This window comes from Rhamphochromis longiceps, linkage group LG23 (assembly GCF_057381845.1).
Source record: "Rhamphochromis longiceps isolate RC_006_pf linkage group LG23, R_longiceps_female_GT1.1, whole genome shotgun sequence".
Classification (NCBI taxonomy): Eukaryota; Metazoa; Chordata; class Actinopteri; order Cichliformes; family Cichlidae; genus Rhamphochromis; species Rhamphochromis longiceps.
In genome coordinates, this window is record NC_140578.1 from 17,855,746 (window position 1) to 17,999,924 (window position 144,179).

At 41.3% G+C, this 144,179-nt stretch overlaps 4 protein-coding genes across 5 annotated transcripts in view; all 4 read right to left on the reverse strand.

Annotated features, from left to right (window-relative positions):
- Positions 1-36,488: 36,488 nt before the first annotated feature.
- LOC146641568 (NACHT, LRR and PYD domains-containing protein 3-like) lies at positions 36,489-50,390 on the reverse strand. 2 transcript variants are annotated; one of them, XM_085399549.1, is made up of 12 exons: positions 50,156-50,390; positions 49,963-50,004; positions 45,840-47,634; positions 45,005-45,178; positions 44,728-44,895; positions 44,288-44,461; positions 43,694-43,867; positions 43,293-43,466; positions 42,899-43,072; positions 42,493-42,648; positions 37,898-37,944; positions 36,489-37,730 (listed from the first exon to the last, which is right to left on the reverse strand). In XM_085399549.1, exons 1-12 carry the CDS (start codon positions 50,388-50,390, stop codon positions 37,201-37,203), a joined length of 3,843 nt encoding a protein of 1,280 aa, XP_085255675.1. In that variant the 3' UTR covers positions 36,489-37,200. The 2 variants fall into 2 exon arrangements, with proteins under 2 accessions (XP_085255675.1, XP_085255673.1); XM_085399547.1 differs by lacking the exons at positions 42,899-43,072; positions 49,963-50,004; positions 50,156-50,390 and having other exon boundaries at positions 45,840-47,454.
- Positions 50,391-61,890: 11,500 nt separating this feature from the next.
- On the reverse strand, positions 61,891-78,474 carry LOC146641569 (pinopsin-like). The gene is made up of 4 exons (XM_085399564.1): positions 77,926-78,474; positions 65,011-65,336; positions 64,371-64,604; positions 61,891-62,521 (listed from the first exon to the last, which is right to left on the reverse strand). The coding sequence occupies exons 1-4, from the start codon at positions 78,299-78,301 to the stop codon at positions 62,270-62,272; spliced, it is 1,188 nt and encodes a 395-aa protein (XP_085255690.1). The 5' UTR covers positions 78,302-78,474; the 3' UTR covers positions 61,891-62,269.
- A 50,349-nt stretch (positions 78,475-128,823) lies between these two features.
- On the reverse strand, positions 128,824-135,048 carry dph3 (diphthamide biosynthesis 3). The gene is made up of 3 exons (XM_085399583.1): positions 134,860-135,048; positions 131,308-131,382; positions 128,824-130,809 (listed from the first exon to the last, which is right to left on the reverse strand). Exons 1-3 carry the CDS (start codon positions 134,965-134,967, stop codon positions 130,741-130,743), a joined length of 252 nt encoding a protein of 83 aa, XP_085255709.1. The 5' UTR covers positions 134,968-135,048; the 3' UTR covers positions 128,824-130,740.
- An 8,883-nt stretch (positions 135,049-143,931) lies between these two features.
- Positions 143,932-144,179, reverse strand: part of adgrg7.1 (adhesion G protein-coupled receptor G7, tandem duplicate 1) — a 7,499-nt gene continuing 7,251 nt past the window's right edge. Inside the window, exon 12 of the mRNA XM_085399559.1 lies at positions 143,932-144,178. Coding sequence (XP_085255685.1) covers positions 144,014-144,178 — 165 coding nt within the window. The 3' untranslated portion in view covers positions 143,932-144,013. The remainder of the gene's footprint in view (position 144,179) is intronic.

The following is a 144,179-nucleotide window of genomic DNA, read 5'->3' on the forward strand; positions in this document are numbered from 1 at the left end:
ATTTCTGCTTTTTATACTATTTGTGCCTAATATAGTATTTCTGCTAAATTATAGTATTTCTGCTTTTTATAGTATTTGTGCTAAAACATAGTATTTCTACTAAATGTAGTATTTATGCTTAATCATAGTATTTCTATATATTTCTGCCAGGTCCCCAGGCAGCCAATCCTCTGTGAGGACTGAGACATTCAAATTTTCAAATCAGGGCCTGCACGGCTTCCCAGCCAATCATATAAGTGTCCTGAGGCATTCAAATTTGCATATTGGGGCCATCATGGCTTCTAAGCCAGCCAATCATATCTGAGGGCTGAGGAATTCAAATCCACAAATCAGGGCCTGCATGGCTTCCCAGCCAGCCAATCATATATGTGGCCTCAGCCATTCAAATTTGCATATTGGGGAATTCGTGGCTTCTAAGTCAATAAGTCATCCATGTCATATATCTCTAAAAATTCATATTTGAATGATAAATTGTCAACACTGGAAGATTCCCCAATCACTTCTGAACAAAACGGTGTAAGAATGACCGCTCTAGCCCCTACAGTTAGGAAATTATGGTCATTTGTTTGAGGGGAGTCCTCACTATGAGAAATAGACTGCAATAATCCTGTGCCTCTCTGTGCTGCGTGTGTAAAAAGATGCACCTGTTTTGGCGGGAAAACGTAAACAGCCACTCTGATTGGTGGATTTAAATTCGGCAGCTCTCTCCCTCTGTGTGTGTGTGTGTGTGTGTGTGTGTGTGTGTGTGTGTGTGTGTGTGTGTGTGTGTGTGTGTTTAGTGGGAGAGAGAGTACCCTGCCCTTATTTGGCAGCATGTCATTGTAGGATTTAAATTGAATATAGTTAGACTGGTTGACTGAATTGGATCTTGTGTGTGTGTCTCTCTGTGCATGTGTGTTTCCTCATGTGTACATATTTGTAATTGTGTGGCTGTCATAAATTTTTTTTCAGATTTTTGTCATTTAATAAGTATATTTGAGGGACCCTCAGCATGTTCAGCATTTTTTCAGCTGTCCATTTTGCTTTTCCAATTTTTCTGTTTAACTTTTTACTATTGTGCTAAATCATACTATTTCTGCTATTTTATAAGATTTGTGCTTAATATACTATTTCTGCTTTTATAGGATTTGTGCTTAATATAATATTTCTGCTTTTTATAAGATTTGTGCTTAATATAGTATTTCTGCTAAATGTAGTATTTATGCTTAATCATATTATTTCTGCTTTTCATAGGATTTGTGCTTAATATAGTATTTCTGCTAAATTTAGTATTTCTGATTAATTATAGTTTTTCTACTAAATCATAGTACAGTATTTCTGCTTTTTATGGGATTTGTGCTAAAACAAAGTATTCCTACTAAATGTAGTATTTATGCTTAATCATACCATTTCTGCTTTTTATAGGATTTGTGCTTAATATAGTATTTCTGCTAAATTATAGTATTTCTGCCAAATTATAATATTTGTGCTAAAACATAGTCTTAATTTAAAATTACAATATTCATAGTTCATCACAGTGTCTCTGGTAAATCACAATATTTCTGCTCTGTTGTACTATTTTTCTAAATCATAGTGTTTCTGTAATGTTTAAGTATTTTTGGCTAAATATATTCTTTCTGTTATCTTATACTATTTCTCCTAAATTCTTGTATTTTTGAGAAGTTATCATGTTTCTGGTAAGTTACAATATTTCTGCTAAATTCTGCTATGCTATTGTATCTCTGCCAAGTATTATGTTTCCTCTAAGATATTGCAGTTCTGCTAAGTTATTCCATTTTTGCAAACTTCTTTTGCTTCTGCAAAGTTTTTACAATTTCTGCAACTTTTCAGCTTTTTCAGCTACTTTTTGCATACAGCTTCAGCTTTAAAGCATCCACACTGCATTTTCGCAGGAAATGCAAATTTTTCTAGTTATATTTTATTTTTCCGTACGTTTTTTGAAAGCCTACTCCTTCAAAACCGTTCAACTTAGAAAAACCATTCAAACACCGTTAGATTCCTATTCTTTTGGACAACACTGCTTCTATTTTTCTCATTTTTAACATTTATATTTTTAATTTTATTCAACTTTTTTCAACAAAAATTTATAATGTATTTCAATGGGGAGACCCTTCAAATTCTCATTCAACTTCCTCCTCTTTAAACTGTATCTACTTCCACATACATTGACATAGAGCCACCATTCAAACTTTAAAACGAAGACAAGACATTCAACTATTCAACTTGTATTTATCTTTTCAATATCTATTATACTTTTTCTTCAGTTCCAGTTTAAGTTTCATGATGTTTTTTCACCCGTTTCAAAGTTTATAATGGGTGTGTATGGGACGGAATGTTGGGGCTAGAGTGAGACAGCTCAACTGCTAGAGTGAGAGGAGCAAAAAAATTCATCTTAAAATCTTTTTTAAAACTGCTGCTGTGTCCGCAGCGTTTGCTCTACAGGTATGATTTTACCCTCAAAACGTAGCCATGGCTGTCCTCTTTCATCCAATGTGTTTACTATTGTACTAGGTGTTATGGTTCTTTCATAAATGTCACCAATGCACAGCCTCCTCCCTCCAACTCTTCCATAGACTCTAATGTTAAAATGGCTCAGAAGGTTCGTTTGAAAATCAGAAGAGCATGGTGTCTTTCCACTGTCACCACGTCCATATAATAAACTCCACAGGCATGAAAACTCAGAATTCAGTAGACTAGACATTGCTGTCACTCACGGTGAAAGAATTTTGTCAATACGACTTTTACTTTTCATTTGGGAACGATTTGTTTCGGCCTGACTTTTCTGTTCATTTTAAGCAGCAAAAGTGAGGCGCATGTCTGTGTACGTGTGTATGGAGCCATTGGGTGCGGTCACTATAGCAACCAGGCTCACACCTGCCTGCTTAACGAGCTCTGCCTGCCACTGTACCAAGATTAATCTTAAGCACTTCTCTTTCAACTGCTGCTGTGTCCACAGTGTTACAGCCATCATTTTACCCTCAAATTGTCGCCATTATTGTTCTCTTTCCAACACCGTATCTTTCAAAGCTCAGGCATTTAAACTTTTTAAACTGTGTGGATCAACGTGGAGGGATCACATTTGAGTCATTCAGTGATTCAAAGAATATGACCTTTTAATATTCATTCAGATGTTTTCTGACTCTAAATGTTCTTTTCTCATTTCTTAGGGTTTTCTAATTTACATTTAAAACATTTTCAGTTTTTTTCCAACTCCTTCTTCTGTGTAACCTTCAGCTTTTAGCAGTTCAGCACCTTTGTTTTCAGGTTAAATTCGTTTTTTTTTTTGTTTTTTTTTAATCTCATTCAAGATTTTTAACTCAAAATTCAGCAATTAATTCATTTCAGTGCATACATTCAGATTCAAGCATTCACACTGCAGTTTCTTCAGAAAATGCACTTTCTAGTTAGTGTGAATGCTTGAAAAGCATTCACAGTATTGTTCTTCTAATCTTTATTATTATATCATCTTCCGTACGTTTTTTGGCATCTAACTCCTTCAAAACCGTTCAACTTAGAAAAACCATTCAAACACCGTTAGATTCCTATTCTTTTGGACATGACTGCTTCTATTTTTCTCATTTTTAACATTCATATTTTTAATTTTATTCAACTTTATTCAACAAAAATTTCCCATGTATTTCAATGGGGAGACCCTTCAAATTCTCATTCAACTTACTCATTTTTAAACTCTTACTACTTCAACATACATTGACATAGAGCCACCATTCAAACTTTAAAACGAAGACAAGACATTCAACTATTCAACTTGTATTTATCTTTTCAATATCTATTATACTTTTTCTTCAGTTCCAGTTTAAGTTTCATGATGTTTTTTCACCCGTTTCAGAGTTTATAATGGGTGTGTATGGGACGGAATGTTGGGGCTAGAGTGAGGCAGCTCAACTGCTAGAGTGAGAGGAGCAAAAAAATTAATCTTAAAATCTTTTTTAAAACTGCTGCTGTGTCCACAGCGTTTGCTCTACAGGTATGATTTTACCCTCAAAACGTAGCCATCGCTGTCCTCTTTCATCCAATGTGTTTACTGTTGTACTAGGTGTTATGGTTCTTTCATAAATGTCACCAATGCACAGCCTCCTCCCTCCAACTCTTCCATAGACTCTAATGTTAAAATGGCTCAGAAGGTTCGTTTGAAAATCAGAAGAGCATGGTGTCTTTACACTGTCACCACGTCCATATAATAAACTCCACAGGCATGAAAACTGAGAATTTGGTAGACTAGACATGGCTGTCGCTCACGGTGAAAGAATTTTGTCAATACGACATGTACTTTTCATTTGGGAGCGATTTGTTTGGGCCTGACTTTTCTGTTCATTTTAAGCAGCAAAAGTGAGGTGCATGTCTGTGTCGTGTGTATGGAGCCATTGGGTGCAGTCACTATAGCAACCAGGCTCACACCTGCCTGCTTAACGAGCTCTCTCTCACTCTGCCAAGATTAAACCTAAAAATGTCTGCTACATCTAAGCAGTTATAGTAAGATTAACTTTTTCAATAGGTACAATTAGACCGATTTGACAGGGTTTTGCCACAGATTAATAGTTTGTTAGTAGTTAGTATATGCCAACTAAGTAGAGCATTGTGATTGGCCTGTTAAATTCAAGCTTATTTTTTATTGGTGGACTTGTCTTCTGCACACAGGTTTTTCAGATCTGGGCAGTTGGAGTCAGTTGATGACTTTAAAATCATCTTTTCTGACTGGATAATTAATGCTCACTGCCTTTACCTGTCTGTAGTTGATTTTCCCACATTTTAACTAACTTTTAACTAATCTAATCTCATTTAATTTCTCTGTTTATAGTCTGTATAGTTTATCTGCCCGCTAACACACTTAAAGTAGTCTTAAAATAAAACCCACAAAACAGTTCAAGCTGAAATATTTTTTATTTGCTCATTTAATGCCACTTGCCCTCTTTCTCTGTATGTCATTCATTCGCTTATACTCAGGCAAAAAGTACCAATTTGTACACTGATGAGTCTAGTGTATTTTTTCCCCCTCTATCTCTCCATGTCTCACACACACAGACCAACACACAGACATGTATATGCTCATTATTGCTGTTCAAAGTGATGGTCAAATTTCCAAGCACCACCTGAACGCCTCATCTGTTTTTAACCCATCATTGGACCAACTGTCTTCATTCCGCTTTGCTATCTGCTGTGGTAAGTACAAAACATTCAGTACTGCACTGTTTTATTTTTATGATGGTAAAAATACATGTTTGACAAATAAACTAACATAACAAGTCCTTAGTCTACAAGTTCAGCAGAGTTCAAAGAATAAAGAAAGCGGAAAAAAAAAGAATAACCTTCGCTATTATTTATATAGGTTTGAGACATTTTGCTGTTAGCACCAGTGCTAATGTTAGCAACAATGCTAATGCTAGCTATAGTGCTAACACTAGCCTTAGCAGTTGTTAATTGTCAAAAAGAGTATTCCTGTGATAGTTATTGGCAGTCGGTGAGACAAAAGTAAGAAATGAGCTTTATTATTGCCACTGTGGCTCAGTTTTAACAGTAAGAGTGCTAGCAGCAGTGCTAACGCTAGCAGCAGTGCTAACGCTAGCAGCAATGCTAACGCTAGCAGCAGTGCTAACGCTAGCAGAAATGCTAACGCTAGCAGCAGTGCTAACGCTAGCAGCAGTGCTAACGCTAGCAGCAATGCTAACGCTAGCAGCAGTCTAACAGTAGCCTTCCAAAAGTGGAAATATTTCAGTTAATTAGTTTGAATTATAAAATGGCTGCTGTATCAGCTGGTGTGCTATATTACTCTACAATTGTTCAGTGTATTATGTTGTGTCGGTTTTGTATTTCTGTTAGTCTGATAATACTGTACAGACAACTAACATATTATTTCTCGTCTTACACTTTCAGGAACCTGACTGACATCTGTGCTTTGCCTGGTAGGTGTGCACATATTGTAAGAGAAGTAGACCAACATAAAAATATAATCTGACTAATATAAGCTGTAAAGTGATGGGTTCAAACTTTGTGCTAGACCTTTTAAACACAATTTTATAATAAATACATATATGTGCAGCTTAACAATTGGGCTAAAATATTTTTGATTAAACATGTGATTAGTTAACGATTCACTCAATCATATTTTTATTTAAAAATATTATTATTGAATTAAATATTTATTCTTTTAAAAAATACCTAATTATGCAACTTTTTTGCACATGGCAGCCAACAACAGTGTAGCTTGAATATTTGTTTTGTCCTGTTTCAGTAGTCACAATTACCATGTGATATCATTTTAATAAAATTATAATTTTTTTCTTGTTTTTTTGTTCACAGTGTGCAGAAGAAGAACAAGGACCAGATCTCCAGTCTTCTATCTCACATCCCAACCCCCCAACCCCTCTATCTTCTGTCCTACTCCACCTGTTGTCTCTGCCTTCTTTCCATCTGTATTTCACCCTGTGGTTTGTGAGAAATTTTGCCAAACCAAGAATCTTATTGCGGTTTGATTTAAAGCCGTGTCTCTCCTGCTCTGTCTGTTCTCTCTGCTAAATTTTCTCTCTACCTGTTTTTCACTCTTTGGCTTGCTGCTGAAAAATGCACAAGCCAATAAAGCAATAAAGAGTGCATATTTTGCCTCAACCTGAGAACAAACTGAACAAACAAAGAAAACTCTGCGGTTTGATTTCCAAGCCGTGTCTTTCCTGCTCTCTCTGTTCTCTCTACTAAATTTTCTCTCTACCTGTTTTTCACTCTTGGCTTGCTGCTGAAAAACGCCAAGCCATTAAAGCAATAAAGAGTGCATATTGCCTCTACCTGAGAACAAAACTCTAATTCACGGTTTGATTGTGATTTCCCAGCCGTGTTTCTCCTGCTCTGTCTGTTCTCTCTTCTAAATTTTCTCTCTAGCTGTTTTTCACTTTGCGCTTGCTGCTAAGTTGTGCCAAGCCAATAAAGAGAGTGCATATTATTCTCTCGACTGACAAACTGTCAAACAAACAAAGACATCTGTTTCTGAGAAATAAAAACTGAAATATAAAGACAAAGAAAGAGTGTACCACTCTTATTTTATAAACATATTTTCTAAAGACTAAGAGAAACACTTGTGTAAAAATGCCAAGGAAGCAGAAAAAGTCACAAGCTGCAAAACAACGCTGGAAGAAGTTCCATGAGTTTCACAGTGTGCCAACATGTGAACAAGCTGAGTGTGATTTTCCTCAGTGCTCTGCAGAAGACAGTGTGTCTGCAAAGACCAATGCTGATGTTGTCAAACAGGCAGGTCAACATGTTCCTGCACATGTACAACAGGTATCCTATGCAGATGCTGTAAAGAGTGGACTGCAGCATGAATTTAATGAACAACATGAGGTGTCAAGTGCTCCACAGGTGGGTTATGCTGATTTTGTGAAAAGAGGCCGTCACAGTGATGTGGTAGGACGATCTCATGCAGAAAGAGTGAACCTTGAAAACCAACCCTCTGTAACACATGTCTGTGCATCTCACAGCCAGGCTCATCCTAAATATGGAGACTCCAGAAACAAGCAGTGCACATGTAACTCACTCACATTTCTTGCTTTCCTTCATGAGAATGAAAACATGTCTACAGTTGACCTTAATCTGGTCTTGGATAAAGGTGATATGATGTACAAAGAGGCCAAGAAAAGATTTCCTAAAAATATTCATTTGGCAACCGATGAGCTGCCAGACAAAGTTGATGCTCGCTGGTCTATGTATGATGTCGACATGACACAGCCTTCCCGGTATGGGACATTTGAAGAACCTCCAGAGGAGGCAGTAGATACCTTTCTCAGCTTAGAAGCAGGACTGAGCTGCCTGTTGTCAGATGTGCAGTATGCCTTACTGATTATGAGTGGATTGTGTATCGCAGTGTTCAGATCCACATCAGGCAAATATGGTTTCTTTGATCCACACTCCAGAACAGCCAGTGGTCTTCCTCTACCACTACAGTCACGTAATCGTGGCACAGCAGTGATGCTGAAATTCACACTCCTCAGTGACATGATTAAGAGGCTCCAGGATTCTTATGAAATGGTGGAGATATCACCCTCTTGTAACTATGAGCTGAAACCTGTGCAGCTCTACAACATGAGCACAGTCAACATAAGTCATACTATCACAGACACAGTCTGCAGACCAAGTGCCACTGCTGTGGCACCTACTCACTCTGATGAAGCAAACTCCTCTTCTCCAAGGAGAAACACAACCACTGATCTTACTGAGATCGCTCAAATGTCCATTTGTACACCACTGGTAAAACAACATGAAGTCCAAATGACTCAGTTCACATCACATGAAGATCCTGAGAATGAATATACTAATATACCCACTGAAGAACTATGCAGTGAATTAAATTTGCTTCCATCAAATGATGCTTTTTCATGTCAATCAAATGCTGCAATAACAAATGTTGCTGCCTGTGATCTTTCTGATATAGTTTTACAAAAACTGAAAAAAGTTAATAAACACCAAAGGCGCAAAATGAAAAGAAGATTAATGGCATCAGAGAAACAAAGATATAAGAACAAAGAAAACCAAAAAAGGAAAGAACGACAAAAGTATGCTTCAAACAAAGACTACAAAGAAAAGAAGAAATCTTACGCAAGCAAGGCATATAAAAACAATCCTGAAGTCAGACAGAAACAACAACAACGATATATTAAAAGGCTATATTGTGAGAATGCTGAATTCAGACAAAAACGACGCGCCTATATAAGAAGACTTTACTGTGAGAATGCTGAATTCAGAAAGAAACAAAAAAGTTATGTCACTAAAAGGTATCAAGAAAGCCCAGAATTCAGAGAGAGACAGAGATCTCGAGTGACTCAGCGTTATGCACGTGACGATGCATTCAGAGTGAGACACAGACAACTGATGAAACAACTAATGCGAGACAGGTATCAAAGTAATCTTGCATTTAGGATTATGCACAACATGAGATGTGCAATGAAAATAAAAAGGAAATACAGATGGGTGAACAGACAAACCCAAGAGAGTGACAACAGTGTGATCAACGAGGCCATATCTGTGTTCAAATCACAAATCAAAGTTGGACCATCATACCCATGTACTGTGTGTTTCAAGGCTTCATTTCCAAACCAAGTACGACCCTGCAGAAGGTCAAATTATGTCAAAAACCCACATATGGTTGCAACATGTTTGACAGGAAAGTATGTTCATGTTTGTGATGAAAACTGCAGAAATGAGCAGTGCAATGTTCCCGATGAGAGAAAGAGAGAGTGGATTTGTCACACCTGCCACGATCATCTTAAAAATGGATCCATGCCAGCACTTGCTGTTGCCAATAAACTGAATCTTGCTGATATTCCAGCTGAATTGTCTGATCTCAACATACTGGAGAGACATCTCATAGCCAAGTGCATACCATTTGCCAAGATCATTCCTCTTCCCAAAGGCAGACAAAGAGCAATTAGAGGAAATGTGGTCTGTGTCCCATCAGAGGTACAGGAAACTGTTGAAGCACTACCTCGATTGAGAATTAATTCTCAGGTCATGAGAGTAAAATTGAAGAGACGCTTGTCTTACAAAGGTCATCAGCTGTTTCAGACTGTAAGCTGGTCTAAACTTGTGCAAGCACTGCATAAACTCAAGCAGATTCACCCACAGTATAAGGATGTGAGCATCAGAGATGATGCTGAGCTGTGTGATCCAACACTTCCTGATGAAGATGAGGAGGAGGAGGAGGATGAAAACATGAATGAGGACGATTATGATGAGGCTGATTTAATGGAAATTGACAGCTGTGAGAAAAATGCACTGAGTGAAGCACAAAATATAAATGAACAGGATATTGACATGTTACCCTGTGATGGTGAACAACCACGTGAACAGATGACAGATGATTCAGAGCAAGCAGATGGACTGACTAATGGTGGTTTTGCACTCGAGTCCTGTTTGCAGCCCCCTGATGTGGCTGAGGAAATATTATGTTTCAGTGAAGGAATCTACTCTGTTGCTCCTGCAGAGAGAAACAATCCAATAAGTTTTTTCAAAACACCTAAACTGGAGGCCATGGCCTTCCCTGTGCAGTTTCCTACAGGCCAAAACACACTTGATGAAAGAAGGCTGATCAAAGTATCCCCCAGTGGGTATTTCAAATCAAGACTTTTCTGCATTGATGATCGTTTTGCCAAAGACACAAACTATTTGTTCTTTGCACAGTTTGTGACTGAAATACACTTGGCTACATCCAGCATGACAGTACAGTTAAGGAAGGCAAAGCCTCTGACCAGAGATGGTAGAAAAATAACCTCAGGCATGTTACAAGATAAACATGAGGTGGAGAAACTGGTGCGAAATAAAGACGCAGTGAGATTCATGCAGCCTCTGAGAGGAACCCCAGCCTATTGGGAGAAAACCACAAGAGATCTTTTTGCCATGATCAGACAGTTGGGAACTCCCACGTTCTTTTGCACATTTTCAGCCGCTGAAATGCGCTGGCCCGAAGTGATCGAGGCAATAACAAGGCAGCAAGGTGAACAAGTGAATTTTGAAGGACTCGACTGGTCGGCAAAGTGTGACATACTGAGAAGCAATCCTGTCACAACAATGCGCATGTTTGACAAGAGAGTTGAAGCATTATTCAGAGATTTACTCTTATCTCCCGCAGAGCCACTTGGCAAAGTCATTGACTACTTTTACAGAGTTGAGTTTCAGCACAGAGGAAGCCCACACATACACTGTCTCCTGTGGGTAGAAGGTGCTCCTGTGTTTGAGGAGGATGATGAGCAAACTGTTGTTGATTTTATAAACAAATACATCACAGCTCAGCTGCCTGATCCACATAAACAACCTGAACTGTACAAGAAAGTAACAGAAGTGCAAAAACACAGTAAGAACCACACAAAGACGTGCTTTAGGAGTTTAAGCTCCGGGTGCCGTTTTGGTTTTCCCAAACCACCCTGCAATGAGACAATGATCACAAGACCCAGTGAGGATGATGCACTGGAAGTAGAAACGGCAAAGAACAAGCTCAGACCACTGAACCAGCTGCTGAATGAACCTGAAACTGCTTCCATGAGTTTAGAGCAGCTCTTGGCAAGATGCAAGTTGACACATGCAGAATATGAGCGATACCTGAATAAAATGAACACAAGGAGTACGATCATACTAAAGCGTGATCCAAAAGACTCTTGGATAAATGGCTATAATCCACATCTGCTTGAAGCCTGGAACAGTAATATCGACATAAGCTTTGTTTTAGATGCTTTCGGCGCTGCAAATTATTTAATGAAATATATATCAAAAAAAGAGGGCGGGCTATCTGAGTACCTGAAAACTGTCATTGAGAACTCCCATAAGGACAGTGTAAATGAGTGCGATGAAATGAGAGCCGTCATGCAGGCATATTCAAAGAAGCGAGAGATCAGTGCACAGGAGTGTGTTGCTCGTGCATGTGGTCTTCACATGAAGCAATGCTCACGTGCTGTAATATTCATACCAACAGATGATAATCCTGTGAAAATGAGTCGTCCCCTGTCAGTTCTGGACAACACAACACCTGAGTCTTCCAATGTTTGGATGACATCTTTGAATGACAAATACAAAGCCAGACCTGAAACACCGGAGTTTGAGGAGATGTGCATGGCAGACTTTGCTGCTACTTGCAGGATTGTCTATGGCCAACAGACAAAAGGTAAAGATGTTTTGCCCCTTCTCAATGAGATGGGTTTTGTGCAAAGGCGCAAAAACAATAAGCCTGCTATCATCAGATTTCACCGCTGCTCACAAGAAAAACATCCAGAGCAATATTACGGAAGACTGCTTAAACTGTACCTTCCTCATCGTTCAGACCACGAACTGAAAACGCCATCGTTGCCAACCTATCAGGCTTTCTATGGTGCTGGCTGTGTACAGCTGCCAGGTACTGACCGTCTTGAGTACGTGCAACACATTGTCAAAAGAAACAGAGAGAAATATGAGAAAAACAGTGAGGAGATCGAGAGCGCTGTTGAGGAATATGAGCAGAACAGAGGTGTGACTGACGAATGGTGTAATCTGGCACCTGAATCAGATCTCGTAAGGTTGCCACTTGTTGAACAAGAGAGAGAGCGAGACAATGAAAATGAACAGGAAGATGTGCCCGACTACAGCCGTCAGGCTGATGCTTCAACAGAAGTCAGAGCCATCAGGGAACCCCCTGCTATTGATCCCACATTGTTACGTCAGATGTTTCAGAATCTGAATAAGAAGCAAGCCTGCATATTTTATGCAGTTAGAGACTGGTGCATTAAAAGAGTCTGTGCTCTAAATCCAGAGCAGTTTTTCTTTTATATTAATGGTGGTGCTGGAACAGGAAAATCACATCTTATCAAATGCATCTACTCAGAAGCATCTAAGATACTGAGCAAAGTGCCCAGATATGCAGACGACGTTGACATATCAAAACCCACTGTCCTGTTAACTGCTTTCACTGGGACTGCAGCATTTAACATTTCTGGAACAACACTGCATTCTCTACTCAAGCTCCCGAGAAGCTTAAAACCTCCCATTCAGGGACTTGGCAATCAGCTGGATGAAGTCAGATCAGAACTTTTGAATGCTGAAATAATCGTCATTGACGAAGTGTCTATGGTGTCAAGACATCTCTTTGCATATGTAGATGCAAGACTCAAACAGATCAAAGGGACTCGGAGACCCTTTGGAGGCATGTCAGTCATTGCTGTTGGAGACTTCTATCAGCTACCCCCAGTGCGACAGTCTAAACCTCTCTGTGTGCACGACCCATCCGAGATCGACCTGTGGCGGGAGCATTTTCAGATGATCACTCTGACCGAGATTATGCGTCAGAAAGATGATGTTGTCTTTGCTGAGATGCTGAACAGAATTCGTGTAAAAGGAAAGTTGGATGAGCTTTGCGAAGCAGATAGAGATTTGTTGTTACAGGCCATAACTGAACCAGCCCATTGTCCGACTGATGCGTTGCACATTTTTGCAACTAATAAAGAAGTGGATGCACACAACTCTTCAACACTGGCTCTGCTCCACACTCATATCATTGACATCCATGCAGATGATTTTAGAAAGGATCCTAGAACTGGCAGAATGGCACTTCAAGACAGACCATTCAAAGGAGGTAAAAACGAGTTACCAGACACACTGAAAGTTGCAGAAGGAGCTCGTGTCATGCTCACCAGAAACATTGACATACAAAATGGTTTGGTTAATGGAGCTTTTGGAATACTACTTAGAGTAGTTTACTCTGAAAACGACCAACACATCATCAAGCTTGGACTTAAAATGGATAATGAGACATCTGGAAAGAATAACCGCACACCAGCAGACGACATGGTGTACATTGAGAGAGCAGAGGAGAATCTGAAGCAGAAAGGAGTGGTACGAAGACAGTTCCCAGTGAAGCTGGCCTTTGCATGTACAATACATAAGGTACAGGGTATGACAACCACATCAGCTGTTGTCTCTCTTAAGAGCATTTTTGAGCCCGGCATGGCCTACGTAGCTGTCAGTAGAGTGACGTCTCTCAGTGGACTGTATCTTCTTGATATGGAGGAGAAAAAAATATTCACCAACCCAGAAATCACTGCAGCACTTGAGAACATGAGACAAGCCAACCTTGATGACATGATGCCTCTTCTACACGTGAGACAAACCCTCAGCAGGTCAGAGGTTTTCACCATTGTTCATCATAATACAGAGGGACTGCCAGCTCACATTAATGACATCAAAAGTCACCATGAATTGTGTCTAGCAGATGTTTTGTGCCTAACAGAAACACACCTGCGGGGCTCTTTTGTCGCAGAGAGTCTCCACTTGGAAAATTATAATTTGTTCAAACGCAACAGACACCTGTCCTACACAAACTTTCCCCAGATGGCTAACAGAAGTGGTGGTGGAGTTGCTGTTTATGTGAAAAGTGACATTCAAGTGCATGAAAAACAGTACATCCATAATGTAACTGACCTTGAATTTCTGGCTTTAAAGGTTGAAGCACCAGTCAGTGCTCTGATTGCAGTTGTGTACAGACCTCCAGACTACACTCTGAGGCCATTCCTGAAAAACCTGGTAAGCCTATTAGACTCATTGGAGATCATGGACTGTCATCCCATCATAGTTTGTGGTGATTTTAATGAGAATGTTTTATCCAGTGCAAACAAACCAATCCTGGAGCTGTTTGAGTCTAGGGGATACGCACAGGTCATCACTGCCCCTACCACAGAGAAGAACACACTGCTTGACCTTATTTTCATTTCTCAGCCAGATCGATGTCTCCATTCTGGAGTCATGAAGACATACCATAGTTACCATGACCCAGTATACTGTGTATTGTCCTGTGATGATTCATGATCTAGATCTTTGAATACAGTAAGTAATATCTATATTTTTGAATGACTTAAGAAAGTAGAGCGATATTTAAAAGTTGACGCCCTGCATTGCAGTATAATGTTTGAATTGTTTACATAAAATACAATTACATGAATTAAGTAATGATATCAGTAAAAGATGACAATTTTATTTATTACAGAAAATCTAAAATTCACTAACAGTAACCTATAAATGTCAGAAAAATCAAATATAGCAGTTTAAAATGAATAGTGTAGGCATATCCTCTCTGCAGCCAGGCTTCAACATCCTGCCAGGCTGCCCCAGTCTCACTGTGGCTGGGAGGGAGGGAGGGTGGACCAGAGGATTGCCCACACAACACATAAATGTTCAACAGCTTCTTCATTGTTTCTGAGAGAACAATAATGACTAAAGGTTGCTTTTTAAAAAAACAAACAAACAAACAAACAAACCTAATTACAGCAATAATGACAGTTAAGCCACTTTATGTGTGCCTCTATTTTGAAATACTATTTACAAAAATGTTATTATTTGGTTTGTTATAAACTTTAAACTTTTTCAAAAGTATACGATTATATTTTTGGACAAATTTTTCTATGAAACATAAATTTTTATGAGCTTTTATCATGTTTCGGCCAGTGCATTTATTAGGGTGGGTCTGGGTTGATAACTGCACATTTCTGGCCAGAAATGTTTCAGCAGTGTTACATATGTAGTACATATGTTACACTTGCTTTCTGTTACCAGCTGATACCCTACATTTTTATAGACATTGGATGGTGTGAGGTTGGGGAGTTGAGTGGGAGGGGGGGGGGGTTACGGTGGGAGTTGAGGGGGGGGGTTCCATTCCTGTTAGGTTTCCTTTGTTTTTCTTTTTTTTTCTTTTTAAGAGAGACACAGTCCTCCTGTGTCTTCTCCAAGCTTCACATGTAAGATCTAACAGTGTGAAGCACATAGCAGCTAGAAACTGTAATGCCACAGATCAGAGAAACTTCATCATCACCATCTTCATCGCCATACGATCAGAGCGTGAGACTTCACATCTGGAGCACAGGAGAGATTCTGTGATAAGTCTTCCTTCTAGCTTGTCCCACACGCAGTCGGTGAGATTTACTAACAACAAAAAGGGTTAATGACATTATTTCCATGAAAACATGTATTCATTCTTTGTAAACTGTTTAAATTGTGTTTTCACTTGACCTTAGGAGTGTTAGAGTGTATTGTAATGTCTGTACTCAGGTGTTTCCCTCTGTGATTCATCCCCTTCAGAGCTGAGACACTCAGGACTGAACAGACTGCACAGTTTCTGTGACTGAGCCTTCTTTGAAACCACACATGATAGAAGGGCTTCATATTTGCAGCAGCACTACTACAGGTATTCAGTTTATTACAGGATGTGTTTGTTTCTTAGGACCAGCTCTGAGTGCACACTACCTAACATATACACCTTTCTGTTTATTACAAACCAACTACTCTGGATCATACGGCCAGTTGGCAAGAATGTTGCTGCAGGAAAACATCCCTGGAGATCACCATCATTGTCAGACTGACTGTGCCTCCTCTGTGCAGTGTCAAGATCCTCCCTAAATGAGTGTGTAAGTTAACATTTTCATTATTTTATTCCCTTTGATAAGACAAGTATCACTGATATTTACATTTACAACTACATATGTTGCTATTTTCTGCTCTTCTTTTAAAGTCCTCAGCTATCCTGCTTCTGTGCTGCTTGCCACACATCAAACACTGGCCGGATGACAGGGAGGATCCACTCTGAAGTCACTGGACATGATGAGGATCATATGGGACTTCATAGTTTCACAGAAACGTTGTGCTCTGTGATTACAGGTTTTAAATGGATACAATGACGGCCTCTCTCTGATCAACAGGCTAAAGGATTGTTTTCATTGTTAGTGCTCTGTACAATGTATGCTTATTTAATATTTCATCACAGAGCAAACCTTTATTTATTTAACATATTTTTATTTTGTTTTAATGTTGAATTAACTGTGGGGATTTTTTTAAGTGGGCACTCGGGATGTCATATGACCAGAAATGTGGTAACTGGTATTCAACAGTATGGAAGAAAAAATCTGCTAAGAACAAAACACACACAAAACCCCCCAAGAAAATTCAAATTCATTCCATGTAATCCAATCTAAAACATTTTAAACTGCTGAACAGCAACACAAACAGTGTTAAAAAACAGTGTTAACAGAATGATTATGATGATCTTGTACCAAAGTTTCAGGTCACATGGCACACCTAGTGTGTAGTGTGGGGTATCAGCTGGTAAGTATAGTTTTTTTCGTATTTGTGTCCTTAGAGTTTAGATAGATAAAGCCTTGTGTATAATATTTACTTATAATTTATAATAATGCTTCGTGTCTGAGCCCAGGTTAAAACAATGTGTAAAAAAAGCATTTAGCGGCATGGCTGAACAATGCTGTAAACTATTGATACTTATTTATCCATGTTCACAAAAAGGACTAATGTTTTTATTTGATTATTTGCATGTGTTAAACTGTGTCACCACCTTAGGCTTTCATTTGAGTTTACTCAAAAATCTCTAATACAGTTCTCTTTTACCACTGTGTGGACTCTGTTTACATTAAAACATAAAGAAGAATGAGTAATAAAAAGACATGTAGACAGATCAGAAGATTAAGTAGACCGATAGAAACAGCTGTTCAGCCATGTTTTAAGAAACCAACACAATTTAAAGGTTCAGGAATGTGGTTTTAAAAGTTGAATTTTCATGTATTTCATATGTTGCTTATTATTTTTTATTTAGTTATTTAATTTTGTTATTTTTATTTATTCTACTAGTCCTTTTCAGAAAGAAGCTGTAAAATATGACTTAAGATTTTTATGTTATTTTCTATGACATACAAAACAAATTGATGTATGTAATACTATTAAACACGATATACACATGTGTATATGGCTGAAAAACATTATGCTGTATATTAAAGTTTGTATTTTCTCCAAAATGTTTGTTCATCTTTTAAGTTCATTTCAATTAGAAGAATATGAACTTTTAATATTCATTCAGAGGTTTTCTGACTCTAAATTTTCTCTAAATTTAAACATTCAAAATTTTTAGCTTAATATTCAGCAATTAATTCATTTCAGTGCATACATTCAGATTCAAGCATTCACACTGCAGTTTCTTCAGAAAATGCACTTTCTAGTTATTATTATATATTCCGTACGTTTTTTGGCATCTAACTCCTTCAAAACCGTTCAACTTAGAAAAACCATTCAAACACCGTTAGATTCCTATTCTTTTGGACATGACTGCTTCTATTTTTCATATTTTTAACATTTATATTTTTAATTTTATTCAACTTTATTCAACAAAAATTTCCCATGTATTTCAATGGGGAGACCCTTCAAATTCTCATTCAACTTACTCATTTTTAAACTCTTACTACTTCCACATACATTGACATAGAGCCACCATTCAAACTTTAAAACGAAGACAAGACATTCAACTATTCAACTTGTATTTATCTTTTCAATATCTATTATACTTTTTCTTCAGTTCCAGTTTAAGTTTCATGATGTTTTTTCACCCGTTTCAGAGTTTATAATGGGTGTGTATGGGACGGAATGTTGGGGCTAGAGTGAGGCAGCTCAACTGCTAGAGTGAGAGGAGCAAAAAAATTAATCTTAAAATCTTTTTTAAAACTGCTGCTGTGTCCGCAGCGTTTGCTCTACAGGTATGATTTTACCCTCAAAACGTAGCCATCGCTGTCCTCTTTCATCCAATGTGTTTACTATTGTACTAGGTGTTATGGTTCTTTCATAAATGTCACCAATGCACAGCCTCCTCCCTCCAACTCTTCCATAGACTCTAATGTTAAAACGGCTCAGAAGGTTGGTTTGAAAATCAGAAGAGCATGGTGTTTTTACACTGTCACCACGTCCATATAATAAACTCCACAGGCATGAAAACTGAGAATTAGGTAGACTAGACATTGCTGCCGCTCACGGTGAAAGAATTTCGTCAATACGACCTATACTTTTCATTTGGGAGCGATTTGTTTCGGCCTGACTTTTCTGTTCATTTTAAGCAGCAAAAGTGAGGTGCATGTCTGTGTACGTGTGTATGGAGCCATTGGGTGCAGTCACTATAGCAACCAGGCTCACACCTGCCTGCTTAACGAGCTCTGCCTGCCACTGTACCAAGATTCATCTTTAGCACTTCTCTTTCAACTGCTGCTGTGTCCACAGTGTTACAGCCATCATTTTACCCTCAAATTGTCGCCATTATTGTTCTCTTTCCAACACCGTGTCTTTCAAAGCTCAGGCATTTAAACTTTTTAAACTGTGTGGATCAAAGTGGAGGGATCACATTTTAGTCATTCAGTGATTCAAAGAATATGACCTTTTAATATTCTTTCAGATGTTTTCTGACTCTAAATGTTCTTTTCTCATTTCTTAGGTTTTTCTAATTTACAATTAAAACATTTTCAGCTTTTTTCCAACTTCTTCTTCTGTGTAACCTTCAGCTTTTAGCAGTTCAGCACTTTTGTTTTCAGGTTAAATTCGGGTTTTTTTTTAATCTCATTCAAGATTTTTAACTTAAATTCAGTAATTAATTCATTTCAGTGCATACATTCAGATTCAAGCATTCACACTGCAGTTTCTTCAGAAAATGCACTTTCTAGTTTATTTTGTGTCCCGTTTGGATCTTTAGCCATCAGAATTGTTGTCTTAAGGCCAAGAAAGATGCCAAGCGGATTTATTTTACCAAGTGGATCATCATGGCCTTGCCATATTGGTCCATTTGATTGACCTTTATTATAATTATGAATTTATTTTATTTTCGGTTGCTACAAACGGGACAGACATGACTGGGGGATAGGACAGGGAGAAAGAATGAAAGAAAGAGAGGGAGAGAAAGAAAACCAAAGGGGAGAAGAGACGGTGAGAAAGGGGGGAAGAAAAACAAACAAACAAACAAACAAACAAAACACTTGGACCACCTGTTTGGAGAAAAAAAACAGAAGAGAAAGGTATGAGCAACATAATAAAAAAAAACAGCACCATCACAATAAACTAGCTAGCAGTAGATAACAGTAGATACTAAATATTAAATGCTATTGTGCAGCACGCAAGATAGACAGCGCACAATGTGCTTTGAGCCAGCAGCCAAGAAAGGTGTAGTCCGCGTCTGTGAACACCTCTGTGTACGCCTTTGTGCATACCTGTGTGGATCAGCATGCTTGTATTCCAAAGGTTTCTCCATGTAACGATCTGCTAGGGAGTGTGGGGAGCCATAGCCTCGTCCCCCAGGGCATGAAGCAGGTATGGAGGAGATCCAGGCCCCAGATATCCAGAGGCCCCAGAGTACATGGACCCGAGGAAGACCACCAAAGGGGGGGGAACCGTGCCACCCTCCTGGGAAGAGCTGAGTAGAGCCCCAAAGGAGAGGTCACCCTGCAGCTACGGAGCAGAGACCAGAGGGGGTTGCAGTGGCGTGCCCGCGGGCTCTGCCGGCAGCCAGTTGTGCCAGAGAGGACCGAGCTTCAGGCCCAGAGGCCAGAGGCCTGAGGGCATCCCACCCCCTGGAAGGAGCCCAGCCGGGCTACAGGCGCCTGGCCCCGCCAATCGGCCACCAGGGGTGAGCCGGTACATACATGAGCGCCCAGCCCCAGACGACAAGGACCACCAACACACCAACGTCTGAGGGCATCAACCACCGGCAGGGAGTGTGGTGAGGGGAGATAGGCCTCCGTACTTTAGAGGGCCTGAGGTGTACCCAGAGAGGTTGAGTCTAAGACCCAACCTGACATATAGACACAGATGAACAGGCACACGCGGACACAAACGTGCATTCCCAGCCCATATGCACAACCAAATACTCGGCACTCACCCAACGTGTAGACAGACACAAATAGACACTGCACAGACAGTTATACTCCCCAACCATACTCTATATCCCAGGTCCAGGTACCCCTGCCCTCAGAGGGGCAAGCTGCACCTAGACCCAGGAGATGTAACCCTTCTCTCTGGGGTGGAGGCAAGCGGACCACCTCCTTATCTGCAGTAGCAGGGAGGCCCCGCATCCCAGACCCCAGTCTGACGGCGAGCACCTCCTCCCAGCCCCCCAGCCCTGACGGCTAACAGAACCAGGTTGAGTGAAGACCTCAAACCTCCCTACGCCCGCTCATATGTAGTGTTGCTGTGTGCTGTTCTAAAGTGCATTTAAAACTCAGGAGAGCATGGTACTTGCTTCCTCTCAGAGAGCAGCACGGCTCCTCCCGAAAACCCTTAGTGTCTAAATGCATTTAAAATTGAGGGTAGGGCACCAGCGCCAGAGGTGGGTTGGAGTACATCCCCCACACTCTGGAACCCTCCAGGACCAGGGGGCCCAGGCCCATCCAGACCGGGGCCCAAAGCAGACTACTTTTGATTTTCCCTCCACATTTTACCTTTAAAAACTATTTACTTTGCTTGTTTGGTATCATCCTTTTCAGCACAACCTCACGTGTCTGAATTTACAGTTATGTTTTCATTTTGACATACTGTATTAACACAATTGATCTAAAATCAGACAAAAAACATAAAATCAGAGTAGAAAAAGTTATATTTTTTTACTGTAACAACCACAAACATGTTTAATGAAACATATTTCATAACTTTAAATGCAAATATAAATTGTCAATTTTAAAATCCTATGCACAAGTTTTGCAAACAACAAAGTTATTTGCATTCATTTACCTTTTATCTTGATTTTTTAAATAACCATTTCAAACTATTTACAGAACAATCAGCTGTTCTGCATTCAATAAGATGCCACACAAATTATTTGTGCCACTCCAAAAAAATTATCTCTGTCCACTATAAAGGAGAGCATCACAGCCTGATACCTGCAGGTCTGACAGCAGCAGGTGTATCACTCCTTTTTCTACCTTTTTCTACTTGGAGACAGCAGACGCCTCATTGTTCTGACACACAACACAAAACTATCCACAACACTACACACTAACTACACAAGACAAAACATTAACTACACACTCCAAACACGCTAAATGTCACAAATCTATCACATCTCAAAACTCGCTCTCTCTCTTTTTCTGCTGTGTTTCTTTCTCTCTCTCTCTCTCTCTCTCTCTCTCTCTCTCTCTCTCTCTCTCTCTCGCCGTCACTCCTAAAACGTCCTCTGTTTTGTTTTGTTTTTTTTGGGGGGGGGGGGGGGGGTTGCTCATAAGCAGAGAGTGCTTGCTAGCACTGTCCTTAGACAGTAAACATAAGGAAACTATTGAGGAAAAAACGCCACGTATATATTGTTTATCATGATTCTGGTTTTACGTGGCCTATCAACACAATTTATAAACTGGTATATATCACCTTGCTGCTTTGTCTTGAAGTGGTCATGTGACTGGCTTACCACGACTACTTTATTGTTCCTCAGTCAAACAGCAGCACTCATGCGATTGTTTTGCCCCCTTAGCTCCAGGTGTTGTGCTCGACAGTGATCGTGATTACCGTCCGCGGGAGCGCACGCAGCTGCTTAAAGCTGTAGCGTCCAGATTACTTACGTAGTCAGCTACTTCCATGCAACTGATATAAGATGCATACATCTGTTTGTTGAAAAAGAGTAATGGACCGCTTTTTCTTGTTAGTAAATGTAACGGCGTTGTAACGATAGGAATAGTAATTAGTTAGATTACTCGTTACTGAAAAAGTAACGCCATTAGTAATTTTTTATTAATCCTTTATTTATCCAGGTAAAAAAAGCTCATTTCCAAGAGAGACCTGGCGTTACTAATGCTGTTAGTAACGCTGTTACTTGTAATGCTGTTATTCCCATCACTGCAGGCCACACATCAAATCTGTTATATGTTTGAAATCTGCTTTTATATTTGATCTTTACTCTCAAATCCTTAAACAGCAGTGAGTCTGCAGCTGAGAGAATAAAAAGTCAAACTATCAGGAGCAAGTTATGTTCAGAGTTTCAGTTTTAAATCAGCTTGAAGTGCCACCTTTTTACTGATTCTTTGATTTCCAGGATGTTTTCAGTGTGATATCGATTAGCAATTCTCTGCTGGGGCAATACGTTTGATATGTGCAGCTTGTTACTAAACCACTGAATAAAGCTCAAATTTAACATTTTTCTCTCCCTGTTTTATAGGGATTTATCCAAAATATGTGCTGGTCATAGTTATTGATATTCTCGTTGTCACAGTAGACACAGGATAATTGTGTTTTCAGCATCAGTTTTGTTCCTCTCACAGGTCTAGGTTGGGTAAGTAAAAACTGGGCTCTGCTTTTGGGAAAAACCTTCACCGTTTCTCCATTGGCCTACATACCTGTGGCTAATTCTTCTGACTTACCCTGCCAGTAATTAAGAGCCAACTCAGGAGTGCATTCTTTGTCAGATCTCTGCTTAGCAAAGATCTCTCCACAAGTTATCTAGTGTAGAGTTTTCTTGTGTGCCAAACGCTGTTTCTCCTCTTCTTCCAGTCTGTTGCCCAGTTACAAATCACTGTCATTATTATTGTCAAAGCTGGTTCATTCTCGGAAATCTTCCCCCAAAACTGCTTCCGCTCCACCAACTGCCTGGTCTCCCTCCTATGATGTGCAGGAAGCAAACCAGTTTACCTCTTCTGGATATCAGGTGGAATATTATTCTACTGTCTCTGTGTTACTATTCACACTCAGTATTATTGCTTTTGCATCACTTATGGTTTATCATTTATCATTTATGGTTACAGAAGAATCCTGCATTCCAGGCTTAATCATATTCATGTTAAACTGAGCAATAATAAGAGGTCTGCAGATACATGCACTACACACTCCCCACACATTCCACTGTAATGCTGTCAAAGCTGAGGCCGACTAAAGACAACCCCATATTTGGTTTTGGACAACAATTGAATACACTTACACAGAGTACACACATTCAAGTCCACACTACACGCACCTACATAGTCATGTAGAACACGCATACACTTATGGAGAACTGTGAGGGCGTCTCAGGACATGCTCTCTGTTTGACATACACACACTCACAATAGACACGAATAGATATACACACCACACACACTGGTTTTCTCTAAGTGCTGGACTGAGTGGAAACATCTGGAGGCCATATAAGGGGAACTTCCTGAGTTCTGAGAACTGACTGATACTTATCATGTGACTTGACGGCATCATTGCAATAAAAGCCTTGTGACATGGGTTTTCGGGGGAGATCAGCTCTGAAAGGTTTATGATGCTCATCTTCCCCACATATATATGTGTATAATAAAAACCACTATTTTGACATCTACTGAGGACCATGCAGTCGTTTGTTTCCTCCTCAAAAACTCGAACCTTGACATGGACAAGATAACCTTCCAACGGCAAGTAAGCCCGAGATACAACTGAAACACAACAATCAGTTTCACTCATGTTTTCTCTCTCTCAGTGGACCACCCTCCTGGGGCTCAGTTTCCACTCTCACAAACGGCCATTTCTGCAGCAAATAGCAGACTGCTTCTGGAAGAGACTGCTGCACTGTGAGACTGCTTCTGGAAGTCTCACAGTGCCAATTCCCTGTGTTTTGAAATCTGAGCATTGTACAATAAAGTTATTGAAAGAAATCTCCGTCTGTGGATCGGGTTTCCTTCGAGGCGTGAGCACCTATCAGCAGAGATTGTCCATAACCTATAGAACTCAAAGAAATATTCTCAAGTAACAGTCAAATATGCCATTCAGCGTGTTAGTTACGACGTCGGGAGCAGCTGGGAGAACAAAACGACACAGAAACTGTACGGGTTGCTTTCCCAAAATCAACTCAAAGGTTTATTCATCTTACAACAGTATATATAGAGGAAAAAGGTTCGTGTGTCAACAGATTCTCAGTTCAAACCGGTACAGACCAAATAAGGGAACGTCTTCCTGCCTTGTGAGCAAAGAAGTATCCTTTGTGTAGTTTATCAGTTCAGCTACAATTTATGATCATCCCAGCAAAATACACTCCTAGACATAGAATACAGAGTTCTTTCATTAGTGAATTCTGAAACGAACCACCTGGCCTTTAACAAGCTCCTTTCTAAGAGATAAGGAAGGGAGGATGGGAGTAAGGAAGTGGTCTCTGTGGTATTTTCGACCTTGAGGTACCAACCTGTGATTCTTACACATTAATTCTTAGGTTACAGAGAAAGAGAAAAACAACTAGTAAATGGGCCTTATTGAGTAACAGTTTTCCTGTATAATATCACTATAAAACAATATCCTGTAAATGCTAACCGTAGTGCTAAAATATCACAACAGTTCCCTCCTTTTATCATGAAATGATAACATAATATAAAGACAAATCATAAATGTGAAATAACCTAAATATATAAAAAAATATATAAGGAAAAACACAGTTCTTCAGTCGTCTCCTGGCCTGGTCCCAGGTTCGAGAGACATTGAATAAGCGTCGTATGATGACAATGGGCATTTCATTTTCTCCATTATCAGGATGGAATGAGTCTAGCTTTATCAGATTAGACATCATGTGGTACTCTCGGCTTTCTGTTCCTGCTGGATGTTCGAGTACCTTGTTGTGGCTCTTTCAGGCGTTGTGTGTTAATCAGTGATTGCGTGTGTGTAGGTGTATTAGATCCAGGCGCTGGCTGGATCTAATACTTGATCGTCTGCTTGATCCGGCACCTGAGATGGTCTGGTTGGGCTGGTCTTAACCCTGCTGGCATGAATCCACTGAGGTTGTCCGTCTGTGAGGATGCTGGTTCTCGTCACTGCCAGTACAGTCTGGGGGCTGGAAAACGCGGCCTCCCCGAGTGTCCTTGGTTTTAGCGACTTCACCAACACCGCGTCTCCTGGTCTCCACTGATGAGTTGGAGCTGTGGAGGGGAGAGGCTGGGAGAGACAAACTTTCTGATAGTTATTATTCAGTGTTTCTACCAGATTGTGAACATAGTCGGACAATGCAGTGTCTATGTCCCCTTCCAATAGCGGTGCCCCTCTGGAAGCTGACCATGGTGTTGGAAATGGTCTTCCCATGATTATTTCAAATGGAGATAATTTGGTTGCTGCGGATGGAGTCATTCTAATTTCACAGAGGACTTGAGGAAGTAATTTGACCCAGGTCATTCCTGTTTCTATCATTGCTTTAGTCAGGCGATTTTTTTATGGTCCTATTCATTCTTTCTACAACTCCTGAACTCTGAGGGTGGTATGGCACATGATATTTCCAGTCTATTCCTAGAGTTTTAGCACACTTTTGAATTACTTCTGATGTGAATGAAGGTCCTCTATCACTGTTAATTTGGTGAGGTATCCCGAATCTGGGTATTATTTCATTGCTCAACTTTTGACAGACTACTTCTGCAGTTTCTTTTGATGTTGGGTAAGCTTCTACCCATTTACTAAATTGATCCACTATTACCAGTAAGTACTTGATGCTTCCTTGTGCTGGCATGTGTGTAAAATCAATTTGTAATGTATGAAATGGAAAATCTGGTTGTGGTAAATGCTGATGTTTTGCTTTTGGTCTCCCTACATTAGTTCGTGCACATGTTAGGCAGGTTGCTAATATGCTTTTTACTGCATGCAATGTTTTTTCAATTACAAATCTTGATTTTATTGCATCTATTACCCCTCTTTGTCCGACATGACTCACACCGTGAAAATGTCGGACAAGGACTGGCAGCAGGGAAGATGGGAGGGCAATCAAACCTTCAAGATTTTTGTATAAGCCATCTCTGTCATCTAAGGTACAGTCATTATTCTCCCAATAGGTGTAATCAGATGCAGAGGCCTGCTCTTGTATGAATTTTAAATCAACATTTGTGTCTAAATAGTCTGGGAGTGTAACAAGTGGCAGCTGTAGGGGCACAGATAATACTTCCTGTGGAGGTGGGAGCTGTGACGCAGCTGCAGCCTTGGCAGTCACGTCTGCCAGGGCATTACCTGTTGCTTCGTCTGTGTCAGCTGTACTGTGTCCTCTCGTTTTCACAACTGCAACGGCCGATGGTAGCTGTATAGCCTGCAAAAGTCTTTGCACAAGATCAGAATTAGCGATCGGTTTTCCGTCAGCCGATCTAAATCCTCTTTGTCTCCACAATGTGCCAAAGTCGTGTACGACGCCAAACGCATAGCGGCTGTCCGTGTAAATTGTCACACGCTTATCCACATGTAGCTCACAGGCGCGTATTAAAGCCATGAGCTCTGCTTTTTGTGCTGAGTGAAATGGTAATGAGTGAGCCTCTAGTATGATGTCAGGCAAGGTCACCACTGAATAGCCACAAAGAAATGAGTTGTCATTCGGCCTTGAACAGAACCCGTCCACATAAACCGTGGCTGAGTCTGGGATAGGTGTTTGCTCTAGATCTGGACGTGGTGCTGTGGATTCCTGTATGCGTGTCATGCAGTCATGAACGTCAAGCCCGTCTGAGCCATCCTGTCGGTCAGAAGAACACAGCATACGGATCAATAAATGTGCTGGCGAATTGGGTGTGCTGTTTGCTTTTATAGTGAGATTTGCTGTTGAAGTCAGTGTAGCTTCATAACCTGAGCGACGTTGTGCGGTCATATGTTGTGTAGTTATGTTTGCTAGAATGGTCGTGACCTGGTGATTGGTGTGTAGAATAGTGTCATGTGAGAGTGTGAACTTCTCGCAGTCCCTTATCATGATAGAGCAAGCTGCTACTGCCCTCAGGCAGGCCGGCATCCCCTGAACAACCACAGGCAGCACCTTTGAATAGAAGGCTACTGGGCGGTAGCCACTGCCATGCTCTTGGGCCAGTACACCTGTGCAGGTTGTGCCGTTCTCTGTGACGTACAGATGGAATGGTAAGTGGTAGTCAGGCAGACCCAAACAAGGAGCGGAAGTCAGCGCTCCCTTTAATGCATTGAAAGAGGCAGTCATTTCTGTGGACCACAGTATTCGAGGAGGCTTGTCTTTTTTACAACAGTCACACAGAATGTGGTCATGAAAAGAACAGTCTGGTATCCACTGTCTGCAATAGTTCACCATGCCTAGGAAAGACAGCATTTCCTTCTGTGTAGTGGGCTTAGGGACGGAGGTCACAGCTTTGACCCTGTCTGCAGTCATGAAACGTTTTCCGTGAGACAGTGTAAATCCCAAATATTGAACAGAAGTCTGACAGTACTGCATTTTCTTTGCTGATGCTTTGTGGCCAGTCTGTTGGAGGTGCTGGAGAAGCATGTGTGTAGCAGTTTGACATAGTTCCTCACTCGGAGCACAGAGGAGGAGGTCATCCAGTACAGCCCTCCGGAGGAGTGAAGCTGTCCAGGGTAGCACGGACCACCATTGAGAAAGCAGCAGGGCTGTCTACCATGCCTTGGGGCAGGCGAGTCCAAGTGTACTGCTTATGTCTATGTGTGAATGCAAATATCGGCTGTGTGTCTTCATGCACAGGCACTGAGAAAAAAAGCGGAACACAGGTCCACCACGGTAAAATGTGTAGCTGTGGATGGAATGGATGTCAATATGCTGGGAACGTCTGAGAGGTGGCAGAGGCATAATGACTGCATTAATTTGCCTTAAGTCTTGTATGAAACGCCATACGCCAGGTTTGTTAGGCTTTGGCACAGGATTGACAGGAGTGTTATATGGAGATACTGTGGGCTTTATTACTCCTGTAATCAATAAATCTCCTATGATGACATCAAGGGCTGAGGCTTTTTCGGCGGAAATGGGATATTGCTTGACATATACTGGCTTGTTGTGTTTCAGCTGTGCGTGATAAGGTGTACAGTCAATAAATCCTACATCATTCTAACCCTTTGACCATAATGTCATATTCTGGTATTCAGCTGGCAACGTAACTGCAGAAATAGTACAGTGGATAGGGTAGGTTAGATCAATGTGTTGACATGGTGTAGTTATGTCATAACCTATGTCTGAGTTATGTGACAAAACCACTGTTTGACCTTCACTGGTGTGAGCAGTTATCATGTTGTTGAACAGTTTGAGAGAGACAAAAGTGTGGCTCCCAGTCATGGGATTACCTGGTAGTGGCGTCTGTACACGTGTTTGACACAGTGTGTGACGTGGAGTACCGGACAAAAAGATGTTGATTTCATTCTCTGCTGAGGCGTCCAGCTGACACAGAGGCTGTTCCTTCTCCATGATGTCGGTGCATAAGGCAGAGAACACATAACTGTTATCAGTATCAGCAAACATTTCACCCTTTGTGTTAAATGAAATACACAAATTCATTTTTGCCATTAAATCTCTGCCTAATAAATTCACAGGCGAGTTTGGAATAATTACAAATGGATGATATGTGATTTCATCTGGTTTTGGGCCCCAACGTGTCTTTAGAGAATGAGTTTTAGGGCATTGCACTATAGTTCCATTAATTCCCATAGTGTTGATACACACAGAGGAAACAGGCCCATTATAGAATTTTCCAGACAGTGAACTTTTAGTGGCTCCACTATCCACTAAAAATGGGTATTTCTTACCATCTATTTCTACTTCTAATATGGGCAAGTGCTCTGTGTTATGGGACAGTTGCAAATGCAACATCGTGTGTAGTGCTTCACACTGCTGTCCCTTATCCTCACCTGGGCCTCCCTACTGGCGGTCCAGCCGGGGATTATCAGATGATGGGAAAAGATCATGGTGAGAATTGTAACGCACCCTTTCCCATTCTGATTCATGCTCTGGGTGTCTGCGGCTGCTGGAAAACTGAGCTAAATTTGCACCTCTAGCTTGTCTACCTTGTGGGTTATAATGCGGATTGTAAGGTTGCCTAGATGTGGGGCCATTATTGCGTGCTCCCTTTAGTTGCCAGTTACCTTGACTGGAAGAGCTCTGCTGAGGCCTAGTGGCAGGAGCTTGTCCTGCATTCTGTGGTTGAGACGCGCGTGCTCTATTGGAAGCTGCAAATTGACACTCCACAGACCAATGCCCTATCCTTCCACAGCAAAAACACACATCTCTACTCTTATCTTTCTGTCCTCTGAAACTTCCCTGCTGTGCTGGAGCGGGTGATCCTGCATACATTAGTTTCTCACTTTCTTCTGGATCTATAACATCAAAATTCAACATCATTTTAACAGTTTTAGCTTTCGTGGTAGTAGGGAAAAGATCTGCACTGGCCTTCAGTTTTACAAGCTTTAAGAAAGCATCTTTACTCAGTTCGTAGAGATTATCAGTAGCTGTCACTTTTAGCAACTGAGAGCATTCAGGGTGGATATTGTTCAAAAAGGTAGTAATGAAAATCTGATCATTTCCATCCTCTGGCATGCATGCCTCATTAGCCCAACAGTGCATAAAGCGTTTTATGAATACTAGGATAGATTCATCAGGCTTCTGTTTACACATTGTTACTGCATTTAAGTCAATTTTGTCTCTGGACATTGTTAACAGGAATCTCTTTAGATTCCTGAAGAAACCGGTGATTTTGTCATCATCTACCCACAAGAACTCTGCAGTTGTGGATGCTTTATCATGCTTTGGATCTAATTCACCTATCTCTCCTATGAGTTGTGACTCGGTTATTCCAGGAATGCATTGACACAATATGTACCTGTAATCCGGACCACCCAAGTGGTGATACCTGGTACTTCTCTGTAATGCAAAGACAAAGGCTGTAGGATTTTTAAGAGGATCAGGAAGCTCTTTAATAGTTACCACTAATTCTGAGATTTTAGGGGGCTGAATACAACACTGATCTCCTATTATCATAAAGGGGTAAGTGTCATTGACGTCACTAGATTTTAATTCTGATTGTTTGCGAGTGTTGGTGTAAGGACCTTTGTCATTCTGGCTTTGTTTTTCCTTTTTTCCTTTTAGATAAGTCTTTATTAAAGTTCTGGTAACAGGTATTTCTTTAGCTACCTCTAAACCTCTAGCCACGATATCGTGGCGTTTCATGTGGGTGTCTATTATGGACACTGCCTGATGCAAAAGTTTTTCTTCACAGTCGTCTAAATTGCTTTTCATAAGTTCCTCACATTCTTCTTTCAAAAGTTTTTCTCTTTTTCTATGTTCTGCTAATTCTTCCTCGCGGCGTATATATTGTTTTTCCTGGTCTTGTTCAAGGAGATGGCTAAGATTCATTGCATCTGATTCAGGTTTTTTGTCACTTTCTTTTAAGCTGGTTAGATCAGAATGTTGACGTTGTGTGCGTGCAGCTGCTACAGCGACTATTAATTCGGTCTCATCTTCGTAAGGGGGTGGGGCCGTAGGCAGAACGGCTGGACATGCAAGACTAGCTTTTCCTGTGGTAGATTTATTTTCTATGCTAGAGCCTGCACTAGTTTTATTTGATGTTAAAGCATCATACCTGGTTCCGGTCCCTTTTTCCATAGTGATAATATTCGATGTATCACGTCACGACATTCTATCATATATTTTCTACAGGATTTTTTAAGCAGACTACTTTTCTTATCGCAAATGATATTCAACATTTCTACTGACCTGTTTTCTGGCGATAATCGTTCGGGATAGGGCTCCGGAAATAAATTAGAATGCATTGAACTTACAGTTCTTAAGTTGTAGACAAAGTCAGTCATGTAAGCACTTCCACATGTTCTGGATACGTAATCATGAAAGTCTTCACCGATTCGCGGACGTGGATTACACGTGACCGGAAGTGGGAGTCGTACTGAGCCGTTATTTGTGACTTTATATTTTATTTTATTTTGTTTTGCAGTTAATTTCGATTTTTTTTGGACCTGTCTGAGGTCTTTTAATTATTCTGACCCATGTTCAGTGATTTCCAGAGGGGTTTACACGCTTGAAGGATTTATGTTAGTATTTTTGCTGAGGCAAAGTTGAGGTTACTTTCGATTTTATTGCTAGCAATTTTCATTTTCAAAACAACAGGCAACCTCCTGTATCTCTCTGCTTTTAATTTACTTTAATCGGGGCTATGGAAGTCGTCAGTGTACCCCATTTATCTGGGCCACTAAGGAAAGCTTCGTCAGTATATCCCGTTTCTTTATTCGGGGCTAAGGAAGACTCGTCAGTGTCCCATTTATCTGGGCCACTAAGGAAAACTTCGTCAGTATATCCCGTTTCTCTATGAATCACTGAGAAAGGTATAATACAGTCTTATAAATAAAAAAAGACACATATTTACCTTCGTCAGCAAATCCCACTTCTGACACCAAATTGAAAGAAATCTCCGTCTGTGGATCGGGTTTCCTTCGAGGCGTGAGCACCTATCAGCAGAGATTGTCCATAACCTATAGAACTCAAAGAAATATTCTCAAGTAACAGTCAAATATGCCATTCAGCGTGTTAGTTACGACGTCGGGAGCAGCTGGGAGAACAAAACGACACAGAAACTATACGGGTTGCTTTCCCAAAATCAACTCAAAGGTTTATTCATCTTACAACAGTATATATAGAGGAAAAAGGTTCGTGTGTCAACAGATTCTCAGTTCAAACCGGTACAGACCAAATAAGGGAACGTCTTCCTGCCTTGTGAGCAAAGAAGTATCCTTTGTGTAGTTTATCAGTTCAGCTACAATTTATGATCATCCCAGCAAAATACACTCCTAGACATAGAATACAGAGTTCTTTCATTAGTGAATTCTGAAACGAACCACCTGGCCTTTAACAAGCTTCTTTCTAAGAGATAAGGAAGGGAGGATGGGAGTAAGGAAGTGGTCTCTGTGGTATTTTCGACCTTGAGGTACCAACCTGTGATTCTTACACATTAATTCTTAGGTTACAGAGAAAGAGAAAAACAACTAGTAAATGGGCCTTATTGAGTAACAGTTTTCCTGTATAATATCACTATAAAACAATATCCTGTAAATGCTAACCGTAGTGCTAAAATATCACAACAGTTATGAATTGTACACCATCCATTCTCAGCTTGGTCATGGAAAAGGGTTCAAAGAGGCCTTGACACTGACATAATAACCAGAGTCGTTTGAGCTGAACATTTCTGCTGCTATTGACAGCCATTTGAGGCATCAGAATCAGAATCAGAATACTTTATTGATCCCTGGAGGAAATTATTTTTTGTTACAGTGCTCCATTATAAACCAACATTAAGACAAGACTTCCTGAAGTCCACGATCAGTTCCTTGGTCTTTGCCACGTTGAGCTGCAGATGATTCTGCTCACACCACGTGACAAAGGAGTCGATCACAGCCCGGTACTCTGTCTCATCATTCCTGCTGATGCATCCAACCACCGCAGAGTCATCAGAAAACTTCTGAAGATAGCAGGTCCCTGTGCAGTGGCTGAAGTCTGTGGTGTAGAGGGTGAAGAGGAAGGGGGAGAGGACAGTCCCCTGTGGTGCCCCTGTGTTGCTGATTACCTTGTCAGACACACACTGTGGGAGACGTACATATTGTGGTCTTCCTGTCAGGTAATCAACAATCCAGGACACCAGAGAAGCATCCACCTGCATCGCTGCTAACTTATCACCCAGGAGGGTCGGCCTGATGGTACTGAAAGCACTAGAAAAGTCAAAAAACATGACCCTCACAGTGCTCGCCGGCTGGTCCAGATGGGTGTAGACACGATTGAGCAGGTAGATGATGGCATCCTCAGTTCCGAGACGAGGCTGATAAGCGAACTGAAGGGGATCCAGATGTGGTCTTACTATGGGTCGCAGCTGGTCCAGGATGAGCCTTTTCAGGGTCTTCATGATGTGGGAGGTCAGTGCCACGGGCCTGTAATCCTGGGGGCCACTGGGACGTGGCGTCTTCGGTACAGGGACAAGGCATGATGTCTTCCACATCACTGGGACCCTCTGCAGACTCAGACTCAGCATAAATAGTTTATGAAAGACTCCACACAGCTGGGGGGCACAGGTCTTGAGGACGAGGGGACTCACTCCATCTGGTCCAGCAGACTTGCGTGAGTGAAGTCTCCTCATTTGCATCTCAACCTGGTATTGAGTGAAGGTGGGGGAGGGGTGTCAGGAATCTCACAGGAGGCAACAGCGCCATGTGAAGAGAGAGGCTGGCAAAGTGGTGTGGCTCTGGATTCCAGGCTGACTACAGGTGAGGTTGTGGGGGTGGGAGCAGACACTGCGGTGTCGAATCTATTGAAAAACAGATTCAACTTGTTGGCTCTATTCTCACCTCCCTCAGCTCCCCTGCTGTTGGTTGGCCTGAATCCAGTGATGGTCTTCATGCCCCTCCACACCTCTCTCATGCTGTTCTGCTGGAGTTTCCACTCCAGCTTCCTCTTGTAATTGTCCTTAGCCTCTCTGATCTTGTCCTTTAGTAACACCTGGACCTTCCTCACCTCCTCTTTGTTGCCCCCTCTGAAAGCCCTCTTCTTGTTGTTGAGGAGGGCTTTGATGTCCTTAGTCACCCACGGCTTGTTATTTGGGTAACAATGAACAGTCTGAGCTGGAACAATGGAGTCGGTGCAGAAAGTTATGTAGTCTGTGATACACTCAGTAAGCCCATTGATGTCCTCGGCGTGAGGCTCACAGAGTGTTTCCCAGTTGGTCACCTCGAAACAGCCTTGTATTTCCGCTATTGCCTCCTCTGACCACCTCCTAACAGTCCTGGTGGTCACAGGTTCCCTCCTCACAATTGGCACATAGCGGGGGGTGAGGTGAATCAGGTTATGATCTGACCTACCAAGTGGGGGGAGGGAGGAGGAGCTGTATGCATCCTTGACGTTAGCATAAAGTCTAAAAGTAAGTCTAAAATTTTCTCTCCCCTGGTGGAACAGTCCACATATTGTTTGAATGTTGTTAGTGTATTGTCCAGTGATACATGGTTGAAGTCACCCGAGATCACAATAAAGGCACTCGGGTGCTGAGTCTGTAACCGAGCTATGGCAGAGTGGATAGTGTCACATGCAGCTGTGGGGTTAGCAGAGGGAGGAACATAAACAGCCACCAAGATGACGTGAGAGAATTCCCTGGGTAAATAATACGGCCTGAGTCCAACAGCACACAGTTCAATGTCTGGGCAACAAATCCTTTCTTTGATTGTTATGTTGGCAGGGTTACACCACCGCTTGTTAACTAAAACAGCAAGCCCACCTCCTTTCCGCTTACCGCTAGCGATGCTGTCCTTGTCCGCCCGAACAGTGTGGAAACCTTCCACGGAAGCATTCTCATCGGGAATGTCCTGGTGCATCCATGATTCGGTGAAACACATCAGGGTACACTCTCGGTATTCCCTCTGACTCCGTACCAGTGCTGAGAGCTCATCGATTTTATTTGCCAATGATCGCACATTTCCCATCACGATAGATGGCAGACACGGTTTATACCTCCTCCTCGCTTCGAGCCTCCGCTGTCTCACCATCTCCTTTTTTCTTCTCTTCTGTCCTTGACCTCTGCATCCCCCATGTGTTTTCCTCCAAATTTCAGCTGGTACTTCTGCGGGCCTGGCCAGCGAGCCGGCCGGCATCAGGGCGATCAGCTGATCTCTGGAGTAAACAGTCCGTGCGTGTAGGAGATGTGCCGCGGTCCCATTCCTTGATAAAAGTAACAGTTCCACGGCCACCAGAAGAACAAAAACTCTCTCAATCCACATGATTGAGTAAGAGATAATAAACGGATGTAAATACAAGTCAGAAAAAAAAGAATACGTAACAAAAAAGAGCTAAACCAAGAGAAAAGCAGGAGCGACTGTAACAGGCTGCACGCTGGTTGGCGCATGCGCACTGTATTTACATCACTGTAAATTTATTCTTATCACTGCTCAGATTCTGTGTCTGACCATTTTTTAATTTTGCACATTTCTGAAGTACCGTATTTTCACAACCATAAGGCGCACTTAAAAGTCTTAGATTTTCTTCAAAAAGTGCGGCGCGCCCTATAGCGCAGTGCGCCCTGTGTGTTGTAAGGAGGACGTAGTAGAGAACACCATGAGAACGCTAAAGGGTGAAGTGTGTGCGTTGACTTTATTGCACATACCTGTATAAAAGAATAGGTATGTGCGTTATGCAGGACATCGTTGTTTTAACAACCCTGAAAATGGCAAAGAGACACGCTTACGAAGCACAGTTTAAACTGAAGGCCATCAGCTACGCGGAGGAACATGGAAATCGAGCAGCGGCGAGAGAATTTAAGATTAATGAATCGATGGTTCGCAAGTGGAGGAAGCTGGAAAACAAGCTCCGGCAGGTCAAGAAAACGCAGCTGAGTTTCCGCGGACATAAGGCGATCATCGAGCAAAGAACGAGCGGGAGAAGCGTTTCGACGGTCACCATTCGGCTAAAAGCAGTTTCACTTTCACTTTTTATGAAACGGTGCCATTTTTCCCTCCGGACCAGGACTACGGTAGCGCAGCAACTTCCAGCGGATTATAAGGAAAAGCTGGCCATCTTCCGCTCCTACTGCAGCAAACACATCGGCGACAAACACATCCAGCGATGGATGACCGATGGAGACCACAGTTTAACCAAGAGTGGAAACCAGCGCCGGGCGAGTTACGCCACAATTTGCCAATGGATTGTAGATGCTTGGGCTAACATGTCTGCTGGCACTGTTGTTCGAGTTTTTGCCCTTCTCCCCCGTCCCTCTTCTCAGCTGTTTTTCTTTCCCTCTTTCTTTCTCCCCTTCTTTCCCCCAGTCAAGTCTGTCCCGTATTCAGCAAGTGAAAATAAAATAAACAATAAAAGGTGAATCAAATGGACCATTACGGCAAGGCTGGGATGGTCAATTTGGTAAAGTAAATCCATTGGCCATCTTTCCTTGCCTTTAGACAATAATTCTGATGGCAAAAGAGCCAAACGGGACAGGCAAAAAACAAAACAAAAAAATAATAATAATCTAATGAGTGAAAATGAATCAAATTGAATGTTCCTTGTGTAAACCTTTCTCACAGAAGATGGTGCCCCAGTTAGAAATACTTAGCTGCTGATTTACAAACAAAACCAAGTATCCTTTTTTTTTAGAATCTATAGAGCACCAAAGAAGAACACTGATTTCCTTCAAGATCAAAATGATATATTTGATATCAAACTTGATTCTGTCTATGATGATGACAGAGTGGTTAAACTGATTCAAATGACTCATTTCTCCAACTCACATCAACTGATTTCATTGTGAAACTCAGACTTGTGGAGCAGAACCCCAAACAATAAAAAGCAGATTTAAAAACACTTAAGCCATCGGTGTTCATTAAACTGACATCATGCAGTTCAACTTCTGACCAGCCGAGGGCGATAAATCACCATCAATGAAGAGTTCATCATCAACGACAGAAGCGTGATAGATGCTGAATGTCTTTAATATTTTTACACTGACTACATTCCAACATATATATCCAACTGTGATCCAACATATTGCAGACAATTATACTTTTTTATGCATTTATTAACAATTAAACTTGAAAGTCTGATTTCCAAAAATGTAACTTTGTTGATGTTTAATGGCACAGAAAGCCAAATGAAAATGTGCTAAGCTATATTTTTACGCTTGACTGGATCCCTTGTGCCTAAAGAGGAAAACATCATGCTAAGAATATTGCTCATAATAACATTTAAAGAATTAATAAAAATCAATTTTTAAAAAAAAGTTATCAATTCATTGTATACTAAATAGGTAACCAAACTCATGAATTACAGAGTTGACCTCTGCATGATAACCAATTCAACAGTACGCGCTACTCTACTAATATGTGTGGTACACTTGAACAGCCCATGATATTTAATAGACAGCGTGAGAGTCTGTCTCGTTGGAGCAGATTTCCTAAAAGGCTGGTATCTTTCGAATTCTTTTGCTTGCCGTAGTGAGCTGAGCTTGAGCTACACAACATACTGATATTCACTATGAAACTTTATGTGGGAAATGACAGAAAAACAACACATTGATTCTGGAACAAACGTATCATCCATTTTTAATGATGTAAAATATCATCTGGTTGATCAACAAGAATCAATCAGCATGAATCTGAAAACATGTTGAGCGGAAGAGACAGACATGTAAAGACTGAACTATCTGTTCAACAGTGTTGTTCTAACTAAACTTGGCATAGACTCACTGAGGAACCAGGAAAGACTGTAAACCCAGGATAAAGAGTTTCAGTGAATGTGGTTTTGAAGGTGTGGAGGTGGATCAGAGTATCAGAGGAGACTCTGTAGAAGGACAGAGTGCCAACAGGACAGTCCACATATACTGCTACTCTGTTAGAGACAGAGGAGGAGGAGATGAGTGTTTTAATCTTGTTGTGCCTGACAAACTGACAACCATCCTCAGAGCAGCTCAGACTCCATGACTGATAATTAAATCCAAAAACAGAGACAATCCCACCTCTTCTCCCCCTGATGCCTCTGTAACTCACTGATATCTCAACATTTCCTCTCCACTCGACTTCCCAGTAACAGCGACCAGTGAGACCATCTTTGCACAGCAGCTGAGGCCAACCATCAAATCTGTCTGGATGATCAGGATATGACTGAACCTCCTCGACATGTGTCACCTTCCTGTTGTTGTCAGACAGTTGGAGTTTTCTGTTTACGGTGTTCGTGTCGATTGTGAGTTGACAGGAATCTGATGGAGAGAACAAACACAATCCAGCTGCAGTTATTGATCCATCATCTGTTCATTGATTGACACTTTGATGATGACACCTGACATCCCAGATGTGAATAAGTGATGTGAAGATCGTTGAATGTGTGCTGCTTTGTTTTCATAAATCACATTAAAAACACACTTACACTTCTTCAGACCTGGTGTCAACCAACGGACTCCAGCAGGCTCCACCCTGAAAGGAACAGAGGGGTCAGATCAGGAGACTCTCTATCAGCATGCACACATGGACATTATATCGCTCTCATACACATACTGTTAGGCACTGATAAAGGAACAGTCCAACATTTTCACCAATACACTTCAATCTATAGGGTCAAAGTGTACCCTTTGGCCATTTCTACCTTTTCTGTTCCATTGTGGGATTGTCGTCACACAAGATTCTAAATATATATATATATATATATATATATATATATATATATATATATATATATATATATATATATATATATATATATATATATAGCAGCTGGATAGCATAGTAGGAAGACTGCATGCCTAGGCTAGACCCCCCCCATTGCTAAATCAAGCCTACTGCAGACATGAGAGATATGAAGTCATACCGGCTCGGGCATCGCCCGGATTAACAAGGTCTGCATCAGGTGTTGGGGAACCAGTACCCCCTGGTGAAGGTGGCTACTTGAACAAGACAGCATTGGTGGGCAACAGATGAAAACAGGGCACTGTTGGAATACTACTACACAAGTAACCCCAGCAGAGGGAGTTACATGAATACAGTGGTCCCAGTGGTAATCGGAGTGCTAGGTGCAGTGACTCCCAAGCTAGGCGAGTGGCTCCAGCAGATCCCAGGAATAAGATCTGAGATCTCTGTCCAGAAGAGCGGAGTCCTAGGAACAGCTAAGATACTGCACAGGACCCTGAAGCTCCCAGAGCTCTGGTAGAGGACCCAAACTTGAAGAATAGACTGCCCGCAGGGGCGAGAGGAGAATTGTTTATTATTATTATTATTATTATTATTATTATTATTATTATTATTATATATAATTTAATGCACGGCTCCACCATTTTAATGAACAATGCATTTATAATAAGAACATTTCAAGTGGGAAGGATATTGTATGATCATCATGATCCTTTAGGTCTCCTGACTCATAAAATTTAGAGAAGTGCTGCATCAATTTTGAGGGAATAATCCAGACATGCCATTCACCAGCCACATGTATTAGTCAGGTGCAATGTGTGTCAGGCGGCAGCCAGGAACGGAGGCCCTGACAGACCAATCCCTGGCTACCAAGACTAGCAATTGGGTCATGGAATTTCACTTCTCTGTTTGGAAAGGAGCCTGAGTTAGTGCATGAGGTTGAGAGGTACTGGCTAAATATAGTTGGGCTCACCTCAAGGCATGGCTTGGGCTCTGGAATAAGTTTCCTAGAGAGGGGCTGGACTGGTCTGGAGATGCCCTTGGTGAGAGGCAGTGTGTTGGAGTGGGTATCTTAGTATCCCGTCAGCTTGTTGCCTGTATGTTGAGATTTCTCGCATTGGATGAAAGGGTTTGTGTCCTGCAACTTCGGGTGGGAGAACGGGTCCTGACTGTCATCTAAGTTTATGCACCCAATGACGGTTCAGAGTACCCAGCCTTCTTGGAGTCCCTTGGCGGGGTACTTGAGGGTGCTCCACCTGTTGCTCTTCTGGGAGACTTCGATGCGCATGTGGGCAATGACAGTGAGACCTGGAGTGGGAGGAACAGCCTCTTGGATCTGAACCAGTTTGTTGTTTTGTTGTTGTACTTCTATGGCCATATGTTCTGGGAATCCTGGCACTGTGGAATGTACAGGGTGGGCCATTTATATGGATACACCGTAATGAAATGGGAATGGTTGGTGACATTAAAATCCTGTTTGTGGCACATTAGTATATGTGAGGGGGCAAACTCCTCAAGATGGGTGGTGACCATGGTGGCCATTTAGAAGTCGGCCATCTTGGATACAACTTTTGTTTTTTCAATAGGAAGAGGGTTATGTGACACATCAAACTTAGTGTTAATGTCAAAGGAAAAACAATGGTGTGTTTGGTTTCAATGAAACTTTATTCTTTCGTGAGTTACTTACAAGTTTCTCTTTGTTCTAAGCCATTGACGTGTTAAAGAGGTTAACACGTGAGGAGCGGATCGAAATTGTGTTGATATCTGGTGAACGCAGTAACCGGGTCATTGCAGCAGATTTCAGTGCAAGACACCCTACGAGACCACCCATCTCCCATGCTACAGTTAGCAAACTGCTTGCTAAGTTTTGTGAAACTGGTTCAGTGTTGGATTTGCCAAAATGCGAACGCAAGAAAACTGTCACTAATGAAAAAACATCAGTGGCTGTCCTAGCTTCATTCAGCAAGAGCCCACAGCGTAGCACTCACTGCATGTCACTGGAGGGTGGCATTAGTCGAACATCCCTTTGGCGGATATTAGCTACTCACAAATGGCACCCTTACAAACTCCAGCTACTGCAGCATCTCAACAAGAATGACCCAGATCGGCCCACCGAATTTGCAGAATGGGCAAAACAAAAATTGGAACAGGACCCTCAGTTCACACAGAAAATTTTGTTCAGTGATGAGGCAAACTTTTATGTGAATGGTGAAGTTAACAAACAAAACCACCGCTATTACTCTGACACTAACCCACATTGGATGGATCCCTCCAAGACTGTTGGAACAACAAAAGTGATGGTTTGGTGTGGTATATGGGGTACAACGATAGTGGGTCCATTCTTCATCAATGGAAACCTCAAGGCCACTGGATATTTGAAATTGCTACATGATGATGATCTTTATGCACTGAAGGTGGCACATTCCCTGAGTTTTTCCAGCAAGATGGTGCACCACCACATTATGGGTGCCAGGTCCGAGCATTCCTAGATGAACAGTTTCCTGGAAAGTGGATTGGTCGTCGTGGGCCAGTTTTATCTTTGGGGTCATCCGAAGGCAATTGTCTATGGTGTGACGATACGAGATGTGCAGCACCTGAAACTATGGATACTGGATGCCTGTACTGCCATTTCTCCTGCGGTGTTGCTATCAGTGTTTGAAGAGTGGGAGAAGAGGGTTGCATTGACAATCCAACACAATGGGCAGCACATTGAACACATTTTATAAGTGGTCAGAAACTTGTAAATAACTCATGAAAGAATAAAGTTACGTTGAACCGAGCACACCATTGTTTTTCTTGTGACATTACCAATACGTTTGATGTGTCACATGGCCCTCTTCCTATTGAAAAAACAAAAGTAGTATCCAAGATGGCTGACTTCTGATTGGCCACCATGGCCACCACCCATCTTGAGGAGTTTGCCCACTCACATATACTAACGTGCCACAAACAGGATTTTAATATCACCAACCATTCCCATTTTATTAAGGTGTATCCATATAAATGGCCCAACCTGTATAGAAGCAGCAGGTATGCCACATGTAAAGCTGCCACTTTGTATTTTTGGTCAGCCATGCTAGGAGGTATGCTGTAAAAATGCGTTGTAGGGTTCAGAATGCATCATAAATGGTTTTTATTAAACAGTTAATTTTTTAAAAAAATCTCCTATAGGGAGACTATTAATAATAAATTAATTAATTTTAAAGAAGTTTAAAAATGAACTAAATGTCATGACTGGGCAGCCAAGCACAGGTAAGTGGACCAAAATGCAGGCACCACACGGAGGCTCGGAGGTATAGTGCAAACGAACAATTTATTTGGCACTCAAAACTGGCACACAATGAAAGAGGTGAATGAAACAAAACACTACACGTGAACTAAGGGCGAGAGGGAAAACACGTGACCTCTGAATATAAACTACCTACTAAACTAATGCAAAGCTTCATGTTAAGGTACTAAGAATCTATAACGAAATACACACTGTGACTGGCAAGAACTAGAAGACAAACTATTACTAGGGATGCTGTGAATTTAAACAAAGCTATGAAACACGAGGCTTGGCTAGAACAATCTCCACAATAATTGTCGAAACAAGAAAACAAGAATCACACCGCGTGTGCCGCAGCAAAGTCCAAAGGCAATAGTCTCTTTAGCTGGCTGGGAAAAAAACAGCCTGGGCACAATACTTGGGTATTTTCCGGAGCAGGCACACAAGGTACAGGATTACAGCGTTTCTCTCTGAGTCATTGTCTGGGTAGAAGGTGAGGCTTGGAGGGGTATAGAGGTCCGGGTGAGGCTAAACCAGTTCGTCTACTCTCACTGTGAAGTGTTGGGCAGGGAGGCAGGCAGGTGAGTAGCGCCGAGAATAGAAAACAAGCCAGCGACGGGAAGAAGAGAGTTTGCTGACAACAAGATCCAATCCTCTGAGAAGGTGGGTTAGCTGACATTCCGGCAAAGAATGTTTGAGAACGCTGGTCTTAAGAGCCTGCCAGCTAATTACACACAGGTGCCATAAACTAGGGGTGTGGTGACTCTGCCCAGTGATGGATTTACTGGCACGCAGGAAAACCCAGCACTCACCTGGACGATGACACTAAATTTGTATAATCATCCATTAGCTATAGCAAGTCAGATTTTATGATACGAAGAATGATCTTTTTCTTCTTAAATCATTTCACCTGCCTCAAGACTTTGTGCTAATCTAGAATAATATATTAAAGGTCCTCTTCTATAGAGAGATTAATCTAATATTAGTTAGGGTCAGAGGGAGATACATACAGAGGTCTGTCTAAAAAGAGTTTTAAGCACTTCCTTCTTTATCAGATATTCTCACCATACCTGAGAGTGTCCAGATCTTTTTGTCCATCTGAAAGAATTCCCAAGTCACCTGGATGATTGTGGCTCACATCCACTTCTCTCAGAGTGGAGGAGTTGGAGCTGAGAGCTGAAACCAGAGAATTACCGCCTTCCCCTGTGATCAAACAACCTGACAGACTGCAGACAAACACACACACACACAAACACACACACATATATATATTTAGTAGTTTTCTTTTGTTTGTTTGTTTTTTTCCTGAAAGAATGCCATTCATCTATAGACTCTTTCAAGAAGAAGGCCCAGCAGTGGTTGTACTTCTGGCTAATCTAAAATCTCTTTAAATGGAAATTCTGTTGTTTCTATTTATTCTGTTTTCTAGTGTCAGGAAAAACCTGAAGATAAAGTTAGAAAATTCTAAATACTAGCCTAATAATTTCCAGTGTACAATGTGGACTCTGCAATCCAACAGACAATAGCTTTACTCCTGAATCCTGCAGGTTATTGTTACTCAAGTCAAGCTCTCTCAGGCGAGGGGCATCTGAGCTGAGAAGTGAAGACAGAGCTTCACAGCTTTTCTCTGACAGGTTGCAGATGCTCAGTCTAGAAAAAAATGTACAAAAGCACACTGCTTTAAAAAGGCATACATGGTGCAGTGAAGTGATCAGCAAATTAGCAGTATTTATGCAATTTATGTAGAAGCAAGGCAGTTCACTATCATTTAGACTATAACGAAAAGATAAAACAACACATGGACATATTGTCACAGAGTTATGTACTCTCCATGTTACCTATGCTAATGCTACTTATTACTTATTATGACCTCAAAGTTTCCAGTTTCCAGTGTGGACTCTCCACTTCAGCACACATAAGCGTTACTCCGGAGTCCCGCAGATTGTTATTACTCAGGTCCAGCTCTGTCAGACTAGAGGACTGTGAGCTGAGAACTTCAGACAGAGCTTCACAGCACCTCAGTGAGAGGTTACAGCCACTCAGACTAAAAAAAAAAGATACATGCTGCATTTATAAAAGACAACATTAGGCAGTATTTACATGCTGTTCAAGAAGTTAAAGTTAAAGTTGTAGCAGACTATTGTGACTTAAGGTGAAATACTGAAACTACAAAGATGCAAAAACATGAAAATGACGCTGACTTAATTTTTTTTTCAGTTCTTATTGATTACATTTATCAGTTAAGGAAATGAGAATGTTGATTGATCTGACCTGAAAGTTTCCACTTTACACTGTGGGCATTTCATTCCAATAGAGAGAAGCTTTACACCTGAATCCTGCAAGTTGTTGTTACTCAGGTCTAGCTCTCTCAGACTAGAATGTACTGAGCTGAGAATTGAGGACACAGTTTCACAGCTTCTCTCTGTAAGGTTACAGCCGCTTAGTCTGTGGAAAAAATCATAATAAGGAATATATGAACAGAAAGTCAAAACTTTATTAATTTTACAGCAGATTATTGATTATTTCTGTAAACTTATAAACTGGAATCGCATCTGTAACCGGAAGGTCGCCGGTTTGATCTCTGGGCTCTCTGTCCTGGTCGTTGTGTCCCTGGGCAAGACACTTTACTCTACTTGCCTACTGGTGTTGGCCAGAGGGGCCGATGGCGCGATATGGCAGCCTCGCTTCTGTCAGTCTGCCCCAGGGCAGCTGTGGCTACAACTGTAGCTTGCCTCCACCAGTGTATGAATGTGAGAGTGAATGAATAGTAGTATTGTGAAGCGCTTTGGGTGCCTTGAAAAGCGCTATATAAATCCAATCCATTACTATTATTATTATTAAATATCAAAATATTGTCTTTCTGACCTGAGAGTTACCACTTTACAATGTGGGGAAATCATTCCAACAGACAGCACCCTCATTCCTGAATCTTGCAGGCTGTTATAACTCACGTCCAACTCTCTCAGATTAGAGGACTGCGAGCTGAGAACTGAGGACAGAACTTCACAGCTTCCTTCTGATATGTTACAGACCCTTAGTCTGAAAAATTATGAAGATGAAAACAAGATGAAAAAAAAGTAATATTGGTGTTCAAGTGTATTCATGTTGCAGTAAGATTTAACAGATTTAACAATATTTTACACTGGCATTCTTATTGATTTGTGTTAACAACACAAAAATGTGTTAGCACACTATGATTTAGATTGAAATACTACAAATGCAAAGCTAAAATGACACATAGATGAAATTAACTCAATTCATTATTTATGTCAGCTGGTGAATAAGAGACTATCACTTGATATGACCTGAGAGTTTCCAGTTTCCAGTACTGACTTTCAGCACACAGAATTTTCATTCCTGAATCTTGCAGGCTGTTATTACTCAAGTCAATCTCTCTCAGACTAGACAGCTGTGAACTGAGAAATGAGGACACAGCTTCACAGCTTCTTTCTGAGATGTTACATCCACTTAGTCTGAAAAAATTTAAACACAGGAAAAACTTACTGGTTATCTTTGTCAACTGATTAAAAAACACAGACACAAAAAATAAACAAACAAAAAAACAAAAAACGAGAATGTGACCTGAGAGTTTCCAGTTTCAAGTTTGGACTATTCACTCCAGCAGATAGAAGCTTTACTCCTGAATCCTGTAGGTCATTGTTACTCAGATCCAACTCTCTCAGATTGGAGGACTTTGAACTGAAAACTGAGGACAGAGCTTCACAGCTTCTCTCTGAGAGGTTACAGCCACTCAGTCTGGAAATAAAAAAAAACAAGTAAAAGCATAGTACGCACTAGCTGACAGTTCTTGCAAGCAAGAAACAAAACAAACAAACAAAAATACCCATGATAACCACTTTCCTGTTGGTGTAAAAACAAATCACATAGACCAAACAAAACCTTATATGGCAACCCTGGGCATTTGGTTACTTAGGAAGAGAGGAAAGTTGTGGGAGTGACAACAGTGAGTTTTGGGATGTGAGAGATCACGTTTAGCATATTTTGAGTGCATAGTTAGTTTGTAGTGTAGTTGGTAAGTGTTATAGTCATGTTCTTTCCTTTGTTTTGTTTGACAAAACAATAAGGGGACTACTGAATGTCACAGTTGCTGCCAAAAGCCGCAAAAGGCAGATTTAAATGCAAATGCTGTCTCCAGCTGGAAACACGAGGAGTGATATACCTCTTGTGTACATTCCCCCTCTGTCTTCTGCTAGACAGGAAATTTTTCTTCTACTGCCATTTTATGGGGGTTTTTGTGTGTTAATACAGTAAGTCAACAAAAGATATGTGAGGTTGTGCCGAAAATAAGAATACCAAATAAGTCAAGGTAAACAGTTTTTAAAGGAGAAATTCAAAAATAGTGAAAGATGGGCAATTCTACCATCTATTTCAGAGGGCTGATTACATATTTACTTACAAAGCTTTTTTGGAGGTTTTGACCACTGGCAGCAGTCTCAAAAGAGCCTCTTCTGAAGCAGAATATTTCTTTAGGTCAAACACATCCACATCTTCTTCTGATGACAGTAAGATGAAGACCAGAGCTGACCACTGAGCAGGAGAAAGTTTATCTGTAGAGAGACTTCCTGAACTCAGGGACTGTTGGATCTCCTCCACTAGAGAACAATCATTCAGTTCATTCAGACAGTGGAACAGATTGATGCTTTTCTCAGCAGACAGATCCTTTCTAATTTTCTTCTTGATATACTGTACTGTTTCCTGATTGGTCTGTGAGCTACTTCGTTTCTGTGTCCACAGGCCTTGTAGCAGACGCTGATTAGTCTGCAGTGAAAGACCCAAGAGGAAACGGAGGAACAAGTCCAGGTGTCCATTTGGACTCTGTAAGGCCTTGTTCACAGCACTCTGGTGGAGATATTTTAAATTCTTTTTCCCTAGTGACAATCTAGACCATTTTGAGGTTGCTTTTTGTTCTTCCAGCAGGTTGACACAAGAGCTGATAAAGGTTAGATGGACATGAAGAGCAGCCAGAAACTCCTGAATGCTCAGATGGACAAAGCAGAACACCTTGTCCTGGTACAGTCCTCTTTCCTCTTTAAAGATCTGTGTGAACACTCCTGAGCACACTGAGGCTGCTCTGATATCAGTGTCACATTCTGCCAGGTCTGACTCATAGAAGATCAGGTCACTTTTCTGTAGCTGCTCAAAAGCCAGTTTTCCCAGTAACTCAACCATCGTCCTGCTCTCTGGACTCCAGTGTGGATCCATCTCAGCTCCTCCATCATATTTGACATTCTTCACTTTTGCTTGGACCACCAGGAAGTGGATATACATCTCAGTCAGGGTCACAGGAATCTGTCCTCCCTCCCTGGTTTTCAGCATGTCCTCCAGAACTGTAGCAGTGATCCAGCAGAACACTGGGATGTGGCACATGATGTAGAGACTTCGTGATGTCTTGATGTGGGAAATGATCCTGCTGGTCTGCTCCTCATCAGTGAATCTCTTCCTGAAGTACTCCTCCTTCTGTGTGTCAGTGAACCCTCGGACCTCTGTCACCCTTTCAACACAATTAGAAGGGATCTGATAGGCTGCTGCAGGTCTTGTGGTTATCCAGACATGAGCAGAGGGAAGCAGGATCCCTCTGATGAGGTTTGTCAGGAGCACATCCACTGAGGTGGACTGTGTGACATCAGTCACAGTCTCAGTTTTTTGAAAGTTCAGAGGAAGTCGACACTCATCCAGCCCATCAAAGATGAACACAACCTGGAAGTCATCAAAGATTCCTGCTTCTTTGGTTTCAGTAAAGAAGTGATGAACAAGTTCCACCAAGCTGAACTTTTTCTTTTTCAGCAAATTCAGCTCTCTGAATGTGAAAGGAAACATGAAGTGGATATCTTGGTTGACTTTGTCTTCAGCCCAGTCTAGAGTGAATTTCTGTGTTAAAACAGTTTTTCCAATGCCAGACACTCCCATTGTCAGCACTGTTCTGATTGGTTTATCTCTTCCAGGTGATGCTTTAAATATGTTTTCTTGTCTGATTGTTGTTTCTGGTCTGTCTGGTTTCCTGGATGCCGTTTCAATCTGTCTGACCTCATGTTCATCATTGACTTCTGCAGTCCCCCCCTCTATGATGTAGAGCTCTGTGTAGATCTGACTCAGAAGGGTTGGGTTTCCTGCTTTAGCGATCCCCTCAAATACAGACTGGAATTTCTCCTTTAGCCTAGCCTTCAGTTTGGGCTGACATTTTTGAAGAACTTCTAAATGAATAAACAGCAGATAACAACACTGTCTGTTATGGAGCACTTTACATAAATAATTCAACAATTCAAAACAACACGAAACCCCCCAGACTATGACACTATAAGTTTCTGGACACATTGTCAGTTGGATTGCTGACTGTGAGTGCTCCTGGTTTCATCTTGTTTCTGAATTATTACTGGCCAGTTATTTGCAGATGAGTAGCTGAAACATTCTGAGATTTAGAAATAGTTTGTATCCTCAGCCTAATTTTTGCCTCAGTAGTTTCATAACAAAATTCAGTGAATCACTTTTTCCTTTTTTTCCTGTTTGTTTGTTTGTTTTGGTAAGGGGCTTAACACTTTTGTAAGCAATATCATTTGGTTATAACAAATATCCCACAAAAATGACATAAGGAGTTTCCTCCTCTCCTCAGAAAACCATGAAACTGATCAACTTGTGTTGCAGAGGAATATCTTTCCAAAACCCTGGCCTTAACACAATTGAAAATCTGTTATGGTCAGGCCAGTATCAGGAAACCAAATAATTTATTTAAACTTTACCTAGCCAAAAGCGTGTTGATACCAACCACAAGTGTCTGGTTAAGGTACAACATGCTTATGGATATTTAACCAAATATCAGTGGGAATTATTGGATATTTTGATCCTGTATGTATACTTTCAGCTTGTGTGGATCAGAGGCAATCCAAATTAAATTCAAACTTGTCCACTCAATTCTTGTTTTATAAATTAATTAAATTGTATAGTATGCAATTATTCCACCCTGGAAAAGAACACCTCAAATAACTCATTTGAAAGCTCAACATTTCCATGCTATCCATTACCAATGATCAGCGCACGTAAAGTTTTGACCACAACTGTAGTTTGTCTATGTTTAATTATCATGTTGTTGTAATTTTTTATGCCATCATCCAAGGAAATTCAGAAACAAATAAGAAACAAAGTACTTAAGATCTCTCATTCTAGAAATGGTTATAAAATCATTTCTACAGCTGTAGGACCCCAGCAAATGACAGTGACAGCTATTATCCACAAATGGCCGGCTGACCAAAATAACCCAAAGAGCGCAGCAATAACTCATCCAACAGGTCACACAATATCCAAAGAATGCAAGCCTCTCTTAACATTAAAAAATGGCCTGCATGGCAAGATGAAAAAACTTTGTTTTTTCTCATTTTTTCCAGAAGACTTTTGGGTAAATACTCTGGGGGACTGACAAGACAAAAGTTTAATTTTTGGAAGGAATGTCATCAAAATCTGGTATAAAAGTAACACAGAATATCAGAAAAGGAACATCATACCAACAGTAAAATATGGTGGTGATAGTGTGACTCTCTGGAGCAGTTTTGCTGGCTCAGGAACTGGAAGGTTTGCTGTCATAAATGGAACCATGAATGATTTTCATCTGTTCTTGACCTCAAGTTGATGCACACTTGGGTTCTGCAGCAGGACAATGGTCCAAAACATACCACCAAGTCTACCTCTGAATGGCTTAAGAAAAACAAAATGAAGACTTTGAAGTGGCCTAGTTGAAGTCCTGACCTTCAACCAACGATCTGAAACTTGGACCCATCAGATCAAAAGCACAGATTTAGAGTTGTGTCTGCTACTGAAACTCTGTGTGGGATCTATTTCTGAGGCTGGTGACTCAGATGAATTTATCCTCAGCAGCACAGGTGACTCTTGGTCTCCCTGTCCTGGAGCGGTCCTCATTTGAGCCAGTCTTGTCGTAGCCCTTGACAGTTTTTGCGACTGTACTCAGGACACATTCAATGTTATATCAATTCTCTGAACTGACTGACCTTCACTTCTTAATGTAATGATGGACTGTCATTTCTCTTCACTTAGCTGATTGGTTCTTGCCAAAGTATGAATTCTAACAGTTGTCAGCTGTGTACCAACCTGACCTCTGCAACACCACAATTGACAGTCCCAACCCCATTAAGAAGGCAAGAAATACTGACTACATCATAAAACTGAGGCCAAGAGTTTGTAGCGCTGTCAACAAAGCAAGGGGTGGCTACTTTGAGGAATCTAAAACATAAGACATAGAATTCTTTATCAATTTTTTCTTTTCTATATAATTCCAGATATCTTGTTTCATGTATTTGATGTCTTCAGTATGTATGTACAATGTAGAAAATAGTAAAAAAAAAAAAAAAAAGACAAACATTGAACGAGAAGGTGTATCTAACCTTTGATGATGTTTTGGAGTTGTAGGCGCAGCTTAACTATAGCTGATGTTGACCTTCTAAATTAATGCACACTGAGGCTACAACGTCCCCTCGCTTACCACTGATCCCTTACACAAACCACTGAATGCTTACCTTGTGATGAAAGTGATAAATATGCCTGGGCTGAGGAATTTCCTGTTGGAGGATAGTATACATTGAGAGGAAATCTATACTTTAAGACAATATAAACAGGTTATTTTTCCTCAAACATAATTTGCAGAGGAAAGATATAAAGTCACACTAACAGTGTGAACTAAGGAGTTTTCACATCTCTTTTTAAACTTACCTTTATTCATGTTCTTTAAAGTTGTCCTTGCTACTTCAATGACATGGTCAGTAGTATATGTCTGCACCATTAAATCTACAGTTTTCAGTCTGTCTGCGTTCTCCAGATGGCACTTTTTGATGGATGGAAAATCACCTTTTGTTGCATTCTGAAGGTACCAGTGGAAATGCTTTAGCTCCACCTCTCCCAGATTCTCCAGAATGTGCAGTAGCTGCTCCTTAACAGGTATTTCCATCTTTGAGATATAAGAATACAAAAAGAGAAATACACAGAATTGTTGATATTACAAAGCAGCTGCAAGTGTCTTTTGACTTAAATATGATGTGTGGTCAGTTACATTAATCATAAATGGCCTGCATTTGTATAGTGCTTTACTAGTCCCTAAGGACTCCAAAGCGCTTTACACATTCAGTCATCCACCCATTCACACACACATTCACACACTGGTGATGGCAAGCTACATTGTAGCCACAGCCGCCCTGGGGCGCACTGACAGAGGCGAGGCTGCCGGACATTGGCGCCACCGGGCCCTCTGACCACCACCAGTAGGCACCGGGGGAAGTGTCTTGCCCAAGGACACAACGTGTCTTGCCCAAGGACACAACGACAGTTCGTCTTGTAACCTTCCAATTACAAGACGAACTGCTAACTCTTGAGCCACAATCGCCCCCAATAAGACCAATCTTGAAAAACCTGTTGAATTTAACGTAGCCATTAGAGAACTTTCATTTAATATATCCATTCTTGAGTTAAGTACACCATCTTTTTCAGATGAAAATCAAATATGTGGAAAAAAAAATTACCAAGTAATAAACTAGAAATGCAAGTGATAGCATGAATTTTAGGAAAGGAACAGTTGGTCTTCTAAACGATTTGTATAAAAAAATGTTAAAGGAAATTGTTAGCTGTTAACTGACAGAGACATTGCAAGAAGTATTTTGCAATTATTACTCAAATAACTTGTAAATTCAGTGAAACCTTACAACATGTGTGGAGCAGTTTGCAGGGACGGTACCTTGCTTAGAGTTACCGCAGGGTAGCCGTTCAGTGGATTCGAACCCCCGAACTTCCAATCATGGGGCGACCACTCTACCTACTGAGCTATCCCTGCACCTAAAGAAGGGTTACCCTGTGTCACCACTGCTGATTACACGGCAATCAAAGCTGGACAACAGCTGTACAGTCACATGGATAAATCTGTGAAGTGAGACAAGAGTGGGACAGGCTAAGCATAAGATATTTATGTACACAGTTCCAAAAATCATTCTAGTTCTGTTACATCAGTGGTCCCCAACCATGGACCGGTACCGGTCCATGAGTCGTTTGGTACCGGACCACAAGGGTGTGAAATTCATGGTTTTCATGGTTTTTCTCATTTTTTCTCGTTATTTTTTTGATTGTTTTTATCGTTAACTCGGTCTCCCTGGGTCTGGGTGTGTTATGATTAAATCTTTTTTTTTTGGTATCGGTACTGCTTTTATTTTGTTGTATTCATCTGCGACACCTTAATTAAGTTAGTTAATACTTTTTTTTCTAGATAGATTTCAATATACACTGTCAAACCAAAAAAATATCTCTCAAGTTGCATTAAGTGGGCAAATATTAGGTAGATTATTAATATACTGAGCATCATTTTAATTTAAGATTTTAAACTGGAGGTATTCCAAACCTATTGTTAATAAATCATAACTATAATAATGTAATTACTAGAATGCCTATGTAGTTTCAAATCTATAGAATGAGATATTTGTTATGGATTAGTCAAAAAGCTGGCTGCAGAATGACTGGCCTTTGCAGTAATAAGGATAACCTATAAGTTAACAAATATATAATAATAGATTCACTTATCCTGCATTAAGTGAGCAGTGAAGCTGGGGAACTATGGTGCAGTTTTAGCTCATTTCCTATTTGTTATCTATTTGCTATGTCACAAGTAAAAAAAAAAATCTGTCTTGCAAATTTTGTCATTTATACTAAAGTTGCATTAGGAAATATAACACTTTTGAAAACTGAATTGAATTTATTTGTTATACTAAAAAATAAAGGCTAAGTGGATAGCATTTTCGATTACATCTCAGTAATAATAATCAGTAATATGAGCTATGTTCCCTCCTGGGGGACGTAGTTACCTTACTGGTAACACTTAAGGGCATGTTAGAAAGAGGTCACTTACCTTTTCTCTTAAGATGTGTCATGGCCAAAATAATATCAAGATATGAAAGGATGAAGAGACTCTGTATTTTCAGGAGCTCAGAAGAAACTCAAGTTATCTCTGTGACCACTTGTTTTATACCCTACTCCTCAATAGTCTGTGTGACATCAGAGCACATAGCAACAGCTTAGCAACCACCTTTCCTGTTTTCACCACATATATGGGACAAACACTGAACCACTAATAGACATGTGACTGTGACAACAGGAAGTGCACTAGTTTGATGAAACTGTTTCTTCTCCTAAATTAAGCAGATATATAGAGAGAAATGTTCTCACTGTTATTTGGTCTACTTATTTAGATGTGAATGATCTGATTCTAACCAAGAAAGCATCCTGTCTTTCTCCACAAGATGTTCAAGTTCAAGTTCAAGTTCAAGGTTCAAGTTCAAGGTTCTTTATTTGTCACATGCATAGTTATAGAAGTATAACACACAGTGAAATGTAGCCTGACACGCTCCTCGACATGTGCAAAAAAATTGGGGGGGGTGTAGAGGAAGAACATTATATATATATATATATATATATATATATATATATATATATATATATATATATATATATATATATATATATATATATATGTAGTATATACACTGGGTGAATGTGCAGTAGTAGCAGCAAGCAGGTGAATTCTGTACATTAATATGAATAGACATCTGACTGTTTTACAGGATAGACAATATAAACATATTTAAAATTAAAGGAATTGAAATGTACATTGTGCCTTGGTTTAGTGTCTGGAAGAGTCCTGACTCAATCAATTATAGATGATGTGAGAGGGCGGGTGTGTGTGTTTAGGGCACGGATGGCTTGGGGATAGAAGCTCCTCTTGAGTCTCTCTGTCCTTGCCCGGATGATGCAGAACCTTCTACCAGATTGCAGAAGTTGGAACAGTTTGTTGCCAGGATGGGACGGGTCCTTCAGTATCTGCGCTGCTCTAGTCCGGCATCTCCTGGTGTAGGTGTCCTGAAGCGGGGGGAGAGCAATCCTGCAGCAGCGTTCTGCTGTACGGATCACTCTCTGGAGAGCTTTTTGGTCCTTCACACAGCTGTTCCCAAACCACGATGTCATGTTCTGTGTGAGGATGCTCTCCACAGCGCCTGTATAGAAAATCCTGAGGATCTTTGGAGAGACCCTGAACTTCCTCAGTTGTCGTAGGTGATACAGGCGCTGCCAAGCCTTTTTGGTCTGGACCTGAATGTGGGCAGCCCATGTCAGGTCTGAGGAGATGTGGACACCAAGATACTTGAAGGACTGCACCCTCTCCACTGGAGCTCCATTGATGATAATGGGCTTGTAGTCTCTGTGCTGACCCCTTCTGAAGTCCACCACCAGCTCCTTGGTCTTGCTGACGTTCAGCTGGAGGTGGTTGTCCTGGCACCACGATGCCAGATTCTTCACTTCATCCATGTAGGCTGTCTCATCGTTGTTGGAGATGGCACCCAACACCACTGTGTCGTCAGAAAACTTCACAATGGTGTTGGAGCCATGGGTGGCCACACAGTCTGAAGTGTAGAGGGAGTAGAGCAGTGGCGAGAGGACACATCCCTGAGGTGCTCCTGTGTTGATGGTGATGCTGTTGGAGAAGCACCTGCCCACCCTCACCACCTGAGTTCTGCCAGTGAGGAAGTCCAACACCCATGCACACAGACGGCTGTTAAGTCCCAGATCCCTCAGCTTTGTGAACAGTCTGCAGGGCACTATTGTGTTAAAAGCTGAACTGTAATCAACAAACAGCATTCGCACATAGTTACCCTGTTTCTTGTCCACGTGGCTGAGAGTGGTGTTTAGGACGTGGGCGATGGCATCCTCTGTGGATCTGTTGGATCTGTAGGCGAACTGCAGCGGATCTGTGGTGTCTGGGATGGAGGAGGAGATGATGTTCTTCAGCAGCCTCTCAAACACCTTCATTACTACCGAGGTCAGTGCAACTGGCCGGTAATCATTCAGGGATGAGGGTTTGCTGTTCTTGGGCACAGGGATGATGGTGGATCTTTTGAAGCATGTGGGGACCACAGACTTCGCCAGGGACTCGTTGAAGATGTAAGTGAACACACCTGCTAGCTGGTCAGCACAGCAGCGCAGCAGACGGCCGGTGATGCCGTCTGGCCCCGCCGCTTTCCTTGTGTTCACTCTCCTCAGTGCCGCTCGGACGTCATGCTCCGCGATGCTGGTCACCGGTCTCTCGCTGATGACGTCACTGTCCTCGGTAGTCAGGCGGTAGATAGCATTAGCCGCCTGGCTAACCTCGAAACGGGCGTAGAACTGATTCAGCTCGTTGGTGAATGCAGAGTCAGCGTTGATCAGCGCAGTGTCCCTGGCTTTGTAGTCCGTAATGGTGCGTAGTCCGTGCCACATACTCCGTGTGTCGCCCTGGTGGAAGTGGGACTCCACACGTTCCCGGTACCGGCGTTTGGCATCTCTCACTGTGCGCCGCACGCCGTATGAGGCCGCTTTGTAGGCGCTCATATCGCCAGTGGCGAGACCCGCGTTGTAGGAGGCGGTCCTGGTGTTTACTGCAGTGCGGATCGATCTGTCCATCCACGGTTTCTGGTTTGGGAATGTGGTGACTCTCGCAGTGGGGATAATCTTCTCCGCAGTGGGGATAATCTCTTCCGCTAGCATATTGACGAAGCATACTGCTATGTCACAACATGTCACAACACGAACAATAAAGAAAACGTCAATAATCACTGACACTTATTATTCCCAAATATACTTGAAAATTCAAAAAGTACCAAGTGAATAAGAGTTATGATCACACACTCAAATAAGAATTATAGATGACTAAGAAGTCTTTTTTAAATATATAAGTTAAAAAATATTGTTTAAACTCTTAACACTGTTTAACAGGAAATGTGGTCAGTGATACGAAGACCATGTCACATGTGCATATCTGTTTATGGTTGGTGAAATGAGTGTATTAATGGGACCTTGAAAAAACATGGCATGGGAACATGGCAGAAAAAGCTGTTTCTCAGACTGTTTCTGTGAGTTTTGATGATGATCCACCTCCTAAGAACCGAACTCTGCCATGGCATGCATTTTTAATTTCTCTTTGTTATTTAGGCTGATTGGGACCCAATGAATGTAAAAACAAAGAATTACCGGGGTTTTTTTTAACCTGATTTTTGTTTCTAAGAAAAATGAGAGCCACTTACGAGGATATTCGTTTAAAATTCTGATAGAACAGTGGCAGTATAATGTCCTCGTAAGTGGATATCAGGCCCTTGTAGAGCAAAATTTTGTATTTTGGTCTAAATAACCCAAAATGTGATGTCCACATATATGGACGCAAGGTCCTAGGAGGTTAAAATTATTGCTGACCTAGTAATCCACTGAGTCACATTTAACATGCATTGCATGTTGTTCCTCTCACAGCTGTGCAGCAGGTGTACCAAAGGGTAGCACAGGCGGTGAGGTTGCTCTCAATTTCTTAACAGACTATGTGATCTTGATTCTTGTTCAGCTTTTTTCCATGTGGCGGGGTGTGGTTGGTTTCACAGCTGCAGCAAGGCAGACACACCTGAGTGATCACACCACACCTGCAGCCTGTGACTTCAAGATGTTAACAGCTGCCTTACGATTTAAGTTAATGTTGTTGATACTCTGAAGTTGGTGTCAAAATAATCCACCAAGAGTACCTTTCTCTATCTGTCTCTCTGTCTCTCCCTCTCTCTCAGGAATTTGATCAACTCTATGTTATTCATAACCTGAAATTCAAACTCACATCTGACCTTTGTCATTGCTTAAGCATTTTATGTTGCTTTGCCTGTGTTGCTCTTTTTTAGCTCCAATATTTTTCTGCTCATTAATCCTGGCCCTGTTAACATCTGATACTATATCCATTCATTTTGTGTTTTGCTTAATGCAGAGGAGCAGAAATTGGGTTTATAAACACTCATCTCTCTTTTTTCTGTGTGTGTGTGTGCGCGCACGTGTGTGTGTGTGTGTGCAATGCTGCGTGTGCTACTATGTGAGCGTGTGTTTGTGCATGTGTGCTCGCAGAAGGAAGGTCATGGCAGGAGCTTTTTTTTTAAATGCATTTCCAATCAGCTTTTTTACAACAAGTGTAGTTCATACAGTGGAATAAATGTATTCTTTCCGATACTTTACAAATATGAAACTAAAGGTTTTGCGTTCATGCACATTGTGAAACAAGAATCTCAATATTTGTGTCACAATGATTTCTATAAAAACATGTTGTTTACGGGGATAATGTGACAAATCTTTTGTGGGTCCTATTAACCCTTTAAGACCTACCATAGAACCAAGTCCGCCAGAGCTTATATTATATTTTTACATGCTGTAGTGCCATTTTTGGGAGCATTTCAAGTTGCTATATATCAATACAACCATTACAGCCTAAATTTTAATAATATGCATGCATTAAGTGCATAGTAATTACATAAATTACAAAAAAGTCCAATAAACTAAAAAAAAATTTAAATCTTTTTTGTTTTTTAACATATATTTCTAGTTAGAGAAATTTAAGAGGCTTATCCCGCAAAACTGTAAATACAAAAAAGTTGCACAAACTAGTTTCCCACCACAGGAAATTTATTTTGAGTGTCTTCATAGTTTTATTTTTGAAATACACCAATTTTTATATACTGCAGGAAAATAAATATTATAGTGCAAATTTTCAAAAAAGCAGCATATGCATCAAAATAAACTATTTCCAGCAGTGCAATATGAGTCCTCAGCATCCCAGAAACGACACAGAAAGTCATAAAGTCAAACATAACTTTTAAAAACACCAGTATAGGCTCATGAGGCCCTGATGGTAAAAAACTACATTTCCGCGAAAATGACATCACTTCCGGTTTCGGGCAGGTCATGGCGGACATGTGATAGTTCACGCTGATGGACGTAGGAAGTGTTATGAACAGCTGATCGGATCGGCAAAGCGAGTTTCTGGAATAGTATGTTTTTGTTGCTGCAAGTGCTTTTTATGCAGTTTTTGCAAAGCTATATGTGGAAGGAATCTGTGACCTAGGACAAGCTGATGGCATAAGATGTAAGTACAACTCCTCCGGTTTCATATGCAAAAAAAATTTTTGCGCTAGCTCACGTGGTTGCAGTGCTACCGGGATTTAAAAATAGTTACGCAAAATGGAGCATGCCCGCTCTGACCGGTTTTAAAGGGTTAATGATCAATGGTGATTGAAGCGGAAGCTTGAACCCTGGCTCTGGACATTTTCATGACAACTGACAGCGCAGACATCTACTAATGGGAGAACATGTTTTATCATCATAAAGTCTGTGATATGAAGGATTGTTAAAGTGTCACTTCAGTAATGCTGCTGAGAGAAAGAAGTGTTGACTCATGTTTTTAATAGATGACTTAAAACACTAAACTCTAATTTCAGGGGTTTATTTTAAGTTTACAGAATAAAACATCTGGTAAGACGATGGTTTTTACTTCTCACTGTTCGTTTTATGTGTATCTATTTACCATGTACTGTATGCTACTTTGCTCTGTGGACTGTTGTTGGGATTGAAAATGTTTGATTTCTTTTACCGAAATAAGTCTTGAAGATATGTTTAGCCTATTTTAGAGTTCAGAAATGTAGAATTATTGTAGAGACACTGACACTGCCCTCGATGTAATAAAGGCCTGAGTGTCATAAACTTAGGAGTAGATTTCTAAGAGACCTTCCCCCACTTGAGCTGTGAAAGTAAGACAAAGAGAAGTTAATGCTGAGTGGAAATTCCCCAGGGCATACCTGGGTGGGGGTCTCAACATTTGTAACTGGATAACTGTGGTCTGGAACGGGGATGGACTTTTATGACCCCCCAGGAAGTCACGTACGCAGAGGTACAAACACATATATACAGATGCACTTACACACAGTCACTCACGCGCACTCACATAGACACACGGTCCTTTAAGAACCTGCAGTTCAAAAAAGTGCCCCTCCGACAGCCAAACCCATCTGTTCTCTGATTGGATTGTTAGATTTGTGATTGACATGACATTGACCAATCAGATGAAAGGAAGAAAAATAGGGTCAAAATTCGTACTTGTAACTTGCAGGGGTTTTTTTGGCTAAGTCCACACACAAATCTTTTTTACGCACATACAAATTCTTTTTACACATACAAATCTTTTTTACACACACACAAATCTGTAGCTGTATATTACACTATCAGTGCTTGTTTACTCTTGTCAATAATTATATTTCTAAATTCTCTTTGTGCAGTTACAGGTAAATAATATCCAATATTTTATCTAAATGACTGCTTTGTCTTCGAAAAGGTGAAGAGCCTGAGGCCAGTGATGGTCCAGTTCTACTCTAAGTACATCCTTACAGTGGCTCACAGGACAAGGCCACATTCCTGTCCTGCCAGAAGAGAGTCTTCATGCAGTTCAACCACACCTGTCATAGTCCATATAGTGTTCATGCAGTTTTCTACCCAGCAGTTACAGCATGTCCAACTGCCTGTTCAGCATATGCAAAAAACATATGATGAGTTCAAGCATGTGATGATAAAGGCCTTCAATTGTGGTTTTTGTCATCACAAGTCTGGCTGGCTGATCATGTTTAGAAGCATGATCAGCAGTGTTGGGTGTAATGCGTTACTAGTAAGTAAAAAAGTAAAATTTATTTATATAGCACTTTTTAAGACAAAAACACTGTTACAAAGTGCTTCACATGAAGACATGTCAAACAAACAATATAGCAACATAGAGGAAATATAAAAGCATATCAAACAAGCAATAGTACAATATAAATATAAAATAAAACAACATATTACGCATTAACATTACCCAAATGCCTGTCTAAACAGATGAGTTTTAAGCTGTTTTTAAAAAGAGGCCACCGTGTTGATGGTGCGTAGTGAGGAGGGTAAACCATTCCACAGTATTGGAGCCAGGGTTTGAAAAGCGTGATCCCCCTAAGTAATGTGTTACTGTAATTAAATTACTTTTCCACTAATTGACTAATTACTGTTTATTTTTAGGTATTTTAATTACAGTTACTTACAATTTACTTGCTTTACATTGTAAAATAATTAAACTCGCTGAATATCATTATTTCATTTCAATAATTTATCTTCTAAACGTAGAAGTAAACTCTGCCGCTTTAACATCGTAGTGCAGGTGCACGTCATTTCGCGCCAGTTTGCTGCATAGTCGTATTCTAAAGCGGAAGATGTCGGACTATGCTGAAGCGTGTGGCTGTTTTTTGAAATGGACATATTCCCGTCTTTTCACTTTTCTGAAACAAGCAGACAAGAATACTACAGTAATATGTAAGCTATGTCCTGGGGAGAAAAAACTATCGGCTGCTGTTAATAGCAGGAGTAATCTACTGAAGCGCCTGACACGAGAGTATAGACGAACACTTCTGAGTGATTCTTGTTTTTATTTTAAAGTAACTTACCCAACACTGATGATCAGCCAGCCAGACATCTGGATGATTATATAGAATAAACAAAAAACTAAAGAAGACATGCGTTATCTTTATTATTATTTTACATTTTTCATTGTTAGGCATTAGGTTCATTGCCATTGAAATCCTTAAAAGAGTTTTAGTAGTCCTTGCCAACTTCTTTCTCTCCTCCATGTTACTGTGCCAGCTTGTCAGCATCTATTTGGGATTGGGAGTGCAACAGAAAGTAAGGAACTCCAAAGTACCATTAAAACCAGGAGAGGTTCTTATTTTTCAGAAGAAGGGATTATTTAAAAGAATTCAAAAGAAATGATCTCAATGTCATATGTGATTTAAGAACCCTAGAGAGTACTTTGCAAAATAACACGTTTTGCACGCTTATAATTTCACATTCTGATGGGCCAAGCTATGACTGTCAGGGATGGTGATGTAGGTACAGAGCATGTGAGAGTGTGGTTAAGTAAATGTCTCTTCCAAAACTAGATGAAGGCACAAGGAGATCAATGGCAAGGCGTAGAGATTCAGAAATTCACCATCTTCAGTCTTCAGTGGACATTCCAATTTCTGGCACATAAAAACCTGTAAAAGTTGATTGTAGAGTAGATCTAGGAGGTGTTTTGGTGATCTGAAAACATCTGCATGTCAAACATAACAATGTATGTATGTCTTAAAAAAAACTTTAATTAATCATACACTCAGTAACCCAAGAATTATTAATAATTATTATGGTAGTTAAACACAGTGTGAGTCATATATCATATCATGTCAAACAGGGGCGATCCAGTAATGCTGCACTAATTAATTAGACTAACTATTCACTTTAGCTAAAGTTATTAAGTTAGCTAAAGAGCTGGGATGCTGTGTAAGACATAAATAAACCTAAAATACAATGGTTTCTACAGTCTTTTTACACATTTCCCTACTGTAGGGGTCTCTGCAAGCATACGGGGCTCTGAGAGGGTACAAGATGGCAACTGTGGAATTCTACTGGAAACATTCAATCATATTTGTTTGTCAAAGATGAACCCAGGGCAAACTAAGCTAAATTAGCATTTTTAGCTACCAGCATAACAGTTACTGTTAGGCTCTCGTTTGTTTACATGATGCTTTTTCTTATACAGGTAATACATTTATTACCAACCTGAGAGTTTATCCGCCTGTCATTTGACATGACGAATGACTTCTGAATAGTGTACTTAATCTGTGCCCCGCTCCAGCTCAAGATGCTTTAGGTCCGCTCAGTAACACTCCGCAGGTACAACGTAGCTCTATTAACCAGCGCTCAATTACTAATCTGACTGAGTCAAAATCATTTAATGTAAGTGATGAATTTTCTAATGTGACTTTGTTAAAGTGAATTGTTAAATGTTGTCATTTTTATGCTTACCATCTCTACATTGTTTTAACTCTGTGATGAAAGGAATTCTTTGTCCATCTCCCCAGATTCTCGAGGTTCTGGGTAGGGGCTGTAGTGTTTTATCACAGGCACATCCTATCTGGAAGATCTGTTTCTTGTGATGTTGCTTCCTGCTTTTATGACCCTTGGTCAGCAGGAGGTCATACACACACATTCTTACACACCCACACACATCTACATACAGTGCCAAGGGGGGTTACGAGGGGAGGTACATGTAAACTACTGTGTATTGTGTGAACTGTTTTCCCAATAAAAGGCAGCAAGCGGAGGCCGTCGGGGTCATTTCGTGGTAAATGACCCCGATGTCGTGGTAGACACCGACGAGGCCTCCCTTGCAAGTAAATCGATCGATCGCTGACTGTCTTGTTTTCTTCATGATGAATATGTCTCTAAACCAGCGGGGCTTGTGGAAACACAGACCCAACAACTTGTTTTAGTTGCACTTGCAGCAGCAAAAAAGAGACCTGGCCATTAAGACCAAGCATAAGTTTGTAAAATCAGGCCTGTACAGTGGCCTTAACTTCCATTTCTTTGCAATAGCTCGTATCTTGTATTAGTGGCCTTCTTTATGGACAGTGAAATTGTGTAGTTTTCCAAAAAATAAATAAATAAATCAAAGGACATGCATGCATCAGAACTACTAATCATCGCTCATATTGAGCCTACTAAAATTAAAGTCAGAGAGTCAAAGCAGAGCACAGCACTTTATTCCCAACACACCAACAGGACACAGACCATAGAAAAATACCCACAAATTAGTCATTAAAGTCTGAGGGCTGCAAACAAACAAGCAAAATCTGATTTCTACCGAGCCTCTGATTTCAACGGTTGAATCCGACAACAGGATTTAACTCTTCTGTTAGATTAGTTTAGCTCACATTATTAAATCAATAATTACAGCAGCTGAATACGGTTGGCATCTAGGGTATGACCTCATCGTTTCCCAAAAAAAATGAAACACATACAAACTGAGAAGTGATGAGTATGGGTGTGAGTATGAGCTGAGATGTTGGTGGTTGAAGGGTTCAAAAAACAGACATTTGCTGGCCCCACTTTTCAGTGAACAGTCAGTGCTTAGGGCTGTCAGGAGGAGGAGATTTCAGGCAGTGGCAGGGGTGGCAGCGGCAGCTCTACGGGGTCGGTTTTGTCAGATTCTGCAGCGCTGATTCCTTCCACCTCCTGCACAATGGGTTTGGTACCAGATGGCCCGGCGGGGCTGCCATCCAACACGCGCCGGTTCAGCTGGACCATGGTGGTCTTGGAGGGCATGGAGGACTGTACATCCTCCGTCAGTGGGTGTTTACAGTGGAACAGGATCAGGAAGCAGCGGTAGAACTGACAAAGAGATTTGTTTTTGTTTTTGTTAGTGGTTTTAATATAATATATGTCAATGCCAGTGTTGGCAGCTATTCTGTCTTAAGCTCCATCCTCACTTACCCAATAACCTCATCTGAAGTTTGTTGATTAGCCAAATGATATGCCATGAAAGTATATTTTTTACGATGTAAATGGGAGTTTGTGAGCTCTCCAGTCCAAACTCGCTCTGTATGATAATACCTGCTTCATTAACAGACAGATGTTGATGTTATCTCCAGGCAGATAGTCTCTTACTGAGCAAACATGCTATTCACAAAATAAACCAAATGTTTCTTTGCTTATCAGTGTAATTAAATTTAATTTGTTTTCTAAAACAACTTGTAGCACCATCACCAGCCTCAACCGCTGAGACATGGCTGAATGCATTCAAAGATGCTCTTCTGCATACCTTAGTAGTAACAAGCGGTAATTTGAGCTCGTTTCCTTTCTAATTGCTCTAAGCAGTCTGGACATTCTCCTCTGAACTCTGGCATCAACAAGGGATTTTCTCCCAGAGAACTGCCACTCACTGGATTTTTAAAAAATTTTTTTAAAGACTACTCTCTGTAAACTGTAGAGATGATTATGTGGGAAAGTCGCAGCAGTATCTGGATCTGGCTCCCACAATGTCTTTCTCCTTCATTCTAATGCTTAGTTTAAATTTCAGCAGGCCGTCTTCACCATGTTTACATGCCTTAATGCACTGAGTTGCTGCCATGTGACTCGCTGATACTTATGTTAACAAAGAGTTGAATAGATGTTCTTAATTAAAAAACAAGCAAAAAAAGCAACATCGTTTTTTTTTTTATTTCAATTGTCTTACTTTTTGATCTTCCATTAAAACTTTAAGGTGTAACTGTATATCTTTGTACATGTAGAATCAATTAAAATATTTAAAATATTTACAACCAATATATTTTTTTTCAGTTTTTTAGATATGTTAAGAATTTATTTTCTATTTTTCCTTCTTATTCCTTTAGAGCAGGGATGCCAAACTCCAGTCCTCGAGGAAATTTTTCCATGTGTCCCACCTGCAACACACCTGAATACAAATAGTAGGTCATTAGCAAGATTCTATAGAACTTGACTGCATGCTGAGGTGGCAATTCAGCCATTTGATTCAGTAGAGTTGAGTAGAGTAGAGTTAGGGGTTGCCACTTCAGCATGCAGCCAAGTTCTATAGTCTGGCTAAAGACCTACTAATTTTATTCAGGTGTGTTGCAGCAGAGACACATGTAAAAGTTTCAGGACACCGGCCCTCCAGGGCTGGAGTTTGACACCCCTGCTTTAGAGAGCTAGGTTGTTCAAAGTATGGAATATTTATTTGCTATTTAAAGTTCATTTTTTAAATACAGTTTTAAATAAATATACGATTTTGAAAAAAAAAAGAAAACATTGTGATGTACTTTGTTAATGACATCATGTGTGTTTCTGTCTGTGTGTAGGCATCATACTTATGTAGTTTGCACTGAGATTAAATTAAAAAACAATCCTGCCACACCTCTCTGTCTCACTTAAATTAAATATTCAAAAAGAAAAAAAACATGAACATAAAAATGTTCATTTACTCATTATATTTATATATATGTTTAGTTTTTCCTACACATTTTTTTAATATGTATATAATGAAAGTTGGAAAAAAAATCACAAAATCTACATTAAAAATTAGAAAATATTATTTATTCATCTTACTTTTTTGGTGCATGTTTTAATTTATTAGCATTTTTATTTTCTTCCTCATCAGTGTGTCAGTGCTCCTACCTACCGTACTGACAAATCGTATTTTAAGCCCTGTTTCTACCTGATAACAGCTCAGTCCAGCACTCACCTGTTTGTTCATGAGGATGTAGATCACAGGGTTGATGACGGTGCTGGTCTTGGCAAGGATTGAAGGGATGACGCTGGCAACGGGGCTGATGAGTCCTGGCTGGCCAAAGGTGGCCATCATGGCAACAATGCCGTATGGCATCCAGCAGATCAGGTAACACACCACCGTGGTGATGACCATGAACAGAATGTGAAACTCTCGCCGACGAGCTGCTGTCCGCCTGATACGACCCACCTGACAGACAAGACGAAGGGACTTTATCATTAAAACATTTTCAAAATTGTCCCATCAAAATCTCATGACACGAAAATAGAACATAAATAAGTATACAGAAATAATAAAAGATAAAGACAGAAAAACCCCTGTCAGAAGCAACAAAGCACAAATATTGTAATATTTAGGTAGTAAAAATATCTTTAAAAGTGTAAATACCTAAAATAGCAAATTATAAATTAATAAACTGAATAATGTAAATAAATATGCAAATTTAATTAAAGGAAAAAAATATATGTAACATATATAAAATATATAATATATACACACATGTCTACTAAAAACTCTTTTAGTTGACGTTATTGTATTGAAAATATAAATTATAAATTAAGTTGCCAGATGTTCAGCATCTGTGAACGTGAACCACCTGTTTGACGGCATAGAACAGGCGGCTGTAGCAATACACCATGATCAGGACGGGGAGCCCAAGGCAGAACACAAACAGACAGATAATGTATGAATGTGAGCGAGATGACTCCTCAGTCCACGACACCGAGCAGCTCATCCCCGCCCCCTCCAGGCCATAACTACTCCAGCCCAATAAGGGGGGCACTGTCCATATCACCGAATACAGCCACGACCCCCCCACTGCCAGCAGGGGTTTTCTGTAGTCCGCCGACCGCTTGTTGTACACCATCAGAGTGCTGTAGCGGTCGTAGGACAGGATGGACAAAGAGATCAGGGAGACGATGCCTAAGAACAAAGACAGGATGTGATCAGGTTAACTTAAAAAAAGGACTCATCTACAATTTGGAAATAAAGAAAATACATCCGTTAACATGCAGAAAAATGAATGGACTCCAGCTCAAGTTTAATCCAGCAGCCATGAGCAGATTAAAAAACAGAATAACTACAGGGCTACAGTAACCTTAGTAAAAACAAAGAATAAGAATGATAATTCCACAGAGAGCAGCATTTCAAAAACATATACTGCATAAAAACTGTGATCTTCAGCAGTAAGCAGATTGGTATGTTGCCTTGGAACTGGGAATGACCGACTCTTGACAGAAATTTAAAGGCAACATAAATAAAGGAATTACCCTGGAAGTCCACTTACTGTACCTGCCGCTCAGTCTAGAGGGGCAGATAAGTGCAAATCATGATAGTGTGGAGGGGTCACCACTACTTCAGCTTTCACATCTTCAGTACTGACTCCATTTGAGCTCTGTGCAGTAACTAAATCATGTTTAGCATCAAAAATTGTAATTTGAATAGATTTGCCTTAATTCTGCTGAGACTATTTACAGTGAACAATGGTCAATGTTAAAAAAAACAGTCATAAAATTTGATATTTATTTTTCTTTCTTTCTTTGTAGTAAAAATCTGTAATGTGAGACATAATATTTGGCATCTTCCTGTTTGGTGCCTGTTCCTACCCCAGGTCAGCCTGTTATTTTTTACCTCCTTTACCTGAGCTGGTAAAATTAGTTGTCTCAGTGAAAATAGGCTCCTGCTCTCTTAACATTATACCAGCATACTTGTTCAAAAAATGTCTTTCAGCCTAACAGCCACTGTGGTCACTAAAATCAACACGTCACTGGTCTTTGGTCAAGTTCCTGTTTATTTTAAGAATGTTCTTATCCACCCACTTAAAAAATAAGCTGACCCTTCTTTTCTTAGCAGCTACATACTCTTCTCTAAATTACTGTTTACTGCTAAGATTTTGGAAAAGGTTCAGGCTGAGCAGCTTACAGCTGTTCTGGACAAATACAGCATTCTGGATAGTTTTCAATCCAGCTGTTGAAGAGCTCATTCCACTGCAACATGTTTTCATAGAGTGTGCTGCGATGCATGAGAATGTTCTGGTCTGTTGATTTTGGACGTGACCTCTGCCTGTTATACTGTTGACATCATGTTAGATTTGTATTGTTGATTGTCATTTATGCTTAGAAATATTTACTCATATATGCTTAGAAGTGTATATAATCATTGGTGGATTGAAAGGATGTTTCATCCTAAAGTAACAGCTCTGTGTGTTAGGGAGTGCATCCGTTCTTCTAGAGTGTCCTTGGTATAAATCACATACTCCCTAGGAGAGTTTATCTTTTCTTGTTGATTTATGGTATAGCAAGCACATGTATATCTGTTTAAGTATAAGAGCCTTTTGTTAGATGGACTCAGACATCCTGGCACTAGCTTTAGGGAGGCTTCACAGGGTCACATCTTGACCTACATACACACACACACACCTACATACACACACACACACACACACACACACACAGTATTCTTTGTTCACATGTATACCTATGTAAGACGTCATATGTTAATGAACCTATGCATATTCATGTAACCACAATAAAAGGAGTGCTATGGGGAGCCTGGCTGAGAGTCTCTGACGGAGGTCAAGTGGTGGGACGACACTTGGCTCCAGCCAGACACCTCCCTCATGCATGAGTAAACCAGAACCTTGTGTCTTGCTTTGCAGTGTAATTATATTGTCTTCAACGTTCCAGCGAATAGGGTTTATGCTACAAACCTATCATTAATTGGTCCTTCGATGCCGGCTCCCTGGGATCGCATTCACCGAGGGGGGGGGAGAGGCACGCTGAAAGACTGACGTCAGCCAGGAAGTTCCTGTGGATTCGCTGTCTGTCCTTCTCCTCGATAAATGGCGATCGGCAGGATTCAGGCTGATATTACACGCTAAGCAACGCCAAGTAAGTTTAAAGAGGCCGACTCTATAACCGTGTCGTTGTGCAGTCTCTGCCATTTTGTGAGGCGTTGAGAAGTTCGCTGCTTTGTGGAGCGATAACTGGGTTAGTGTCCCGAAAAAGAAGTTTTGGTTAAATCGCCCAAGGGTCCCAAGCGTCCGGTGTGTGTCCGGTTTTGAAATCGCCCTGGGTGTGTGTCCCGAGCGTCCCTTCATTGGGTTTTGTCGCGCGAGTGGGTGAGCGTCCCACAGCTGGGTCAGGGTCCCGAGCGGTCCGGTGTGAGTCCGGAGTAGGCCTATTTTGTGTTATTGTCATTTTCGTCGTCGTCTCGTTGTTGTTGTTGTGTGTGAGTGTGTGCGGAGCAGAACGCGTGGTGTGTGACGTCAGCAGTTGTTGTTGTTATTATGGTTTCTAAGCAACCAAGAGTGAGTTAGAGGGAGAAAGACGTTTGTGCTGGACTTTGCTCCTGGCAGCACAAAGTATTTATGTATAAAAGAGAGAGAGCGAAGGCTCCACAGCTGCGTGGGTGCACGCGAATGCGGTCGCGCGGGTTTCACGCGGACCTGAGCCGTGCGGTTAATCGCAGGCTTATAAATGGAAGAGATTCAAATGTTAGAAGTTTTCAGAAAACACACCAGCCTTGAAGAGTGTGTGGAAAAGGCCAGCCCACATCAGCAGCTGTGCTCTGGTGGGTGGCTTTCCCCCCACCCCTTCCTGACACAAAATGTTAACAGCCTGTGTGCCAGACCATGGACGTAATTGAGGTGGATAGTTGTTAAAAGTAATCTACATTAAGCTTGTGGTTGCTTAAATTCAGTACAATGACATGTGAGGTGAAGTGATATAGGTAAATATTTAAACTAATGAAGTGCATAGAGGCACTTGACCTGTGTGAAAGACTGTCGTCTTATTATGAGCCATTGTTGAGATATACAGCACGCCTGTGAAAACAACTAATATGCTGCAACTACTGTGTGATGTCGCGTTGCAGTTTTGTTTTTGTTTTTTGAGCTGATGAGCAAGCTACACATTATCAGATCAAGAGCTGTCTGAGAGCTGCTCAAAGAGAGGGAAACAGAGAGTGTGCAGCGTTTCCATGAGCAGTTTTTCTGCACCTTGACTCGTGTGTGTGTAGCATCAGTTTTTGTTTATTTGTTTTGTTGGATTAAAAATAATTAAATAAAACTGGTGATCATGCCTATGGATCACCATGGCGCATATCTCCAGCCATATGGTTTATTTATGTAGATGAAAAAGTGAGTGTGAATGTGTCTGACATCACAGTGTTTTTGTGCACTGTGCAAAAGTAATTGCCTTTGATTGTGAGTGAGAGCAGTGATTTTGCAGATCACAAGCTATTGTGAAGGGAAAAAAAAAAGAGTGAAAAAGAGACAAATTACATTGTAGACGAAGAAAAATAATCATAGGAAAAAGGTTTTGTGTTGATCAGCCGAAAAACAACTACAATGTCATTTTCTGCTTTTAAGAAAGGATTGTTCACACAAACACAGACAGAGAGATGTGTGATGATTAAGCAGTGATGATAATAATGAAAGTCTCTCAGTCTGTCGTTTACAGGTGGGGAACGGACCTGGATCAATCCTACACGGGCAGCAGTCGTAAGAAAATTATAGGTTGAAATCATTAGAAAAATTAGAAACACTCAGCCAGAATTTTTGGCTGAATTGTTTTGCAGCTTCCCGTCCTCATCCTGAACAAGCAAGATCCAAGGAAACGAATCTCTCCCTGAAGACACCGAGTGCAGTTTCAGAAGCACGAGCATGAACATTTAACAGTGGACAGGAGTCCAAGAGACAATCTGAGCAGAGAGGTCCAGCAGCGCTGTGGGCAAACGGCATCAGAAAGAGAAGAACCATCATCTAGATTGGATGGATGGAGATGCGTTTCCAGCCAGCTGCAACCTCACTGTGTGTGAAGGACTTTTGAGAAGACTGTCTGAGTTTGACATTTGCCATGTTTGGAGTGAGATGGCAATGAAAGAGACAGTGGGACAAAGAGAGACACGGGACAAAGCTGGAAAAAAAGCTGACTGCCATTGGACTGAAAAGTGGGAGAGAAGGAGAGGAGCAGAGGAGGACTGAGGCTGCTGTTTTAGTGTGGCCAATCAAATTAGGTTAAGGAATTCGGGGAGACAAGCGACTGCCTGGAAGTGGAGGACTGACACAGTGTCCAGACCACCACAAAAGGGGGAAGGGGACAAGCACTGAGGTATGCAAGTGTGCTGTTAGAAAATGGAAAGGTGACACCACACATGCAGCTAATATCCACCAGAGATAACACAAGACCATACACAAAGTGTTACACATTAAAAGAGGGTATTTGTAGAAGGGGTTAACAACACACAGTGTGGTTGCCGATGGTAACCTGTTTCAGAAGATACATAAAAACAGAACATATATTAACCCTACTAACAATTCCAAACACAAAATAGCTTATGAAGATTAGACAACATTTTAAGTGTGTGAGTCTGTTTATTATCTTGTCCAAGTCACCTCGTGTGATGTAAAGACCAGTGAAACTCATAGCACATTGCATGCTCTGCTGGATATACAGCTCCACACACATGCAATGAAAATTAGCTTGTTATCTTTCATCAGTGTAAAATAGTGTCAATTTAGCAGACACTTGTTATCAAATACTGAATTTATCCTAAAAAAAATTGACTGTCCAAGTTGCAGGACAACAATTTAACTTTTGTGGAAAACAATCCTGGTTTGACTAACCAGCGATCAGACAATAAATTTAGTGTTAAAATGGTAAATTGGGAGAAGCTTCCTGCTTGATTGATGCAGCAAGTAATTTACTGTATGAGGGAAATTGTCTTTTGTGATAATATTTTGAACATGCATTTCTGTCGTCCTGTCAACTTAGTGGGTTAATAACTGATATGCAAATTAGTTGATCGGTTCTTAGATTAATGAAAGGTGACTGAATTTTAGCACGAGTGAATGAGATGTGTTGGAGTTTGTTGTGTTGAGTGGAGACCCTATAACATTGAGTTTCCTGTTTGATGTGCGAGTGAATTCTGTATCTAGATATACAACTCTGAATACGTCAGAACAAACGTTTTTTGTGAAGTGCATGACAACATGTTACATGTTTTATGATGAAGGAAAAAGGAAAATTGAATAGAATAGATCTGTGGCCTAAATGAGTGACGAGCACAGACTTGGTGATTAAACTCATAGCTAATATGACATTAGGGTTATGTTGTGTTTTGTGCAGCTGATGATTGATTTGGAGTGAATCTAGCTGATGATTTTTCTTCTGTTGTGAAGTCGAGCCTGCCGATTAGTATGATGGTATGATGCCATGAACCATGCTAATGGTATGATTTACCTGAGGTGAGGAGTTTGTGTCATGACTTAACAAGGCCTTTTTATTTTGATACTTTTACAGTGCACTGAAAGTTTGGTTTGATAATTTGTTATTTTTCATTTTTATCTTTTGAACAGGCACTGATTTTGTTTGTTTATTTCTTTTCTTTAAAGCAGATCTGCACGTCGGGAATTGAAAGTGCTATGCGACCGATCGAGAAAGCCACTCATTTGGGACAATTATTAAATGAAAGTCCCTGTCCAAAACCGGATTCAGCGATATAATCCTATCAAAAGTTCTTTTTCTTTTTGAAATGACGTCATTTTGCTGAGAGTGGAAACTAAATGCGACAATCGATTCCACTATCAGCAAAGAAAGCATGAATGAATGGAAATAAAAAGGGAAGCTGACTGATTGGTAAAAGAAACTGTGAGAAATTGTATACATCTGCGCAGCGCTAACATTGCATTTTTTTTTTCTACAGCATTACAGTTTTTCATGTGGTTTGATCACATGATTTATACCAGGACAACTGGTTGATGTTTTTCTACTATAGGATTTCTGGGTTTACATGTGACTGACATTCTTTCCACAGCTAGGGTTGATTTTATGGTCTTTTTTTTATGGCACCTCTGGAACCTGTTGACCTGTGTCTGACCTCCGTCTGCCCACAGTCAATGTGTATTGCTAATGTTTGTTTCTTTGAGAATGCTGTGGAGGATTCAGCTGAAACGGACAAGTGACATGAGTAAAACAAATAAGAGATTGCGGTATTTATGGAATAGTTTATTATGGGCTCTTTGCTGGCCACTTTGAGCCCATAATAATAATATGTGAGTGGAGTGACTTTGCTTAAGAGAAGTCACCGATTACGTTAATGTTAACTGAGCACATGGGATGATCCATGTTTGGGGCGAATTATGGTAATGATAGTGATTTAATGATTTGAGAAAACATGCACATGACACTTGTCTTGCCCGTGCTGAATGCTTACTACTCTTTTGATATAATTGTTTATACGTGTGAAGGTTGATTTTATTTCCAGATCTTGTGTATGCAGGCTCCTGGTGGAGCCAGTTTTTAAGACAGGGATCCAGGTTTGGTGAGTTGACGCATGAGCGTGTCCATGCGTCAAGAGGTGGGGTCCAGAATTAATATTAAACAATGTTTACTATTATTGTTGCAGTGATTTGTGTGATTAGCTGTTTATTTACAAGTATTAAATCTATGCAAGTGGTGCATCCATGTTCAGATGAGGCTTCGATGGCCTATAAGTGAAGTTCACTGAACTAAAGAATGTGGTTTGATGATTGTTGACATGCTCTCCAAATAGAAGTTTTTTTGAAATATAGTGGTGCAGCAGTGAGGAGAAACATTCCAGGCATAGCGGACAGCCCAGGCAGTGGTTGAGGTCAAAGATCAAGCTGGTTGGGGCCCATCATGAAATCAGACCTTGGAGCCACAGCAAGGACCATGAAACTGCCTGCAAAATAGAGGAGAGGATCGTCCACAAGATGGGAGAGAGACTTCAGGAGGATCAGAGATCATCTTCAGCACAGCAGACAGGACACAGAGAGCTGTGCTACTAAGCTTCCAGGAGATCAAGAGGAGACTTCCCACAGCAAGATTTTAAATAAAATGAAAGATTCAATATTGATGCTGAGGAAGACAACTAAGGTGTACGACGTGCTCTGCCTTAAACCTTCAGCAGCGTTGGAACACGAAAACTCGAGGGATGAGGAGCGTGCCAAGCTCCACCGACAGCGCAGAAGGAGTTCGAGGATGACATCATGATTCTGTGAAAGCACAGGAACCAGAAACTATGGTGGTGATGACAGCAGTTTACTATGAACATCACCTAATGTGCCACTGTACTGTGCATACGATGACACTCTGAAGGCTGCTGGGATCATAACAGCAGTAAGACAACCCTGCACCCTTTCCACAGAGGTGTTTCTCTGCAGAGCGTGGACAATTAAGGAGTCATAAATATCCCCCTCGCAGGACGAAGGCTTGAATGGGGTAATGAGAGGCCATAAAACTAGAGTGCTGAGAGGTCTGCAGCTTTGGAAATAGCTGAGACCCATGTTGACAAACAACAAAACCAACTGGTATGTTTGAATGTTTATTCTACATACGTTTGGACTCTGGTCCTATGGACAATGATGGAAACATCTGGAAGAGACATTCATGACGCCCTGCAGAGCTCAAACCACCCTGCAGAGAGACATGTGATTTGCACACCCAGAGGAAGCATCACCAAGCTGAGATGTTTTTGAAAATGTTACTTTCTTATTTTCACTATTAAATTAACAATTTCTTTGTTTGCTTGTAGGATGCAGTTTGCCATGAGATGAGATCAATGAGGAATGAGATAACTGCTAATACATTTGTTAAACTGTGTATTTTTTCAGTAATTTAGGGTGATTTGACATATGCTGAATATAACAATGTTTGCATTGAAACTGTCAGACATGAGGTATTCATAACTGGGAACTTTTCAAGCATAAAGGTCAAAAAGGGGGGAAATGTTAGATTTGTATTGTTGATTGTCATTTATGCTTAGAAATATTTACTCATATATGCTTAGAAGTGTATATAATCATTGGTGGATTGAAAGGATGTTTCATCCTAAAGTAACAGCTCTGTGTGTTAGGGAGTGCATCCGTTCTTCTAGAGTGTCCTTGGTATAAATCACATACTCCCTAGGAGAGTTTATCTTTTCTTGTTGATTTATGGTATAGCAAGCACATGTATATCTGTTTAAGTATAAGAGCCTTTTGTTAGATGGACTCAGACATCCTGGCACTAGCTTTAGGGAGGCTTCACAGGGTCACATCTTGACCTACATACACACACACACACCTACATACACACACACACACACACACACACACAGTATTCTTTGTTCACATGTATACCTATGTAAGACGTCATATGTTAATGAACCTATGCATATTCATGTAACCACAATAAAAGGAGTGCTATGGGGAGCCTGGCTGAGAGTCTCTGACGGAGGTCAAGTGGTGGGACGACACTTGGCTCCAGCCAGACACCTCCCTCATGCATGAGTAAACCAGAACCTTGTGTCTTGCTTTGCAGTGTAATTATATTGTCTTCAACGTTCCAGCGAATAGGGTTTATGCTACAAACCTATCACATCACATTATGCACAAAAACCTAAGAAGCTGGGTGGGTGGATCAGGATCTGTTTTGAAATGGTTTTCTTCATATCTGTCTGAATGAAGCTTTTCTGTGGCTGCTTGTAGGTTAGGGTCCTCTCCATCCACGTTTTATGTCCTTACTTGACTTGATGCACCTGATCTGCTGTTTGGTAAACAACCTGTCACTTTTTTTTTTACTGTAACCCTCAGCATCATTTGAAACTATATCGATCAACTGGAAGTATAAACTGAGCCTCCAGCTGCTATATTGTCCAGGCTCTTTAGAGGGGATGTCACCATGGCGACAGGTAAATTGGCGCTTCATCAAAAGAAAAGTTGGAAATAATCATAATCTTTTTCTCACTATACCCAAGAAGTCTTTAATACCTCAACAGTTTATCAGTAATTAATAATTTATTTAAAAGAAAAAGTGGCTGCTGTTGTGATTTGGTGCCATATAAAAAAAATGAATTGGACTGAGCTGCAAAATTGCCATCAGGCAAAAGGCACAGACAAATCCAGTACTGCTTAAACTGACCCCCCCCCACTTCCCGCATTGCACTGATAACAACTTTCAGGACTGTCATTGCACTCTGCACAATCATTCCCTCAGGTGTGTATTTATTATTGTTGTTATTGTCTGTTTGCTGTTTTTAACTATTTCTTTTTTTCTGATGCCAATCTAAATTTGTTGTACTTGTTAACAACAACCAAGGTTACTAATAGGGGTGGGTTTTGATAATCGATTTATCGATTAAAATCGATTCTGGCTTGGATAACGTGATATCGATTCATTAAAATCCTGAATTGATTTTTTTAAAATGCCCGAAACGCCAGAATCTCAGGTTAAACCTCACAAAATTTCAAGAACCACCGAAAAGCTAAAACAGTAAATGAGAGCAGGTACACAGATTCTGCACAAAGATGTAAACGCAAAGCTCGGACCCGCCGACGGATCAGAATCAGTGAGATGTCGCCTTTCTCACCCGACGGCACGGACACGGTCGGGGTTGAAAGCCAACAGCTCGCTGATTCCAATGTTTCGGCGGGTCCGCGCTTTGTGTTTACGCCCTTTTTACACTGATTCTAAAGCTGTTGGTTTTATCTCTCTCCAAACATTATTGACCGAACCAGCAGCAAAAGAAGATCCAAACTACACTTCACATAAACATCGTCATGAATTCCCTCTGACTTTTGCTGTTTTGCTTGCACCATGATAAAATCACACTTCATTCACAGCTCTCTCTCGCTCTCTCTCGCTTTTTCTATATACTTCAAGAACAGTTTCCCGTCTAAAAATCTGTTTTCTGCATTATTCACTTGCTTGTTACGCACAAGTCTACTGTTGTTTACAGCGCTGTCGGCCGCTGTTTTTTTTTCCCTTTTACTTACTTCTGAAAAGAAAGACTCATTTCTGCTGTTCAATAGGCTTCTGAACAAATGTAAACTTTTTAAAATTATACAAAATGCAAAACGCTTAGCTGTGTCTGTAATAAAACCGCTGTAACTTCAGAGGTAATGTTCATATGTTGATTAATGGTTTTCTTTCGTTTTTGATGTACTGCAGAATATTTTTATAAAATCCCAGGCCAGGAAAATCACCTTCATGTTTTTCTGTGTTTTATCTTCAGCTACTTTGACACAAAGGCATCTACTGTGATGCTCACACTTTTGATAGAGTCTTGCGAGTGTCAGCTTCCTTTTTATAGATACAAAAATATGTAAATGTACTGATCTGAATTATAATATTTCTGACTGTCTGAGGCAAAATTTCTCAGATTTAAATCGAATCGAATCGTGGATCAAATCGGACCTTGTGAATCGGAATCGAATCGATTCTAGAAATCAGTGACGATACCCAGCCCCATAGCTGGACTGGCCATCGGGCATACCGGGCATTTGCCCGGTGGGCCGCTGGTGATTTTTTGTTTTTATGGGCCGATGGATTTTTTTTTTTTTTTTTTTTTTTTAGGAAGGGTATATATAATGAAAGGTGTTGGATTGGCCAGTTTGTCATGATCGACTCTGGGCTGGACCAATTACAGCCGAGGAGGCCGGATGCACCCGCCCCCTTGTTTAGCAATCACGTGATTTTCGCGCATTGCATGCCGGGAACTAGTGGCAAAACAATCAAAGTACCGCATCAAATGCAAGCATTTGCAGCACCGCAAAACGTTCAATCTCCGGTTCCAATACCTTCTTGTTTTTTCTTTGCCGCACAAAAAAGGAATGTACAAAACAAAAGGAGGACAATGCCGGTCCGTACAAAGACAGACTCGATGAAAAGACAAAGAAAAGATACGAGGAAAAAATCAACGGAGTGAAAGGGTCAGACCTTTACGAGCACACAGAGTGGACAAAAGACGTCAGCGTGCTGCCCAACTTTCACCACGCTCAGATTTATAATTATACGGTTCTGGGAGTGAGTGCATACACTCATGAAGTTTTTAGTAACTTCAGGTCACTGCAACAAGCCCAGGTACAGTTTACCGACGGATGGGTGCAGGACCTTGAAACGCACCGTGTAGAACGAAAGACCATCGTACGAACAGAGGTAAGTTTACCAGTCTCACAAATCGTCGTCATAAATACACATTCGTTAACCGTTTATTAATATAACCTTTGAGCTCAACGGTAATTAATTAGTAGTGGAAATAATTTCTGGTAGCATTACAGAAATGTAGCAGTGACAATAATATTGTATGTTGTAATCGCAATGGACAATTAGTGATACAAAACAACTGTTTTACCCTGTGAATAAAAGTATATGTTTTTTGTCAATGTACCATGGTGATAACAGAAGCGAAACGCAATATTGTGTCAGGACAATTCACTATTAATGCACAATAAATAAAGGAGCATAGCGCGACAATTTCTGTTCAGCGCCAGACTTGCTTGTAACCTATATCACCAATTATGTTAAGAAAAACGACGTATTAACTACTACAAAACTCTGACCTTTGTGGGAATGCTTGGAGCAGACTAACATGTGAGCTGGAGTGTTCTGAGACGTTATATTTGGTATATCCAGACCATCCGTCGGCTCTTACTTCGGAAACATGGCTTAAAAAATTTCTCTTCAACGACGTAATCCGATAAAAAAAAAAAATGATCTGTTTACCCGTCGGCTTTCCGTGGCTGTCATGCGACCGGCTATTGCAGTTAATAATACAACAGCTTCTTGACATTTTTTGGGTTTCTTTTTATCGCTGTGTAACTGAGTTCAATTGAAAGCCTGCGTGCGCTAGTACCTCTTGCCACAAGTTCCCAGAATCCTTTGCGGTTTTACCCCTGAATGACGTCACATTTTCAATCTTTATCCTGGTGGGCCGGTCTCTAGTCAAAATGCCCGGGCCGATTTTTTGTCCCAGTCCAGCCTTGCCCAGCCCTAGTTACTAACCAGCCAGACTGGCCTTGATCCATGTCTGTGAAACTGAGCCTATACAAGTCTTGAAGCTGCAGCTCCATGTAGCTCAAACTGAGCCCAGGTGAGAACAGAGCAGGTAACAGTCCACTTCCTGTGGTCTGATTATTTTCTGTTGTGTGCTACATTTAATAAAACCACCCAGAGCTGATTCTGATCACATTACCAGAGCTCATGTGTGGGTCCCCTGAGGTCCCGTGTTCGGACAGAGGTTTGTTATCTGCAGCAGGCAGCTGCACTTTATCTGCATCTCCACCCACTTCACGAAACATGGCCCACATGACCCCTGAGAACTCAACAGGTGGGAGAAGAAAACATCAGGATCAAACCTGTGCACTGCTCAAATGTAAAGCGAATAAAGTGCAGCTGGATCCACAGAAAATATGGAATAAATAAAGCTGTAAAGTAAGTAAACACTGAATAAAATCGGCAGCATGAAAAAATAGAGGACCGCTTCTTAAACCTCTGAAAGCTGCAGGGAGTCTGGTTGGAGACTTTTCAAAATAAAGCGCAGAAACGTTGACATAATCTTTTCACTTTTGCTGTTTATAAATAAAGTTTAAAATTAAGTTTAACTGTTTGTTTCAACAGAAAAACTTTTTTTTAAGTTGCTCTTAAATGAAGCCAGTGATTGGTCAGCTCAGACCGGTAACCTGACAGAGCCTCTCGGGCTCTGAGGCTCCAGGGGTACATACACTTACCGAAGCACGAGTTGACGAAGCCGTACCACATGCAGCCGCGGCGGCCGTACAGCCAGCGGCGCTGCAGGCTGGAGGCGAAGCTGAGGGTGGTGCCGCACGCGCACACCAGCATGTCGCTGACGCTGATGTTGAGCAGCATCATGTTGACGGGCGTCCGCAGGCTCTTGAAGCGGCAGAACAGCACCAGCACCAGCAGGTTGTTGAGGAAGCCGAACACCATGATGGAGCCGAGGCACACCGACACCACCACGTGACCTCCGCGCGACAGCCGCTCCAGCGGTGCGTCTCTCCACTCCTCGTCCCCTTCCTGACCCGGAACGGTGGAAGGCTCGCTGAGGTTAGAGGTCAGGTTGAAGCCGCTCAGCTCCGAGAACATGTCCTTGTGCTCCTCCTGCTCTCCTCTGAGTGGATCCAAGTCAGCTCAGCTTCTCATGGCGCCTCCGCGCTGCGCTCTGCGCCATCCTCCTGCTGAAGACCCCCGCTCGGATCAGGCTGTTTGATAATCCCCGGGCAGGGAGGAGTCCGAGGACCCGCTGAGGAAGAGCAGAAATACTCCTCACAGCTCCGAGCACAGCGAAACACACTTTAAATACAGAGGGGAGAGAGAGGAGTGACGACACACAGAGAGAGAGTGAGGAAACTGTGTTTCAAATGACAGGAGGCAGAACACCTGAGAACAGCTGCCTCAGAGCAGGCGTTGTGCCAAAAATTCATTTTTGCCCTTATTTAAACATTGTAAATGACTCGTTGGTCTATAATCTATTAAACACATGTCAAACATTTCTCTCATGAGTGATATCAGCTCATTTTGAGAGAGGACATGTCAGGGTAGAAACTGCGATCTGTTTTTGGCAGAGTGACTGTTGAATATCCTTCATTTATGAAGGATAAAAAGGAAAAAGCAACAAAAACAAAATGTAAGAAAAGTAAAAATGTCTTTATCAAGAGAGAGCTGACCAACAGGAAACACATGTGACATCACAGCTCTAACAGGATCATTTAAGTAACCAAAAAGGACTGGACTGATTATAATGTAGGTACAAAATAGGTTTGAATGACTTTAATTTTTTAGATTCACCGCACAGTTCAACTACCAGGTCAAACATGTAAGGATGTCATGACAGTGCAGTAATGAATACCAAATAAAACTTTATGCTCGGTGTATGTGCCGTGTTACAGGGTCTAAAAATATCAACCAGAACACAAAATTGACAAAAGGAAAAAAATATTAAAGCACAGAATTAAAAATTGACTAAAATAAACTATAAAGTGTTCGCAGGTATAAAGATGCAGCAGTGTTTGCCTGCAAGTATGGCAGGGCCAAAGCTCACTGAGAGTGTCAGACTGAGTCCCAGTCCCAGTGTCATACATGAAAATAAAAACAATACTTAGTTTTACTGATGAAGATTTTATGGTCCGACTAGCGAAGACAGCAGCATTTCATAATCTGCTGCATGATTTAAATGACTTTGATGTTTGTAAGTAACCAGTTTGACATTAGTATTCACCCTGATGTTCGGAAGGTTTGGCTTCCCAACTTCTTTCAGCTTAAATTAAAACTAAAGTTTGTTTTTTGGTGTTACGTGTCAGTTTTTATTTAGCTGTAAATCCCTCCTTTTTTGTCCTGAGAAATAAAAGTTAAGACTGTAAACAGATCTCTCCTCTCTCGCTCTGGAGTTCAGCAGTGTGCTGTCTCTAAAACACTTCTCTTGTAAAATGTGTTAGTTTTCATAGAACAACAGTTAAACTTGCTGTACATTAAACACTTTTTAACTCTCACACTCTGACAGGTGCATCAGCGGCAGTTCCCTTTGAGGTTCTTGTGCTCTTTGACATGCAGACTTGCAGTTAAAAAATAAATCATGTGAAAACCCTTTTCAATCAACTTCTCTACTGTCAGGTATAAAAGTTGACGCTTCAGTCATTTAAAAAGGAATCTTCTGGTTGGTTTTCAGGACGTCTTTCTTTTCTTCAGAATAAACAGCCATTTTGAATTTTCAAATGTCTTATGTGGCTTTATAAAAATAAATAAATAATAATACTAAGGGTGTATGTGCTAGTTTTGGTATTGCAATAAACTGGAGAAACATGTGATTGATGACATTCTTCTGTCCTCTGCCATCACCCAGGATGAAAAGGAAAGCGTGTCAGGTCCCTCAGAACTCACGTGGTCTCTGAAGAAGACAAGCTGATGATGAAGGGGAAATCTCCTTCTTCAGGTTTTATCCTAAAATCTTATTTTCCATGTTTTTAAAATGGTTCAGTTCAGATTTCTGAAATCAGAACTCGTCCACTTTGTGTGATGCGTAGGTATGAGCCGATGTTTAACTCACCTGAAAATTGATAGAGGGTCCAGAGGAGTGTACTATGAAGCCAGGTTCGTGGAGTAGCGAGCCATGTCAGGCTTAAAGTTAAGTTTCTGTGTCACCAAACTGGCTCTCTTTTTACCTGGATAAATCACCATGGTAACCTATATTGGTCACATAACATGGGCAGGAGCAGACCTGACGTCAGTGTGTGCCTGACCTCTGTATCCAAAAGCAAAACTGAACTCTTGTTCATTTTTAAAGATTGGCAGACATGAGTCACTATGTAAAAGCTGCTTATTTAGAAATACAACTGACTGTGTAAAAACTATGACATTGGAATCTTTCACAATAAAAGTAAAATAACAACACAAACTGTAAAATCGTGTTAAAAAAAACTGCTTGTCTTTTAATAAGCATTTCAAAAGATATAAACTGAGATAAACTTGTGAAGCTTGAGATAAACATGCAGTTGCCCCCCCCCCCCCCCAAAAAAAAAAGCTTAAAAAAACCACCTCCAGACTGACTCGGTCTTTAAACACTGTAATGCATTGAACTTGGTTTTTAGTGACTGTCAGTCTAATTTTACTCAGATGAGGTGGATCACAAAAGCAGGAAGTCCAAATACCCATCATTTTCTTTAAAAATATAACCAAGGATGTTGGCCTTGGCAGAGGATGTTTTTGTCAGGTCTGAGGAATCCAGAACTGCGGAGAAGTAACTCAAATGCCCAACTGAGCCTCATTTCCCTGAAGTATCCATCCCGTTTCTGAGAATTCAATGAAGGAGAAAACAACATGGCCGAGCTCCCCAAGCAGTTCCATCTGGGGAGCACAGCTGTCAGCACCTCCAGCATCCAATCTTCTAACCTGATGAAGGCTGATAGCTGGAAGACATTCGGATTGGAAACGCTGATAGAAAGAGGCGGTCCGCTGAGGAGCTGCAGAGCAAGGCATCAAACTCTTAGCTGAATCACGCAGAGAGTGAAAGAGCAGAAATAGATGACGGTCACTGTAGACTCCATTATATTCATCTCTCCTAAATCATGATTCAAACAAGTAGAGAAGGAGAAAGACGAGGCGGGAAGGGAAGAGTCCACAGCTGCCAGCCATCAAACACTGACATTTATTTTCACACCAACTCGACTAATCAGGTTATTTTTATGTTGTGCCTGCAAGTCAGATCAGCTGGAGGAAAAAGGACAGGAACTCTCGTTTGTCTTCATTCTCACCTGAAATCGAGCTGCTGCTGCTTCTTCTGTGTGGCTCCTGATGAAGCTGTCTGATGGCGACATGAGAAAATGTCCGGTGAAGCAACAAGCAGTATCAAACAACATGAAAACACCATCAATAATTAAAAACAAAAGAGCTTTAAAAAAAAACGGCCTTATATTGAACCTTGCGGGACACCACTTGAACTCTCAAGAATTAATGGTTCTCCTTTAAGTCTTGAACAGTATTTTCTTTGCAGTCAGGCTGACTGCATCAAATGTCTTTTTCATGTGTGCAAACACAACTCCTACAACCCCTCATTTACTACTACTGACTTTTTATTTGGTTCTTTTAAAAATTGACCAGAGGCTGAGGAAGAATTAGATTTTTGAACCAGATCCTCCTGCAAACTGACCAACTGTAAAGAAGCTTGAAGTCTTTTTCCATCTCTAAATGCTGATATTAACTATGAAGTAGCTGGGTGAAATGTAAGGTTTTCTGATCAATATGAAGAGAGAAGAAATCGATTCAACCTGCCAATCAACACAGTTTAAACAGTTCCATGTTTCCACTGAGGTGGACTTACCCTGAGAAGACCATTGTTCTGATCCTTTATGAAACACGAAAAGCAGGACACAAGTACTGGTAGCAGGCCAAGTCCAAAGCAGAACCAAACCAGTGGGCACATATTGAACCCATTTTCATGTTTGCAGGGAACATTAAAATCCTGAAGTCAAGTTGAGGAATGTTAGACTCAGTCTCTGGTGGTGCACAGAGATGTATAGGCTAAGTAATCTAAATATCCGAGATGGTGATGAAGGAGGTGGGTAGAGATTCTGTGATGAACGAGTAGAAGTGTAGAAGTGCAGCATCATTGACTTCAGCGGGTTGAATTTCTTCAGCTGCTGCAGAAAGTACATGCTCTGTAGTTGCTTCTTCATGAAGGAGCTCATGTTTAGTTGCTGCTTTAGGTCTCTGGAGATGATGATTACCAGGAATTGGAAAGACTTTACAGAGTCCACTAGGCAAGGCTGCAAAAAGACTGGATCTGGTGGGGCTGGTTTCACCCTGAACTCTACAATTGTTAACACTGTTTTAACAGTCAAAATCACTTTAAAGGTCTGATATGGACCTGTGGATCCAACGTGTCCACCTGCTTGTTTTAAAGAGATGCTCTTTAGTTTTAGTGCTAAGGGTTATGGAGAATTGTCCTTCCAACACAAATGTCCTTCTTGAGTGGGAGTATTCTTCTTCCTGCATGATAATAGCAGAGTGTTGGGTTTCAGGAGGCTACTGAATCTCTCTGTGATATCACAATGACAGAAAAACATCCTGAAGATCAGCTTTCCTTTGATATCGCCTCCTGAAGGTCAAACCACAGGGTCATGTGATCCACAGCGGCATTTCCTTCAGGAAGCTGTCAGCTGAATTCTTAATTTTTCATCTTTTTTCCCTGAAGACAAACTGAGAACATAACGTTTGCAGCTGTGATTTGATCCAGATGTTGGAAAGGACACAAATGTTTGTGCCTTGGGAGATTCAGACATCCAGAGCCACTAGAGCGCTGCAGGGCTACTGTTAATGACATTTAAGAAGCAAAGAGTCACAGAGAGCAGCCATGCAGAAGTTTCTAATCCTGACCTCGTAAAATGTTTGGATAATAAAGTAGGTTTCTAACGTTGCAGAATTATTTTCCAGGCTCAAGGCTGTTTTCTTAAAATCTTCCTAGGATTCAGTCAATAACCGATCCACAACTGTCAGGCTTAAATAAACACTTGGGAGTGTTGCGCTGTACAGTCCCTCAAATCAGAGGGTGTAAAAGATTCTCAGCTGCATGACTCTGAGAAATTAAGAACAATACAACATCTATTTTAACCTTGTTATCCACAAAAAAGTTTCTAAAATTATCAGGATGACTTGATTATTGTTATTACTTTGGTGTTAGTGTGCATTTTAATGCTTGTTAAGTTTACTGTACTGCTTGATGTGTTTGAAGCCCCTAACCAGTCACCCCTCCCTGAGCCTGGTTCTGCTGGAGGTTTCTTCCTGTTAAAAAGGGAGTTTTTCCTTCCCAATGTCGCCAGAGTGCTTGCGCATAAAGGGTCATATGATGGGGTTTTCTGTTTTCTTTGTATTACTGTAGTGTCTTTACCTTAGAATATAAATCACCTTGAGGCAACTGTTGTTTTGATTTAGCACTATATACATAAAATGGAATTGAAATCAAAGACATGTCCTGATTGTAAAATAGCCCGCAACTTCTCTGATTGGTCTGTTCAGCACCACTGATTCCTCCTGTGGATTTCAGGCTAAGTTTTTTTAAGTTGTCAGTGAGAGAATAACATTCATCGTCTCAATATAAGAAATAATAATCACAGCAATATCAGGACTCCCAAATGGCGGACACCTCATCGTCGTATAAGCTGATTGGTTCTTCAGCCTGATGTGCTAGAAACTCACTCCCCCTTCTGTTGTTAAGATGAGGGGGAAACTAGTGGTTTTAACATGTGAGACTATGGGGACTGACTCATTTTGGGAGGCTCAAGTGGACATTAGAGGAAGTGCATGGTTTTGGAGTTTTAGTGAAGACTGGTGGTTGTTCTTTTTCTTAGCATGTGAAATGTGCTTATTTACTGTTTTCTCAAACACAAATTGATCATTTACTTAATAGTATTGTTCTAAAGAGCTGGGTCGGGTAGGACTAGTGATAAATTCACAGATGTGTGTTCTGTCATCTCCTTTCGATGCTACTCAGGTCAAGGTAAACATGTTCTCATCAGAGTTATTAGGTTTTTCCATCAGGTTCAGATGAACCATCTGTTAGTGAACATAACATGCCCTAATGAAATAGCCTATTTCAGCAGTAATGCTTGTAACTGATGAATAATATTGGTGGCTGATGTTGGCATGTTCTCAGAAGAATACCTGTGATACCGATTTATTTTGGTGACCCATTTAAAATTAAAGATGTAAATAATAAATCTAACTCTTCATTAAAACTCAGTGTCTCAGAGGAGGATGACGTTCAGCCATGAAAACACTCTGATCTAATTAAAAAGGTACAGAAAAGGCACAAATGAATAAATGAATAAGTCTGAATTATAAACAGATAAATTATTTTTGTCTGCTTTACACAATAAGAGTCGCAGTAAGAGTTGGTGTGAAGGTCAGGAGGACAGCAGCTTCCGCAAGGGCTTCATCATCATCATCATCAGCAGCAGCAGCAGCAGCAGCTGTGGATCTAAATACAGATGTTTTGTTTGTCCGGCAGCTGAGGCACTGCTCGTCACCGTCACTCCCAAACAGGAAGTGTGAAAACGTCCACAGCGGCATGATGTTCCTGCGGGCTGCAGACGTGTCGACTTTCACTCGACTTTGTTTCTTCAGTTTGAAAAAATAAGAAAATTCTGCTGCAGAAGAAACATGACCAAATATTTAAACAACACAGAGAGCTTCTTATTTTTTACATTACGTTTGTATAGAGTTGTATTTCACATATTCTCTGACAGTTATTTCATATTTTAGATTTTAGTGATACCCATAGAATACATTTTATTATTTAGAACTTTGACTTAAATCAACATTTGTTTAACAGATTCTTTTAAATATATTTTATTAAGAATTTTTTTAACAATTGTCAAGAATTTATTTTGTTTATTCTAAAATAATTTGGATGACTTATCAATATTTTCACAACTTTTTTTAAAATTATTTTTTTACATCAGTTTCATAGCACTTCAAAAAAAAATTAAAAGAATATTATATATTTAATATTAATATTCAAATATTTACAGAGCATTAAAAAACATTATTGGGTTGTTTCTAAAGCACATTTAGCAAAATCCTTTAACCAATTTGAATATTATTAATTTATTTTTTAATATGTTTTATTTGTATTCTATAAATAAACATTTCAGGTATATTGTATTAATAGTTTTCTAATTTATTGTATGACAATAAATTGGTCAGGCTTTTTTAATTTCATTTTATGTTTTTCGCAAAATTAAAGGCATTTCTCTTTTTTGATGTTTAAGTTGTGCTGCTTATACATTATTTCCATTCATGTTTTTATTTGGTATCATTTATTGACTTTATTTTTTTAATGAATGCTGTTTTTTAACTGCTTTTACAAATGTAATATTTTTCCTCGGATCTTCAGTACAGACAACTAAAAACAGACTGAGTTTGTAAAACCACTGCATGTCCTGAAAAAGGGGTCGTGTATGGAGGTCAGCTGCTGTTTTATTAATAATCAGCTGGACATCAGCTGTTTGTCAGCAGGACATTTTTATTCCTCTCTGGTGTGAAAAGTTTCCCTGCAGACAATCAAGTCTCCTTCACCCTCTACCTCTGTTGCTCTTCCTCCAGATTACATACATATTTCTTACATACAGCACTGTTGTTGAAGGAAAGCTCATTTCCACCTTTAAAATTTATAATAAGAATTTAAAGAAAAATTGTCAAGGAAAACCAAGTTGGAATTTCAAGTTATATCATTATTTTAACTTACAAACTATTTAGAAATTTCCATTTTTTTCTCAGTCCAAATTTTGAGATACCCAAAACTGACTTATGGACAATAAAAGAAGAAAAAAAAGTCTTCAGTTCCTGAAACAAGCTTCCATAACTTCTAACTTCCAACTTTTTTCTTTTGTTTTGTTTTTTTTTTAGGCTAAAATAACTTTTTTTTTAAATCCATGAATAGACTGAAAATATTCTAAAATTTCAGTGTCTAACAGTCAAAGTCTAACATCTGTTTCTGTTGAAGATATTTTGTGCCAGAAAAACAAAACAAAAAACCCCCTAAACAAATGAATAATTAACTAAAATGGGCGACCGTGGCTCAGGGGGTTGGGAAGCGCATCTGTAACCGGAAGGTTCGATTCCTGGGCTCTCTGTCCTGGTCGTTGTGTCCTTGGGCAAGACATTTTACCCTACCGCCTACTGGTGTTGGCCAGAGGGGCCGATGGCGCGATATGGCAGCCTCGCTTCTGTCAGTCTGCCCTAGGGCAGCTGTGGCTACAACTGTAGCTTGCCTCCACCAGTTTGTGAATGTGAGAGTGAATGAATAGTGGCATTGTAAAGCGCTTTGGGTGCCTTGAAAAGTGCTATATAAATCCAATTCATTATTATTATTATTATTAATAAAATCTGTTTAGCATCAACACACTTAGAAGAAGAATTTCAAGGTCAAGGGCAGCGTTCTGAGTGCAAAAGTGAGAGACACAACACAGCTCTACATCCAGGATCTCCACCGTGGATATGAGTGAAGGACCCTGGATCCTGAAACATATTGCCCAATGTTCCAACGCGACCACAACGAAGAAACTTCAAGCCCAGAGGAGAAACAATGTTTGTGAAACCTCTTACAGGAATAGTTCTTGTTCTCCCTCCAGATGTCAGGTGTTGAACTGTAAGTGTGGTGGCTGTAATCATGCCAGGCGGGGAGTTTTCTGATATCAAAAGTAACATCAGTTTAAGAATGTTGTTTTAGATTTCTTAGATGTTAAATATGTTATTTTTAACTCACAACCACCTTAAAATCAGTGTAGTATGTAACAGGAAAGATGTCATCAGTAAACAGGAAGTCAGTTAAAGAATTGAGGACAAGGCTTGTGCAATGGTGATCTAAGCTAGTTAGCACTGTGATTTTGTACAGATTTGTTTTATTTTTTTGTGCATATGGATCATTTATTTTGAAGAAAGATTTTCTGCAAAATTAATGATAAAAACAATATCCTATGATTTATGCTAGCACTCAATCACTGAGTCACACATATTAAATGTGCAAGCAATTCATCACAGCAAGAGATGTTAGAATCAAAATTTCATATTTATATTTGAGTTAGAAAGGGAATTAATGTAGGTTTTTCAATTGTTATAACTATACATGGTGAACCAGTAGAAGTGATTATTCCTTGTACTGTATGTTGCAGTTTCACCTTTCCCAGGGTCATTAAACCTGTGAACCAAAAATCCTGCCATCAGAGTCTTCATGGAGGCTAAACTGTAGGCAGATTTTAGCTGACTGCCCAATCATAGCAGAGGCAGTACAGAAACATTCACCAGCTTGCCATATCAGGTAACCTAAACCATCCCCTTACCGTCAACTCCCAGCTTTGTGTTTTTAATAAATCTGTTGAGGCTTGAATTCCTTTTTTCAGTGTCTATGTTGGAGGTGAGCCATGACACAGTTCAAACTAGTGATGCAACTTTGGACAGACAATATTTTCACTCACTGTGAAGATCACCCCGAATATAAACTATAATTTAAATTCAGAGCATATGGTTGATATTGTAAAAGATTGAAATTAAAAAAATATGAAAACATGAGAAGATAGACATATACCTCTCAAAATAAATTGGACTGGCACTTTGCTGATAGCATCAATGGTGGTTATTATTGTCTCTGTGCCATTGGTTTGAGTGAGTGTTCGCTCTGGGGAAGTCCTCCATCCTCAGCTGTACACTGTGTGCACAATTATTAGGCAAGTTGTATTTTTGAGGATTAATTTTATTATTGAACAACTACAGTGCTCTCAGTCAATCCAAAATGTTAATGAACCTAAACCTGAATGTTTAAGAAAGTCATAAACATTTCTGGCATGTCGAAAAAAAAAAAAAAAAAAAAAAATCAGTGACCAATATAGCCACCCTTCTTTTCAATAACTGTCACAAGCCTTCCATTCATCTGTCAGTGTCTTGATCTGTTGATGATCAACTTTTTGTGCAGCAGCAAACACAGCCTCCCAAACACTGTTCAGAGTGGTGTACCGTTTTCCTTCACTGTAAATATCCCATTTAAGCAGGGTCCACAGGTTCTCAATAGGATTTAGATCAGGTGAGGAAGGGGGCCATGTCGTTATTTTTTTTTCATCCTTAAGGCCTTTACTGGCTAGCCATGCAGTGGAGTACTTTGATGCATGTGATGGAGCATTATCCTGCATAAAAATCATGATCTTGAATGTTCTTCTTCTTCTTGAAAGATTTTCCTGTACCACTGCTTGAAGAAAGTGTCTTCTAAAAACTGGCAGCAGGTTTCAGAGTTGATTTTGTGGCCATCTTCAACCCCAAAAGGTCCAACTAGTTCATCTTTACTAACACCAGCCCATACCAGTACTCCACCTCTACCTTGCTGGCGTCTGAGTCCAAGTGGAGCTCTATGTCCGTTACTGATACAGCCACAGGCCCATCCATCTGGTCCATCAAGAGTCACTCTCATCTCATCAGTCCATAAAACCTTTGAAAAATCTGTCTTCAGATATTTCTTGTCCCAGTCTTGACAATTCAACTTGTGCGTTTTGTTCAGAGGTGGCCGGGTTTCAGCCTACCTTACCTTGGCCATGTCTCTAAGCACTGAAAACCTTGTACTTCTGGACACTCCGAGTAGGTTGCAGTTCTGGAATATGGCAGCACTGGAGGATAATCGGTTCCTGGTAGCTTCACATTTGATTCTTCTCAGTTAATTTGCGTCTTTTTTTCTCAATACGTTTCTTGTGACCCTGTTCACTATTTGCAACAAAACGTTTGATGGTTTTGTGGTCACACCCAAATATCTTAGCAATTTCAAGAGTGCTGCATCCCTCTGAAAGACTTTTTACAATTTTTGACTTTTCAGAGTCCTTTAAATCTCTTTTTTTGTCCCATTTTGCCTGAGGAAGAGACGCTGCATAAAAAGAATGGCACCCCTGCTCTATATAAAGGTGTGCAACCTCCTATCCTGGAGGGCCGGTGTCCTGAAACTTTTAAATGGGTCCCTGTTGCAGCACACCTGAATACAATTAGTAGGTCATTAGCAAGACTTGAGTGCACGCTGAGGTGGCAATTCAGCCATTTGATTTGTGTTACAGCAGCTCATGATTTAATGAACATCATAGAATAAAATACTTTTAAGAGTATATTTTTCCAAACACTTTCATTTACTTAAATTTGCTTGAGTAGAGTTGGGGGTTGTCACCTCAGCATGCAGTCAAGTTCTGTACTCTTGCTAATGACCTACTAATTTTATTCAGGTGTGTTGCGGCAGGGTAAAAGTTAAAGTTTCAGGACACCAGCCCTCCAGGGCTGGAGTTTGACACCCCTGATATATGGCGTGTCCAAATTCAGGGTCTGCATCCTTCAAAGCCGCATTTGAAGGCCGAATACGTCACAGCAACATGACGAAGGCTGTCCAAATTCAAAGGCTGCTCCAAATGCGGCCGAAAAACCGTCCTTCATTTCCCCGAATTTTAAGGATGGGTCAGCTATATCATTCGTGGCCCAACATATCCCAGAATTCATAGTGCGGCGGTGGGTGTGGATATTTTTTTCAAAAAAAAAAAAAAAAAAACGGCGGATGGCTGAAGCAGGGCAGCCGAAGAGTAAACATTTAAAAGTAAGTACTGAATATTATGTCACTTATTTATGTGCGAATGTTTAATAATGAAGAACATTAAAACATTACTGTTGGCCACATGTCGGCAGAGTTATGTGACATTAGTGATGTTTGTACTTTCAGCGGTAACCTTGTTTTAAAGCCTTTACTTTAAAATATACGCCGTTCAATAGTCGACCTTAATCCTACAGAGAATGTGATAATTTTATGGATAAGTAAAGTCAGTCATATATCCACAAACACAACAAGCTGAAAGTCAGTGATTCTGCTCGGTTGGCAGTCCTGAATATCACGGCAAAAGCAGGATTCAAAGCACTGTTAATGTTAGCTATGTTATATTGCTGCCTCTGTTCGGTGGTGTTGAGCCAAACGGACTTTAACGTGTGTATGAACGAGCTGACGGTTCACTCATTAAGCTGAAAGAAAGATGCTTTAATCACAGCAGTCACACATGTGTCCACTGTGCCATCTGGGAACTCTTCTTGTTTAGCACTCATAATAACACAAACACTAAATTCAAGGTTCTTTATTTGTCACGTGCATAGTTATACAAGTATAACACACAGTGAAATGTAGCCTGACACGCTCCTTGACATGTGCAAAAATTGTGTGTGTGTGTGTGTGGGGGGGGGGGGGTAGAGGAAGAAGATATCTATATATCTCTGTCATATACACACACACACACACACACACACACACACGCACAGTGACTGGTATATACATTGGGTGACTGGTATATACATTGGGTGACTGGTATATACATTGGGTAAATCCTCCTTCTCTTGTGCTGTTTTGTAGCAGTGTATACACCTGAGACTATCACCTGTCTGTCTGACCTGCACTCTCTCTCCTTTTCTTTCTCTCTGATTGTGTAATAAAAGTATGAACATGTATTTATAAGTTACACTGTTTGAATCCTGCAGCTTATCACACATTTGATTTCCAAATGTGACAACTGCAAGTGTCCAGAGTGAGGACAGACTGAGGGACCCACTGCTGCACATCATCTGTGAGGCTTTGCACCCCTGATGATCCACCAGGACAAACTCAGCAGTGTGTGAGGAAGAGGAGGAGGAAGAGCCAGCAGCAGCTGACAGATGGAGAGAATAGACAGACTGTTCCCCGTTTGTGAAGGACTGCTAGGAAAGTTTAACATAACTAATTGTCTGTCCTGAATCAGTCTTATTAGGAATAGTTAAAATAATGTTATCGTTCAAGTATTTTCAATGTGGGAGAAAGTACTCAGGGTCTTCAAGTTACACACTATGAAAGGCAAAGTATGTATCAGCAGCAGAATGGACCTAAAAATAAATGTTTGTTTCAGTTCTATGAAGCTTTGAGTATTTTGGATTAGTAGTACTGCTGTGTTTGTTGCATCATATTGCTGTAATTGTTTATATGTTTTATGTATTTTGAGGTAAGTTGATCTATACTGTTACATCATATTCTATAAGGATGTTATGTGTTTGTATACTTTCTGCCCAGTTTGACCCATTTAGCAGAAGTCAGCCTGTTTAAGGCCCTGATATCTATTCTGTATGACTTAACACTAGAATTACTGAGCCTTTTCTCCCCTGGTGCAAGTCCCTACTACTAGATTTACTAGCCCTGCGCAAATTCCACTGGCACTGCGTTGTCTTTACAGTCCCTGGCACAGCAGCTGCAGCAGCTTCAGCAGCCTGCCTCTGTGCTAATATTTCCTTGTGCTACATGAATCGGCAACGAAGCTCCAGGGGTCCGTTCTTCATACCTCGCTTACTACATCCAAGATCAAATGACACATCCAAGATCAAATCATCGCGCCAACTTTGAGCTCGCTATTCCAGTTCTCCGAACACACCTGTTGTTGACGATTAGTATAGCTGGACGAAGTAATGTGAGATCACTGGGTGGCTTAACAGGGGCTACGCATCGATAGTAGAAACATTGATCGGCAACCCTTTGATTGGTCGGCGAAAATGTCGAAGGAGCGCGCTCAGTATTTTTCGGCAGCAGAGCAAGAACTCTTGATTGAGGGATTTCAGGAGTTTCAGAGTTTAATTAAAACGCAAGGAACACTGCAAAGGCTGCAAAAGCAAGGAGAGAGGGCTGGCAGAAAGTTGCTGACAAATTAAACTCATAAGTAATTTAATAATAATAATAATAATAATAATAATAATGGATTGGATTTATATAGCGCTTTTCAAGGCACCCAAAGTGCTTTACAATGCCACTATTCATTCACTCTCACATTCACACACTGGTGGAAGCAGCTACGGTTGTAGCCACAGCTGCCCTGGGGCAGACTGACAGAAGCGAGGCTGCCATATCGCGCCATCGGCCCCTCTGGCCAACACCAGTAGGCGGTAGAGTAAATTTATTATATCATATTATATTATATCACATTATATCCTCTTTCACATTAGAGCCACAACAGGACCCACTAGAACATGGGAACAAGTAAAAGTGAAATATAAGAATATTCTACAGAATGGTAATATTTATCACTTATATTGCTTTTAGTCTCTTGAAAAGAGACCCTGAAATAATCTGTTTGTTTGTTTATAACAGCAATCAAGAAAAGGGCAGAGCAGAAAAAGACAGGTGGTGGTCCTGCACCCCCTCGTCAACAAGTTGGTTAAGTAAATAATACCCTCACGGGAAAATCGATATCTCTCCATGAGCACACTGTCGCGCTGAGCTAAAGGATCCTGTCTATCCCGCAATATACGCTGAATTCTGAAAACTCTCCTTATCAATCTTGCACCTTCCGCAATGGGTGGCTCGCGTATACGGACAGGACATGGCTGCGACAGACTTCCCAGATCCACCTTCGCTTTTATAGCCGTGGTCTCTCATCTTGATTACATGAAGTAATTTACTATTACTACTCTAAAATATGAATTACATCTGAAATAATCAAATACATGAAATAGAATGATTAATAGTACATTTCCCTTTTTTTAGGAAATGACCTGTATGTACAGTATCTGTATGAAATCAATAAAAGAATCAAGTACTGCATTATCTTTAGTTACATTGATAATATTTATTTATGGAAAAACAGTCCACCACCCTGGACTGGCAGACCGGGGTGGTGGTCCCCATCTTTAAGAGGGTGTGTTCCAACTACAGGGGGATCACACTCTTCAGCCTCCCTGGGAAAGTCTATGCCAGGGTGCTGGAAAGGAGAGTTCGTCCGCTAGTCGAACCTTGGATACAGGAGGAACAATGTGGTTTTCGTCCTGGTCGCGGAACACTGGACCAGCTCTTTATCCTCTCCAGGATACTTGAGGGTGCATGGGAGTTTGCCCAACCAGTCTACATGTGTTTTGTGGACTTGGAGAAGGCATTCGACCGTGTCCCTCGGGGTGTCCTGTGGGAGGTGTTGCGGGAGTATGGGGTGTCTGGCCCATTGCTACGGGCTATTCGATCCCTATACAACCGTTGCAAGAGCTTGGTTCGCATTGCCGGCAATAAGTCGGACTCGTTCCCGGTGGGTGATGGGCTCCGCCAGGGCTGCCCTTTGTCTCCGGTTCTGTTCATAATTTTTATGGACAGGATTTCTAGGCGCAGCCAAGTGGCGGAGGGCTTTCGCTTTGGTGGCTTTAGAATCTCATCTCTGATTTTTGCGGATGATGTGGTTCTGTTGGCTTCATCGGGTGAGGGCCTCCAGCTCGCACTGGAACGGTTCGCAGCCGAGTGTGAAGCAGCGGGAATGAGGATCAGCACCTCCAAATCTGAGGCCATGGTTCTCAGCCGGAAAAGGGTGGAGTGCCCACTCCGGGTCGGGGATGAGTTCCCACCCCAAGTGGAGGAGTTCAAGTATCTCGGGGTCTTGTTCGCGAGTGATGGGAGAAGGGAGCCGGAGATCGACAGACGGATTGGGGCTGCAGCTGCAGTAATGCAGACGCTGCACCGGTCCGTCGTGGTGAAGAGGGAGCTGAGTGTAAAAGCGAAGCTCTCAATTTACCGGTCGATCTACGTCCCTACCCTCACCTATGGCCACGAGCTGTGGGTAGTGACCGAAAGAACGAGATCGCGGATACAAGCGGCAGAAATGAGCTTCCTCCGAAGGGTGGCTGGCCTCTCCCTTAGAGATAGGGTGAGAAGTTCGGCCATCCAGGAGGGGCTCAGAGTAGAGCAGCTGCTGCTCCACATCGAAAGGAGCCAGCTGAGGTGGTTCGGGCATCTGACAAGGATGCCCCCTGGGCGCCTCCTGGGTGAGGTGTTCCAGGCATGTCCCACCGGGAGGAGGCCCCGGGGCAGACCCAGGACACGCTGGAGAGATTATATCTCTCGGCTGGCCTGGGAACGCCTTGGTGTTCCCCCGGATAAGCTGGAGGAGGTGGCTGGGGAGAGGGAGGTCTGGGCCTCTTTGCTTAGGCTGCTGCCCCTGCGACCCGGTCTCGGATAAAGCGGATGAAGATGGATGGATGGACAGTGGTAAAATATCGCTGTTGCTTTCGTATAAATGAAGCGGACATACCTGAGTTCCCGCAATCTAATCCTGTTTACATAAAGTAAGCCTGCTCCCAAGCAGGTTTATGCTTACGGATCTGTTGCTATGACAGCAAGTCCCGGATGAGCTTCGGAGAACCGAACGATCCAAGATCACGCGAAATCGTCAACAATCAAATCCAGCTAACTTACTTAGCGAGGTACGAAGAACGGACCCCTGAGCTAGAAGACTCAGAAACCATCTTCTTTTGCCTGTCCACCCTGTACATGCCTTGTACAAAATGTAGGCATTCACCGTTGCCAGGTCCAGCATATTGTAGAAAACCGCTACTGGCCACCTGCGTGTTGCTGCTCTTAGTTCACGCCGGACTTTATTCACCGTGCCCCGTAACGTCGTTTTGCACTGCAGCAGTCGGTGCGACAGTGACAGTGAAGTAAAGAAATTGTCTGTTGTGACGTTTCTCCCATTATCCAAAAACGGCTCCCTCAGTTTCATGACCACGTTCTCTGCCAGCCTCTCTCCCTTCTGACAACTGGGGTCTTTTCCCAAGTAAGGAGATGCACTGCAGACATATTTGGCGTCCAAATCCGTGGCCATCCAGAACTTGGTCCCAAATTTGTCTGGCTTGGTTGCAATATACTGCGTGAATGGACAACGAACCTTGGTAGGGAACAGCTGTTCATTTATGGTCATGTGTTCTCCTGGAGTGAAACTCTTAGCACAGTTCTTGTTGAAGCGTGTCCAGATGTCGGAGATGGCCGCAAATTTATCTGTTTTCACTCGTTCTGCCCGCGTGTCCTTGTCATCAAATCGAAGGTGTTGCATAATTGAAATGAATCTCAGGGCATTGTCTCTTTGATTACTAGCATCAGAAATCTTTCTGACCAGCAGTCCACAATGGCACCAACAGGACACATGATTGCTCTTACAAACAGGATTGAAATGAATGCCATTAGTTCATGAACTGACAAATTCCAGTCCGGCTTTGTTCTGTGGACTGTACACGTGGACGTGGTCTGCAGCATTCCCACGTCTAACAGGCAAAGGAAGCTTTGGAGCACACTTGTAATCTTACGCTGTCAGAAGATAAACAAATAGAGAATGGTCAATTTACATGAACCTCATTCTAAATGGGTTTATATAAATATCATATGTAATATGGCAGTGACAAACCTTAGCAGACTCTGTGGGTCCAGCTTGCACAGTGAAGCACGAGCGATTTGCTACTGCACTGGGCATTCCAATGTCCTCCTCTACCCACACAGTGCCGTCTTTTGCCGTGTGGCTCTGGCTGGGCTTCCCAGTACCACAGGGCCTCTTCCGTGGAGGCATGTTGGGTTCTTGTTCCGTCTCCTTTACAGATTCTTCTGAGGAGGTATCAGTGGCCTGCTGGACAAATGAAACCTCTCCTCCATCAGAATCTGCCCCAGTAATTCTAGTAGGTGGTGAGTTGAGGGAAGTTATGCAAATTTGCGCAGGTTTAGTGAATCTAGTGTTAAAGCAGTTATGAAATGGTATGATTTTTTTCACCCAATAAAGGAATATTTCATGTATCGGTCTACTCTTCATTAGACTTGTAGTCAAGACCGCCTAATCCGAGATCAAGACAAGACCAAGACCAGAGGGTATCGAGACCAAGACAAGACCAAGTCGAGACGAGACCAAGACGAGACCAAGAGCAAGACTGAGACCGAGACAAAAAAAGTCTTTAAACTGCAGCCAGATGCTGCTTCGTTTACGGGTGTCAGGCATATTTATGAGTTTTTGCTTTCGCACAGCCCTCCTCACCGCTGTCTACTCTCACTCACTTACTGAGAGGACAGACGGATGCTCCACTTGACTGTCGCGTCTCTCACCCTCTCTGTTTTTCACATAATGATATTATCCTATATCCTCGCATGTGATTGGCCACAATATGGAGTGATTGGAGCATAACTGAGCCACTTTGTGAGAGCTGAGCAGCGAAAGGAAATTAAGTGAGGGTAGAAATGACTGAAAGATTATTATGGTCTGAGTTTTGTTCAATAAAAAAAAAAAAAAAAAAAAAGAATGACTTCATACACACACACACACACACACACACACACACACACACACACACACACACACACACACACACACACGCACACACACCTTAAACTAGTTTTTTAATTAAGCAGCAAGGCAGAACAAAGTCGGGCCTGTATCAAGACACAGGGACTAAACCCCAATTCAACCAGGCCCAGAACTGATCCGGAATTAAAACAGGACTACAACAGTAACCAAGACAGAACCAGAATCAGAACTAGATTATAGTAGCACTAAAAATCATCATAGACCTGCACTACACTTATTTTTTAATTCTACCAAAGTACAATATTTAGATTGAGAAAAGTTTATATAATTATTTAGCCTTGTTGTGCAAACAAGCCTGCATAACTTAATAAATATAGAATTTGAAAAGTAACAAATGGTATCTAAAAAGAAACACTAGGTACGAGATACATGTTCTGATGAGTTCTGTCGTCATTCTCTCTCTGCCTCTCCCTCCCTCTCTCTGCCTCTCCCTCCCTCTCTCTGCCTCTCATCAAGCCAAACACCAACATCATCAAATATACAGTTGAAACCAGATATTGATGTACTCTTCAGATAAAAACACAAACACTTTTTTTAATTGTAACATCAAATCAGACTAAATGTTTATTTTTTTAGATTGATAAATATAAAAAAACATATTTATTAACTTTAAGAGTAAAGAGAGAAATTGTCTGTATTTCTTAATTGCAAATGGCACCAAATTGTATTCAAAATTGAGCCACACTTATGGAGCTCCACAATTCTTTTCCTGGTGTTTTGGTTGACATCTCTTGATTTTCCCATTTCAAAGAAACAGGCTCTGTGTTTTGCCTTATATGCATCCACAGGTGTGCCACCAATTTACTCACATGGACTCTACTAACCTATCAGAAGCTTCTTCAGCTCAGAATGGAATCGTCTGGAGTTTTCTTATTAATTAACAATAAACTTAGTGTATATGTACTCCTAAATTTGATGAAAGTGATTAAAATAGACAGCTCCCTCTTTTTATTCTGACATTTAACTAATTCAAAAGATATTTCAACATTTATGTATCTAAAACAAAAGTTTACTCTAAATTGATGTTTAACAGTAAAAAATTGTATTATGTTTTTCTCCCTAAAGTGTATGTAAATATCTGGTTTCAACTGTGAATATACTGCTGTGTATTGAAATTCCTCTTGTTTTGCATAGATATACTGAACAACATCCAAAGCATAATATATAAAATAACATCTGAGTTTTTTCTTTGAAAGAAGCTCCTTATGTCCATTGTTGTGTTCATCAGTACACAATTGAAACCGATTTAGAGAGTTTGTTTAGCCGTGGAGGGTAACAACTGAAAATATGAAATGTAAGCTAAGACTCTCTAAAAAAATCAGCATTGCTGTTTGGCTTTTTATTTATCCATTTGTTGATTCACTCGAAGAGCAAGTAATGCAACCAAGTGATCAGTTTGATATCAATCTTTTGTGATACACAGTCATATTTACATTATTAGTTCAGTACGAATGATTTGCTTTTGGTACCTGGTCAAACTTAAGCTCTCCTCTGTCTGCAGCAAACTCGCAGGCAGCAGCTTCTCCCCCCTCGCTCACATGGGTGCTGTGCTCAGTCGCCTAGTGCCCGAGTTCAGATCATACCAAAATTAGGGAGAATTTACGACGGTGCGCTCTGTGCTTCGTGCGTTGTTTTTGTTTTATACAGTTGTCAGTCAGGCATCTAACTAACAAATTACACTCCAAAAGACCCCATGCTTCTGAAAAAATGACCCGGGATTAAGCCCAGTAAGCACCCCCCCGCTCTGCTGATGGTTGACTCCAAATCTCCCGAACACTATGTCGATTTGAGAACGCAAGACCGAAACAGCGAGACCAAGACCGAGACCAAGACAAAAGTCCATCGAGACCAAGATAAGACCAAGACCACGTAAAAGTGGTCTCGAGACCGGTCTCGAGACCAAGACCGGTCTCGAGACCTCCAACTCTACTCTTCATTCTATCAGAAACTTTTTTTTTTTTTTTTACACATATGTAAGCATTGAGCCAAATTTAGTAATGCCAACATAATAAAAGACCAATATTTGTCTCTTATATATAATACATCTATATATACACTGTCAAAGATACTTGTCTTTGACTGAAAATTTAAGGTGATAGGTAATATAAATAACTGCAACTTGAATCTTTACTGAAGCTCGAGTTCACTGCTGTAATAACTAATAATGATTAATGTAATAATAACTTTAATATTGGCCATATTATATTTACATTACCAAAGTGAGATGACTTTAGTCTCATGAACAACGTTAGCTAATTCTTATTTACTAATTAATCTTGAAATGACTGTTCAGTACAGAAATGAAGCCCAAAAATCATGTTTTGCTGTCCTGTGGTCTCAGCCTCAGATACTTATCAAATCACACAAAGCTCATGTAGAAACATCCATCCATCCATCCATCCATCTTCATCCGCTTTGTCCGGGGCCGGGTCGCGGGGGCAGCAGCCTAAGCAAAGAGGCCCAGACCTCCCTCTCCCCAGCCACCTCCTCCAGTTTATCCGGGGGAATACCAAGGCGTTCCCAGGCCAGCCGAGAGATATAATCTCTCCAGCGTGTCCTGGGTCTGCCCCGGGGCCTCCTCCCGGTGGCACATGCCTGGAACACCTCACCCAGGAGGCGCCCAGGGGCGCCCATGTAGAAACAAACAAACAAATGAGCAAAATATGTTCTCCCTCATTTCTGTCAAACCAAGTTGTATGACACGTTTCCAGCGGTTAGTATCGCGGTTGCTAGGCAACCTGGGAAGCGCGACGGAGACTAGACCGTCCCATACAGACAAACTTGTCGTTTATTTTGCAAATCGAGCTCAACACTGCCCCTAGCGTCCTGGAGCACTTCCGTTGTGTTTTGGAATTTGCATGTGTTTTTGAGTTTGCAAGTGTTTTGGAATTTGTACGTGTTTTGGAATTTGTACGTGTTTTGGAATTTGCATGTGTTTTTTAGTTTGCAAGTGTTTTGGATTTTGCAAGTGTTTTGGAGTTTGTACGTGTTTTGGAATTTGCATGTGTTTTTTAGTTTGCAAGTGTTTTGGATTTTGTACGTGTTTTGGAATTTGCATGTGTTTTTTAGTTTGCAAGTGTTTTGGATTTTGCAAGTGTTTTGGAATTTGCATGTGTTTTTTAGTTTGCAAGTGTTTTGGAGTTTGTACGTGTTTTGGAATTTGCATGTGTTTTTTAGTTTGCAAGTGTTTTGGAATTTGTACGTGTTTTGGAATTTGCATGTGTTTTTTAGTTTGCAAGTGTTTTGGGTTTTGCAAGTGTTTTGGATTTTGTACGTGTTTTGGAGTTTGCATGTGTTCTTTAGTTTGCAAGTGTTTTGGAGTTTGCATGTGTTTTGGAATTTGCATGTGTTTTGGAGTTTGTACGTGCTTTGTCTCTAGGGGCCACCGTAGACCCTGGGTCAGTATAAGTATCATACAGTTTAAACGAAGCACTGAAACTTGCACATATTTATTATAGATGCACTGAAGCTAATCGAGATATTTGCTGTCAATCTGTGGCTGCGATTAAAAACTTTACTGAAAACTTTATTAACTAGTAACTTCATCAGTCATGACAGAAGCTAATATTTCTGTGCTAACATCGTTTAAACAGTAACAGCTTTACACAGTAACTTTAAGATAGCACCATAAAGACGGTAAAACACGTAATAATATCTACAAATGCATCTTAAAGCTGTTATATTAGCACTCTGTGTATTACTAAGTTAATATTACTTAGTTAATAATACATTAATATTACTGACACTCGCTGACTTTTAATAGTCATTCTATAAATGCTGTCCGTTTAAATGGTCTTACCTGTACACACTGCATATCCACCGGATTCCAGCCAGAGTGGATTCTGGAGTCTTCCACGCTCCTGTTAGTGATCCTCCATCTGGATGGATGAGAACAACCTTCTGAACAATCTAGCAGGAGATGGCCCATATCCATGGGACTGATTTGTGCTAATAACGCCCATTGTATGGACTGATAACAGCCGAAGCGGGTGAATAAAGTCACCCAATAGCTAGCTGTGCCATTACCCAGCATACATCACTCCCTCCGTAAATGCAATAAACGATACAAAAGTATCGTTCTACCTGTTTTTTAGGTAGTTGTTTACATTATACAATTTATTGTGTTCAGTATACGTCACTACAATGTGATTTAGAAAATGTCTAAATATACCGACAACAGGCACTTCCGCGGCAATCTCTTCAATCGGAGGACCCTTCACGTCAATTCCCGACGCGAGAGGGGTACCCTGCGCGTCCATAAGTGAATCAGAGGGAGCCTGACCATGTGTCACACGTTTGACGAGTTGGGAGTTAGAACGTGTTGTTCAGTACTATCAAACGATAAATGCGCTATTTTTTTTATTTGAAAAATAAAAAATTGAAAGCGAAAGTTTTTTTAAATTTTTATTTCAAAATAAATATGCAAAACACAGTGGGACTCAGTATGGTTCATTGGTGGCGCGTCATAGTACAAACCCCAACTCAGCCGGCCACGGCTTTATTTGTGGATGGAAGTCGCAACATTTAGTCAACAGAAAAGTCGTTTTTTCGCATGCATCAGAACAATGAAGAGGATTTGTGGATACACGCTTTGGAGTGACGAAGCTTTCACATGGTCGGACGTTGTTCTCAAAGGAGTTATTAGAAGCTGCCCCGCCACAGTAGCACGGAGGAACGCAACGCACACATCAGGAGCGGTAGGACACGCGGATTCACTCTGTGTATTATTGAATGTTTCCAACACAGCTTCTGTCACCCCTTGTCCATTAGGAACATTGATTTGGTTTGCATTGCGTACGTGCGCTTGACTTGACAAGCTGGAGGAAGCTGCTCTGATTTTGACAGCTTGTGAGGCTGTGGATCCTGCGCATTGGTTTGCACGGAAGAAAAGCATCACCTGTGATCCGTATTTCAGGCTGTGTGACATGTAATGCTGTGTTTGATGCATGTGAGAAAGTGACAATGAGTGAAATAAAAGAAGCCGATCATGAACTGGAAGAAAAAAAGATCTGCAAGACTGAGGGCTTAAAGCACTTGCTCATAAAATGGAAACTTTACAGAAAGAGCGAAAATATCTCGTTAACACGTGATATTAAAGAATTTGAGTAAAACTATGGCAATGCAAAAGCTGTGCAGCTGAACTTGGAAAAACGTAGTTAATTATGTATTCGTTTTATTTATTCCTAAAGATGCATAAGACACTAATATTGACTGGTTTGGATGCATAACAAAATGTAATGATGAATTTGTTGAAGATGTAAAAAAGTGGCTTCTTGAAACTGGAAGACCTTTTATGGAAAAAGGCAATGAAGCTGAGAATATGCCTACTGCTGCTACTTCAGATGTGCCTGTTTCTGCTAAGACTGTTTCATCAACGGAGATGGTTACTTTCAGAAACGCTCAACATAACATCTCAAAATCCCCAAAGTAGTTTGAATTAACAAGACAAAATACAACCAGGTGACAGCGTTTCAAACATAGGAAGGGAGAGTATTAGAGGAATTGACATGGAAATAAATGTGCCTTCTCAAGTTTCTAGTCATGAAGAATGTAACATCTTATCTGTCATGAGTAAGCAAAATGAATTCACTTCTTTATTAATCCAACAGCACGGTCGTTCTTCATTACCTAAAGGAGATCCCAGTTTTTGGAGATCCACTCCAGTATCAGACTTTTGTTAAATCATTTGAACACAACATTGAAAGCAGAAATAAAAACCATGGAGATTGGCCTTATTATTTGAAATGATACACAAAAGGACAACCAACAGAACTTGTGAGGAGTTGCCTACACATGACTTCAGAAGCAAGATTCAGAAAGGCAAAGTCTTTATTACAGCAGCATTTTAGCAACGAACATAAACTTGCCATGGCATACATGAACAAAGCTCTTTATTGATCTTCAATAAAAGCAGAGGACACGAAAGCTCTTCAAACCTAGACACTTTCTCAGAGGTTGTTGTAACACTATAGAAGATATCAGTTATATGCAGGAGCTTGACATGCCTGCCAACATGCTAGCCATAACAAAGAAGCTGTCCATGACTCAGGCGTTTGTAGTTCCATTCTGTCTTTAACTTGGGCCTCCTTTTTGAGCAAGTTTCTCAAACCTTCAGCTTCAGCACAGTTGCCATAGGGCCATTCCTGATTTTCTGTTGTTTCCAAAGAAAACAAAGTGGTACATGACTTACAAGGAGGCTAAATGCTCGACACTTTACATTCTCTGGTAGTCCAATGGTTCCATGACATTTTTTTCTCTTGTCATGGCTTTTATCTTTATGTTTGGTAAATGTGTCATTACTGCACCAGTATTGATCCCATTCACGACAGCATGAGAAAGCAACCATGATTCTCCTAGCATCCTTATTAGAAGTGGACATGGAGACTCCATAGTGCTTGACTGAGCCCTGACCTGCTTGAGAGATGCAGATTGCAAATTGTTTCTTCTTATCTTATCTTTCTTAGTGCTGCAACTTCGCCATCTGCTGAACTTTCTACACAGCTTTAATTTTTGGGGACAGGCTCTGACTTCTCTTACTGCTTGGCATGGCTTGCTTACCACAGATGAAACCATAGACTTCAGTTCTCTAATCTCAGTTTTCAGATTCTGAATCTTGATCTCTTGTTATCCTGTTCTTTTTGTGCTTGGGCTTTATGTGTTACCAGATGCAATTTAGCTCGAGATGCTTCATGCTCCTCCCCACTTAACCCACCCCGTTTTGTAGAGCTGTTTCTTTCCTATCTCTTAACTTGAGTTGCACTAACATCATGTCGGAGTACACTGCACCCCTAATGAGCTGCTCTACTCTGGCTCTATCAGCACGGCGGGCTTCAATACCACCATAACTCACTACATTGCTCAGTGATTGCTCTAATTGCTTCAGAGAGTTGGACACTTTCCTGCAGTTGCTGTTGTAGTAACCGAAAAGCAAAATACAAATCCCCAGCCGTCTCAGCACTGCCAAAAGCTTTTTCAACAGCTTCTAGACATTGTTCTGGGCTAACATCAGGGTCAGCTGTCCTCACGGCTTTCACCACAGCTAAGGCTGGACCCTTAAGACTCTGTGATTCTGCGCCTCTTTTCTTTAGCTGAACTGTAACTCTCCTCCACCATTAGATGTGCTGGTTCAACCCACTATTCAAATGTCTCTTTTCCAACCAGACTTGGTACTGTGCCTGAAAACATTCTAAGTTTACAATAACTACTGCCTTCACTGCAGGGTCTTTCCATTTTTGCCAACAGACTGGTAATCTCAGCAGTGGCTCCATTTATGTAGCGACCCCGTTTTCAACCCTTTGAAATAGCCAGGTACTCCCCAAGTTCATTTTGCTTTTTTACCTGCTTGTTAACAGTTCCTGTTCCCCTTGTATTCAGAAAATTCCTTGTAGTTTAACTCTTCACTGGTAACTTCAGCGTCCCACCTTTTCCAACGATTACCACGCAAATAACTATTTATTAGCTGGAAATAGGAAACACTGCAATGCAACAAGCTCTTCAAGTTGAACCAAAAATGTTTACTGAGTGGCGTGAAAAAATCCCAAATGAAATCATTAAATCCAACTGTCACTTGCAGTATCAAAATTTAGTAAGCTAAAGTCCTAAAGTACTTTATGATATGCTTCACTACTTTAAGAAGATGGATGGATCGTTTTCTGGGAAGAACTACAAGGGTAGTCCGAGCTGCACTAACTCACATTCTTCCTTGCAATGTTCCTTGACCGTATACGCTTGATGTGTAATCCTCACCATCCCTCACAAGTGTCCTAGTTGATGCTAGCCGCATCAAGCCACACGCTCTTCCATCTCACTCGGGTCCCTCATGGCTCCACTCTTCCTTCTCTCTTTCTCTCCTTGCGGCCCCCTCTCTCTCTCTCTACTTGCGGCCCCCTCTCTCTTCTTCCTCTTGACCTCTTACTCCAAAATAAAAGCACCTTAACAACAAACTTAATTTCCATTAATATGGAAATACAAAAATGAACAAAGAACTATTCATATATACATGTACATTAGAAATAAAACTTAGGCCCTCCAAATATATCTGGGATACACTTAAGTGAAGACTCCCTTCTTTATATGAGGCTAAAAGAAAAATAAAAAAATCATAGCATAGTATGATCTAAGTTTATATTTCTAAGTTTTTCTATCAATGCATTCTTATCTCTGTTCTCACTGCGGCAAATAACCCCTAATAGCTACAACAATAAAGCCAAATATATTCAAGCTCTGATCTCATAAATTTTGTAACCACATAACAACAGGAATATTCAAGGTCTGCAAAGTTGCAGTAATGACCATCTTTAGAACTATAACAAAGGAGAGGAGTCACTTAAATGTAAACATTCACTTTCTCTCCACTATTTGTGGTGTGCAGAAAACCGTATCCCATTTAAAATCACCTTTTTTCAGTAAATTTTTCAGGATAGTCAATTTTTTGCTACCTCCTTGTTCTCAGAGACAAACACCTGAGTCATGGACAGCTAACACATGCCTCCTTTTTGAGCAAGTTTCTCAAACTTTCAGCTTCAGCACAGTTGCCGTAGGGCCATCCCTCATTTTCAGTTATTTCCAAAGAAAACAAAGTGGCACATGACTTAGAAGGAGGCATTTCTTATCCATCCATCCATGAGGCTACTGTAAATGCTCGACACTTCACATTCTCTGGTAGTCTAATGGTTCCATCAGTTTTGACATTGCTTTTCTTTTTCTTGGGAAAATATGTCATCTCTGCGCCAGCTACATATTCATCCCATTCATGACAGCATGAGACAACAACCATGATTCTCCTAGTATCCTTATTGGAAGTGGACATGGAGACTCCATAGTGCTTGACTGAGCCCTGACCTGCCTGAGAGATGCAGATTGCGGAGGAGAAACATTTGGTAGGATTTGGCATCATCCCTCACGTACAAGATGAGTTGTTGTAATGTGGATTTTTTGCCCTCTTCATCCTCATGTCCAGTTAGATGAACAATCTACAGGCAAGAAAAGCTTAAGCTGTTATTATCCCCACGAATCCAAATATTTACTGAGTCATAAATGTCATTCTCACAAACCATTACTGTTGAGTAGATACATTTTTCCCCAAAACTTTTTTTTTTTTTTTTAATATATATTCAAGGGACAGGAACCTGCTTTGGATGTTATCGCTCCATAAATGTTGGACTTTTAACTGTATTTCATAAGTTTTACAGCTCCCTTATGGCTACTTTTTATCAGTAGCCATAAGGGAGCTACTGATAAAAAGCTCCCTTATGGCTATTTATACTACGCAAAGTAATTAAGCAATAAATTATTAAATGATGGAAAAGTTTCTGTTTTTCATGGATTTCTGAGTGTTTAGTTCTGTGTTTATGTCTCTGTAAATATGTATATTTCTTTTCTTCACTTCATCTGCCTGAAGAAATTACAAATAAAACGACACCTTAGAAAATTACACATCTCAGTGACAACAGAAACCGTAATGTCGAAATTCAATATGAAGATATACATTTAAAAACAAAATGAAAAGGGAAACTGCTCAAATGATGCTACTCACCATTTTTTAAATAGACAGGAAAGGCCCTCCTCTTTAGTCAAAGCACTCTAACTGGCTTCTTTGTTGTCCTCTACCTTACCATCGAGCGTCCCAAGGTGCATTGGAACAATGGCATCAGGCCCCAAAGGCAATGTTACGCAAGTACTGCCTAGAAGATGAAAGGAGTTGTGCGGTTTGCTGTTCGTGAAGCTGTTCAGGAGTCACTCTTTTAGTCCAGCTGAACTAGTATTTGGCCACACACCTCGGGGGGGGCCACTCAAAGTTCAGAAAGAGAAATTTTTGATTCCTGAAGAGAGCACCAAAACAAATGTGACAAAGTATGTGCAAAGCTTTCGTGAAAATTTAAGTCAGGCCAACACTCTGGGTAAAAAACAACTCGCAACTCCACAGCGGAATATGAAATACAATTATGATAAAACTTCTGTTAAGAGAGATTTTCAAGTAGATGACCAAGTGCTTGCTCTCTTACCTGTTTCAGGGTCAGCCTTGTCTGCAAAGTATGATGGGCCTTTTGAGGTCCGTGATAAAATAAGAGAAAATGATTATGTAATCTGTACCCCTAATCGTAGACGCAAGTTGCGTGTCTGCCATATAAACATGCTAAAGTTGTACCACTAGTGGCCTGCACTAGAACTGAATGGTATGTGTTCTCCTATTGCAGCATTGAGTAAACTAGGGGTGGAGGGTGTACTGTAGACGATGCTGATTGAAGATAATTTAACCCATCTGTTCTAGCCCGCGTCTTGCAAACTCAGAGAACTGAAAAATAACAGTGGCATTTACTACAAATGACTAATAGACAAAAACAACTTAAAACAAATCAAAATTAGCCTCACGGGCTGTAGCACAACTAATATTTCTTGAGAATATCAGTTTAGACAAGGTTTCGCAAAAAGCTCACAGACAGAAGCATACAGGGCAATCTGCACAGTCAGTCCAAAACAGCAGCCCCTGAATAAATGTTCTTCAGCCTTTTAAAGATGCAGGTGTGCCCAATCAGTCGCTGGTCCAATAGACTTTCACTGGAGGTAACCATAGGTTCAAACAGCCAGTTGTCTGTGTGGGTTGCCACACTCGAATCTGCTTGAAAGAAGGCTGGCTCACTTCTTCCAAGGTCAGGGGCCATAACAACCCTTTGTAATATTTTCATACTTGTTTTCAATCGTTTGTCCAATGCCAGTTTCATGAACTTTAACTTTTAACATGCTGAGATGTAGCTCTTCAGTGTTTTGCAGTTTCTGAGGTTTGCACAGTCTGACCTTTTTCTAGTGAATTTTCAGGGATTCTGTTAACTAGAATGCTCCATACCTGCTTTTATAGAGGGAGTCACCATTACTGATGATCATTGAATAAGGTGCATATGATTTACACTCTTAGGTGTGCTTAGTTTTTCACACACTGCTTTGGCTTATTTTTTGTTGAATAATTAATGACAGATGTAAAACGTAATGCGTAGTAATTCATGTTGGATTTACTAATTTGAAGAACTACTAAGGGCCAGAATATTTATTATCAAGTCCTGATAGGTAAAACTAGAACTGAAAGAGGGTCTACTTTAGTTTTAAAATAATAATAATAATAATAATAACAGTTTGACTGGGTGTATCCCATAATACATTACATTTTTGTCTTACTAGCCAGCAGTGTACAGCAGAGCACATTTTCATGAATGAAATATAAGAACCTCAGTCAAGATTTTGTTTTCCTGAAAGTTTTTATTCATCTTCTGGCATGGAAAAAACAATGCAACTGCAATATTGTTTATGAACTTATTTTTCATGGAATTGCAAACATGTCCACTCAGTTGGACTCCATGAATTTGAGTCCAAAAGAAAATAACAGAAAGTTACATATTGCGTGGAAAGTGCAAAATAAAAATAAAAAAGTTTTGATGCTGTAAATCTGTTTTCTCACATTTGAACTTATTCTAATACTCTTCGGAGAAATGAACCAGCTCCTGACCTGTGACCTGTGGACTTTCTAGGATAAAGTCCTGCCTGTGATGACCAGCACATTCTTGATCATGGATGTCTGACATGTGACATGACCATATCCCAGGAAAATTTTAATTTCTTCTGTTTTCTGGTTTAGTTTTTCTTCTCCATTTTGGAACGTATACGGGTTTTTGGCAGTCCTTCATCAGCACTGACTCACATGACTCAGATTGTAAATGCTCCACTGTCCTGAAGGGCATCACAATCTAAAGCTGAGTTGCTGTTCTCTGTAGGAACCCCTAATCATGACAGGGTTAAATAAAACAAAATCAACAGCCTTTAAGTATCTGATTGCGTTTCATGAGGTCCAGTAATCTGGGCTTTCTTGTTGCCACAAGTTTTTATGCTCTTCATCCAACTTCCTCCCCGCAGGGCTCTTCCACACTTGTTCCCAGTCCTTCTTGGTCTAAACACAGACAAGAAACCAAAGACAAGAAAGTTTAAAGAGTAATGCGGATAATCAACCATGAAAGCTTGTTTATTGCCAGCAAACAAATATAATTTCTCACCATATTTTTAAAAGCCTCCCCCTTGTAGTAGGTTTTGGATGCTGGATACTCCATTCTCTCATCGAATAGCTGCTTGAAGCTTGAAGCCACCAGATGAAGCTCCTCTTCATCATAGGCGTACACCTGTTGGTCCTCAAAGGTCATCAGAATGAGCTGGTCACATGGACATGAGATGCCCTCCACCATGACAACAACTTGCATGTTTACAGTCTTTGGAAGGTAGAAGTTATCCCAGCCATTCACATCAGCATCTTTGTAAACGGTGTCCTCAAGCCTCAAAATTGCACCAGCTGGCTTCTTTAAGGGGAGATGCTTGGCTTTATTTGCAGATTCAAAATGTGAAACATCTCCCAGGGAGTCCTCATCTGCAAAACAAGGCAGACATTTGAAAGGTGTTTGAAAGACGAAAAATGCATTATGACTTGTTTTTAATGAAACTAACATGATTGTAGCATACCTTTCCTTCTTTTGGGTAGAGGGAAATGAGACACATTAGACTGTCCCAAACTAAGACAGAAAAGATAATGATTTTAACAGAGTTTATGACAACAGCCTTCCCTTTACCACAGTCCTCAGTCAGTCTGTGAGCCTCACTATACAGAGCTTAATGCCAAAGTAATGACATTTCATGTCTGTCCTCTTGAAGTCATGGCACGACAGTAATTTGGTGTTTGTGTTCAACAGCTTTGAGCTTGTCTGTGAAGGTTCTCAGTCATCCAGGTCATCGTAGTCAAAGGAGCTTGCAAAGAAAAGCGTCTGGACTTCTTTAAGTTGCTTGAAGACGTTTCACCTCTCATCCGAGAAGCTTCTTCAGTTCTAAGGTCAAATGGTGGAGAGTCCCAGATATAAACCTAGTGGGAGTGACCCCCCACAGAGGGACAAAAGGACCCCCTGATGATCCTCTAATCGCCTGAGCCAAGGTGTGAAACTGGGCGTGGGTCCCAATCAGCCAGAGTTTCGGGTGTGTTCATTGTGAAACCTGGCCCCACCTTATCATGCGAATTCCTGAGGTCAGATGGCCCAGGATGTGAGTGGGCGTTAAGGCGTCTGGGAAGGGATCTCAAAACTGGATTATAGATGGCAGAGAGTTGGTGTCGTAAACCCCCACCTCTGTTCAAAGATGGTCGCTCACAGTGGACATAGATGGCTTCTTTCACTCCTCTCACTCCAGATGGTTTGAAAGAGGAGTGGGGAGACTGGTTCTTACGCGCTGTCAAACAATTTGTCTGTTGCCATTCTAATTCTCCCTCACCTACAAAATGAAATTTGAATCATTAGAATGAACTTTCAATTAATATTTCAAACCTTTATTGATTCACTGACACATGAATAAAATACAATAGGATAAAATAATTTTTCACATTTTGCTCACAGCAGTGAAAATAACAGCTCATTACTTTTTTTTGTGAGTGTGACTGCACCGCACTGGCACAAAGCCTTCAGATTAAAAAAACTAAAACAAACAGTAAACTAAGTTTAACAGTGGAAACAGCAAAAAATCCTACATTAATAATAATCAAGTCATGTTTTCTGAGAACATTAGCGAAGCATAGACACCCTTTTTTGTTATTGTTACTTTTAATAATAAAACTTTGATAACGCTGGATAATTTGTTGCATTTTTTTTTTGTCTGTCCTTTGTTCACATCACTCACGTCAAGCATGCTGTGCAATGTTCAAGATGGGCTTTACATCTTCCAACAACTGCTCACACTGTCAAGGCAATACACCAGACAATTACATTCACGCTCTTTGGTTCTGTCCACCAGTGCAGAAGTTTTGGCGCGAGATATGTGAAGACTTATCAAAGTGTCTGAAATGTAACATTCCAACTTCCCCCTTAGTGTGTTTGTTGGGCAGCTTAGATAATGTCACTTCAGATATGGTTTTCACTGCCCTATGCATAGCCAAGAAAACAGTCCTCATGAACTGGAAAAATAAAAACAATCTTAATTCTAACCAATATAGAAATTATCTATTAGATTACATTAGTCTTGATACAGCCTCTGCCACCACATCAGATCAATTGCTCTGGGCTCCTTTGATCAGCTCCATCACCTAGTGGGGGTGGGGGGTCATAGTTTGGTCCCGTCTTCACTGTTGTGATTGGTGTGGGGGTAGGGACAGGCTTAGGGCGTCGGGGGGTTCCCCGGAGGCATCTTCCTTGGGGGGCTCAACCCGGGGTAGCGGTCATGTCCGGTTGGGGGCTCTTTTGGCTCTCGGGTGACTGTTTACTCGTGGCTGCATGCAGCGGGGCTAGGGGAGGGTCTGTGCTGACGGACGTGGGTTACTGACCTGGTAGCCTGGCTGCCCCTGGGTGGGTCCGGGATGGGCGTGAGGTTCTGGGGGCGCTCCGTCTCTGGGCTGGGGCCCTGGCCGGGCCTCAGGGCCTTGGGTCCTGGTTGGTGTGTTGCCGGGGTTGTGGGCGGGTGGGTGCATGGGGGCCCATCCCTGGTGCAGGGTGCCGCCGGTGCGTCGAGCCACCTGGGGGGCTCGTCAACTGGTGGGGGAGATGTCACACCTTGCAGGAGCTTTCCTCTCCTCAGGAACTCTCTGCAGGAGGGGGAGATACAGGAGAGGTGGAGGAAGATCTCAGCCTGGGCGTCTATTGTCTCATGTAGTCTGGAAGATGAGTGGATGGTGGGGTGGGTGCAGTTTTCTCTGTGGTGGGGTTGGGTGGACTGTCCCGGGCTCTGTGGGGCCGGTGGTGCTGCTGCACTGGGCCCTGGTCTGGATGGGCCTGGCCCCCCTTTCCCTGACGGGTCGCGGAGTATGGGAGTGCCTACTGGGGCGAGCGGGGGAGCTGGCCCCAGGGAGGGGTCACCTGCCCCTCCCTTCCTTCCCTCCCCATCTCCAGCTGCCTCCCTCTTCACGCTCCACCACAACCACCCACACATGCAGGGCCTTGGAGTAGGGGTATGTCACCAGGGTGCAGAGGAGGCTACTCCCCCCCCTCTGTCCCCTTCTGGCTGCCTCTGCCTCAATTTTATCCCACAACTTAGACATTCACATTACTCACACTCTCATTACACATACATATAGGATCTTGGGGGTGGGCACGATACACGGAGTCCAAATTACCACCAAATTACTACCAAATTATCATTCCAAATTAAGCCATCACCACCTTCAAACTGTTCACCTACAACACCCCCCTCCTCACCCCACACAAAAGAGGATTTCACACCACCTCCTCCCACCACAACTCTTCATATTCATGAAGCAGATGTGAGGAAGCAGTTTAAGAGTCTGAATGCTCGAAAAGCTCCCGGCCCAGACGGTGTGTCTCCTGCCACCCTCAGACACTGTGCAAACGAGCTGGCCCCAGTGTTTTCTGGCATTTTCAACTCCTCACTGCAGGCATGTCATGTGCCTGCCTGCTTCAAGTCCTCTACCATAATCCCTGTCCTCAAGAAACCTAGGATCACTGGACTAGATGACTACAGACCCGTGGCTCTGACATCTGTGGTCATGAAGTCATTTGAGCGCCTAGTTCTCTCCCATCTCAAGACCCTCACGGCCCCCTTCCTGGACCCCCTGCAGTTTGCATACAGAGCCAACAGGTCTGTAGATGACGCCATCAACATGGCCCTACACTTCATCCTGCAGCATCTGGACTCCCCAGGAACCTACGCCAGGATCCTGTTTGTGGACTTCAGCTCTGCCTTCAACACCATCCTTCCAGACCATCTCCGAGGCAAGCTTTCCCAGATGAATGTGCCTGATCCCATCTGCCGGTGGATCACTGACTTCCTGACGGACAGGAAGCAGCATGTGAGGCTGGGAAAGAATGTCTCGGACTCTCGGACCATCAGCACCGGCTCCCCTCAGGGCTGTGTTCTTTCTCCTCTGCTCTTCTCCCTGTACACCAACTGCTGCACCTCCACCCACCAGTCTGTCAAGCTAATCAAGTTTGCAGATGACACCACCGTTATTGGGCTCATCTTGGACGGGGATGAGTCTGCCTACAGGAGGGAGGTTGAACGTCTGGTGTCTTGGTGCAGCCACAACAACCTGGTGCTGAATGCCCAGAAGACAGTGGAGATTATTGTGGACTTCAGGAAGCACACAGCCCCACTCCCCCCCATCATCCTGACTGACACCCCCATCACCTCTGTGGACTCATTCCGCTTCCTGGGTACCACCATCACTCAGGACCTGAAGTGGGAGCCCACCATCACCTCCGTCATCAAGAAAGCCCAGCAGAGGATGTACTTCCTGAGGCAGCTGAAGAAATTCAACCTGCCAACACGGACGATGATGCAATTCTACACCGCAATCATCGAGTGGTACGCTGGAGCCACTATCAGGGACAAACAGAGACTACAGTGTGTTGTGCGCTCTGCTGAGAAGGTGATTGGCTGTAGACTCCCATCTCTGCAGGACCTGTACACCTCCAGGACACTGCGGCGTGCAGCTCGGATCACAGCTGACCCTTCTCACCCTGGACACAGTCTGTTTGACCTGCTCCCCTCAGGCAGGAGGCTCCTGTCCATTCGCACCAGAACCTCTCGCCATAAGAACAGTTTCTTCCCCTCTGCTGTTGGACACATGAACAATAACCGTATGACTGTTCCCACCACTAACACATGACCCTACGCTGTGTTCACTGCATCATTCCATGTTTTGGCACTGATCACCACCTGCACTCATGTATGTATCTTACTACGTAGCACTTTTAATTCTTATTCTCATGTATATATCTCATGTATATCTCATGCATATATCTTTCTACGTAGCACTTTTAATTCTTATTCTTACTTTTATTTTTTCATGTCTATTTAAGCGCAATTTATGACAGTATGTTTGCACTGAAGCACCGCAGCAATTTCCTAATGTTGTAAACCTGCTCAACATTTGGCAATAAAACCCTTTCTGATTCTGATTACCATCAGGGTGTACACCTCACCCCTGGCGTCGTTGCCCACCTCTCAATTTTAAATACACGTAGACATTGAGGGCTAGCAGGAGGGACTATGCGCTTACCTGCTGCTCTCTGGCAGGTAGCTCCATGCCCTCCTGGGTTTTAATTGCACCTTAGAACACACATGCATCAACACTACAATGAGCGGGTGGAGGGAGGTTTGGAGTCTTCTCTCACCCCCATTCTCTGCGGCCTGCTGGAGCGGGGGGGCTAGGAGGAGTTGGCCGTCCGACTGCGGTCTGGAGTGCGGGGCCTCCCTGCTGCTACGGAGTCGGGGCGGTCTGCCTCTCCCCACCGCAGGGAAAAGGGTAACACCACCTGGGTCTGTGTACAGTTCCCCCCTCCAGGGGCAAGGGTACCTAGACCCGGTTCGTAGAGTACGCTTGGGGAGTGTGATCGTGACAGTAGGCCAAAGAAAGTACATGGAAGCGTCAACTATGGTTCGTACGTGCTGTGTTGTCAGTTGCAACGTTAGATCACACGATAGGGAAGGCAAGAAGCTCTAAAATGGGCTCACTTTTAATCGTTTCCCCTCCTGGAGGCAACGGGAGGGATTTCATGTATCCGATATTACTAAACAAAGATGTCAGGCTTGGATTGCAGCGGTCAGATGAGCGGATATCGAGTTCTCTGCCATCCCCAATTTTTTGTTGGTTTGCTCGCAGCATTTTCGTTCCGGTGAGTTCTAAATAAATTCATATCTCTCTTAATAGGCTTTTAGTGTATTTAGAATGCGCTGAGGTCATAGATAATTAGATAAAACATCGTAATGTGTGATGCTATCGAATCACGTCATGTTGACGGAGTAGCTTATTATTTGGCATTATTGCAGGCAAACCAGCATATGAAATATGAAACAGAAAAGTATGTTTATTTTTTTTATTCAAGATCTGTTCACCTGTACTTAGCAAGTACATAGACATGAAATGCAAACTATTTACATGGCAACGCACAGCTGGCAACCTGGCTGTATCTTGGTCATATGGTCAACGTACTCACAACGTGGAGGCTTAAAAACGGCCAAATCTTGTACCCAACCGTTTGTGAACTAGATGTGTCTCCAGGAATTTATAATTCCGAAAATGATTCGCCGTGTATGCGCTGACTCCACAGACAGGGTAAGCGAAGATATCGGGATAGGACAACGGTGGTAGGCTGTCTGGGTTTCCACTCCACTGCCTTATTTCATACAGGTCCACATTACCGATGCACGCTATTTTTTTCCAAGTACCATCTCTTGGCGTCTGGGCGCAATCGGTCGCGATACAGCCCTTTGTCTTTTGCGTTGATTTTAAGCAAGGTTCTGGCAGTCCCGCTTCTAACAAAGTGTGTTTGTTTTGATTTGTGGCCTTCTGACATGGCGCCGCGATCCCACAATGCACTCCAAAGCCCTATAGAGATTGAAAATGTGACGTCATTCAGGGGTAAAACTGCAAAGAATTCTGGGAACTCGTGGCAAGAGGTACTAGCGCACGCAGGCTTTCAATTGAAATCAGTTATACAGCGATAAAAAGAAACACAAAAAATGGCAAGAAGCTGTTGTATTATTAACTGCAATAGCCGGTCGCATGACAGCCACGGAAAGCCGACGGGTAAACAGATCGGTTGTTATTGGATTACGTCGTTGAAGAGAAATTGTTCGAGCCATGTTTCCGAAGTAACAAAGAGGCGACGGGTGGCCTGGATTGCAGCCATTCGAAGACAAAATATAACGTCTCAGGACACTCCAGCTCACAGGTTAGTCTGCTCCAAGCATTTCCACAAAGGTCAGTCTTTTGTTGTAGTTAATACGTCATTTTTCATAACATAATTGGTGATATAGGGTACAAGCAAGTCTGGCGCTGAACAGAAATTGTCGCGCTATGCTCCTTTGTTTATTGTGCATAAATAGTAAATTGTCCTGACACAATATTGTGTTTCGCTTCTGTTATTACCATGGTACATTTACAAAAACATATACTTTTATTCACAGGGTAAAACAGTTTTTTTGTATCACCAATTGCCCAGTACGATTACAGCAGACAATATTATTGTCACTGCTACATTTCTGTAATGCATACCAGAAATTATTTCCACTACTAATTAATTACCGTTGAGCTCAAAGGTCCTATTAATAAACGTTTAACGAATGTGTATTTATGAAGACGATTTGTGAGACTGGTAAACGTATGATATGTACGATGGTCTTTCGTTCTACACGGTGCATTTCAAGGTCCTGTACCCATCCGTCGGTAAACTGGGGCTTGTTGCAGTGACCTGAAGTTACTAAACTTCACGAGTGTATGCACTCACTCCAAGAAGCGTATAATTATAAATATGAGCGTGGTGAAAATTGGGCAGCACTAACGTATTTTGTCCCTCTGTGTGCTCGTAAAGGTCTAACCCTTTAACTGGTTTGATTTTTTTCCTCGTATCTTTTCTTTGACTTTTCATCAAGTCTGTCTTTGTACGGATCGGCATTGTTCTCCTTCGTTTTGTACATTCCTTTTTGGGGGGCAAAGAAAAAGCAAGAATTTATTGGAACCGAAGAATGAACGTTTTGCGGTGCTGCAAATGCTTGCATTTGATGCAGTACTTGGATTGTTTTGCCACTAGTTCCCGGCATGCAATGCACGAAAGTCACGTGGTCTGTCAATCTCTATATGTAACCACATAAAATCCCTGTTCACCAGTGTTTAACAAAACAAAGGCAAATACTTACCACAGCCAAACAACTGCACTCTGTGCCATCTCCACGGAAAATAACACTTCCGTCTATCATAAAAATATGTTTGCCTAAGAAAACTAAATAGTGCCTGATAACTTTTACTCCTTAAAAGTTTACTCCATCCATCCATCCATCCTCATCCGCTTTGTCCGGGGCCGGGTCGCGGGGGCAGCAGCCTAAGCAAAGAGGCCCAGACCTCCCTCTCCCCAGCCACCTCCTCCAGCTTATCCGGGGGAATACCAAGGTGAGGGTAGGGACGTAGATCGACCGGTAAATTGAGAGCTTCGCTTTTACACTCAGCTCCCTCTTCACCACGACGGACCGGTGCAGCGTCCGCATTACTGCAGCTGCAGCCCCAATCCGTCTGTCGATCTCCGGCTCCCTTCTCCCATCACTCGCGAACAAGACCCCGAGATACTTGAACTCCTCCACTTGGGGTGGGAACTCATCCCCGACCCGAAGTGGGCACTCCACCCTTTTCCGGCTGAGAACCATGGCCTCAGATTTGGAGGTGCTGATCCTCATTCCCGCTGCTTCACACTCGGCTGCGAACCGTTCCAGTGCGAGCTGGAGGCCCTCACCCGATGAAGCCAACAGAACCACATCATCTGCAAAAATCAGAGATGAGATTCTGAGGCCACCAAAGCGAAAGCCCTCCGCCACTTGGCTGCGCCTAGAAATCCTGTCCATAAAAATTATGAACAGAACCGGAGACAAAGGGCAGCCCTGGCGGAGCCCATCACCCACCGGGAACGAGTCCGACTTATTGCCGGCAATGCGAACCAAGCTCTTGCAACGGTTGTATAGGGATCGAATGGCCCGTAGCAATGGGCCAGACACCCCATATTCCCGCAACACCTCCCACAGGACACCCCGAGGGACACGGTCGAATGCCTTCTCCAAGTCCACAAAACACATGTAGACTGGTTGGGCAAACTCCCATGCACCCTCAAGTATCCTGGAGAGGATAAAGAGCTGGTCCAGTGTTCCGCGACCAGGACGAAAACCGCATTGTTCCTCCTGTATCCGAGGTTCGACTAACGGACGAACTCTCCTTTCCAGCACCCTGGCATAGACTTTCCCAGGGAGGCTGAGGAGTGTGATCCCCCTGTAGTTGGAACACACCCTCCGGTCCCCTTTCTTAAAGATGGGGACCACCACCCTGGTCTGCCAGTCCACAGGTACTGCCCCTGATCTCCACGCAACATTGCAGAGGCGTGTCAACCAGGACAGCCCTACAACGTCCAGAGCCTTCAGGAACTCGGGGCGGATCTCATCAACACCAGGGGCTCTGCCACCAAGGAGTTGTTTAACTGCCTCAGTGACCTCGCCCCCGGAAATTGGCGGGTCATTCCCCTCATCCCCAGACTCTGCTTCTTCCTCGGAAGACGTGTCAGTGGGATTAAGGAGGTCCTCGAAGTATTCCTTCCACCGCCTGACAATTTTCTCAGTCGACGTCAGCAGCGCTCCGCCAGCACTATACACAGTGCAGGTAGAGCACCGCTTTCCCCTCCTGAGACGTCTGACGGTTTGCCAGAATCTCTTCGAGGCAGTCCGAAAGTCTTTTTCCATGGCCTCTCCGAACTCCTTCCACACCCGAGTTTTTGCTTCAGCCACTGCCCGAGCCGCATTCCGCTTGGCCTGTCGATACCTGTCGGCTGCCTCCGGAGTCCCACAGGCTAACCAAGCCCGATAGGACTCCTTCTTCAGCCTAGTGGCTCCCTTCACCTCTGGTGTCCACCATTTGGTTCGGGGATTACCACCACGGCAGGCACCAACCACCTTGCGGCCGCAGCTCAATGCAGCAGCTTCGGCAATGGAGACGCTGAACATGGTCCATTCGGACTCAATGTCCCCAGTCTCCCTCGGAATGCTGTTGAAGCTCTGCCGGAGGTGTGCGTTGAAGATCTCGCGGACTGGGGCCTCTGCTAGACGTTCCCAGCACACCCTCACTACGCGTTTAGGTGCACCAGGTCTGTCCAGCGTCTTCCCCCGCCACCTGATCCAACTCACCACCAGGTGGTGATCAGTTGACAGCTCAGCCCCTCTCTTTACCCGAGTGTCCAGAACATATGGTCGCAGGTCTGCTGATACGATTACAAAATCGATCATCGACCTACGGCCTAGAGCGTCCTGGTGCCACGTGCACTTATGGACACTCTTATGTTCGAACAGGGTGTTCGTTATGGCCAAACTGTGATTAGCACAGAAGTCCAATAACAGAGCACCGCTCGGGTTCAGATCAGGGAGGCCGTTCCTCCCAATCACGCCCCTCCAGGTCTCGCTGTCGTTACCCACGTGAGCATTGAAGTCTCCCAGCAGGACAACAGAGTCTCCAGGTGGAGCACCCTCCAGCACCCCCCCCCCCCCCCCCAGGGACTCTAAGAAGGCTGGGTACTCTGAACTGCCACTCGGCGCATAAGCGCAGATGACAGTCAGGACCCGTTCCCCGACCCTAAGGCGCAGGGAACAAACCCTCTCGTCTACCAGGAAAAACCCCAACGTACCGGCAGCAAGCCGAGGGGATATTAGGATACCCACCCCAGCCCGCCGCCTCTCACCAAGGGCAACTCCAGACTGAGACAGAGTCCAGCCCCTCTCCAGGAGACTGGTTCCAGAGCCCAAGCCATGTGTAGAGGTGAGCCCGACTATATCTAGCCGGTACCTCTCAACCTCACGCACTAACTCAGGCTCCTTCCCCACCAGAGAGGTGACATTCCATGTCCCTATTGCCAGTCTTGGCAGCCGGGGGTCAGTCCGCCAGGGCCTCCGCTCCTGGCCGCCACCCGGCACACAATGCACCCGACCCCTATGGCGCCTCCTGCGGGTGGTGGGCCTGCGGGAGGATGGGCCCATGTCTCCTCTTCGGGCTGTGCCCGGCCGGGCCCCATGGACTAAGGCCCGGCCACCAGACGCTCGCCCTCGGGCACCCTCCCCGGGCCTGGCTCCAGGGCGAGGCCCCGGTAACCCTATCCCGGGCAGGGTAAACTGTTCCCTCGGTTTCCTTTTCATAAGGGTCTTATGAATCGCTCTTTGTCTGGTCCCTCACCCAGGGCCAATTTGCCATGGGAGACCCTACCAGGGGGCAAAAGCCCCCAGACAACATAGCCCCTGGGATCCCTGTGACACACAAACCCCTCCACCACGATAAGGTAGCGATTCAATACCTTATCGTGGTAATAAATACATTAATTCTATTTAATGTATTTATTCATTTATTTATAAAGCACATTTAATAAGAAGAGTTGACCAAAGTGCTTTACAACATAATAAATAAACAATAAAATTAACATCAATAAGCAAATAAGAAAATTCGAGAAAAAAAAAAAGGTAACTCTCATGCAGTATAGAAAGCCAAAGAGAAAAAACATGTTTTAAGATGGGATTTAAAAAGAGTGACAGTTGGGGGCTTTCTAATATGAGAGGTAAATTCCACATTTTCAGTGCCACAACCGCAAATGCCCGATCCCCATCTATGAACCATTCTAGACTTGTGTAAGGTAAGGCGCAAATGATCACTTGATCGAAGAGCTCTAGAGGGCGTATAAAGCTGCAAAAGGTCAAACAAATAGTCTGGTGCTGGCCATTTAGCACTTTGTAAGTCAAAAGTAAGATTTTAATATTAATTCTAAAACGCACTGGAAGCCAATGAAGAGAGGCAAGCACCGGGGTAAGATGTCGGTGTCTCTTCACACGGGTCAAAAGGTGGGCTGCAGTGTTTTGTACAAGTTGGAGCCGTGCCAGACTGGACTGACTGACACCAACATATAGCCAATTACAGTAGTCCAGTTGCGAAAGGATGAACACATGGATTGCTCGTTCCAAGTTTTTAAGGGATAAAAACAATCACCTTAGATAGGAGCCTTAGTTTAAAAACAGACTGCTGAAGAATTAAACTAACTTGTTTCTTAAATGTGAGTTTGTTATTCAAGAAAACCCCCAGGTTTTTTACATGTGTTTTAACAACAGATGCTAAGTTACATAAATCTAAATCTGGGGCATTAGAGTTATAGCTTGGTCCAGAAATAATTATTTTAGTGTTGTCCTCATTAAAGGTAAGAAAATTTGAGACCATCCAGGTTTTAACTTCGTCGAGGCATTTGAATAATGATTCCATGGGAGTGGAGGTATGGAAGATCGTGAAGGACCTCAGCCATCCCAACAACAGACTGTTCTCTCTGTTGAGGTCAGGAAAGCGATTCCGCTCCCTGAAGACCAACACAGAGAGACTGAGGAGGAGTTTCTTCCCGCAGGCGATACGGTCTCTCAATCACACCACCACACAGTACTGACCCACACATATAGTTCTTACACACACACTGGACATTCTGGACATTGTTTTCACTTCATCACTTAAATCACTTTAAGCATATTTGCACTGCACAAGACATAATGTGGATTGCACAACACTGGTCACTATATTCTTCGTTTCCAGTTAATACTTGTACAGCTGCTGTTATTGTGTATATATTTATTTATTTATATTTCTTCATACATTCTTATATAGTTCTATACTGTGTATTGTGTATTTTGTTGTACAGTTATTTTATTTTCCAACTTTAATTTATATATTTTATCTTATTCTTTCCCAGTTAAATTTACCCTTCATTCTAATTTGTGTTGTACAGTTATTTCATTTTTAACCTTAATTTATATTTTATTCCTTCCTAGTTAAATTTACCCTTTTTAATTTTTCATATTTATTTCCTATCTTATTCATAGCCTTTTTCTTTTTTTTTTCTTTTTTTTCCCTTTAGGTTACGAGCAGTTGTCTAAGCATTTCACTGCATATCGTACTGTGTATGACTGTGTACGTGACAAATAAAATTTGAATTTGAATTTTGAGGTGTTTCTATTAAGCCGAAAATAGATCTGGGTGTCGTCAGCATAAGAGTGAAAACAGATGTTATGCTTCTTAAAAATTAGGCCTAAGGGTAGCATATAGATTGAAAAGAGAATTGGGCCTAATACGGAACCCTACGGGACACCACAGGTAAATGGAGCTGTGGAGGAAGTAAAATCATCAAGGCTCACAGAAAAAGTCCTCTCGGAGAGGTAGGACCTAAGCCATTCCAAAAGGGATACCTGTCATGGTCCTGAGTCTGAGGACTCAGTGTTTTGTGTTTCCTTATGCTTTTGTTCATTCCAAATGTGTATTCTGTTGTGATTTTTGCCATTTGTTAGGTTTCTGTTCCTTGCCTGCCTGCTCCCACTTCTCTGTGTTCCCTCTGTCTGTCCATGGTGTTATTGTGTCTGCTCATGAGTCTGCCTGTCAAGTTCAGTGTCCTGTCTGGTTCTCTGTGTCTGTTAAGTTTCCTGTTTTATTCTGAAAGTTCATGTCTCATGTCAGTGTGTTCAGTTTTACCTCTCCCCTGTCTCGTTAGGTCTTATTTCTCCCAGCTGTGTCCCCCTTCTGTCTCTAATTCCTTGATGACTCCCTCAGTGTATTTAAGCCCAGTGTGTCTTTGTGTCAGCGTCGCGTCGTTAACGTCTGTTCACCCTCACTTGCTGCGTGTTTAGGATTTCCAGTCCTCCTGCATCTCTGTTTAGAGTTTTGTTTGCTTTTGTGAGTTTTATTTTATCTTGATGTTCTGCTCCAGCAATAAAGCTGCATTTTCTGTTTAAACCTCGTGTCCTGAGAATCCTGCATTTTGGGTCCACCACTCCTGCCTGCCTGCCACACAGCCGACCATGACGATACCTTTGATACCACATTGCTCCAATAGTCTGATCATAATGCTGTGGTCGATGGTATCAAAGGCTGCACTTAAGTCTAAAAGCAGAAGCACAGCTGACTCACCTGAATCGGTGATTAATAAAATATCATTAAGAATTTTTAGCAGTTTCTGTACTGTGGTAGGATTTGAAGCCCCACTGGAATTTCTCTAGAATATTATGACTATTTAGAAAGGATTGTAACTGCTCAAATACAATTCTTTCCAAAACTTTTGACAGAAACGGAAGCTTGGAAATAGGTCTGAAATGAGCACGAACAGAGGAGTCAAGGTTAGGTTTTTAAAGTTTACTGGCTGTACTACAGCATGTTTGAAACCAGTTGGTACCACTCCAGAGCTAAGACTACTATTAAAAATAGTTACCATTTCGGAGTCGACAACCTTAATAATCTTTTTTAGAAAATGTGTTGGGACTCCATCTGTGGGGCAGGATGATATCTTTATACTATTACAAAGATCTTCCACTTGGTTAAAACATACAGGCTCAAACGGGTCAAAAGCAGTAGAGCAGGTATATGTTGTTAAGACATCGTACAGGGACAGAATAGGCACGGGTCGAAGTATTTCTATCCTATTAATAAAGAACTGCAAGAATCTCTTGCAAGTTTCAGCAGAGCTATACATATGAGAGGCGGGAGAGGTTTTCAGGGCCAAATCAATAATTGAAAAGAGAGTTCGGGGCTTATTAGAGTTGTTCTCAATAGTGTTTGCGAGTTAGATTTTTCAGCTTTCACAATGTCCTGATATCTATATAGACTCTCTCTCAGCAGTAGAAAATAAACATAACCTTAAACGTAACCTGTCTTTTTCCCCTTTTCGTTCAGCCTTCCTGCACTGTCATCTAGCTGATCGGGTTGTCTCGTTTATCTGCGGGTCAGATTTAGTTGTTGGTCGCGCTAGTTTAAACGGGGCAATCTCATCAAGACTAGCCTTGCATTTACTAATAAAGTTAGATTCGATCTGCTCGGTGTCGTCGCCAAGGGAAGAACCCGACCATTTTTGAAAGGCAATGGAGAACTGTTCTATAGCCGATAGTTTAAAAACACTATAACAGCGTGTTTGGGATTGATTTAAAATGGCAGTGGGATAAAAGTATGTTAAGCACAATGGTCAGAGAAAATCGCATCACATATTTCCAAATTAGAAATTGGTAATCCAGAAGACAAGGTCCAACGTATGGCTCTGTACATGTGTTGGATCCAATACATGCTGGGTGAGACTGAAAGAGTCTATCACATTTAAAAAGTCTTTAGCCCCTACGATTCAGATTTGATCATAATTTAGGATGAGGTTTAGGTTTTGAATTAGTTGTCTTCTTTCTTTCTAATACTGACAGTGTAATATAACATGCTCTACTGTCTCATCATCCCCACAGTGCTCACATTTCTCATTACAGTATTTCCCTTAAAATGAACTGTGTGCTGTTTAGACCAGTGTGCCCAAATCTGAGCCATAAAATGATTGTTTCTTCTCTTTTCTTCCTCCTGTCTCCTTCTCATTTCTCCAGTTTTCCTTTGGATTTTATAAAACCATTGCCTTTTTCATTACACCCTTTTTCTATATAGTACATCAGTCTTTCATTAATTATTTTCTCCATTATTTTGCATACATTGGAAGTTAGACCAATTGGTCTATAATGTTCTGGTTTTGTATCATCTTTGCCTGGCTTCCATATCGGTAGTATTATTGCTTCTTTCAAGCTTTGTGGTAATTTCCTATCTTCCCAAACTTTATTGTAAAGCTCCAATAATATGACTTTAAATGACTCACTAAGATCACTCATAATTATATAACCGATGTCATCTTTCCCTGGTGTTGATTTCTGAAGTCTCGATTTAACTCTGATTTTGAAAAAGGTGCATTTAGTAAATCATTTACTGTACATCAGCGGTCCCCAACCTTTTTTGTGCCACGGACCGGTTTATGCCCGACAATATTTTCATGGACCGGCCTTTAAGGTGTCGCGGATAAATACAACAAAATAAAACTAGTACCGGTACCGAAAAAAAGAAAATTTATTCATAACACAAGTGAAAAGACCAAGGAAAACCGATAAAAACGATAACAAAATAACGCTGAAAACCGATAAAAAACCCTGAAAACTATACATTTTACACCTGAGCCTCAACTCTCGCGGCCCGGTACCAAACGACTCACGGACCGGTACCGGTCCGAGGCCCGGGGGTTGGGGACCGCTGATTTACATCCTCTTCATGTTCTAATAACTCTCTATTCTCTGACACTATCCTTTCTTTTTCATTCTACATAAATATTATCTGAACTATGTCTTTTAACGAAAGTTTTAGCCGTCACATCTGCTTTTTCTTCATCTTTTACTGCTGTAACTTCACCATCACCTAAGACTGGATACCCATATTCTGTTTTAATCCCACCCATTCTTCTTATCATTGTCCATACTTGTCCTGTAAAATATCACAACATAGTGAAATTTAAATGATCAACTTCCGTATTCCAATTAATTTCATCCAATTCCTGGTTTGTAAGAAGCCTAAATGCTTCCCAATCTTCACTACCGAAACACCATTTCTGAAAACCACCTGCGTCAGACTTTTCAATACCCACATTTTTTCAGTTATTATATGATAGTGGTCAATTCCTAGTGTTTTATCTTTAACTACCTGCCAGATTGTGTGATCAGTTACTGATTTCATACCTGTTTTCATGTTAACTCTTGTATCCCTTCCAACATTTAAACAAATAAAATTTCCATTGTCCATTAATTTTTGAATTACTGTTTCATTGTGGTCATTATTAGTACCCCATAACGAACTGTGTGCATTAAAACCGCCACACCAACATGCTTTTCTATTTAAATGGATATCAAGGTTCTCCATTCATTCAGGTGAAAGCCTTTTGCATGGGTTTTAAAAATGTACAATTTTGATGCTGTTCTTATTCCAAACTTCAACAACTATATATTCTGTTTTCCTTTTGCTATAAAAAAAAAAAAGTTTCACAACCTCCTCCATGAACCTCACTTCTGCCTCTGTGTTCACCACTATATCCTCTGATTACAAAATCTAAAGTCGGTTTTAGCCAAGTTTCCTGAATACAGATTATGTCTGGTTTCTTATTTAGAGTCTTAAAAGTCATTTAGCCTCATCTTCACTCAATTATTTACATCATCTCCAAGATCCAACTGTGACACATTATCATTTTAAAGATATAAATAAAAGTTTCTAAAAGTCATCCACCGTCAACCAGCCCCTTTCTTTACCGTGAAAAGGTACATAAACCAGTACTGGAAATTTTTTTAGGACGATCACACTCTCAAAAGCAAAAAAGTAGGTTGACTTATAATAGTTAAAATAAACTATGCATTCTGTCAGAGAAAAAACTTTATTTGCAAAAAATAAAATATCAGAACAATGTAGGCATGTTTCCTGTTAGAAAAAGTAAATACATCAAACTGTCTGAGCCTCTTGCGTTTAATACAGTAACTCCAAAAATAATTGCTAGCGTTTGACATCCCATACTCCTCAGCAGATATGGCGTCAGGATTCCCATGCCGGACAGACCACAGTAATTCAGACTGGGCCTTAAATTACTGATTTCATTTTTTTTAATACTATCGCTTCTATTTCTTAGAAGCAAGGACAGAACATGTATAAAAGAAAATACCCAGTGTCTCGCTGTTATCGTTGCTGTGGATTGTGAAGACCAGTATAGGCTATCCATTTAAACATGGAGATTCAAAGTGCACTTAAACAAATGTTGGCCTACTCTTTTATGATTTTAGACAAGAGAGAAACAGGCTGCTGAGTGAGCTACGCTGACTCATATCAGCAGACAGAGTATAGCCTTGTGCTGTAAAAACACGTCAATAAAAAATAAAATGGGCAGAAAAGTTCAGCTCTAAATCCTGTCCCTTATTTCTTTTTGTTACTTTCAACAGAAAATATTATTTGCTGTATTAAATGATTTCATGCTCATTCTAACCTGTGTGAGCTGGTATTGGCATTTCATGTAGCCAGAAACTTCCAAGAAAACTTTGGAGACAAGAATAAAAATGTGAAATAACCTGCATCCATTTTTACAGGTGACCTATTTGTTAACAACTCTCACTACAGATTAGAGTGCCGATGGAGATAGCTGTGAGATTATCTCAGAAACCTCGATGCAATTCCAACACAAACGTTTGAGTGTCTCACACACTCGTTTTGAGCATCACAACCTTCAGAGAACTTCACTGAATGCTGGGTTATGTAAATAAAACAGAGCACTTAGATGTATTAGGAGCAGCTGGTTGTTAGGGATCCACAATGTCCACAATGTCCACAAGGCTGCAGGCCCTGATGGCATCCCCGGGCGTGTTCTCAGAGCGTGTTCTGGGGAGCTTGCAGGAGTGCTCACAGACATATTCAATCTGTCCTTGGCCCACGCTGTGGTACCGGCCTGCTTCAAATCCACCTCCATCGTCCCGATACCCAAAAACTCCAACCCATCTTGCCTCAATGATTACCGCCCAGTAGCACTCACCCCCATCATCACTAAGTGCTTAGAGCGACTGGTCCTAGCACACTTCAAATCCTGTCTCCCCCCCACCCTGGACCCCCACCAATTCGCATACCGCCGGAACAGGAGCACAGAGGATGCAGTCTCCATCGCAATGCACTCTGTCCTCTCACACCTGGACAACAACAACACCTACGCCAGAATGCTGTTTATAGACTTCAGTTCAGCATTCAATACAATCCACCCCTCACAACTCATCAGGAAACTGACAGACCTGGGTATCAGTTCCCTCATCTGCAAATGGTTACTGGACTTCCTGACCAACCGCCCCCAACATGTCCGGCTGGATAACCGCTGCTCATCTACCATCACAATGAACACCGGTGTACCACAAGGCTGTGTGATGAGCCCTTTCCTCTACTCCCTCTTCACCCACGACTGCAGACCTGCTGATGGTTCCAACACCATCATTAAGTTTGCAGATGACACCACGGTGATTGGCCTCATCAGTGACAACGATGAGGCCGCCTACAGGGAGGAGGTGGATCGTCTGGCTGAGTGGTGCGACAGAAACAACCTGCTGCTTAACACCGAGAAGACCAAGGAGCTCATCGTGGACTACAGGAGGAATGCTGACCCACATCCACCCATCCACATTAAGGGGACGGCTGTGGAGCGTGTGAGCAGCTTCAAGTTCCTGGGAGTCCACATCTCCGAGGATCTCACCTGGACGACCAACTGCTCCAAGCTGGTCAAGAAGGCTCACCAGCGCCTCTTCTTCTTGAGGACTCTGAGGAAGAACCACCTGTCCTCAGACATCCTGGTGAACTTCTATCGCTGCACCATCGAGAGCATCCTGACCAACTGTATAACAGTCTGGTACGGGAACTGCTCTGCCTCGGACCGGAAGGCGTTGCAGAGGGTCGTGAAAACTGCCCAGCGCATCGCCGGAGCACCACTTCCTGCCATAAAAGACATCTACAGGAAGCGGTGTCTGAAAAGGGCTGGGAAAATCATCAAAGACCCCAGTCACCCATCACATGGACTCTTCACCCTCCTGCCCTCTGGGAGGCGCCACAGGAGCCTCCAGACTAAGACCACCAGGTACACAGCAAATTCAAAAGTGTTAAATGTTTTGGTGTTAATAGTCTTCTTGCAAAAGTAGAGTTAATTTTACTCTAAACAGAGTCACATTCTTTTAATGTAACTCTGAGGTGTAAAATGATAGTAGTTAAAATCGAGTGTTAAAAATGAGTGTTTCTCTGTCAAATCTGGAGGTGTTACAATGGAAACATTAACTCTTGACCTCTTAACTCTGAACTCCTACAGGGGCTATGACACCAACAGAGTAAATTCACAGACTCCGCCCCCAGCACGGCTCCAATCGAAGCTGAAGTGAAGCCGTTTCAGAACATTTTGCTCTACATATTTGAGTTGTTTGCCATGCTTGGTAAGTCATTTTTTCAAAGATTGTTTCAATTATTTCTATTAGCTTTTACTTCTGTGGCTCTTTGGAGTTGAGGCAAAGCTGTGTGAAAGGCATTAGCCATGTTGCTCGCTGATAGCATAATATTCTGTTTTAGCTAGCTGAAAGGTATTGTTTGTGGGCAAATACCACAGCCTTGAAAAAAGCTTGCATGTGAATTTTCAGTCAAACCTTTGGTCAAATACACCTAAAACAATGTCTAGAATGTGAAATGTTGGTATAATGGTGCTGCTTGAAGCCTGAAAACGATCGCCCATAAAAAAAAAAAAAACCGAGCAAACAGCAGTAGCTGACGTCCTGACTCGATTCTACGTTAGCATAGATCCCTCCAGAGTTTTGTGCACACGGTTTAGGTAAAAATGAAAAAGGTTGAGGTTTTACATTTAGTTCAGTATTACCTGTTGCCTGTGTCCTTGTCTTTTGGGAAAATACTTTACACAAGTAATGGCTCAAAGAGGATTCCTTTTTTTTTTTTTTACTGTGCTGCAATTGTTTACTGGATTATTTGTGCCATTAATTAGTGTCAACTAATTTTTATTCAATCTCCGCACAGGATATGCTTGTGAAGATGGAATATGGGGGAGAGCAGAAGTGCGTTGAAGTTCCACAAAGGGATGAATGAAGGACATGCATATTGTATTGAAGAAATAAGTGATGAGGATGCTGTTATTTGCATTTACCAGCTCACCTATGTCAGACCTTTTGATAAACAAAATTCTAATGAAAGTGAGAACATGTACACTGTTACATCTTTCAGAAAATGTTTTGAAATTGTGGTGCACAGTTCAGAATAAATGTTTTTCAAAAACCATTGCGTCTTTTTAGTAAATGTTTATTTCCAAAAGAAATTTCTAGAAATTCAGAACAGTAAAATTCCTGCTTTTTAATATTAATTAGAAGATAACTCTTACATAGTTAAACTAAAATACTCTTTGAGAGTTAATATATAAACTCTTAACACCAAGTGTTAAATTATCAACTCCAGACAGATTTGGTGTTTAACACTAAATCAGAGTTAACGTACCAACTCTCCAAAAAGAGTTAAATTAACACTCTCTGGTGTGGACCCATATAGACACTTTAATAGTGTTGAAATCAAATCCGACAGTGTTAATTTGGACATGCTGGATTTGCTGTGTACCGGAACAGCTTCTTCCCCACAGCTGTCAGACTCCTGAACTCTGCCTCCTGACATCTGACCCACGTTAAACTCATGGACTGAACATACACACACCCACAATGGACAACTGTACCCTCAAACACAATAATAACATGGACTGAACCACCACTCACAACCACTAGCACTTTATATAGCCTCTGTAGAAACTATCTACACCCTCACTTATCTTAACTGCACTACTGTATAGCTCTGTGTAAATAATCATTCTGTACATTCGATAATCTTTAATCCTACAACTGTTTACAACTTGCATAGTTCCCATTTCTGTATAGCTGTATATCCCAGATTCTGTAAAGTTATTTATTTCATATTCTGTATAGTTTTTCATATTTATATCCTGTTCATATCCTGTACATAGCTTGTACTCACTACAGCCTGTACATACTTATAGTTATAGAATATTCACAACATACTTCATACCGTGTACATTATAACATACCATAATAGACCCATTTCTGTAATATACTCACATATCTATATTATTGCTAATATATATTGTAATATATCTATATCACTAAAGCACTTCTGGATGGATGCAAACTGCATTTCGTTGCCCTGTACCTGTGCATGTGCAATGACAATAAAGTTGAATTCTAATTCTATTCTATTCTATCCTCTGCTCATGTTAGGGAGAGAGAGCGCTTAGGTGTTGCTGCCCTCTGCTGGATTGTGTATTGTATTCAACTATCTAAAAGCATTTTGATTGTAAAGGGTGTGAAGAGTAAAAACGGTGTCTACTGATGCTGAAACAGCTTCCTGCTATGAAAAGAGCAATTCAGTCTCCAGACGAGAAGATGTTTGACTCTCTGATCATGCAGTCACACTTTCCACCACGATCTTTACTAACCAGTCACCTCAATCATTAACCGACAATCACCAAGCTTACTGAAATCAAATTAAATTGATGAAATCAATAACTGAAATATCAATATAATTAATATTAATTTACTTTTATATTGTCTTTAAAAAAAAAAAAAGTCAGACCATCCTATCACAGATGTAATAAGAAAAGAATTTTCATGATCATTAAAAAATCTGGAGTTTGAAAATTTGAATGTTGCTTTGAATCAAACTCTCACCTAACGGAGGGAGGAGGGGCTTTATGGAAGACGCACACATGCTTTTTCTCTGAAAGTTTTCAGAGATATCGACTGCAGAGTGAAACTTTTATTGTGCTAACAAAGACTTTTTAATTCTGTGTTCAAAGGTCATATTATCCACAAACAAACAAAAAGTTTAAGTAAAAACTTTATTAATCCCACGGAGATGCCATGGAGCCAATCAGCACACGTCAGCTGATCGATTGAAACATTACTGATTCAGTAATTGTGTCATCACACAGTTTGTCCTATAGAGGGTGTCTGGGTTCTCTGTATGTGGAGGTTTTATATAAATATATATTAAAATATCTCAAAACTACAAAATAAAAGCTCTAAAGAAACCTGCCAGTCCTAAAATGAAGCTTCCTTCGTTCTCCTGAGCTTTAAAGTGAAAGACTGAATGTGCATTAAGAGTGGCGAGGTTGAGGCAGGAACCAACGCTTTGTTTTTTTTAAAGCGCAACCTTCATCTGTTCACAGCAAATGGCTCGGCTCCACGCTCATCCTCCCACATAATCCGCAGGAAGTCCATCAAACACATGAACGCCGCAACCTTGCGTCTTCAAAAAAATTTCATCTGGATCAAGTGTGATTTCATTCAAGATACATCTGGAGGAAATACAGGAGGCAGTGAAAGTCTGGCGTTTCCCAGCACCACCTGGACACAGCGTCGAGACGGGAAATGGTTAAACTGGGGTCTCTGTGAGGTCAAAGGTGAGAGGGTTCAGGATTGAACGACCTCCAGTTTGGCGTGTGACGGCGCTTCAATGATTTCTCCAACCTGGAAAAGATCCTGAAACACACACATACAAAAAAGCCTGTCATTCATTGACAGGTAGTGATGCCCCGTACTATCCATCTGTCTTAAATTTAAAGTTGTACTTTTTAAAAAAAAAAATCAATAATTTACATGAACAATTCACCAATGATTTGCAGAATAAAAGCATGATGGTTTAATGTCCCCAACACAAAAAAGTAATGTAAAAGTACTTTTCAGAGGTTTTTGTGATGCTGCGTTGCATCTTTTCTTTTCTATCATGTTTTTTTAATTTGAAAGTTTTAACTGATCGATATAAAACTGTCCTGATCAAATAATGAGAAATTCTGGTGTTATCACAGGAAACATTTTAGATCAAATAAACACTGAAGGTACTTTAAATAATAAAACAAAGTGATTTCCAGCTTCTCTAAAGTGAGAATTTGCTGCTTTTCGTCACTTTACAAGAAACTTTTTAAATAACTGATCGTTGAGCCCTTTATGGATGAACTGATAAGAGGAAGTCACAGATACCTTATCGTAGATGACTTTAACGATGAGCGAGCAGCTTGGACATGTCGCCACCTCCTCCCCGTTCTCCAGGTCCTCCTTCAAAATAAAAACAAATAAAATCTTCAGGTTTCTGTCAAGGTTTGAATGTTTTTGTGGTTTATTCCTCTCTCTTCCCCAATCAGTCCACGAGTGACATGTTTAGCCGCATGTTGTCCTTAAATTGCTATCGGAGTGGTGTCCAAAAAACAATGTGGGCTTCATAGATAACTGGGAAACTCTCTGAAGGAAACCTGGTCTTGTTAGGAGAGATGACATCCATCCCACTTTGGATGGAGAAGCTGTCATTTTGAGAATTCTGGCCAAATGTATTAATGTATTAATAAAAAGTTGCAGTCTGCAGCTTCTCTCCTCCTGTTACCTCCAAAAAACCCCATCTCAATAGAGACTGTGTCAGCTCCCAAACAAATGAAAAACAAACAAGAAACCAGCAACAAACACCTTAAACATAAAAAAAAAATCAGAAAGAAGGAACAGTACAGTATCCACATCTGAACCAAAGAGTAAAACAGTGAAATGTGGATTATTAAATATTAGGTCTCTCTCCTCCAAGTCTCTGTTAGTACATGACTTAATAATTGATCAACAAATTGATTTACTCTGCCTTACAGAAACCTGGTTGTAGCAGGATGATTATGTTAGTTTAAATGAATCAACACCCCCGAGTCATTCTAACTACCAGAAACCTCGAAGCACAGGCCGAGGGGGCGGTGTGGCAGCAATTTTTCACACCAGCCTATTAATTAATGAAAGACCAAGACAGACTTTTAATTCATTTGAAAGCCCGATGCTTAGTCTTGTCCACCCCAGCTGTAAAACTCAGAAACCAGTCTTACTTGTTATCATATATCGTCCACCTGGGCCTTACACAGAGTTTCTGTCTGATTTCTCAGACTTTTTATCTGATTTAGTTCTCAGCTCAGATAAAATAATTATTGTGGGTGATTTTAACATCCATGTAGATGCTAAGAATGACAGCCTCAACATGGCATTTAATCTGTTATTAGACTCAATTGGTTTCTCTCAAAATGTAAAAGAACCCACCCACCACTTTAGTCACACTCTAGACCTTGTTTTAACATATGGCATAGAAACTGAACATTTAACAGTGTTTCCTGAAAACCCTCTCCTGTCTGATCATTTCCTGATTACATTTACAATAATTGATTAAACAGCAGTGGAGAGTAGACTTTATCACAGTAGATGTCTTTCTGAAAGCGCTGTAACTAAGTTTAAGAATATAATCCACCCACTGTTATCATCTTCAATGCCCTGTACCAGCACAGAGCAGAGCAGCTATCTGAATGCTACTCCAACAGAGCTCGAAGTGGCAAGACATTTCACCCGTTGCCTACTGGTGGTGGTCAGAGGGCCCGGTGGCGCCAGTATCCGGCAGCCTCGCCTCTGTCAGTGCACCCCAGGGTGGCTGTGGCTACAATGTAGCTTACCATCACCAGTGTGTGAATGTGTGTGTGAATGGGTGGATGACAGGTTGTGTAAAGTGCTTTGGGGTCCTTAGGGACTAGAAAAGTGCTATACAAATACAGGCCATTGTTAATAATTTTACCTCCTCACTATGTACGACTCCGGATACTGTAGCTACTGTGAAACATAAGGCCTCAAACCCGAAGTACTTGACTCTGTGGTATAACTCTCAAACACGTAGCCTAAAGCAGATAACTCATAGGCTGGAAAGGAAATGGCATGTCACAATTTTAAAAGATCATCATTTAGCCTTTATAAAGCCTGTTGCTTTATAAGAAAGCCCTCCGCAAAGCCAGAACATCTTACTATTCATCACTGATTGAAGAAAATAAGAACAACCCTAGGTTTCTCTTCAGCACTGTAGCCAGGCTGATCTGAAATCTGTGCACCTGTCACATAAAAGAAATCATCAAGATTGTACGGTCACTCTTCTCCATCTACGACATGTTGCCATTCGTTTTCTGTCGCTTTTCTGGGGCTGGGTCTTGGGGGCAGCAGGCCTCTCTCAGCTATCTCCAGTAGTTCTGGGTTCTCCCAGTAGGTCGTGATCTTAACACCTCAGCTGCCTCCTTTTAATGTGCAGGAGTAACATCTTTACCTGACACCCTCAAACTGACTGGCCTTCTCACCCCATCTCTGAGGGAAAGGCCAGCCACCCTTTGGAGAAAACGCATTACCTGATCAAACAATTGCAGGATTAAAAGTACCACAGGCCACCCAACACAAATGCTGCCTGTAAGAATAAACTCTCCCCTGAGAGCACCGCAGCAAAGCCGCAAGGTCTGAGGAATTGAACAGAGTTCAGAGAGACAAAGTGTAGGGACAGTGTAAAAACTGCAAGACCTGACTGCAGTCGCAAGTTTGGGATGCTTCGTGAATTACAAAGAAAGAACTCGTCATGCAGTCGGACTTTCCTGGATGAACCTTTGGATGGTGCTGAGCAGGCAAACACTATCAAAACTGATAAAGTCTGAGTTTCTTCTTGCTTATTCTGAGTATCTGTTTCAGTTTTAGAGTGTTCAGGTATGCCAGATGCATCCATACATGCATTTCTTCCAAACTATGTTTCTTTGTTTTAATGTTTCAAAAAGAAAAGAAAAAGAAGATCATCTCCATCAGTATATGACATATCACTAAAAACACCCAAACTCCATTAGAAAAAGTCTAAATTTCCCTCCTGTACACCCGTGTATTCTACCTGCAAAGAAATTAAATATCCTTCAAATGTCAGATCTCAACACAGAAGAGCCAACTCTTAGTCACTGAAGGCAGAGACCCACAAATAAGCTGCAACTCACTGCAGTTTTAGGATTTCTTCAGCCTGCTAACATGAAGGAAGTCTTGATATGGTGAACTGTCATCTTGTTCCTGAATTTAAGAGAGCTAAAGTTCACTTCAGCTACAAGTTTCTACTATTTCAGAAAAAAAAACTACTTAAAATACCGTCTTTTCTACCTTAAACCATGTAAAACAAAGTTTCATGATGTCACAAGAAATGACTGATAATTACTCAGTAGGCTTTGATTTGTTTGAACGTTTTTACTCTCTTAAATTTGAAGACTTTTAAATGGAGTTTGGTTCCGTTCACTGACGTAGTTTCACTGCTGAGAATAAAGTATGGTGCTGGTTTATTATTTTCTATTCTTGTGTTTTTCTTAATTTTTGCTGCTCTTAACTTTGTACTGTCCACTTTTTTGTCGTGACCAAACACATTTCCCACGTGTGGGACTAATAAAAGTTTATCTTAACACCAAACCAAACTTCAGTCAAATAATGAGAGATTTTACGTCCCACCTCTGTGGCAAATCCGAAAGGAAGGTTGAAATACTTCTTTTAAAAAAAAAAACGGACATATATCAACGTGCCATCAATAAATCCCTGCCGAATCCAGAAGAAGACTGTATCGATGATGAAGGGAGTGGGAAACTCTGTTATGTCCTCCGTGTAAATCACCCACTATATGAAGATGTAAAAACAGGAGATTTCAAACTGAAGTTTGGTTTGTAGCTGTTAGCCGTGAGCTGAACTTACTTTGGTGATGGCGAAGCGGTCTCCGCAGGGACACGGGAAGTAATACGTCTCCGTATCCTCGTCGTATTCAAAGTCCTCGATCTCCACTTCGTCGTGAAACACCGACATTTTCCCCTAAACACACGCAAAGTCCACACAGAACAGCACCAGATCCGCACCGGCAAAGCGTGCCTGCAGCGCGGTGTGATGACGTACACAACCTCTGACTCAACGCTGACGCAACTATCAAAACAATAACACAAACGTGGTCAATGTAAAATAAGGAAAAGTGAAAAATAAGAGCAGTAAAAGAACAATAGAATAAGTTATAGTGACAATATTGAGTTTTAAAGAGCTAGAAAATTTTTTGTGTTTTTGCCATTTTTAACTACGACTGTAGATTGTAGTTCCCACTTATGTCCACTATAAGGAGCCAATTTATCAGAAAACCCAGCTCATATAATTTCAACCGTTGTACCTTTATATTCATAATAAATACTAAATAAATACACATGTAAAGGATTAATAGATACAAGTCAACCACACATTTAATAATAATAATAACAATAATAACAACAATAGCAATGATAATAATAATAATAAGAAGAAGAAGAAGAAGAAAAAGAAGAAAACAAAGACATTTAGATGATGTTGAGGATCAGTTTTAAAGGGCAAATTCTCGAAACCTTTAGACTGTTTTTCAGTGGCATTTGCTGTTTTATGTGCTGGTGAGGCTCACCATTCAAAAATGTTTAAATTTGAGCCCAACAGAAACTCTGCTGACATGATTTCAGTGTGATTTAAGACCAAGGCTGAGATTGTCGAGGCTAGGCTGTATGGCGGGTCCAAACTCAGTTTTCATTGATGGTAATTCGCAACAAACAAAGAAAAACGCACACGGAGCAGAGCAGGAGAAAAACAAACACACAACCTGAAAATCAACAGAACAATGAGCAGCGTGACAGTGATGATGGATTGAAATGACCTGAAGATGATTTCATGAAAATGTTTTCATACTTTCTGGTGACACGGCTCGAGGTAGCAACACTGTCGACAAAAATAATTTCAATAAAGATTTCTTTATTAAAAAATGAAAATAAAAGCCAACAAATACAAATGAAACCTCTCATATCATCACTGAAATCTTCTAACTGTTGCAAAATTAAATACAAAGGAAGATATTTTATATGTTTGGATCAGTGAAAAGTTATTAAAATGACATTTTCCCCCAAAGGCCTCAGAATCACCTTTGATTACAACGAAGGCCCAGCCCACAGCCTGACGGTCACAGGAAGCTCTCACTTCCTCCAATCACAAACAAGCTGAGTCCTGAAACTTTCTCTGCACATGCTCAGTAGAGGTGTGGCAGCCACCAGATCCACCTATTGTATCAATTTGAAAATCCTAGGTGACATATTTCTCAAGTTGTAATGTTCACAAACTTGCCTGCCGGCCAACCCAGTGGGATGATGACAATACAAGTACCTCGGGCTGTGGGTGGACAATAAACTGGACTGGTCATGCAACACAGAGCACCTGTATAAAAAAGCACAAAGCCGACTGTACTTCCTCAGGAGGCTGAGGTCTTTTAACATCTGCAGGAAGCTCCTGAGGATGTTTTACCAGTCAGTGGTTGCTGGAGTACTTTTCTATGCTGTTGTGTGCTGGGGGAGCAGCACAGCAAAGAAGGACTCATCCAGGCTGGAGAAACTGATCAGGAGGGCTAGCTCTGTGGTCGGCATGAAGCTGGACACTCTGGTGACAGTGGCAGAGAAAAGGACATTAAAGAAACTGATGGACATTATGGACAATGCCAGGCATCCTCTGCACACGGCCATTAACAACCAGAAGAGTCTGTTCAGTGACAGGTTGCTTCTCCCCAAGACAAGAACTAACAGACTTAAAAACTCCTTTGTCCCACACGCCATCAGACTGTTTAACTCCTCTCTGGAGGGGAGAGGGAGGGGAAACAGGAGGACAAAGGAGGGGGGAACAACTAAGCTGTAGTGCCTCTTCACCTCACTGTGCAATACCTTTTGTGCAATACTTTTGTAAATAGTCAACAGTGCAATAGACCTCAATACTTGAAATGTGCAATTCACTTGTATTTTTATTTTTTATTCCTATTTATTCTATTTATCCCCTTCGTATATTTTATTTATATTGTCTCTGTATTTATATGTGTGTGTGTGTGTGTGTGTGTGTGTGTGTGTGTGTGTGTGTGTGTGTGTGTGTGTGTGTGTGTGTGTGTGTATATATATATATAATATTCTGTAACTCTGTAACTTCTGTCGGTGCTGTGCTTTTTTGGAAATCGAATTTCCCAGAGGAACCCACCCGAGGGATTAATAAAGTTCTATCTTATCTTATCTTATCTTATCTTATCTTATCTTACCCCATCAGTCATAACAACTATTACGAAATATTGATAGTTATAATAAATGTCAGAAATTGAGAAGCTCAGTTTTTGTTACCCAGAGTGAAAACACACCAAACCCAGCTGTCCATGATGATGAGCAGCTGCAGATCAGGTTTCCTGAGTCGTCACAGTCCAGTTTGTTAAAGGTTTTAAAGATCCTGTTGCTTTGGGAGTCTGTGTGAAAACACCCAGTTCCAGTGCTTCAACAGGAGCCACCGATAAAATAATAATGAACATCAAAGCCGTTCAGAGGTTCATTTAACTGCTGCAGGCATCTTTCCAATGCCAAAGTTTATGGTTTCTTTTTTTTTTATCTGATATTTATTTTATTTTATATTTCCTGTTGGTTGCATTGTCTATTTATTAATGATTTACTTCAGCAGAAGAATGCAGAGTTTTAACTGAGTGCTGCAACCACTGATGTGGTCTTATCAGCAGGACAATAGGATTTTTCTTTTAGTGCCTGGTGGAGCCCACACTTGTCAGGTCTGATACTTACAGTTGTAAAGTGCATTCAAACAGGTTTTATGACCAACTTTAACTTTCATTCTTTGGATGCATGTGGCAACTCCACTAAATTGTGGTAGTTCACAGAAGTAATCTTCAGGGCCTTGATCTCAGCTATCTGGATCAAAATGTTGCACATGTTTAGCTACGAGCTCAAGCACTTAAGAGTGTGGACACTATTACTCCTTTCTGGAACAGGCAAGAATAAGCTGGTACTACTGGTATGTGAATCATGTGGCACTGTTCTCTGTGCTGAGAGCTTTCATACATAGTTAAAGTAGACAGAGAGTCAGAATCTGAGAGTCTGTGATTGACAGGGCAGTGGCAGCCTAAGTAACATTTAGGTTTTCCACAGGAAGGGCTTCTTCCAGAAACTAGGATCAGCAAGCTGTAGTAATGGATGAATGTAAGCAGATGGAAAAACAAACAAACAAAAAATACAAAGCAGGTATGAAATTATTTCACAAAGAGTAATCAACTGAACTAGACTTGTTACCACAGTATCAGTTGTAACAGTTTGGCAACAGGTGAGTGGAGAACTGGCTCTTGTGCTCCAGGAGGTGATGAGTGGATGTGAAACAGATGTGTCCACCTGCCACTTGGCACACGCGAGGAAGACATACCTCCAGGCTAACCCACTAGGAAGTTTGACTGCCATTTAAACTCACATGTACACAAAGAAAGGGAAAGAGGAGGCTATAACTATCACATTCATAGTGGTGTAGAGAGGAGGCTGAACAGTTCTGGAATTTTTTAAGTCCCCCTTTAGCGTCTGGCTAGCAGGTGTAAATAGACCGCAGAGTGCTGGCCTGATGAGTTAACTCTTCTGTGTTGTGCTAACTCATCAGGCCAGGGCTCCACAGTCTATTTACACCTACAGGCCAGTGGACACTGTTTCAATGATGAGGATGTACACATCCTGGACAGGGAGGAACGCTGGTTTGAGCGCGGAGTCAAGGAGATCATTTACGTGAAAAGGGAAAAACCATCTCTGAATCAAGGAGGGGGCCCAACGTTACATCTTTCACCATCTTACAATGCTGTGATTGCAGCCATTCCCCAACTCTCTGTGAATGGTACTCATAGCCACTGATTAATGGCCATTGATCAATGGTCATGACAGTTTGCATATTAATAATTAAGCAACTGACCTCATAGCCCATTTTTCGTCAGCTGTGCTAGTTTCAGTCATTGTGCAAATGTACTGTTTATAAGATTATGGAAACCTGCAGTCAGCTGAGACTGAAGAAGTCACTTGGATGAGTGACAAAACGTTTCTTGCACTGAAAACACCACGTCCAGATGAGCAGAATCAACCTTTTGGAATTTCCTTACCTGGATTATTGAGCATGCTCGATATTACAGAGTTATAATATTATAGAGTAATGATATACCAATACGAAAATTATCCAATAATATTTAATCCATCCATCCATCCATTTTTTCCCGCTTATCCAGGGCGGGGTCGCGGGGGCAGCAGCCCAAGCAGAGAAGCCCAGACCTCCCTCTCCCCAGCCACCTCTTCCAGCTTGTCCAGGGGAACACCAAGGCGTTCCCAGGCTTGCCGAGAGTGTCCTGGGTCTGCCCTGGGGCCTCCTCCCGGTGGGACATGCCCGGAAAACCTCACCCAGGAGGCCCCCAGGAAGCATCCTTGTCAGATGCCCGAACCACCTCAACTGGCTCCTTTTGATGTGGAGGAGCAGCGGCTCTATTCTGAGCCCCTCCCGAATGGCCGAACTTCTCACCCTATCTCTAAGGGAGACGCCAGCCACCCTTCGGAGGAAGCCCATTTTCCACTGCTTGCATGCGCAATCTTGTTCTTTCGGTCACTAGCCACAGCTCGTGACCATAGATGAGGGTAGGGACGTAGATCGACCGGTAAATTGAGAGCTTCGCTAGAGTGTAGAGAGCTGAGTGTAAAAAAAAGAAAGAAAATTTAATCTCAGACCAAAAAAGGTTTACTCTGCTGTTCTGCTTTTTCATCTGTGTTAATTTTGGTCTGCTGTATTGTACAACATGATCCAACACATACCGTGGATGCTCTTTATGTTCCTCCAAACTTTGCCAGAACTCCTTTTAGCTCCACTGAACTGCAATCAGGGGCGATTCTAAGATCAGAGCTTTGGGGGTGCTGAGCACCCAGAGAGCTGCCCAGCCAGGCAAGATAAACTTTACTCGTCACGACGAGACTTCTTCCCTGTCTCTGTGAGTCCCTGCATCCTTAAATGTCTCCAGTTGTCCCGAGTTCCGTCTGACTGTCTCCTTGGTGCATTTAAACCCCTGTTCCTCCCTGTCCTCATCGTCTGTTGTCTTCGTTTCCGTTATCAGTCATTAGAATTTTACCATCTCTGTGCAAGTCTGCAAATTTCTTTATTAAATCATAAGATTCTTAAATTCATCAAGTCTCTCTCTACCTGGGTCCTCGTCACAAAACATGACATCATTGTTTTGTACATTTTAACACAGTCCCCATATTTGTGAAAGAAAAGCAAAACACTTTTTTTTAAAGTCTGTAACAAAACCATCAAATTTGATAAAGGTTATTTAAATGCTGCAAAAGAAGAATGGATTGGAATAGAAAAAATACATATCCTAACCTTAATTACTGGGGGAGAATAATGAATGATGATCATAGTGAGTAAGAAGTAAACTGAGTGCATTTTTTGGACAGAGATTCACTTTTAATATGTATGTATAATACAATAGATACATAAAAATACACTCCAAAAATAGAGTCCTTGAAATGTACAAAATATTGATAAAAATAATTATAAAAATGGAGGCAACTTTGCCTATGGTACAATGTATACAATGTATGAAAAGATCTTTACTGCAGATACTACTATGGCTCTGCAGACTTTTTTCTTTTATTTTAATGTCGCCTCACCTTGAGATTGGCAAATCACTTTTGGTGGTCAACTCTCTCAAGCAGTTTAACAGTTTCTGTTTTGCCTGTCACTGTACCCCAGGGAACAGTGACAGGATTAATCTTTGGTCAGTGCTGAGTAAACACTGTTAAAACGGAAAAGTCTGAGTTGGGTTTTTCTTCCTTATTCTGAGTATCTGTTTCCGCTTTAGAGTGTTCAGGTATGCCAAATGCATCGAGACATTTCTTCAAAAATGTGTTTTTCTGTTTAAAAAAAAGGAAAAAGAATATCATCTCTATCAGTATATGAAACATCACTATAAATACAGAAATTGTATTAGAAAAAGTCTACATTTCCCTCCCATACACCAGTGTATTTCCATTGCAAAGAAATGGGATATCCTTCAAATGTCAGTTCTTAACACAGTACAACCTACTTTTAGTCACTGAAGGCAGAGACCCACAAACAATTTGCAACTCACTGCAGTTTTAGGATTTCTTCAGCCCGCTAACGCAAAGCAAGCCTTGATATGTTACCGCCGTGAAGTGAGCTGTCATTTGTGAGCCACGATAAAGCAAGCCGCCTTATTTCCGCCACATAAATTTTCCACACATTTCTGCACTAAGCTTTACGGTAGCACTTCTTCTTTGTTGTTGATCACAAAAAAAATGCACGAGCACACCCATGCGTGCACGGACATCTCACACACATGCAAGCACGCAGGCACACATGCATGCACGCACGCACGCACGCACGCACGCACAAACGATTTGGAGGTCTTTTCTGCAGGAAAAATGAAGCTCAAGGACAACTGTTTTTCCTAGTGTTAATTCATTATTCTTTTCAGTTTGGTTAGCAATGTGAATCTTCATTCATCTCAATCCGCAGCAAAATTCCTGACAAGTTTAAGGTCAGTTATGCTCAAATTCAATACAGTCAATGCAATATAATCACATTATATTTAAAATATCATTAAAAAACATCCTGATAGTTGATGTGAAACTTTCAACACATTCTTCCTCTCTTCCACCTACTTTGCGTGCTGTAACATTCCTCAGAAATTATAGGATAGTTATACTCAAATTCAATACAGTTACTCAGTATAGCATCATATTAAAAAAAAAAAATCATCAAGCATCATGAATAAAATCATCATTTTTCACTCCATGGACAAAGGGCAAAAAAAATGCCCCCCAGTAATAATATCATGTGACCACAGTCCATTTAATGCGCGTGGGATCCAAAAACACAGAAAGAGACCAACAAATAAAAAATAAACCTCTCAGATCATCACTGAAATTTTCAAACTGCTGCAAAATCCATTAAAAAAGGAACATATTTTATATGTTTTGATCAGTTAAAAATTTATTAAAATAACATTTTCCCCCCAAAGGCCTCAAACGGAATCAGCCCTGATTACAACAAAGGCCCAGCCCGCAGCCTGACGGTCACAGGAAGCTCTCACTTCCTTCAATCACAAACAAGCTGAGTGCTGAAACATTCTCTGCACATGCTCAGTAGAGGTGTGGCAGCAGAGGTTTCAACATAGAGCTGATATTACGGGTATGAAAGTTGAAGATATTCTTTTTTTTTTTTCCAGTTTTTTGGATCAATTTAATCTTCAGGTTTTGGTTGAAATGATTTTTCTTTGATTTCTTGTTTTTATTTTTGTAATCTTCTGATTTCTGTTTTGTTGAATTTTTGGATTCTTGTTTTGATTTGTTTTCTTTAGCTTTTGCGATTGCTGTTGATGGTTCTTCTAATGATGGCTTTCAGGTTTTCCATCCTGTGTTTCTGGTTTCATGGTCTTGGATATTTTTATTATCGGTGAGAGTTTCTGTCTTCATGTGACAGTATGTGTTGATAAAAGCTACCCTGAAGGCCTGTGATGGGACTTTTGTGATCCTTTGTTTGAGATGGTTTTTAATCTAAGCAAATCGTTGTGTTTGGATAAAGGCTGTTTTGAGCCAGACATTATTTCGGCTGTGTCTGAGGAAGGTAACGTAGAGCACAACAAAAGCCTGTTCTAAGAAAAAAAAATACAACCTTAAAAATGCATAATGTCCACATTTTCAATGAAAACAGGTATTGAATTTAATGAATTAATATCACATTGAAACTTCCTCAGTTGACACTCATATAAACAAAAGTTGCATTTTTGCATTAGCTTTCTTAGATTACACTGTGTAAGACCTCATTTAATGCACTAAATCCACCATCTGTAAGATGACATCAATCAAAGCAGCCGACAAAAGATTAAAAACAACAAATTGTCAGATAATTAACAATTATTCCAGACACAGATGATAAAATTTGTGTTTTTTGTAAATAATCATCATTTACTAAGAGTGAATTACTCCATTAAGCAATCTGATATTACTGACCATTTAAAACCCGTTTTTGCCTTTAAAAGACCAGTTCAGACCAGATAGATGCAATTTAGACCACAAATTCTGTTTTGCTTTTTGTTTTGTTTTGTTTTTTCCTTTTTCTTTACATTATTGATACTTGAGACTATTAAAAACAATTTAGACAACACAGATAAGCATAAAATACCAGTTCACAGTGTTATAAACATTTGATCTAAAGTGACACAGCTGTCATCCTAAACTGACAGCTTTTGCAACCATTATATTGAATCTGTTCGGAGTTCTTATCAGGCTCAGAAAAGCATTATTTTTAATGTTTTTACACATATATTTACACACACACACACACACACACACACACACACACACACACACACACACACACACACACACACACACATATAAATAACGGACCTGCTGAACTCGAGTCTGATCTCAGGCTAGAATGTTCAGGAAGCAGGAATAGTCACTGCTTTTTTCCACCTGGGTCACTTTAGTTTTTTACAAGGCTAGTGTAGACACTGTTACCAACATGAATCACTTCAGACTGATACACGATGCTACTTGGAGAGCAATGCTGATGCTTAAAATAACAATAAAAACCAGTCTTCATACCTGCAGTCTGTTCCTGAACACGTGACTGTGCTAGTGTTTGGTTTCTGTCTGGTCAAAGAAAGTCTGCCTGCAGCAAAGTAGCCCAAACATCCTGGAGCATCCTCTGTGCATCCTGGGAAATTGAGCTCCTTCAGCAGATCTGCTTTTTGTCCCTACCCAGAAAAATTTCAGGGAAAACTTGTTCATGAACAAAACAAACAAAATAGTCTAATTCTGCTTATTCCACAGATTTGAATGAGTTTGAGGAGATTTCTGGAGGTTTATTGTTGATGTGATCATGACTCTGATTTTTGATTGACTGTGATGCAGTTATTTAGTTTATGTTCACATTAAAAATAATTGAATACAGATGCTTTTAAAATCATCCCCAAGTCATGGGTCAGCTGCTTGTTATGACCTCATTTTCCCCTGTATTTCTCCGAGTGGTTCTTGTGCCAGTTCTTCCATAGACGGTACTTCACATTGTTAAACGAGATGCTGGCTGAGGAAAGGTACTGCACTGATCGGGACATGGTGGCTCTGAAGGTCGGCGTTGTGGCTGTGATGATAAAAATCTGAAGGCCC

What these genes read in the sequence shown, in the direction of transcription:
- dph3 (XM_085399583.1), bottom strand. Translation starts at nt 134,967, where the DNA reads ATGTCGGTGTTTCACGACGAAGTGGAGATCGAGGACTTTGAATACGAC. An exon ending in ACCGCTTCGCCATCACCAAA is followed by an intron (nt 131,383 to 134,859) that starts GTAAGTTCAGCT and finishes TTTATTTTGAAG; the next exon opens with GAGGACCTGGAGAACGGGGA. An exon ending in TTAAAGTCATCTACGATAAG is followed by an intron (nt 130,810 to 131,307) that starts GTATCTGTGACT and finishes TGTGTGTTTCAG; the next exon opens with GATCTTTTCCAGGTTGGAGA.
- LOC146641568 (XM_085399549.1), bottom strand. Translation starts at nt 50,390, where the DNA reads ATGGAAATACCTGTTAAGGAGCAGCTACTGCACATTCTGGAGAATCTG. An exon ending in AAAGATCTGGACACTCTCAG is followed by an intron (nt 37,945 to 42,492) that starts GTATGGTGAGAA and finishes TGTTCCTTTCAG; the next exon opens with GGTGGAGCCTGCTGGAGTCC. An exon ending in GACACCAGGTCTGAAGAAGT is followed by an intron (nt 37,731 to 37,897) that starts GTAAGTGTGTTT and finishes TCTCTCCATCAG; the next exon opens with ATTCCTGTCAACTCACAATC.
- LOC146641569 (XM_085399564.1), bottom strand. Translation starts at nt 78,301, where the DNA reads ATGTTCTCGGAGCTGAGCGGCTTCAACCTGACCTCTAACCTCAGCGAG. An exon ending in CTTCGTCAACTCGTGCTTCG is followed by an intron (nt 65,337 to 77,925) that starts GTAAGTGTATGT and finishes CTTTGTTCTTAG; the next exon opens with GCATCGTCTCCCTGATCTCT. An exon ending in ACATCCTCATGAACAAACAG is followed by an intron (nt 62,522 to 64,370) that starts GTGAGTGCTGGA and finishes TCTCTTTGTCAG; the next exon opens with TTCTACCGCTGCTTCCTGAT.